At 37.0% G+C, this 144,179-nt stretch overlaps 6 protein-coding genes across 7 annotated transcripts in view; 2 read left to right on the top strand and 4 right to left on the bottom strand.

Moving 5' to 3' along the window:
• The window catches only part of LOC129249332 (odorant receptor 22c), a 7,535-nt gene extending 6,257 nt beyond the window's left edge, over positions 1-1,278 (bottom strand). The window contains exons 1-2 of the mRNA XM_054889093.1: positions 939-1,278; positions 560-743 (exon numbers count right to left, since the gene is read on the bottom strand). Of these exons, the coding sequence (XP_054745068.1) occupies positions 560-743; positions 939-1,278 (524 nt within the window). The remainder of the gene's footprint in view (positions 1-559; positions 744-938) is intronic.
• Positions 1,279-67,619: 66,341 nt separating this feature from the next.
• Positions 67,620-87,469, bottom strand: LOC129246915 (E3 ubiquitin-protein ligase Su(dx)). 2 transcript variants are annotated; one of them, XM_054885656.1, is made up of 9 exons: positions 87,102-87,469; positions 78,414-79,133; positions 78,199-78,341; positions 73,465-74,382; positions 72,908-73,373; positions 71,990-72,836; positions 70,041-70,239; positions 69,653-69,962; positions 67,620-67,813 (listed from the first exon to the last, which is right to left on the bottom strand). In XM_054885656.1, exons 2-8 carry the CDS (start codon positions 78,760-78,762, stop codon positions 69,693-69,695), a joined length of 3,192 nt encoding a protein of 1,063 aa, XP_054741631.1. In that variant the 5' UTR covers positions 78,763-79,133; positions 87,102-87,469; the 3' UTR covers positions 67,620-67,813; positions 69,653-69,692. The 2 variants fall into 2 exon arrangements, with proteins under 2 accessions (XP_054741631.1, XP_054741630.1); XM_054885655.1 differs by having other exon boundaries at positions 67,620-69,962.
• A 1,801-nt stretch (positions 87,470-89,270) lies between these two features.
• On the top strand, positions 89,271-99,184 carry LOC129246854 (uncharacterized). Its single transcript, XM_054885520.1, has 8 exons — positions 89,271-90,099; positions 92,137-93,230; positions 93,287-93,447; positions 95,206-95,347; positions 95,405-96,319; positions 96,395-96,554; positions 98,134-98,429; positions 98,491-99,184. Exons 1-8 carry the CDS (start codon positions 89,274-89,276, stop codon positions 98,968-98,970), a joined length of 4,074 nt encoding a protein of 1,357 aa, XP_054741495.1. The 5' UTR covers positions 89,271-89,273; the 3' UTR covers positions 98,971-99,184.
• LOC129246855 (ubiquinone biosynthesis monooxygenase COQ6, mitochondrial) lies at positions 90,120-91,902 on the bottom strand. Its single transcript, XM_054885521.1, has 2 exons — positions 91,811-91,902; positions 90,120-91,750 (listed from the first exon to the last, which is right to left on the bottom strand). Exon 2 carries the CDS (start codon positions 91,733-91,735, stop codon positions 90,305-90,307), a length of 1,431 nt encoding a protein of 476 aa, XP_054741496.1. The 5' UTR covers positions 91,736-91,750; positions 91,811-91,902; the 3' UTR covers positions 90,120-90,304.
• Positions 99,185-106,446: 7,262 nt separating the features above from the next.
• LOC129246852 (uncharacterized) lies at positions 106,447-142,015 on the top strand. The gene is given in 12 exon segments (XM_054885518.1): positions 106,447-106,788; positions 106,790-108,166; positions 109,846-110,069; positions 130,169-130,314; positions 130,395-130,637; positions 130,701-130,925; positions 131,003-131,330; positions 131,412-131,560; positions 137,772-137,901; positions 137,975-138,120; positions 138,193-138,291; positions 141,697-142,015. Coding segments are annotated over 12 exon segments (3,534 nt in total). The 5' UTR covers positions 106,447-106,564; the 3' UTR covers positions 141,940-142,015.
• LOC129246853 (glycoprotein endo-alpha-1,2-mannosidase) lies at positions 118,104-123,128 on the bottom strand. The gene is made up of 3 exons (XM_054885519.1): positions 122,060-123,128; positions 118,923-119,151; positions 118,104-118,551 (listed from the first exon to the last, which is right to left on the bottom strand). The coding sequence occupies exons 1-3, from the start codon at positions 123,043-123,045 to the stop codon at positions 118,282-118,284; spliced, it is 1,485 nt and encodes a 494-aa protein (XP_054741494.1). The 5' UTR covers positions 123,046-123,128; the 3' UTR covers positions 118,104-118,281.
• Positions 142,016-144,179: the final 2,164 nt, after the last annotated feature.

The raw sequence follows: 144,179 nt of genomic DNA, 5'->3' as shown, positions 1-144,179 counted from the left end.
TCTCGTATTACTTTTACAGGGATACCTAATTCAGGCATCGCCGCATATAGCCAACTCATTTTCGTGCTGTTGATTCTCCTTTCATAGGTCTTTTCCAAAAATTAGCGTATTGTGAATATCTGGTCGATTGTCGATTTTCCTATGCGGACGCATTGCAACTCTTTCCTACTATCTACCGTTCAAAGGTATTGGGTGCTTTCTTCCATATAAAAAATGTGTAGCATTCGTTTGATGGAGAGAATTCACAAGAGCGTCAGCAAAGAAATAATTGATAAAAATCAAGGCAATTTTTGTGCTACTTCAGACCTATACCTTTTAGAAACTCTCACTTGTTTTACATTTGCGCAAAGTTTAGAATTTGCATTTATACGATTTTTATAGAGGTCTGAGCTATGTTTTCATAGAAAATTTTTTAAAATTAAATAAGAAACAAATAAATGGCCAAAACTTGCCAATAATTCCATGTGCCATGGGTATTGAATGCACTGCATACAGTATTATACACATAAAAACATACAGTTTCAGTTCGTTAAACTCAGCGCAAGCACTTTAAACTTACGTAACTTTGAAGGGCAGCAACAATTTCAATTCCAGTGACTGCCACTTGTAGTAGGCCATTTTCACCAGTGGCAAAATATTGAAAAACAAATTCGTTAAAGTACCAAATGCGAGCAACACAAGAGACAGCAACGATCCGTACGAGGCCAGTGGTTCCATGATGGGACGCCTTTCAAGGCTGATATCTGTAAAGCAAGAAAAGAAACCAAAATGTGTGAGAACAATAAAATTAAACAAAAACAACAAATTTTTGGGGTTATTCGGCCAAAACCGGAGAAATCCACATTTGTTGAATATTACTTTAATAGGCTTCCACTTTCCTAACTGCTGATTTTGTGCGTGTGTATGTACAAGCGTAACAGCATGTTGTTGGCACTTACCCTGCAACAACAGCATGCGCATTCTACAAATTGTACGATGCCAACGCTTGTGCCGCACAAACAACGTCATCATTTTCACTAGTGACATGACCTTGACAATGCCTGGAGTGAATGCCTCAAGCGCGCTAAAGAGATCGTCCAGATGAACAATGCCGTAAAAATTCTCACTGAAAGCACCTAAGGCGACCGCAAATGCATTCACGCAGAAACGCAACACCGTTAGCCAAGTGCGCGGCTGAGTGGGCGATTGTGGCCAGCAACCGGCAATGTGGGCCGCAAAGCGAGGGATGCGGAAAAAACTACTTTCGATTGGCAACTGTGGGCCCCACATACGGCGCATATTGTGATTGGCGACCAAGTACAGTGAAACCAGCGGCTGAGGAATGCGCTGAAATGCGATGCAAAGCTGCGATTTTGGCGCTCGAAATATCGGTAACGAAATGTTACAAACCGCAACGCTGGCCTCTTTTTTATGCTGGAAGCTGAAACGCTTGCTAGAGAAGTGTGAATGTGTGTGCCTGTGTGCGGGTATGTATTTGTGTATGCGTAGGTGAGTATGTGCATTAGTAGTAATCTACTTTTGTGCGGTACATGCATTTGAAATGCCCTCAAGCACAAATTTCCAAGAATAGTTTTATTGTGTTCGTGCTTGTCTAGCAATTAAAAGCTATGCACACTCAGAAATTTCATAACTTTTTCAGCCCATGTAATTAAATAGACGAGTTTCATATTCAAAGCAATAATCTAAAATCATAACAGTTATCTAAAATTCATAGTTTTTATTTAGGGGCTAAACTTTTAATTACCTGGGTTAGACATCGAGTTCGAAGCTTTTAGTTTTTCCACATAAAGAAAAAAGGCATACACATATACATACATATATGTATGTATTGTACAAGGGCGTAGGGTGTTCAACAAATAAAAAGGGAGAAATATAAATATATCAAGAAATAGATAAAAAATATTAATTAAAATAAAATGAATAAATCGAAAAAAATTAAACTAAACAAAATGAAGGAAAACGAAATAATACCGAAAAAATTAAATTAAATTAAAATAATTGAATTAAACTGAAGCAAAATAAATTAAAATTAATTTTATTCAAGTAAATTAAATAGAATAGAATTAATTAAAACTACAAAAAAATTAATAAAAACAAAAATTAAGTAAAAGAAATTAAATTTAGTTTTATTCAAGTAAATTAAGTAAAATTAATTAAAACTACCAAAAAATTTTATGAAAAAAAGTAAAATAAAAAAGAAAAACAGATAAATTAAACAAAATAATATAAAAAAACTTAATATCAAAAGTAAAGTAAACAAAATTAGGATAAACTAAAACAAAATTAATTAAAATTAAACCAAAAAAGTTAAATAAAAATAGAAATGGCGTAAAATTAAAAACTACCAAATATTATTTTAACTACTTTAATGGCCTCAAAAGAGTTAGTTTTCGTTATTGTTTTTATTGTAGCTGTTCACTAGGCCCTGGCAGTGCGGTGTAGTAACCGATTGTCGTCATCTAACTCAACTAACGGCAGACCCAGCAAAAGTGCTGTTTGGACAGGTTGAGTCCAGAGGGAAAGAGATGTGAGATGAGTGGGTGAAAGGAGCCATGTGAATAGATTATTACTATCGTGCGTTGTACCTTCACACGACGAACATATATTGAGTATGTCCGGGTCGATTCTAGATAGGTAGTAGACTAACCATCTACATTGTGCAGACTCTTCAACTGCAAAGGTGCTGGTTGGACTTCGTTTACAGCACCTTAGGGTCGGAAGCGTAGGAAGTTGGTGAAAGTCTACAGAACAATGTCGTTTTATGTCTGTCTATATGCTATCCGGTCCAGTAGTTGCAGTTGTGTCTCTTCGGGGTATTCGAAAATATGACTCCTGACTCGCCTGGGAGTTGGCTTAAGCGCGAGCAAATGTCTGCAGGGGTATTACCTACGGTTGAAACTTAGCAGAAATAGCTTGCTGAGCATTTTGCTGTGTTCGTTAACCATGGGCATGGAAACCTCGTTGTGAATGTGTTGAAGGGGAGAAATCAGCAAGTATTTCGTGGCTGTTTTGATTGCAGTATAATGACGAATCTGGAGCTTTGTCCACTGCGAATCATTAGTACCAGACGACCAGACGCGCGCAGCGTAATTTGTTACCGGCCGGTCAATTGCTTTAAATGTTGCCTGCAACATTTCCATGGCAGCCGGTTCTACGTATCGTATGACTCAGATTCTTTGCCGAACTAGAGCTACTGCCGCAGAAAACTAACCTTGTGAAGTTAGTTTTTGTATTTTTATCTCGAAAGCTCAATTTTGGTTTGAATAATAAAACTGGCCTTGAGCTCGCAGAAATTAAATAAATTTAAAAATTAAAAAAAAAAGTATTTAATATTAAATATTAAAAAAAAATTAAAATAAAATAAGGAATCCGATTAGTATGGACCACTTGAAAGAACTTGACTATGCTGCCGATATTGTACTACACTCGAACATATCGGACACTTGCAAATGAAACTTAATCACCTCAGCTTTCATGCAGAGCGCGTCAGTCCACGTATAAATGTGGGTAAAAAGAAATCAATGGAAATCAGCACCTCAGCGTCAGTACAGCGAGCAAATCGAAAACGTCGATTCATTCCCCCACCCAGGAAGCCATATTATGATGGTGGAATAATGACTGATTTATAGTAATTCCAAGAATTAGAAAAGACAACGTGGCATTTCTTAGCCTAAACAAGATATCGTACTCAAAGCAACTAACCAAATACGCGAAGCAAAGAATTTGTAATACAAAAATATAAAATCAATCTTTCTCCATGGTTGCAAAATTTGGTTTTAATTTGAAGACTGAGTCATAAAATTTCCATAAACAGAATTGAAAAAGTCGAAAAAAATTTTCCGAAATGCGCTTTACGCTCATTGAGCTTTGTTGAAACGATTCCCATCTATCAATCTCGCTTGCTCTTGATTAATCCAAAGTCTTTGGAAGTAAGAAAATCAGAGCTCTCGCTGTCATTTATTTACAACATCAGCAATGGCAGTATGGGCTCCTCTTTTCTTTTGGGAGGAATTAATTTGAGTATACCGCCGTGCATTCTTCGTAGCTCTTTACGTTTTATTATTATTATTATTATTGATTGGCTATTTGTGCACTGCAACCTGAATAGATCTATTGTGCAGCCTTGTAGCCTACTCGAACCGTTTAAGGCTGTTAATAAATCCTACAACTGCTGCAGGCTTAATTTCTACCAGAAGGTTAGATCTTTGACCCCATTTGCCAGTTAATTTAGTCTGCGTCGTGCCACAGTTGGGCAGTCGCATAGTCTGCTGTTTCTTGTGCTTCTTTGCAGAGTCTATAGGAATCGCTATCGCACCCACCTTTTTTCATGTGATAATTAAGTTTACAGTGTCCTGTTAGTAGTTCAGTGTAAAGTTGTATGTCCTTTCCGCTTAGGTTGAGAATTGCTTCCGCCTTTAGCTGTTCCGGATCTATGAGTATTTTCGATTGCCGCATACGCGATTAGGCTCTCCATTAATCGATTAGGCCTCGTTGTTCCGTTCCTGCTCACATAGAAAGGCACTTTTGAAGCCGTTGTTTACCCCGCAGAAAGGTCCAGGACCTCTGAAGGGAATGTTTGCCCCCTTTTTCGCTAAAGTGTTCGCAATTTCATTCCCTTCGTGCCCCTCATGTCTCGGAACCCACATCAAGGTAACAAAGTTTCTTGATGCTAGGGTGTTGAGGATTTTAAAACATTCCCAGACCAAACTTGATTGGAATGAGAAGCTATCCGGCGATTTTAGAGCTGCTTAACTATCAGAGAGAATGTTATTATTGGCACCACGCGTGCCTTTCCGTAGACATTATCTGGCACACAGCTCGTATGCGTGGACCTCCGCCTGGAAGTGGTTTTTCGAATTGCAACTGATTTTTTGAAATGTGGTCCGACAATTCCAGTCCCTACACTACCGTCTTCCATTTTGGACCCATTAGTAAACCACACTTGGGCGCCCTGTTTTAGGAGTATTTCATTGTTTCCCCACGATGAGCGGTCACTAATGACCACTTTGAATTTTTTGGAGAATTCTAGATTTCTCTTTACCTTTCTATCGGATGAATTGTAAAGTGGCGTATTCGCGTACTGCTCCACTTCTTCGAGGGTTGAGTGAACTTAATTCGATCTCGGATTCTATTCAACTAGATTTCTCTTCTCTGAAAAGCGAGTTTTTAATTACTTCATATTCTGTTTTTTAAGGGTATTCAAATCATGTTCGATGTTCACGGACTACATATACATATTTATATTTGTTTTTGCTACCCCTCTAACAGCAACCATTGCCGGAACTTTGTTATTTTGGAAAAAGCTTGATTTTGTCTTACACTCCACTTCTAATGAGCCATTTTTTGTTTGCTTTTTGTATACACCCCTTTTTATATTTGCATTTCTGTTTATCAATGAATTACACAATTTTGAAGTTTTAAACATTTTGTATTATTTGTATTGTATTCTTCTAATAACTTTTCCATTTGAAATATTGTTTTCACATAATAACTGTTTATTTGCATAATTTCTCCCTTATTTGTCTATAAACTTATTAAATATTTCATGCATTTGTGTTTGTTTAAGACGTAAGTAAGCCTGTATAAGTATATGGTTGGCATAATTAAATTACTACTACAAAGACAAATACATAAGTATGGGAGAGAAAGTTTTGTGCAGCGCGCCCACTGTAAATATAACTGTATTTACTATTCGACTCTTGAGGTTGACTTAGAAACTTGTGAGACCAGAAAAAAGTTGAGTATATGTACATGCAAGTGTGTGAGTGTATGCAATGGGGTTGTGGTGAAACTATTGAAATTTTTGCTTTTATTTGAATTCCAGATATATAGATATAAGTACATACATAAATGTAGATATATTACGATCACGCAAAAGTAAATAAATTCGCCAAATTCTCTAACCCTTTTTCTCCCTAAAAGCAAATTGTAAGTTTGAATGAAGGAATAATTAAAATCGTATACTCGCAGAGATAACTGTTTAAGTTAAAAGGAGATTAAAATTAAATACTTAAACGAATTCTCAACATATTTAATTGGCAAATATGTTACGTGTGTTGACTTAGGTTTAATTAAATTAAATTTTAATTAAATAGAACTGAAGCAGGCTTTGCAAAAATTCATATGCAAAAGTACACAAATGCACTTTATAATCAGATTAAAGTTTTATTCTTTTGAAATTATTATTTATTTTTTGTCAGAGATATGAAACATATCATATTTTGCAAAGGGAATAAGACAAAAGCTGTCACTAATTGAAAATCTGGTGCCAATTAAGTGATGTGTGTGGGTTATGAGTGGCAACGAGTGATTGTGGCTGCCAGCTCAGCCATTTTTATTCACCCCTTGCCTTCCAAAATTGAGATGAAAAAGTGGAAATTCGTTGCGTTCTTTAGTGCCAATATCACCAAATTGAAAAAGCGCGTCAGTCAAATTTGTGTTGTTTATAGTCCTGATATGCTCGCCGCCGTAGCCGCATGGGTTGATGCCTGACCACCATTCGGAACGGCGCAGGTTCAAGTCACCGTACATTAGACACCAAATGATAGAAAAAACGTTTTTTCTAATAGAGGTCGCCCCTCGACAGGTAATGGCAAAAATATATGGGTCATGAAAAAAAACCATATTAATATTTATATTAGGTTAACACCCTGAAACTCACAAACGAATGGAACAAACAAAAAACAGCAAAAAAATCGTTTAGGGTGAAATGTCACCTTGACACTGAGCAAAATAATGGATTTATTTTCCACAAACTAATATATGTATATGTGACAATAACATCAAAGCGATGATTCCAACCAGTTGGTTCCAGTAATATGGACCTCGCTAAACTGGTGAAGAAAATCATGGAAATCGTAGAATCCCTTTAACTCTTATTTCTTTGCCCAGGATTTGAAAATTTGTCGGGAAATCGTTTAGAACTAATTGTAAGAGGCTGATCTGAGACAAAAGCTCCATGCTATCATACTTAAGAGGACCCGGTGGTCTAGAAACTTCAAACAATCAATTTTTTTCGATATTTCGAAAGTATTATATCTTAGGAATATACTGTGGAGTTTTCATTGGGAAATTCTCAATATTATAGCTTCTACCGCCCATTAACTAAGTAGAGAGCGGTCTTTGCCTCAAACTTTAAACTCATTTATCTCCAAACGATTTTTTTCGGCCTGGTGTTGTCAAAAAAAAAAAATATTCAACCGAATCGTCTGAAATTTTAATGTGCTATTCACTACATCAATGGCTATCGCCCACACTAGAAACATATTATTATTTCAATTATTTCGTATTTTTATTTATTAAAAACTGAAAATAAACCGAGTTTTAGAGTGTCAAATTCAAAACCGCGCCATTTTTTTAATTTTTTTTTTTTTATATTCTAGTAGCGGGACATAGCTGATTAATAATTTTTTTGTGCTTCAGATAAATAGAAGAGCCAAAATCAACAACACCGTCCAGGTCCAATTTTTTGGGAGAGTCAACTTCAGAGCAATTTTTAAAATTACTAAAATTAAAAAAGAAGAATTTTTTTCTCATTTTTTGTATATAAAAAAAGTTGAATAAAAAGCATAAAAAATTAAAATATCGTTTTTCTTTTTTTTTTGTAGTGTAAAAAAAAGCCGAGCTCTAGACCACCGGAACCCGTTAGTGCAAAAGCAAAGGTTCAGTGCTACATATTTATAAAGAGCGTCTTGGCACGAATTGATACCAGCTATCCTTTGCTGGAACGTAACAAAGTTAATTCAGTTTTGAGAGTCAATAGTGACGTTTTAAATTGGCTCGCAAAGTAAAACAACAGCCAAAAGAGTCGTAGCTGAATCACGGTGAGTCGGTAACCATTGAGTTTAAGAATCAAAAGAATTAAGACTCAAAAAGATATTGCTATGTGCCTACAAACTGGGCTAAATTTATCAAACTAAGTTATCAAACAGAACTGAGTGCAAATATCATCATAGTTATAGTGCAGTAAAACTTATTACGCTTGTGAGTAAGAGAGATACAAAGTGCAGTTAGCCCACAATTCTATGTAGATAAATGTTTCACGAATTTTAAGCAACCACAGACGGCAAGCTTAATGCTTATGCTTAAAGAATCTTTAAAAAGAGATGCCTAGATGTAAGTAGTGAATAATTCCTAGACGATACTTTTCTCTATTTCATCATTCAGTTTTTTAGATTCGGAGTAGAGGCTTACTTATGTACTATGTGGAAGGCTTAAAAGTGTATCGATTAGTAGGAAGTTGGGCAAACTCGTAAGGGCTCGCATTCAAATTAGCTTCAATTCTTGTTTGACTGTCTACTGTGGTATTTCTCACAGCAAAGTGTTTCCATGTGGAGTGATCGAGCTATTTTAGATAATATCGTCAATTTCTCTTGATTTTAGACATTTTTTTTTTGTAATTGGGAGAACATTAAACTTTTTTTTTACTTTTTGGAAATGTATTTCTAATTCCCAAAAAAACTACATATATATCTTTTTTAAAACATGTTAGAAATTTTTTTTTTTTTTTTGTTTGTATATTTCAATTAATATACATATTTACAATATTTAATTTTTTTGTCACAAATGTTGTTGTTTTTTGTTTTTGTAAAGTTTGTTGAAAAAAATTTTTTTGTAGTTGACAACAAATCATATTCTTTTGTCAAAAATTAGAAAAATTTGTTTTTTTTTTGTATTAATTGCCGAAACATTACATCTTTCTTCAAAGTTTGTTAGAAAAAAAAATTTTTGTTATTGCCAAAACAAATACTTTTCTTTAACGTTTTAGGAAAAAACCTTGTTTTTAATATTTTGGAAAAAAAATTGATTATTTTTTTGCAATTTTTGAAAACCCTATAATTATTGTTGTAATTTTCATTTTTTTTATGTCAAAAAATTGTATATGTATTACGAATTATGTATATGTTTTTGTCAAAGATATATTAGAAAATCTTTGTTTTTGTATTAATAGCCAAAACTTCATATGTTTTTGTAAAGTTTGTTAGAAATTATTTTTTTATTTTACCACAAAAAAACTATTTTTTTCAATGTTTCGGAAAAAGGATTTTAGTTTTTAATATGTTTTGTTTTAATTGCCAAAAAATTGTATCCTTCCGTCAAACATTTTTTTCCAAAAATTCATTTCAAACCGAAGCTTTTTTTCCAAATCATTTTTTTTTTTGTTTGCATTTACACTAAGATTATATTTGTTTGTTAAGAGCTTTTTTTGGAATTTTTGAAGAACACCCTTTTCAATTTTTTTTAATTTTTTGGCTCATAATTATATTTTGGAATCTCTTTTTCGTAATTGCCAAAAAATTACAATATACTACAATAAATTTAGGTAAAACGCTTTTTTTGAAACTTTTGTAAAAAAATTTTATTTTGCGGTAATTGCCAAAAAATCATTAAATTTTTTTGTGGTAAAGTTATCTGGAAAGAAATTGGTTGTATCTTTTGAAAAACACATTTTTTTCTTATTTTTATTACTAACAGCTGAGACTGGTTGGGAATTCTACTCCCAGCTTTCAGGCAGCGATTATGTACTCAGAAGGGATCTTGCATGATGGAAATAAATAACAAAACATCCAATTTACTTGCCTAATATCAATCTCTGTAAATATAGCAACGATCAAAATTTCGAACAGGAAACGTTAATCGGTATCCGAATAATTTATGGTACAAAAATATACACGAATTCATATCACACTTTCCTTACTACTCACATAATTACTGGAGTTCATTTTACAGTCACATCAAAAAATTAAGTACTCCTGTATCGATCAAGCTGTTCTGGGCATCTCAAAACCACCACGTCACCAATCATCAACAGCGCAAGTTCAAATAGCCAAGAGTACTTAGGTTCTACAAAAATGTTGAAGCTGAAAATCGAAGCCAGCAAATTTGGCCTACATGTTTGGTAATTCAGAAGGCAGCACAAAAGTCAGCTCGCATGGAACCACAGGCATAAATACTTCCACAGTGGCCAAAGGATAGCCTTTTAGACTTTTCTCACACATTTCACACAAGAGCTTGAAAAAGTATGCGCACACCTGCCTGCACAGAACTACCACACATGGAGAATGCGCATTTTCATAGCAGGGCAAGGAAAATTAGCTAAATCAGAGTACAATGAAATGCTGTGGCAAGCACTGACCAGCTCCAACCGAGCAAACTGATACATACTCAAGTGTTTTTGTATGCGGGAAGGCTTTTCAAAGTAAGAAGGTACAGAGGTGGTCAAAATAAGAGCACAGCAACGTTTTGAAAAGTTTTGATTAAGCGTTTTTTTTTATTTTTTTTTTTAATATTGGTTTTCATGGAACACAACCTATATAACTTAAAGTTTTACACTTTACGAAAAATTAAAAAAAAAATCAACAAATTTTCTTCAAGATTACAATCTTCTTAATCAGAACTTCAAGAAAAGTGCTGGGTATGCAGTTTTATAGCGCATTTAATTCTAATTTAATTTTATGCAAATCCAAAGTGGAATGCGCTGTGATTCCTGATCATTTGTTGGGTTGGCTAGGCTGCTAGGAGTTTTCTCCCAAACGGCTGTTTGAAGCCAGCAAGTAATAAATTGTAAAAAATCAACGCGATTTTTAAGTCACTCAAAACTTGCAGTTTATTATACTAAATGTCATGGACTACGATATTGCATACTCGAAAATTTTGTAAATATTCCAATAAAAAAGCTTGAAATATTGACGAAAATTATTTGAAATTAAAAATAATTTGAAATTATTTAAGTACTTCAAAAGGCTGAAACTTCGTGTTATATGGTTTTTATTTTATTATTGCCTATATTTTTTTTTATAAAAATAAAAAACAAATAAAAAAAATATTAGTCAAAACTTTGCAAACTCTCGCTGTGCTTCACTGTGTCGCCCTCTGTTTGTATGTACGTTGAGTTTGTTGTAGTTTGCGCATTTTCACCCCACCCCAAAAGCATGCAACGGAACAAGAAAAAGTACTATACTATATGATGGGCAATTGACGACAAATGGAAGGGCACAGTCTGGAGAATCCCATTGACAAGCACGCATGCACGCACACATTTCACAGCACGGATCAAAGTATTGAATGTACGTATATGTATGCATCACTCTTCTCAACCAGCAGTCAAGGGGTAAGCACATAATTGAAGAACTGTAGATGGTGAAACGAGACTTGCAAATGCAAAGAAGAAGAAGCAAACGATATGAATGGGCATAATTTGGAGAAGTACACAAATATGTGCGTATGAGTGTTGTGACCAGTAATGACGTGCTGCTGTTAATAGCATTACATCAGTGTCAGGACATTAGCATCACCACAAATACTCCCATGATTGTGTAACATTTTTAGGCTGGCTTGTTATTTGTCGCCATGTTCGACTGGCAGTAAAACGAGTATGCGTGCATGGGTGTGAAGGGAATGGACACAAGTAGATAGCTGACAAGCAGCTTGGTTTAGCAATAGAGATAGAGGTATTTATATATGAGTTACTGAATTAATTGCGTGTGCCACTGGCCTAAAAGTTCCAAGGCAGACCTCAATTTCTCACTCATTAAATATTACAAAAGATGGAAGCAGGTTTTCCAGTAGCGATTGGTACGCGAAGGTGCAGGTAGGGGCATACCTATACCTAAGCTATAGCACATGAACGTTTTGACCAGTTTTAATTTTTTTTTGGTGAAAGCTTTTTTTTTTATAAAAGTATGGATGATTGTCTAACAAAAACCTTATAAAATCAAGTTTCACAACTTTGTGCACAAATAGCAAAAATTCTACAACAATGCAATTTCACGGCTTTTAATTAGAATTTCTGGAATCATTTTTGCTATGCAGTGTTATAGTTTATTAAATATTGTCATGTAGTACAAAGTGTAGGTTTAAAATTCCGTTGAATATTTATTTCATTTATTTATTTCTACGGTATGGCATTGCGCATATTCTGCCTAGCATGAAATTTTTTTATAAGTTTCTGCTATGCGAAAGCTTCCCATTGAGAATCCAGCTAACTTTCAGACGCGATATGAAGGGCAGCAATTATTTATAGAAATTATTTAAGGCTAATTTTTCCGAAATAAGAAGCAATTTTGACTCCAAGCCTCTCAAAGCCAAAAGCAAATATACTGGAGCAACTCTCGACGAGCAACTGATAGGCTTTTTAAACAAAAGTGTACGTAAAAACGTAAGAGCACAAAAACGGGGTGCGCATTGGAATAAAAATCCACTAAATCGTGCAATCGACAATACTCTGCAGAGAAGTTTCGCTCGAACAGCAAATGCGGCTCTTTTGAATGGTAGCAACCAGGCGAACCCATATCTTTATATATACTTTGCATTGCTAGTCACCGCATTACTCGCAAAATTATCAACCATTTATGCTTGCTGGGAATGGGGAATGCGTAACTCCATTTTTAGTGCTCCCAATAAATAGCTGGCTGAACATACAACTCATTATCGATAAACAGTGCAATCGACAGCTGTTGATGCAGTTAACTACTGACAATACACGATTCAACAACAACCAACTGCAAAGCGGAAGGCCAATGGAGGGCATAGCAGGAAAAGTGCCAGTAAACAAAATTGGAAAATGAAAATGAGCTGAAAATAGCCAGTAATAATTTTGAAATACCAGTGCATATTCTACACACTCATACATGCATATGTACTTATATATATATATAGATGTACATTCAGCAATATAATTACTTTCCACGAAAGAGTATGTGAATCGTTGTATTTTTGTTCTAACTACAGTTAAACAATAATTACAGTCGAAAACCATAATTAAATATAGTTTAAAAATATTTAGCAACTATTTTATTATTTACAGAATATTATATAAATTTATATAAAAATGTAATAGAGTATGCCAACTTTTGGGCATATTTTTGAAAATTAAAAAGAAAAACCAATTGAAATTCATTCGGTCTCAGGGTAGATATTTACTAATGGGGTTCCTCAAAACGACCTGTGCAGATACTGCGAGGACGAAGATGAGGAAGTATCGAGCAGACATTTGCTGTGCAGTTGTCCCGGTCTAGCCAGAAGTCGACTCGCTCTTCTAGGCTCCCCAAACAATTGACAATCTTTCAGTACTCTCGGACCTGAGAATCGAATCTCTCATCAAATTCTCGAAACGAATTAATATCTTTGACCAAAATCTACAATAAAAATCTCGGTTAGGTGGGGAAATCATTTAAAATAATGAGCTCTAGGGCAACACAACGGACCCAACTTGTGGTCTATGTGGCACTCCGATGCGGGGTCACCCTTAAACCAACCAACCAACCAATGTATTTTTAATTTTTTTTTTTAATTATTAACATTGTAACTAAATAATAAATTATGGACTAACGAACAATTTGGATTTAATTTTGTGCAATACAACTAAATTTCATAATGCTCTGCCCAAAGCTTACAGAGAAGTGGGCTACTGCGTGAGTTGGTGCGGTTTTTTTCGTTTCAGCCTTTCTTTCCATTTATCGGGGTAAATTAGGGCTGAGGCTTCGCTATTTACATGGTGGCGTACTCTTTCCATATGAGCCTTAGCGTTTATGTTGATCGAAGTGGCAACTGGTTCGATGCCAAGGTCGTGTTCGATATCGGTGTTGCGGACGTACCAAGGAGCATTAACCGCGCATCCTAGTACCTTGTTTTAGAATCTTTGTATAGATTTTATATTGGTTGAGCTTGAGAGCCCCATAGCTGGATCCCATAGTTCCAAATTGGTTTAAGCACCTGCTTATATAAAAGAATTTTATTGTAAAAAAACAAAAAAACTTTTCAACGCAGTATACCATAAAGAGAAATTTAAATATTTTGGCAGAAATTTTCAACGAAAACTGAGTTTATTTTCCGGTTACAAGTACAAATTTAACGTATAAAAAGAAAAAATTGAAAAACCAGTTTAGAAGCTTTTAAATTGTATCACTTTTGAGGAAGAAGTATGATTTACTATACCTTCTCAGTATTTTAAGAAGTAAGCAGAAAAAATTTTGAGAGAAATTTATTTTATTTTGAGAATTATTGAATATTAAACAGTTCAGTAAATATTTCTTTCAAGTGAATTTCTTTCGATTCCAGTTAACATATTTTTTTTGCTTAACTTTGTAAGAAAGTATGTTTACAAAAAACAAAACGTTTCAAAACAAACAAAATTTCAAAAAAAAACTAAATCAAAACAAAATTTTATTTTTTCATGTTTAATGTGTTGTGTTTTACTATATAAACTTATGCGAGTCGTGTTCAAAAAAAGGTGATTTTCCATTTTCATCAAATCTGGTGAATACGGTATTTGAGGCATGATAACGGTGTTCTTTTTGGCCAAATAATCTCTCACAAGCAAAGATGATTTTTTTCCACAATTTTGTTCCACTTTATTTTATGTTTTTTATTTCAGGTCGTTCATTAAATTTCTTTTATTAGCATTTTTTTCAACTTAATTTTATTTTAGTTTATTTTCAGTTTTCATTTTACTTGATTTATTTCAATTTATTTCATTTAATTCTATCTTTCTTATTTATTTTTTTCCATAAAATTTTATGTTTTTATTAATTTATTTTTTTATTTTAATTCATTTTATTTCAATTTTTTATCTTTTGATTTTAAGTTTAATTTAATGTAAATTTATTTCATATTTTCATTTTTTTTTTACTTTTTTCATTTCATTTTTTTTTATTTCATTTAAAATTTTTCTTTTATCTTTTTTAACTCAATTTTTTTTTTAGTATATTTTCCATTATTTTGATTTATTTAAATTTTTCATTCCTTTTTCATTTTATTTGCCTTATCTTTTTTTTATCTCCATTTATTTCATACAATCTGTCATAACAATAACATAAGTACTATTTTTACCTACAATTTAAAGAAGAATAGCTTAGAGTATTGGCACACATGCGGAGCACCTTTGACTGAAATCTTTGCAGGATTTCTAGATTTGATTTTGCAGCTGAGCCCCATAATTTGACTCCGTACGTCCATATCGGTTTCAGAATAGATAAGCACCTTATAGTCTAGATCGCAATTTCAGTCCAAGTTTGCATTCGATTTAAAAATATATGCCATCGCCAAGTAAGACGCCGGTCTAATAGAATACCTAAATATTTGGCATTGCCTGTTTGAGGTATAGGAACGCTGTTAAGAGATACGGCAGGACCATTGCCATGAGCCATTTCGAAGAGTGAATGTTATCTGCGCCGATTTGCGTTCGTTAGCTTTTATGCGCCATTTTTTCATCCAGTCGCTAACACTGTTAAGGTTTTCTTCTCGGTAATCAGTAGCAATTGAGGGAATGGTACTCCTGGCCATGTCGACAGTATCATCTGCATACGTGGCTGTATATGTGTTCTTTGATAGTGGCAGGTCTACCGTGAACAAAGTATACTAACCAGACGGGACCTAGAACACTTCCTTGTGGTACACCTGCTCTAATTGCAATTATTGGATTTATTCTTTTCGAAGAGCTTAGAGGCAACAGGCCATAGACTTATTGGGCTGTAATCGGATACCGCGCTCGGGGTCTTCTCTGGCTTTTGTATAAGGATGATTTCAGCAAGGTAGTGGCCATATCTAAATTTATTTTATTCCACTTAATATATTTTTTTTAAATTTGTATTTCCTTTTTTCATTTATTACATTCCATTTGATGTTTTATTTTTTTTAACTTAATTGTGTTTTAGTCTCATTATGTTTAAATTTTTTATTTTATTTTTTAAACTTATTGTAATTTATTATTTTGAGTTTTTCTTTATCTTTTTTAAATTTAATTTTATTTCTTTCATTTAATTTGTCAAACTATTTATTTTATTTCACTCTATATATTTAATTTGTTTAATTATGCTTTATTAATACTATTATAACAATTATAATTACAATAATAATTTTTAATTTTATTTTATTCATTTCCTTTTTCTTTAACATTTTTTAAACTTGATTTTGTTTCTAGTTTCATTGCATTAAATTTTTTTATTTTATTTTTTAAACTTAATTTATTATTTTTAGTTTTTTATATTTCTTATTTAAATCTATTTTATTTCACTTTATATTTTTTTTTAATTTTCTTTATTTTACTTTTTCATTTAATTCTTTATTTATATTTATGTCATTACATTTACTTTTTGTGTTTAATTTTTTAAATTTAATTTTAGTTTAGTTTATTTTAATTTATTTTATTTCACTTTTTGTTTTAAATTTTTTATTTTTTTTCATTTTTTTATTTACTTTTTCACTTTATTTTTACTTTTTTTATTTGCTCATTTATTTTTACTTCTTTTTTATTTTATTTTAGTCCCCTTTATTCTCTTTTATTTTATTCCACTCAATTTATTCTATTTTTGGCAATATTTCACTTAGTTCGTTCAATCTCTCACTTCACGTTTTTCCCTGCTAACTGGCTACATGTCGTATACGCAACATATTTTCACTACCAGCAACCCATAAACGCCTTTTTACTCAATTTTTGGTGCGTGAAAATGGCAACGTGACTGAGGAACGTGTGAGAGTGCGTCACACACGATGCAGTATTCACATGTGCATGTATGTACGTATACATCCACATGTGGTAGTTTGTGCCTGCGTGTTTCCTTTTTAAGGCCATCGTGCCCATGCAGTGGGACTGGCGATTGAGAAGCTGCTGCAAAAGCATACAAAAGCCTCTTAACTCCATCAAGTGATCATAAAGCATTTTCACGTCCACTTGCTCGTAGACACATGCACGCATAGCACATTTGAATAGGCAAAAATTACACTCACTGCAACCAGCAAACAACAAAAATGTATGTGTGAGAGGAAAGTGAACAAGAGGTTACGTAAAAGTATAGTGGAAAATGAGCAAAGTGCACCATGTTGTCTTTTTTGAAGCAGCATTGTTGTTTGCCGATGGTAAAATTATGTAATATGCAAATTGTATGTTTATGCTGTTTGCACAGTCCACGCCAGGCCCTCCTCAAATATCACATCAACAGCATCAGCATCAGCATCAGGAACATCAACAGTGGCAATTGCAGTGGCAACATCAGACCCGAAAATATATAGCAGCAGTAACTACAGCGCCTACAAGCTATTTTAATGGTGGGTACTTGTGACTGCAACAAACAACAACACCAACGCCAACAATAATGGCCACAACTGGTGCTTGTAACAAGTACTGCGTATAAATAGCACTCGAAAGTTGCAACCGGTCATGTTGGCAAATGAAAATTCTTTTCGAAAAATGTGTTGGTAAGGCTCTCGCTCCCTCACACATACACACACCCGCACACATACAGCTGAACAGACAAAACTGCAACACATTCAAATCAATTTTCAAATTTTCACCAGCCCCTATGCACCCATATGTTTGTATTGTATGTGTATGCACATGTATAAGTGACGGCGGGTATTTCCATTTCAAAATATATGTCACTTAACGGGCCAATTACCTAAATAAAAAAGTTATGTGCACATAATAAACACGTCAGGCGTATGAACACATAATTGTTACATGATATGTTTGGTCAGCTTTAGTCAATTTGTGTCTTAAACAAGTTTTTTTAAACCCTTCTAGTTAAGCGCAATGAAATATAACCAGCTGAAATAATTTTAGTATATTGCATACAGTGAGTCAAAAAAGTTTTGGCACAGTGGGTTTTTTTTTCTACAATTTTTGCAATGATTCCCAGCCAATTTTTTTCGTTAATTTCTGTAGCCAGCTAAAATAATATAGGGTGATCAATTAAGAGGAGTTTTTTTCATTTGCGTTTTTTTACAGATCGCGCGCGAGTTGTGGCAAACTGTCATCGTGGATTTGTTGAACAGCGTTTGGCATTTCATCATTGAAAGACTCACACCGCAACAACGTCTACAAATTGTTCAACTGTATTATGAAAATCAGCGTTTGAAGAAGATCCGCTGTTTTCGAGCAAAATTTTGTTCAGCGATGAGGCGCATTTCTGGCTCAATGGTTACGTCAATAAGAAAAATTGCCGTATTTGGGATGAAGAGCAACCAGCACAGGTTCAAGAGCTACCTCTACACCCAGAGAAAACAACGGCTGATAAACCAGCTACGATTGAAGCTCGCGAAGCCAACATTACGCGTGTTATTCACGACATACCAGTCGAATGATTGAAAATTGGACCTTCAGACCACCTTAAGCGTAGTTGCGGCCAACATTTGAATGAAGTCATATTCAAAAAGTAAATGTCAAAGAATGTCCTTTCAAATGATAAATAAAGGTTTTGAACATAATTTACATTTTTGCTTTTTTTTAATTATTGAAAAAAGCACCTCATGATTGATCACCCTATATTAGTATATTATATACAGTGAGTCAAAAAAGTTTTGGCACCGTGGTTTTTTTCGGCAACATTTTGCAATGATATCCATGCCAATTTTTTCATCAATTTTTTTAACCAGGTGAAATAATATTAGTTTAATATATACAGTGAGTCAAAAAATTTTGGGCATAATTTTTCTCGTTCATTTTTGTAATCAGCTGAAATAATTTTAGTACTATATATACATTTTCTGCAATATTCGCAATGATTTGCATGCCAATTTTTTTAGCCAGTTGAAATAACTTTAGTATATTATATACGGCCGCCGTAGCCAATTGGGTTGGTGCGTGACTATCATTCGGAATTTACAGAGAGAATGTTGGTTCGAATCTCGGTGAAACAACAAAATTAAGAAAAATGTTTTTCTAATAGCGATCGCCCCTCGGCAGGCAATGGCAAACCTCGGAATGTATTTCTTCCATGAAAAAGGTCCTCATAAAAATATCTGCCGTTCAGTCGGCTTGAAACTGTAGGTGCCTCCATTTGTGGAGCAACATCAAGACGCATACCACAAATTGGACGAGGAGCTCGGCCAAACACCCAAAAGGTTGTATGCGCCAATTATATATATATAGGTATATATAGGGTCACCTATATAACTTTACGGAATTAAAAATGCTATAAAAAAGAAACTACTCAATATTTTTCCAAACTGTTTTTTTTTATTTTGAAGTACAATCCTTCCGGTTAATAATGGAACCCAACTTCATTCATATAGCTGCCTCGGCTAGCCATGCACCATCCCATACGATCGGTCCAATTTTTCAACACATTTTCGATTGTATGCGGCTGTATTTCAGCTATGACATCGCGTATGTTGGTCTTCAGTGTATCAATTGTTGCTGGTTTGTTGGCATCCGTGTGTACGCACGGTTTTTGGTCGGTCACGCGTTGGTTTGTCAATAAGCAACCCAGTTTCTCTTACTTTTTTCGCAAAGTAACGCACATACGCTTCATTCGGTGTTTTTCTTCTTCCTATTGCCGTACGTAATTTTCGTACACATTCTGCAACATTACCGTGATTTTCAAAGTAATGTCGCAATATTTCCCAGCGTTCTTTGAGCGTATACACAACCATTTTCGTTCAGCGGAAGAATAAAACTAATTTTCTGTCAAATCAGATGACAGCTAAGTGTTACCATTCTTCAAATAATACCTAGTTCAAATCCGCAACGATAGATGGCGGGCCCTGTATATATATTATATACCGGGAGTAAAAAAGTGTTGTTCTCATTAACCAACTGTAATAATTTTAGAATTACATATACAGTGCGTCATACTAGTTTTGGCACGTTGCGCTTTTTCTACAATTTTCGCAATGATTTCCATGCCATTTTTTTTGTCTTTGATTTTGTAAAAAAATATGGTCACACTACAATAAATGCAACATATTCTAAAGTTACAAATATACAACAATACAACAAATATACAATTATACAACAATAAAATAATTAAAATATAAAACTTTTTACTCAGATTTTTTTATTTTTTTGTTTTTGGTATGCAGTTTAAAACTCATTTTATTTGAGTCTAACATAAAAAACGTTAATATTTTTAACACGCTTTTATTAGGTCGGGTTGTATGTATGTATGTACAGGGTTGGCCATATTAAACTGACCCATTGAGTAACCCTATAACTTTTTACTGTAATTTCAGATCAGCTAATGACATACCGCGTTGGAAGCGTCAGTCGAAGGAGATTTATACCATGAAACAGTACACCCCAATAAAACGCGCTGAAATTGTTCAGCTGTACATTCAAAATTCCTTCTCGATTGTAAAAACGCAACGTGCGTGGGAAAAAAAAATAAAGTGAAAAGTGCGCCGTCAAAGAACGCAATCAAGCAAATGCACAAAAGATTTTTGTCTTCCGGCACTGTGGCTAATACCCGACGTCCAAATAAAAAGCGGCCAAGACGATCTAACGAAAATATCGCGGCCGTACGAGCCAGTATCGAGTCATCGCCGCGAACGTCAGGTAATCGTCGTTCTGCTCAGTTGGACATCCCTCGGACCACTCTACGACGTATCATTCGTTTGGATTTGGGGATATTCCCGTACAAAATACAACTAAATCAACAACTGTTGCCGGCCGACAAGCCTCGTCGCTTGGAATATGCCAAGTTTGTCGTCCGAATGGCCCAAACTGATGAGGATTTTTGGCATCAAATCATTATGAGTGATGAGGCCCATTTCTCCTTGAACGGAACCGTAAATAAGCAAAATTGCCGTTTCTACGCCACTGAAAACCCACAAATTATTGAAGAGGTACCTCTCCACGACCAAAAAGTTACAGTCTGGTGTGGCATTTGCGCTGATATGGTCATTGGGCCGTTCTTCTTTGAAAATGGTCAACACCAACCATTGACCGTCAATCAAGAGCGTTATCGGGCCATGATAACCGATTTTGTGATGCCGATTGTTCGTGAAAATGGTATGGAGCACTTCTGGTTTCAGCAAGATGGCGCACCACCACACACAGCACGAGCCACCGTCAACTTATTGAAGACTTTGTTCCCTGGCCGTTTGATATCAAAAAGCGGCGATTTTGACTGGCCGCCACGATCACCGGATTTGACGCCACCGGACTTTTTTCTTTGGGGCTATTTGAAATCTAAGGTTTACGTCAACAAGCCAAAGACACTAGGCGCACTTAAGGCCAATATCCGACGGGAAATAGCCGCCATATCGGCCGAGACGCTGGCCAAAACTATGGAAAACGCCGAAAAACGGGCACATTACGCTATACGAGCTAAGGGCGAATACTTGCGCGATATCATATTCAAAAAGTGATGTAAACGAATCTCCTTGAACTAAATTAAATGTTTTTCACAATGAAACACAAAAAAATGTTTCTTTTCCATATTTTTTTAATAATCACATGGGTCAGTTTAATATGGCCAACCCTGTATGTATGTATGTATGTATGTATGTATGTAACGGAATCTTTGAGCTTAATTTTCACTGACTTCTAAAAATCTGATCGACTTGAAATTTTGCATACCTATCAAGGACCGATGACAATGCAATAATCTGATAAAAGTTTTCCATTATCCTTATTAGGATTGCCAGGATTAATATTATCTTTTTTTACTGTGGGCAAAAAGTAAGGTGAATTTGGTTGTAAAATGAAAAATCTTTATTTATTCTTGTAAATCAGTTTCTCAGGCTCCCTCCACGAAATAAGTTCTTCATCCCGATTACTTCTTTATCACGGCCGATAACTGAATAGCTTTAGACTCACAGTCGATAAGAAAGGAATTAAATATAACACGAATATATCGAATCATTTATTCACTGACTGCAATGATAACAATAATTTTCATTCATAATAACAAAAATAGTTTAAAGAAACTAAAAAATACGCTTTTTTGCTAATCGAACTAAAAAGTATAAAATAAAAAATAGTTTAAAAAAACTAAAAAACACGCTTTTATTGCTAATCGAACTAAAAAGTAGAAAATAAATTTTAATGACAAAGAGGCCTATAATGAAGTAATAGCAAATCGAACGATCAGTCATAGTCAACTACCTCAGAACAAAATTATAACAAAAATTAAGATACAAATAGAATAATTAACACACTTTTATTAGCTCGGGTTGTATGTATGTAACGGAATCTTTGAGCTTAATTTTCACTGGCTTCTAAAAATCTGATCGACTCGGAACACGCAACATAGATGACTAGATGGGAAACTCTTTTTCTCGTGAGAGTGCTGAAAAATGTGCATTTTTTATAACATTTGCCAATATTGCCACACCGGTAGAAACATGAACTGGGTATTTTTTTAAACAAAAATTGGGAATTTTTAGTTTCCACACCACCATTGAGGTTAGTATTTAGTGTGCGGTTGTGTAATAGTATATTACTCGTAAACACCTACATATACTAAAAATAAAAAATAGTTAAAAAATAAAATATAGCTTAAAAAAACTAAAAAACACGCTTTTATTGCTAATCGAACTAAAAAATAGAAAATAAAATATAGTTTAAAAAAACTAAAAAACACGCTTTTATTGCTAATCGAACTAAAAAGTAGAAAATAAATTTTAATGACAAAGAGGCCTATAATGAAGTAATAGCAAATCGAACGATCAGTCATAGTCAACTACCTCAGAACAAAATTATAACAAAAATTAAGATACAAATAGAATAATTAACACACTTTTATTAGCTCGGGTTGTATGTATGTAACGGAATCTTTGAGCTTAATTTTCACTGGCTTCTAAAAATCTGATCGACTCGGAACACGCAACATAGATGACTAGATGGGAAACTCTTTTTCTCGTGAGAGTGCTGAAAAATGTGCATTTTTTATAACATTTGCCAATATTGCCACACCGGTAGAAACATGAACTGGGTATTTTTTTAAACAAAAATTGGGAATTTTTAGTTTCCACACCACCATTGAGGTTAGTATTTAGTGTGCGGTTGTGTAATAGTATATTACTCGTAAACACCTACATATACTAAAAATAAAAAATAGTTAAAAAATAAAATATAGCTTAAAAAAACTAAAAAACACGCTTTTATTGCTAATCGAACTAAAAAATAGAAAATAAAATATAGCTTAAAAAAACTAAAAAGCACGCTTTTATTGCTAATCGAACTAAAAAGTAGAAAATAAATTTTAATGACAAAGGGACCTATAATGAAGTAATAGCAAATCGAACGATCAGTCATAGTCAACTACCTCAGAACAGAATTATAACAAAAATTAAGATACAAATAGAGTAATTCAAATTAGAGTTAAAAGCGTGGGATGCTTGATATAGTAAATATTACAATCATTCTATTGGCAACTACCTATGTACAGAAGGTTATGAAACTGAAGCAAGATTTATAATTTTTACACCAATTTTTGCCTGCAAAAATATTGTACAAACTTGAGGAGACCCAGCGAGGCTTGTATACTTCAACTCGATTACCAAAGTCCTTTTCTCAAGCCAATTTCTCATACAATCGTCAGTTGGCGCATTTCCTTCGATGTGTTATGTGGATGTAAAATACGTCTACGAAGCCGCTGTTCCCCTAGACTATGAATTATTTTATGATCTCAGCTTTTCTAAGTCTAATAAGCTAATAAATGAATTGGAGCATGGGAAAACCTAAAAAACTAAAACATCTGGTTACGATTATTCAGAGGATACTTCACAGCAGATAACCAACATTTCTCAGCTTCTGGCAATGAGAAAAATACCAGTGATGTATTGTGTCTAGACCAAATACTTATACGACTACGAGCCCGCTTTATCCCTGCTCTGGGAACCACTTTAGGATCTTAACTTTTCTAAGTCTAGCAGATTAATAAATTTGTAGGGAATAAGCACTGCTGTGCACTTCAAGAAAGTGGAGTTCTTGGTTGTAATTACCATTCAGAGCTTTCTAATAACCAGCTATGTGGGATAAGGCAAAGGGTATTGACCTAGGATCAGCGGATATATTCACTGGTGGTCCAAAGCTGAATAATATTATAATAAATGCAGTGGCGTTCACTCAAAAGTATTGCAGGTGAACCTAACCCTACAGATACCTGACCTTTACACTATAATAAGGACATTATTGAATAATAAAATAAAATTAATTTGAATAATTAATTAATTTGATAAAATTAATCTTCAATTTGGTTCTGAAGAACTTTTTTACTTAATAAAAAAAAATTTTGTTTGATTAAAATTCTTATTTTGACCTTTCGGCGCTACACTGCTTGCCTCTTTGTATACTGATGACAAGTGTGAAATATGACGCCATTTGCAAAAATTATAAAACTTCCGATAGGGTTGTTGATTTTGCGTTACTTTGTGTATGTATGAAGCTTCTACAGCTGTAAAGCTATCTACATAACGGCTTGTATTGTTTCGTGACCGAAATAATTTCATTTGCTTGATTTATTTACTTCGAATGCAATCAAATTTGATAAAATGGCAAATATTTATACCAAAGGCTAATCACCTATCAGCCAACATAGGCGAGTATGCTCTGTTTGCGTGGCCCTTACCACTTTTATATATATTATTTCAGCACATATTTATTTATGCCTTCACGACTTTTCAGTACATAAATTATCGCTATTGGCTTTGTTTAAACTAAATTACACGCATTGAGTATTAAATTTGCATTTTAATAGCTTTTTGTGTTTTGTTGATGTAGAAATCGTATGCAAAATATTACATAGAATGCAATTTGTAGACTAGTCATATTCTTGCACGTAGATACTTACAACTCTATGGTTAATAATAAGTGAGTGAGCAAACTAACTCCTTGGAGGCTGATTTCAAAGCACAAAAATTCTTTAAATTTATTAAATATTAACATATTTCAATTAAGTTGACAGCTATTAAATTTTTCTTTAGTTGTAGATGAAGAGCCAACTCAATTTAAGCTAGACGTCTACAAATCAAAGGAATGCATGAACACACAAGTGTACCCATGTACCTATGTATATGTACCTACCTATGTAGGTACAGTATATGTACCTACCTATGTAGGTACATTCTATAAGAACTGTGAAATTTAGTATGTTTTCATGTTGTAATCAGCGATATCGACTCTGAGCGGTCGACACTCGTCAGGGATTTTTAGAGACCAAACATCCAAACAGAGGAAGACAAAGCAAGATGTTCCGCAGGGTGGTATCCTTTCACCCCCCCCCCCCCCCCCCACAAGGAGGCCAACTGCAGCTCAAGGTAAAAGTCGATGACACACCAATTCCGACTGTTAACAATCCTAAAATTTTGGGTGTAAGCTTTGACAGTTTGCTCTTCTTTTCTGCGCACACAACCGTAATTACCATCAAAGTCCAAAATCGCAACAAGGTCCTCAAATCGCTTGCCGGCAGTATTTGGGGCAAAGACAAAAAATGTTGCTATTGACATTTAAGGCAATTGGCCGGGCGGTTCTAAACTACGCTGTGCCTGTCTGATTGCTTGGAACGAGTGACACGCAGTGGATAAAGCTGCAGACTTACCAAGCCACTGCTATTCGGACAGCGACGAGCTGCCTCCTGATGTCCCTTCTTCAACACCTTCACAACGAGGCACAGATACTCCCGGTAAAGGAGCACAAAAAACTACTCAGCTAACAGTTTTTGCTAGGGTGCTACAGTAGGTTTCATCCTTGCAGACACCTGTTTGAGCCAGATCCGCCCCCCAGGCACGTCAGGAGACCATCACCACCTTCTTAAGCTTCCGACCACCGAATGCCGTCATCGGAGTCCAACCGCCACTTACAACAGATAAAGAGCTCCACTGGCGTAACACTGACACAATTCCGTTCGGAATATTGTAGCAGGTTAAGCCTACTTATCCAAAATTGACCCCGACATACTAAACTTATGTTGCATGGGAAGACACCTCGCACGATACTAACCACCATTTCACATGTCCCACTAAACCCACTCATACCCCTCTCCCTCTGGACCCAACCTGTCGAAACGGCAAACTTCCTAGGCCTACCTTTAGATGAGTTAGACGAAGACGACCGGTGATATACACTCCACTGAAAGGGCTTAGTACTGCTGCTACAACAACAACAACTCTGGATCTACTATTTTCACGATCTATTTTCCAAAAATGCTGACGACCTTGCAATCGTTGCGAGAAACCAACGCGCATTTGTTGGCGGTACGCTGGAGCTGATAACTAAAGCAAAGCTAGTCGACCTTAAAGTTAATGTCGATAAGACAAAATATCTCATTAGGTCTTTAAGCACCACACGCTATGGCAACCTAGAGGTCAGCCACAAAGTCGAGAGTTTTAAATACCAGGGTGTATACCTTAACAGCGCTACAGATCCCCTAATCGTCATGGATGATAGACTATAAGGTACCAATTCAAGTTATTTTGCTCACCTGAAACTTCTCAAAAATAAATTACAATTGAAGTTGTGTAAGCTAAGAATCTACAGAGCGCTAATAAGACCAGTACTACCTTCACCGCTTTGAGCATAAAATCTGACGAAAGATATTTTGACCAGTAAAGGAAGCTAATGGATGGTACGGAATCAGATACAATGAAAACATCGAACAGCTGATATTAGGTCAAAACATTCCGGAGTCAGGATGGACTACAACAGAATTGCGAAAAACAGGTTCAACTCTTTTATTATGAGCAATAAAAAGCGTGAAAGACTGCCAATAATATGGGCAGACGATATTCATGCAGATTTACGCCTTATAAACGCTAGAAGAAGCGACGCATTGAACCGAATCGCATGGAGCGTGATTGTGATGGTAGCACTGGATGATGATGATGACTCATATGCATAAAAGTATTTCACAGATGTCCTATAATATCAGATCTATGGACTATATCTTGTATATATAAGGGAAGTCAAGTCACTAGTCTACGTCGATATAAATATCTACAGCGTTGGGCCTTGTCTGAGCTGGTAGTTGGTGGAGAATTCGAATTCTGGATAGCTTTTTTTATGCCAGAAGTCATTTTTAGACACGAAGTAACATAAAATAAATTTTTCCATAAGGTCAATAAAATATTATTGTAAAGGTGTGCTATTATATAGGGTGGGCCATGAAAAATTTGCTTTTTGAATCGGCTATAAAAAACAAACTAATAAATATTTTTTCAAACTTTTTTTTTTTATTTTGAAGATTGAGCATTGTCATTTATGAATGAAAAATAATATCGCTCATATGACTGCCAGGACTGGCTTTACAGTAGGCCATTCGATCAACCCAATTTTTAAGCACATTTTCGATTGTTTGGGCTCCAATTTTAAAGCATCAATCGTCTCTGGATGGTTCGCATATCATTTGTCCTTAACGGCTCCCCACAAAAAATAGTCCAACGGGATCAAATCACAGCTCCGAGGCGGCCAATTGATATCGGAACTTCGCCTGATTATTCGGTTTTCAAAAACGGTAGCCAAAAGTTCGAGTGTAACTTTGGCAGTGTGACAAGTTGCACCGTCATGTTGAAACCAAATGTCGTCCATGTCATCCTCTTCAATTTTTGAAAACAAAAACTCGTTGAGCATGTCACGGTAACGCTCGCCATTTACTGTAACCGCGGAAGAAGAAGAAGACTCACCACTTTGGAAATAGGTTTTCAATATTTCCCAATTTTGTTCAAGCGTATAGCGTCCCATTTCGTAAATGTCAAACCTTTAGGTAAATTATGAACACATTTGACATGTCATTTGTGTTACCATTCTCAAAAAAATAGGTGGTTCAAAAAGCAAACGCTATATGGCTCCCCCTGTATTTATGATATAATTTTGATCATCGAAAATTAAGTCACTTAGGTGACCCAATTCTGCTCGAACTAAAGTTCTAAGAGATGCTCGCATTAACCCAGCTCACATTCCGAAAATGAAGTTAGCTCCTCCAATATCTTTATGATTCATTGAAAAAAGTTGCTTTTCGATGAAATATTTTTTGAAGTCTCTAAGACTCTGAACTCCAGAATGTTTTTATGAGGATCTTTTTCATGGCATAAATACACTCTGAGCCAAGGGGCGACCGCTATTAGAAAAAAACTTGTTCTATTATTTGATGGTGAAACATGGTGAATCGACCCTGTGTAGTAATCTCGAACAGTAGTCACGCGCCAACCTTTCGACTACGGCGGACGCACACTATAAATTCGAGAAGGAGCTCGGCCAAACTCCCAATTAAGGGTGTAAGCGCCAATTATAATAAGTTTCAAATTTCGAAAAAAACCGCAAGGAACTTATTCATAGTCCTATTATAAAAAATTATTTTATTTATAAAGCAACTCCAATAATTTCTGAATTAAAAACGAGGTGGCAATGACGTTCAAAGTATATAATAAGTTTTAATTAAAATGTTCTCAATCATAATTTGGTTATACCTACATTCAGAACTGAATTCATCTATACTACTATTCACTATTTGCGTCTTAATAAATAGGTGGCAACGCTATACATAAAAAAACTAATTAAGGTTTTGTTGTTAATTTTGAACATACCCATAACCTCACCTATAATTGAATTTTGATTCTGGTTAAAATTAATCTTTAAAATTAAGTGGCAACGTCATTTCAAATTTTTTTTTATATTAAAGCTTTTTCTCCTGATATGTGCTTATATATTCTTCTGCAATTAATATATTTTTGTAAAACAAAATCTTAAATTAATTCAAAAAACAAAAAGTAAGTGGCAACATCATCATCAACTAAAATATTTCTTTAATAAAGCTTGTTTAAACACATCAATACATACTTTATATCTTAGTATTCAAGTGAAATGTATAAATTGCAATTTTCGCGATAATATTCAGGTGGCAACGCTATCCAAAAATGTTTCAAATGATTTCTCTTAAAATTATTTGCATTGATACCCATGCTATCAAACGTATGTATGTATATTTAAAAAATTTTTTTTTATAGGCTTTCCAATAGAAAAATAAAATGTTAAGATCGAGGTAGTAGTTTTTCAGTGATGCTCTTTGTTAAGCAAAACTACCCGGCATTGATGGCTAAGAAAGAAAAATGTTCCGGACGAGGTATTTGTTGCCTAATATTTTACAACTGACCTTACAAATTATTTTAATTCTAAAACAAATTCTAAAAGCTAAGCCCATGTGTTTGCAACGTGACCGGTATTTTGCTGATTATGCGTTTCCCACGTATTAGGTTACCATCATATTTTTGTTGAGTTGTGTGAATATTGCGTTACCTTATCTGTGTCTGTGTCAAAGGAACCACAATTATTCATGGAGTATAAAAGATATATATTTAAAGTTTTGTTTTTACATTAAAGTATGTACAAAACTACGAGTCGTTGTCTAGTATAGCCTGGCATCCTCTCGGCATGCTTTGAACCAGCTTTTGTGCGTAGCTCGTCCACAAATAGGACCAGATTTCGCGAACTTAACGTACGAGTTGGACTGGCTTTCCGGCGATATGCGTTTCATAATTGCCCACACATTTTCAATGGGGTTGGCTTTTGGGGATAGGGAAGGCGTAAGATAATTTCGGCCCCTTTCGAATGAGTGCATAATAATACCGCCTCGAAACGCTTCGCGTACTTCTCACTCAGTTTTGTTTGGTTGCGTATACAGGAAAATTGATGACACTAACCTAAGTTAGCGCTGGCGTCGTATCCCTTGGGAGCCCGTGGGAGAAGCAAAAAGCAGAACGAAATATATCTTTAAGTTACAAAAAACCCGGTTCTTTTCTTCTAACACAGACTGTATGTATATATATGTATAGGCACATAAAATACACCATTTAAATATTTATCGAATGTTCGACATTTTTTGCTCCTACTGTACTTAGACAAGTATATGTTTAATTTTCATAGATATTCGTTGGTATGAAAAGTTCAAGAAGCTGCATAACTAAGAAGATGTCAAAATTCCATAAAATTTTCCTTTTGTTATATCGCTTTATAAAACTCTACGCACACATACATACATACGAGTATATGGAATTGCTTTTGATTTGTCAGTTTAACCAGAAAATTTCAGCATAACATGTAACAAGAAATTTATATAAGTATAATTTTTGTTATGCAAATTACTTGTGTGTATGTGTGTACACAGTTAATTAAAATTGCTACTGTTGCTGGACGCTTGAAGATGGGCATTAAGTTGACGTAAAGAGAAGATAAGACCAAGTGGCAAAATGCACTGTTGGATGTGCAGTTGCTTTTGTATACTCGTATGTGCATACAGACATATATAGAATGCAGCGAAGAAGATTTCACGCAGAAGTCAACTTAAGAAGTAGTTGAAAGCCATACAATTACACCCACATCTGTGGCTTCTTTGAGTACATTTGCATATATTTATTATTGTATGTGTACTATATAAATACATACAAATACCGACTTATAGAAGAATCTTAAGTATTTAAATAACTTTCTACTGGTATTGCCTTTGAACTCTTTGCTCGAGTCTCAAGCAAATTTATTTGTGCGCTTTTATACGAGTACATACACTTGGGCAGTAATGGGCAAAACTTAAGCATTCGCCTAGTGAAATTTTATGGAACATATAAGTATTATCAATATTAAGTTGAAAAGTAAATGCATTGAAATTTTACCAGAATACTTTTTTCAGTACATGCCCAATTCAAAAACAAAGAACTCAATATACATATGGACATTACATTACATACATATGGTCAATAAAATAGGTACGCTGCCTTTACATGACAATTTCCTTATTGCACTCGGAAGTATTTTAAAGCTATCATTGAAATATCGGTTTTTTAACAAGTGGCATCACCGCTTTTGTGAATTTAAAAGAGCCGTTATATTAAGTTGTGTTATTAGTTGCACAAATTCAGTTATTTTCATAAAGCGTAATTTTGCGTGGCGACTAAAATAGGTATTAAGTGAAAAATATTGAATTTAGCGCAAGTAGCGAATTAGACAATTCATTTAATAACTAATAATTAAACTGAAAAATGGACCATACGCAGTATTAACGGTTAAGGAGAGGAGACTTGTTGTGTACCTTTGAAACCAAAAAAAAAAAAAAACATTGTACAAATTAATCGTATAAACGTATACTTGCAAACGCGGAAGCCAATCTTAAAAGGACAAAATGTCCGCTTGGATTCAACAGATCAACTACCAGCTTCCTCAACTGTATTACTATATAACAGGTATTATATCGGGTGTACCTCACAAGGACTTCTGCAAGAGTTGTGAAGAATAAGAAGAAATTGAGTGGGTACAACACTACCTCAGTGAATGTCCTGCACTTCAACGGAGCCTTGCCAAATATCTTGGCGATTATTTCTTTGAAAACCTGAGAAATTTGTAAACTGTCACAATCTAACCTTCTTGAAAAGGTCTAAGTCGTTTCAGCAACTTACTTAGGGGATGAAAATCAAATGCAGGTAATACAATGGGCCTTAGGGCCACCGAGTGTCTTGCCTTAGAAAAGCAACATGGCTAACTAACCTAACCTAACCTATCGCTGAGTCACTTGGACGGCCCAAAATGTACTCAAAAAATTTGGCTCAAAAAATTTACAGAACAACAAAATCCACAGAAAAAAAAACGACTTACACTACTAGTAATTTAATTTTGACTCTTGCCAAGAGGGATTCTCTTAAGTCACCAAAGGTCATTGCAGCTCAGATCAGCAACGTAGTATCAAGCAGAAGCAAAGTTCCTCTGTTGAAATAAGCAAATTTAAGAAGGAGGACCAGTTTTGCTCTAGAGCCCAAGCCATGGCATGGACCAAAGGTTGTGAAAAAATTGTATAACATATGTACATTGAAGAAAATAAAACAAAAATAAATTTACTTTAAATGATGTTGGGCGTAATGACAGACCTCTTAAAGGGAACAGTTCTCAACGCGGTTCACAAAAAAAAACAGTCAAGAACGGTGGCGACAACAATATGATTTGATGATGCTTCATCAACATCAAAGCAACGCAGTTCGGAGTAAACCATTGTTTCCGTTACAATTCGACTCTACGCCATTCGGTCATCCGTTTTACGTTTGATATCAGAGCGACTAGCGACTGCGAGTATTGTAGTCGATGGAACGATGAGCTGTATGAGCTTTACGACGACATAGACATAGCGCAGCGAATAAAGATCCAGCGGCTTCGTTTACGGGATCATGTAGTCCGAATGGATACCAATGGTGCGGTTCTGAATGTTTCGATACGGTACCAGCTGGTGGTAGCAGAGAAAGAGGAAGGCCCCCCCTGCGTTGAAAAGATCAGATGGAAAAGGACTTGGCTTGACTTGGTGTGTCCAACCGGCGCCGGTTAGCACGAAAAATAAATCACTGGCGCGCTCGGTAAAACTCGTCCAAAATCGCTTAAGCGGTTATCTCGCCAATCACAAAGAAGATATCGAAACGGATACTTTCCATGCTAAAATGTCGAGATGTGCTCCTTTTCCTTACATATCGGCTTAATATCTTTTACTTAATCTTCCTCACTTTTTAACAATAAAATGCTGACATCCTTTGTTTGATAATGAATAAAAAAATGATGCCAAAACAATTCATAAAAAAAATTATAATATGAAAAAAGCACAAATAGGTGCCTGTGTTTTAGCCAATACTGTAATTGTAGTTTCATTATACACATTCAACATTCCACACCTATACCCATTTGTACGATGTATGCTGTTTCATGCCAATGCATGACTGAATTCTACATATGTGTATGTACATACACTTACTAATACATACATATATATAGGCATTCTTCAACACTTTCTTGCGCAGACATTTGGATAATAACTTTGCCAACAATCATTAATGTTTTTGTTATGCAATTTAATTAGAGATTCATTTCTTAAATAAATAGTGCACAAAGACATTATTTAGCATCTATAGCCGCAAGCTAGACAAACCAGACAAAAGTATAGTTAAGGTAGGAGTTCGTTTAGCAAACAAAAGTCGAGCTGCAGAAATCACATGAAAGATGGCGCATCGCATCAGGCCTAATTACAATGAAAAAAAGCAAGGAAACTGCTTTTTTAAGGATCCTTTCCTACATCAAGTAATGGTGATCATCAGCGGTCACAGCTTAATGGGAACCCACGCCAATGGGATAGGTCTTTCGCTAAACGGTTTTTACCGTAGCTGCCGTTAGGAGTCCAAAAGCATTGAGTACAGCATTGCTTGGTCCAGAATATGACGGAGAGCTGTATTTACGGCAGACCTAAAACTTTAACAAGACAACGCTATGAGCGACAAAAAGCGAAACGGAAGCATGTTTCACTCCAAACAAACTCAGCATATCTAAGGACGCAATACGATTTGTCAACGGCGAAATGCTGCATCTCTCCCACCAAAGTGTACCATGGAGTTGGTAGCAGCGGAAAGCTGACTGATGTGACTTATTCACTAGACTTTGCTTCATCTGATCACTGCTTTTTTTCATCAATGGACAGAGCAGCCTCGATGGCTCGTTTAAAACAAAAAAGTTTACTCTTTCGGCTAGACACTCACATATTAATTAAAAGGAGGAAAAATGCAATGCAACTGCAAAAGGGGCAAATGAAGCGGCGGAGTGAACACTACGGTGAAATTCGGAACCAAAAAAATGGCTCAGATAGCCCGCAGCTGGAATCCTTATGCCATAATTCCTCACCGCAAGTGATATTCGTTGCAATAAAAGCTCTGAAAAGCAATGAAGCAGCCGATTAAGACGGTCTACCAGCTGAAACTTTTAAGACTTGCCCAGAGCAGAGAATTTTAGACGAATGAAAACTTCCCGATGACTGGTTACAAGGTAATTTAGTCCTCCTGCCATAGAGAGGCAGAAACTACAAAAGATTAGTGTTGCTCTCAAAGTCGTCTACGATCGTTAAATGTGTGTTAAATCGCATCAAAACCTCCATAGACAATACCTTGGAAAAACAGCAAGCAGGTTTCAGAAGCAACCATTCCTCTGCAGACCAAATCAACACACCACAAATCATTGAAGAATTCCGGCGAAGTTGGTAGCAATAATACGCGCGCACTATACTAACTTTAAGTGAAGAATTCTGCACAACGACAACTTTCCGGAAAGCACTCTCACCAGTCCTGGCATACGACAAGGCTGCTTATTGTCTCCTTTATTATTTCTAATTGTTATAGATGATATCTGCCTTCGCTCCGTCAAACACACCGACAGGCAAAACAGAATTGACGATTTATTCTCAGCATCATTGAGTGCAGGTTTGAAAGACGAGAAAACGAGAGCTATGAAAATTTTGTCTACGAACAGCTACCATTCCTCTTTTGTTTACCTGAGCAGTATTTTTTAGTTAATAAGGAGACTCAGCTCGACAGTAGCAAGAGCCAATAAGCGCAAAATAAATAAGACAGCAAATTAGTTCAACCTCAAATTAAATTGATAGCCCATAACCGAACAGAGCGAAAGGTTCGTTATTCCTTAAAGCATTCGATTAAATGAATTATGACCTTGAAAATATTAAGTATTTAATGCATTACGAACTTTGCAAAAAAATTTCATAATCCATTCACTTGGCTTCAAATTGAAAGTACCAAAATGTTATATAGGTACAAATTTAGCAGCAATTTACTATTGCAAAGTTATATCCTTGCATGACGAAAAGCTTTCATTCTCATCTTAACTTACAAGCCACTCGTATATGATTTGAGAAGTAGTAAGAACTTTATATTATTCTCTAAATACGTTTTAATGCTTATAAAGCTTTTCAAAATCCACCCAGAGTGAGTATTTAGAAAGTCAAAGAAAACACAAATATAGGAATTTCAAAGCATTTTTGATTCTTTTCTGCCATTGAAATTTTACTTTCATCAATCAGAGGGAAATTTTTCCAAGCGCTATTTTTTACTATTTTTATATAAATTACTATTATTAAATATTTTTTTTTTTTTTTTGATTTTGCAAAACGCTTTACTGAAGCATTAAAATTTCTAAATAATTCTGATTCATAAATTACTATTGCTAGCAGAAAAAAAGTAAATACGTATGTGCATTAGGGTGGTTCAATAAAACACCAGCCAATATTAAATTTTTAAAACGAAAAGGCTGTTTGTAGTCAGTAACTCTTTATTGTTTTTTTTTTTGTTGAATATTTTTAGTTTCATTACCGGTAGCACAAATGTAAAATTTGTTTTTATAATTGGCCGTAGGAGAGGCAGTTAGTAGATCAATACTTACTTTTTTAAAAGTCTCTTTCTGCCATATTAATTGTCATTGAAAAGCAAAAACTAATTTGAAGGCACTTGCATTTAAATGGATAAATTGTTGAGATAATTGGATTTTGCAGAGTTAAAATATAGTCTTCTTGCGGTAATCAGTCAAAATAGTTTGTTTAAAAGTATTTTTTGTAATTTTTTTCACATTCAAAAGTTTGCCACGTATAACCTAAGTGGTTGAATTTCTTAAAAGTATTGTCAGAACCTCGGCAAGCAATGGCAAACCTCCGAGTGTATTTCTCCTCATAAAAAATATCTGCCGTTCGGAGTCGGCTTGAAACTGTAGGTCTCTCCATTTGTGGAACAATATCAAGACGCACGCCACAAGTAAGAGGAGAAAGTCGGCCAAACGCGAAAATTGTTTGTTTATTTTTTATTATCACAACGCCAATATTTAATGTGATTTGATGTGCTAGTAGTCCTAAAATCTTCGGGTTATCTAAAAATTCGCATGGATAAACAGTTGATGCATCTTCATTAACAGCCAAATCTATACGTCACTTCATCTGCGTGTATTTTTTCCGGAATTATGAAATTTATTACAGCTATGTTCTCATTTTTCGGCCTTCATAAGTGTTACTCGTTCGCTAGCCCAAGTTTTGTCCTATTTCTGGTAGTGTTTTTCATCTAAAGCAACTTCAAAAAGCAGATCGTTATGCTCTTTCGAACACATTTTGTCATTCATCAAACGCATATCCTAACAACTAATTAAATAGTGTTATTCATTTTTTCAATTGAGATGGCAACACCGTTTCAAAAAAATATATTGAACTAAATTTATCTTCGACTTTAAATTGATATATAAGTATATACTTGCATATACCATACATATTTTTACAACTAACATATTTTTTTTTAATATCAAAAAACAAAAAATGTATGGCCACATCAACTAAAATATTTCTTTATTAAAGTTTGTTTAAGCATCTTTCATTTGATATCCATAACTCATTCGCAAGCCTAAAACTTCTGCTCTTTTTGACAGTGTCATTCATCAAATGTAAATTCAAAAAGTATTATAAGTCAATTCCATACTTTTTGAATTAAAAAATAAGTAGCAACGCCATTTAAAAAAAATTAAAGCTTTTTCAATCATAACTTGCATAACTCTGACGACTTATTACCTAATTCATCTGGCCTCTTATATACCATTTTGGCCTTAAGCGTTAGGTGGCAACGCCACGCAAAAATAATTTATTGATTTTTTCGAACACATTTTGTCATTTATCAAATTCATATCCTAACATCTAATTAAACTTTGTTATTAATTTTTTTTCAGATTAAATGGCAACACCTTTTAAAAAATTATATTAGATTAAACTTGTATTCACCTTTAAATTGATTCATTTATTTACATTTAAACCCGTTTTTATAATTAATATTTTTTTCCCTAATATAAAGAAATATATGTATGTGGCAACATCAACTAAAATATTTTTTTGTTAAAGTTTTTTAAGCATCCTTCATTTGATAACCATATTTTAGTATTCGAATGAAATGTGTCAAAACTTTTTAATTTTTCAATTAAAATCATGTGGCAACACCAGACAAAAATATTGGAGTATTACAGTCCATACCTAATATTATAATGTTCAATAATATATAGGTGGCAACGCTATAAAAGAATTTGATTTTGGAATAGATTTTTCTTAAAAATACTTGCCTTGCAACGCAAATATTACTACTAATTATTATTGCAACGCAATAAACCATCTACGATCCATACGCTTTGCAATGGTATAAAAATGCTAAATTGAGCATAGCAGTTTATGTGTTATGCTCTTTATAAATGACAAAACTTCGCGATTTTTTTTTTTTAATTTTAATTTGGAACGCAATCTTCCACTCGATCAACGCACAGATCAACGTAAATTTACAACACACAACTTGGATCTTTCTAACAACTGTGAGAGGAAGAAAAAAACAATTTATGTACCAGTTCCTTGTCCAAGATAAAAGAAATTTTTCCAGTCTAAGCCGAGAATTCTTAATCAATTCAAGGGCCTCAGAACATACAGAAATCAAAGATGTTCTGCTAAGCTCCGATTGATTATAGAAGAGATTGGACCGTAAGTGTTCCCATACAGCACCAAAACTGGGTCTCAGTGTGCTTTAATACAGAATAACAGTAATAATCTAAACTTAACCGAGATATTCAAACTTTGTGTTTGTCTAATTGATCAAAAAACTAAAAGTCAAAATTGAAAAAGAAGAACCGTGGATCAACCTAATACTCAATAAACCCACATACAGATACTTTTATTTACTGCTTGTTCGACTTTTCATTTATTTATTTGCCTACAAATTTAGAAGAGGTTAATGCACAACCTACATACACATACAAGGTGTTTCAATTAAGTTCCGGGAATTTGTTCTTAAAAAAATTTTGTAATCGACCTTCACAATTGTCTCCTGTAACACTAGACATATATTCTAAAATTCTTCGCACGGTTAGAAACATCCTTGATAATTTTTCGAAGTTAAACCGTTCCGCGAGTAAAGCTTCCTTGAACTCTTCTCCGCAGCCTTAACGAGTTTTCTTGGAATGTGACTTATTTTTAGGGAATAAGAATACGCAGCGGACGATATGGATAAGAGGGTGGACGTGGTAATGTAACAATGCGTTTTGCCGGCAAAAACTCTTGCACAATGAGTGAGGAATGGGTTAGCGCGTGGTCGTTATTCAAGGTCCAGCCATTCTTGGCAATTTTGGCAATCACTGTCTGTCCAGTAGAAACATATTCACGGTAGGTTAGCCAAGTTGTTTTTCTAAGTCAAGACACTCGGTGGACCTGAGGCCCCATGTGATACCATCATTTGATTTCCATCCCCTCACTAAGTTGATGAAACCACTTAAATCTTTTTATGAAGGTAACTAATCTCTCCAATGAGACATTTTACAAATTTCCGAGGCTTTCAAAGAAATAATCGCCAAGATATTTGGCAAGGCTTCCTTTAAGTGCAGGACATTCACTGAGGTAGTGTTGTACCAACTCAATTTATTTTTCTTCTTCACTACTTTTACAGAAGTCAATAAGAGGTGCACCCAATCGACTGGATAGGGTACTAATAGTGCTGTGACCCGTTATAACACTTTTAAGGACGTTGGTAGTTGATTTGTTGAATCCAAGAAGACTTTTTGTCCTTTTAAGTTTCAATTTCGCCCAGGCTCAAGTCAATCGCAGTGTACAGTTCGTTTAGAGGAATGTTTATGTCCTCTACCACTCGCTTTTCTTTGCACACTCAACCGCTCTTCCATTTTCCTCCACTCCAGAGTGGCCGGTTACCCAACAAATATTCTTCCAAACTTAGATTTCAATTACTATAAAATTAAATAATTACATATATTTTTGTTTTAAAACACACTGTGAGTCTAAGTTCTTAATCTCTAAGTTCATGCTCTGTATTTCTAGATTATTATTTCATCAATTACCGTCTTGTTTTCGACCTGTTACAGCCAATGTGAATTCTTCAGTATGGCACTAAGACGGTTACTTTTGAAAAACCCAAATAAAACAAAATTAAACTTCAACTGAAACTAAAGAAAAGTTCCACTCTTTTCAGATATATATGTAACAACGCTGTGTAGCCAGTTTCTGAGTTATAACTAAATTCCAGCAAATTAATTGGCCCACCTCGTATGTACATTGTGCAATACGCCTTACTCGTATGGTAAGTGATTGCGTATACGCCCCGGTGATTCAACAAAGTGCACTCTCAACTTGCATGTTAAAGTTCGAAAAGGCTTTTCTATTTCAAATATTATCAAATTGAAAGATTTAGATTTGATATGATAGCGCACACACACTTGCTCACTTATGCATATGCACATGCATGTGTATGTAATGCACATTCCCATCAATATATTGAAATGTTCGAACTTAGTTGGTCGTTTCGAGTAATCAAATGATTTGCTCGTGGTTCATTGGCACTTTTCAGGAACATCAAAGCGCTGCATTGAACTATACTTTTATACATAGTTGTGTTTGTGTGTGTGTTTGCAGTTTTGCTTATATTCACATATAGTATACACATAAATCACTCGTACGCTTGACTGCGCGAAAACGCATATTTGCCTGCTGTTCGTAATTTGAACTGCTCTCTTGCATGGTGGATGCATTCAACTTGAAACTTGGTATTCATATTGCTTCAGCGAATTGAATTTCCTCCGCTTGAGTTTGTAGTATCACTAGTCAATTATTTTGCTAGTTTCTCCGAAACTTTTCTTATTTACTACTACATAAATATCCCATGAATTTCAGATAATTTTCGTTATGCGATGTAAATGTGAGTGCAAATGTGTTGAGCTGGTTTTAATTAAGAAGCACTGGAGAACAAATTTTCATTGTTGAATTTGCTCGATGGGTTGTGCTAAATAAAATGGAAACTATTGTGCCCTAATGAGGGGTTGAAACTCACAAAATACCAGTTAATATTATTTCTAAGAAATAGTGCAACTGCACCCCAACGTGCCACAATTCTCGCTGTTATAAAACTTCAATTTCTTTTTTCGGTAATCTTTGCACTTTGAAATTAGTCAAAATACGAATTTTTTACATTATTTTTTGAGAACTACATGTTTGAAATGCCACAGCGGGAAGCATTTTATTGCATTTATATAATATTACTCACACATAGCTCGAGCAGTTGGGCGGAACTTTAAAGCATATTTGGAGCTGCCAATCAATTTTGAACTTTGACTAAGTTACATTTGGTTAAATGGTAGCCCCAAGAGCGCTCACTTAAAAGACAAGTCAAGTTGATCTTTGTGATATCATTACAGAAGGAAAAAGAGGGAGAAAACAGCGTAGATAGGATAAGATAAGAGGAGAGAATTGCAATCGAACAATAACTAAAATTACGTTTGTACCAACTTCTTCACGCTAATGATGACCCTCAAGTGGATGATATCTAGGCGTGCTATATCAAAAGATACAACAAAGAAAGGGTAGCCGAGATGACTAAATCTAAGCTCCGCAAGAAAAGGAAAGCTAAGAAAAAGCTGCCGAAATGATTGCATCTCAACCTATAGAGTAATGATGAGTCTTACAGCATGCAATTCCCGGTAAGCACACCCACAAAAATCAAGAGCTGAGGTTTTTCCACCTAACAAGCTACTTCGAGCACTTGCGTATCTATACGTGGCTAGAAGGACATCATGACTTTGTAACTTTATGTATTTGCCCCGTGCTTGGTAAGTTGACGTGAAACTCACCTTTCTAGAAGCTGACCATAGGTAGTCAAGTCAATCCCCATCGTCTCTTTTCGCGAAAAACCCACCTTAGGAGTCCCCTATTTAGCTAGCCCACCCACCTAACAGTTTCCAGTATTGTTCCTATAGCCAGGTACCGAAGTGAGCCTAATATCGGAATATTTGGATGCGGTCGAAAGAGAAGTCAGGCATACTCCGACCAATTTCAAGTGAACCGTCGTCGCACCCAAGGCCTTAACTCCCTACTGGCTGTCAAAATATATATTTACTACCCTCATTTTTACAACGCAAGTGATCATCCAATCAGTTGCTCCTTTGATTGCGGCTATCTCCACGTGCAGCACAATGCAGTAGCCTTAACTTGAATTTCATGAGGATCTCCATCAACCCGTTCACAGATTCACAAGGTATTGTCTCCAAATGCTGTATCCCGACCACTCTTCCCTTGATAGAAGAATATACATTGATCAAAATTTCCAAGGATTCTTTAATACCTCCTTACTTCTACGAGTATAGCAACCTCAAGTCGTCCCTCTGTGACAGACGATTCACAATAAGAGTAAACCATTTTATTGTCGAGGAACTTCTCATATTGGCTAGTGAGTCTCAGAGAAGCGCTTTGGACCGACGTTATACACTTTTTAAATTTGATATTTATAGGAATTTGTTAACTTTAAGATTCGCGGCTGAAAACCATGGTCTTAAAAATTCTAAGGGAGTTCGGGTTGGGTTAATGGAATTCGAACTTTTGGCCTTAGCTGCATAGGATGGACTATACAGTGGTTTTTTAATCACTAGAACCCTCGCCGGAGTGTCATTATCATTTCTCCACGGCACGAAATAAATTGTTTTATGCCTGCACAACTCTGGGATAGATTGCAGACTTATTTCCAATTGTTGAAAAATTTGGTGCGCGTTTTGGAGCGGTGGTATCGGTGTCACATTTTGTTTTTTTTAAATGCAGATGGAAAGGGCAGGCATTCTGGTCGAATTTTAGTCTTTGTAGCACAGGATGAGCTATTTTTTGTGACCGGAAAATGAATACGTGGACTTGGACGATCTTTGATTTTAACAAATTAGCGTATCATAACACACACCTTATTCCACAATCGGTCTTTTGCACACCAAGTTAAGTAATCGTGTCATCAGCCATCTCCACGATATCCATTGCCCATGAGAGCTACAATTTGATGCGCTTTGGGAGTGCAATGACGAGACAATGTTATTCAAACAATCCATTAATGATTAATGTCCTTCAGCTGAATGTAGAGCAAGCCATTCGTAGGATAGGGTCAAAAACTGTCACAAAGTTTTTGGAATACTGGGTGAACTGATGAGCTACTAAGAAAGCCAGCCGAAGCTGCCACATAAATAAATTCCACTGTACCTATGAATCATATTAGTACACAAATATGTGTATCCAAAATAGGTGAGTAAAGTAGTACAGATACTACTGGAGCAGTTGTCGAACTCTCCGTCTGCAATAATTCTTATTAAAGAGTATCAGTGCCTCCTCTGCCAACAGTTATTAAACCAAAAATCACGACCAAGTGGCGAATAAAAGCATTCAATTAACTTTGAAGACGTGCGGCAGCCAATATCAAATTAAATGCCTTAACTGCAGCAAACCATAAATTACCTACTCAACTCAGCTGTAATTACGCTACATACTCGCATATGGGAAGCTTGCAACGGTTTGCCCACGCGTCGACGTTGATATGTTGTTTTTAAAAATGTATGAACATATAATTTTTCACATATTTTTAAAGTTAATAGCAAATCGAGAGCAAATTGTAAAACTTTTATAGGGAAATATGAAATATTATAAAATAATTACGAAGTTAAAGCGCAGTGAGTGCATACAGCGAATGGTGCCTGCCTTAAACGCTTTTCACATGAAACTCAATTTTTTAAGCGGTGCTAGATTAGGTTAGGTTAACTCGGCTGATATTAAGCCACGCATAGACCTTTTGGTTCTTAGCGATACCAGATGGAAACTGACCTTTATTAAGATTTAAAGTAGACACCACGTAGGATGCCAACGCGTTTAGCAAATCTAAGCTGCGCAAGTGGATATATATATTTGAGACCCTCAAACTGTGGAGCTCCCAGGTATTTCGAGCGCGTTTTTGATGATGTCGGACAAAGACACAGAAGGTGCCCTTTCTTGCATCTCTCTATATCCTCTCTGCACTTCCTGAATTTGTCGTTGAAGGTTGACAGCACTCATAGTTATCTCATCACTTTTTCGTTTCCTATAATCCCTTTGTGACACCCAGTACCCTTCTTTTTAACTCTTTTCCTTCCTCTCTATGTCTTCCCTACTCCGTTGATCATTTTTTGACTTAACACAATATGAGGTTATTACCTTTATTACTGCTTGACTGTCCACGTACATATTAGTAATTGAGTTATTTGCAGTTTTAGTGTACGCCAGCTCCACTGCTTTTCCAACAGCGAAAATTTCCGCTTGGAAATTACTGCTCTGGTCCGACAGCTTGATTGGCTATGTCCGAAGGTTCTGTAAGTAAATACTCCAGCAGCTACTAATCTTTCCGCCAATTTTCCTGCAAGATTTTCCACCATAAGGCCAATAGGTGGGGTGCTAAGTGTCGTTTATGGAGCCACCGTAGGAGTGGTTTTCATTGTTCATCCGCTCATCGGCTGCTATGCACAGATCAGCGAGTCTCTGAATCCTTTTGAATGACCTTAAATATATCAATTTTCTTATAACTGTCCATCATACACAGAGCCCACATATGAATAGCGATCTAATTATTGCCGTGTAGCTCGAATGCATCGAATGAGGGTGATAGATGCCAAGTAAGGCCCCACATTCACACTTTCCTCAATTTTGCTTCCACAGTAATTTGCTGTTCAGTATTACTTCAAGGTGCTTCGCATGATCTATGAGATGTATTTTGTTCTTACCCAGCTTCGGGAGGTTCCACGCTAGGACCTTATACTACCTAGTAAAAAGTACCATGGCTTTACTCAGTCGTATCAAGTCCATGTGCTAAAGTGGCGCTAGTAATTAAAAAATTGTTGTTAAATCAACTGCTTTCACTTTCGTACTGATCTCCATAGCCGCCAGCGTTCCTGAGGTTAAAATTTTTCTTGCTAATTAGCTTACGGCTTTGTATTTTCTAAGCCTTTCCGGCTTCTTATAAAAGAAAAGTAATGGTACTATTTTGTTTCCTTTCTTTATTCACAAATGGGTTGATATTTATGTATATTTCTGGCTTTGGGCACTTTTAAATGTTGTCAGGCCTACTCTGACATTTCCACTCGAAATTACTGAGTAAGATCGTTTTCTCCTCCGCGAGATTGAGGTAAATCTAGGCTTTGATAAAAGAGCATCAATAAGATTTTTCAAACTCACATTGAAGTAAAAAAGCTGTGTATTGATCTTCATGAAAAATACTTTCAAAACCAATAAAACAGTTTTCAATCCCCAATGGCTATTTTGCCATTGCTACGCCAGAAATACAAGGCGAAGTCCAAACGGAAAAAGATGACCTCTACGGACGCAAAACGTGTCCTTTCATGGCCTAATGCAATTTTCTGTATGGGTAGAAGTCACAGGGAGCCATATCAGGTGAATACGGTGAGTAATTGATGGTTAAAATACAAATTCTAGTCAAAAAATCAGTCACAAGAGTGAATCGATGAGATAGTGCATTATCATGCACCAGCTTCCTCCTTCGCGGTATTCAGGGCGAGTTCGACGAATGCGATGCAACAAACGCTTCAAAACGCCAGTATAGAAAACTGAATTGACGGTTTGGCCCGTTGGCACGAACTCCTTGTGGACAATTTCCTTGGAATCGTAAAAACAAATGAGCATCGACTTGATTTTTGACTTCTCAAAATGCGAATTTTTGGGTGATGCTTCATCTGGAGCCTTCCTTTCGGCACTTTGACGCTTTGTTTCAAATTCATGTTGGAAACCCCACCAGATGCAATGTTGTAAAGGAAGTTCTCGTCTTTTCTCGCCTCTTTAATGAGATCTTTCGAATGTTGAATTCTGAAAAAATTTTGGTCCTCAGTTAACTTGTGTGGAATGATACACAGACCTTTCGTAAGCCCAAATTATCAGTTGAAAGGCGATAAATCGATGTTTTGAAGTTATTCAACTCCGATTCCATGAATTTAAACGATGATTTCGGTTCGTTTTTGATAAATTTACGAACAATTTCGATGGAGTTTTATGACGCCAATCTTGCTTATTTTGGACTTCACCTTATATAAATAACAACCGTCGCACTATATGAATCTACCTTATAATAATACAATTTCCAAGTTGCAACGGCTCACAAAGTAATATAAACTGTTCAAGACTATTACGAGCGTTGTTATTATTACATGGAAGGTGGCGAAAATGAACAGCATTTTGATTTTCTAAAGCGCTAACCTAAACTGGTGCAAGCCTATTACAGGCCAACATTACACATACAACTAACGCCCTCTCAAATACCCCAGAACTGGGCTAAATTTCGGTGCATACCTGAAACAAATGTTGCATTTTATGTTGCGTATTCAAAGTTCAGTCCAGCCAATTTCCAATCCTCATAAATGAGGCCACCACCAATAATAAAGATATGATCCAAAAATGCCAAAGGATGCAATGGAATTGAGTAGGTGTAAGCCTTCGGGCGGTCATCAAAGCGCATGCTGGTCAAAAACGATTATTGTTCGCCTCAATTCAATTGCATATTTAAAGGCGTGCATATGAGTAAATATATATTAATGGGCACATAAATCCATGTACATACATAAATATGCAATCGCGTATTGTGCGTGTATTTCGAGTTCATGGGAGGGGTTCACAAAAAGTTCGCTTAGTTGTATAAGGAAACCAGGAAAAAGAGGAATTCTAACTTTATAAGGTGGGCCATGTAAAATTTTTTTTTTTTGAATCGACTATAAAAACTAATCAATATTTTTTCCAACTTTTTTTTTTATTTTGAAGATTGAACATTGTCATTTATGAATGAAAAATAATATCGTTCAAATGACTGCCTCGACTGGCTTTACAGTAAGCTATTCGATCAACCCAATTTTAAGCACATTTTCGATTGTTTGAGCTCCAATTTCATGAATGGCAACTTTGATTTCGGGGTTTAAAGCATCAATCTTCTCTGATGGTTCGCATAGCACTTGTCCTTAACGGCTCCCTACAAAAAATAGTCCAACGGGCTTAAATCACAGCTCCGAGGCGGCCAATTGATATCGAAATTTTCTCTGATTAGGGTTTCAATATTTCCCAATTTTGTTCAAGCGTATAGCGTCCCATTTCGTAAATGCCAAACCTTTAAGTAAATTATGAACACATTTGACATGTCATTTGTGTTACCATTCTCAAAAAAATAGGTGGTTCAAAAAGCAAACGCTATATGGCCCACCCTGTATGACATTAATATACCAGGTGGCGCACAATTAATCACCCTATCTGAAGATTTATAATTTTATCAAATGGTGTTATATTTGACACTTGTGAACTAGACAGCTGCAGTACACAAACAGAAACGAATGGAACGCGTAAAGGTCAAAATAAAGATATCCATCACTCAAAATCATTTTTTTTATTTGGTTAAAAAGTTAAAACTAAATTGTATGATTAATTTTGCGCCACCTTGTACATAGTTTATGTATTTAACACACTCCACAAGGTGGAGCCCCTTTCTCTTTTTCATGGCTTGAAGCAATAAATCCATACTGAAAAGCACTGGACAATGTTGCCTTGGTTAAGAAGAAAAAATTAAAAAAATAATAAGCAAAAAACAAATAAAAAAATAAATAAATCTAAAAAAATAATGAAACGTCGCCAAGATATTATGCAAAAAATTCAAGTAAGGGTCAGGATGATCTTTGGGATAGGTGGGCATAACAGCGGATTAGAAATTAATCTATGTAAAACATAGTTTGTGCGTGTCACTAAAATGTAGAAGAATGCTGAGAACACCTGATTAGCAAAAACCTCGCTTAAACTAAGGGAATCAGTGAAGTATCGTGGAACAATCCTTGATAAAAAAAAAACGCTCGCAAAAGTCTGCCGAAAGCTACAGTTGATCTATGTAACTGCAGTTACGAGATATGCCAAGTATGAGCTCCGCTTGAAATTACCCAGAGCAATAAACACCTTGATCAAAAAGTTTCCAGAACTACCGCAAGATGACGCTCTAAGTCAACTGATTTAAGTTTTTTTTCAGTTAAGTTGCCAAATCTCTTTCTAACATTCCTACCACAATTCAATCGCCATTCCTTGACATTTGATAAAAGTTACGCCGAATAAATCCACCTCTGCACGTGTTTTCGGTTTTCTACAGTTTTAAGAATGGATTTTAATTTGCAACAACGAGTTTTTATTAAATTTTGCGTTAAAAATGCGTTCAATGGTGCGTAAATCTTAATCTAAAAATGTTGGGAAACCGTTTCAATAATGAGATTCTAATGAAAATAGCCGTTTACAAGTGGCATGAACCTTTCAAACAAGAGATCGTAAGTCCATCGAGGATGACGAACGTAATGGCACTCCGTCGACATTGAAAACTGATGAAAACATTAATAAAGGGAAATAAAAGTTTATCAATAACCGCAAATTAGATATTAGAGAGCTGACAGCAAATTTGTAGATTGATTATGGTCCTTTCAGGTCATAATATTTGATGATTTGGGCTTGCGCCGTGTTGCTGCAGAGTTGATCTCAAAGAAACAGAAATTCATGAAGAAAGGGCCGCATTGATATCGCCACAAACGTGATTTCCAAGGCTGAATCCAACCCAAATTCATCTAAATCATCATTACTAGAGACGACACATGGATTTATGAGTACGACAAGCAATCCGGACTTTAAACGAGTGAGTGTAGAGCTCCAAGTGAGCCAAGATAAAAGAAAACCACCTCGTTTTCAGTCAAACAAGAAAGCCATGCCCACGGTTTTTATAGATTACAACACTACGAATTCTTACCAAAATGTTAGATAGTTAATAAGAACTGTTACTTGGGCGTTATAAGCCAGCGTGCGCATGAAGCAAAATGAAAGGATTTATGGGAAACAACTACACAATCGAACAGTGGCATCATTATATATATTATATTATATTATATATATAATGATGCCACTGTTCGATATAATATATATATAATTGGCTCGTACACCCTTTTTGGGTGTTTGGCCGAGTTCCTCCTCCTATTTGTGGTGTGCGTCTTGATGTTGTTCCACAAATGGAGGGACCTACAGCTTCAAGCCGACTCCGAACGGCAAATATTTTTATGAGGAGCTTTTTGATGGCAGAAATACACTCGGAGGTTTGCCATTGCCCGCCGAAGGGCGACCGCTATTAGAAAAATGTTTTTCTTAATTTTGGTGTTTCACCGAGATTCGAAACAACGTTCTCTCTGTGAATTCCGAATTGCAATCACGCACCAACCCATTCGGCTACGGCGGCCGACAATTATCCATGAATATTTGACTAAGAGCGAAACGAATAACATCCAACAGCCATCGAATTCACTTCTTATGGATTCCTTTGATTTTTCGATTTTTTTCTATTTGATTGAATCAAAAAACTACTACGGATAGCGCGTTTCAACAGCCGAAAAGAAGAAGAATGGAAAAATTGATGGCTACTCTGAGGACTATACCGAAAATAGATTCCAGGAATGTTTCGAGAGCTGGATCCAATGCTGACATAAGTGCATTGCAGTTCATGGGGAGTACTTTGAAGCCGATAATGTCACTTTCACTTGTATTTAGAATTTTCTGAATATGTATATTCTGGGAACTTTTTGATCAGAGAGTTAGAGTGCATTTAATATGGTAGAAATTATGCTATTCAAAATTAGAAGACTAACGAGGCATTCTATAACAAAGTTCCTAGCAAAAAACGCCTCCGCCAACCTTTCCTTCCAACTTCGATCCATCCGTGAACAAGTTCACCAGGCCGTGTCACCAAGTGTAGTCCCCCGTCCACTCTTCAATTGATGGAATATGAGTGGAGTAAGTTGCGGTTGGACTAAGCGAGGTATACATTGATCCGTTGACAGGGGGAGGAACTCGAAGTTTCTAAGGATGCTTGAGTGCCCCTAAATGAGGTTAAGCCTATAGCCCGAACCCCTCAGTCTGATTGCGGTACGTGCAGCGGCAATTCTGCCTGCGATGTCTATAGGTACCACATTTAACATTACGTTGAGCGCGAGAGTAAGAGTCATTCGAAGGGCCCCACTGATTCAAATGACTGCCGACCTCTGAACTCACCCCAGCTTCTGCACCCATGTCGTCCTCTCTAGTGACTTCCACCAGACTATGACTCCATATAACAAGATAGGTTTTACAATAGTTACTCTAGGCGAGAGGCCCCATTTTTTGCCAATTGCGCCCTTGCACCCATACAAGGCGATTATTGCCCTCCTCACTCTTTCCTCAATATTGGGCTTCCATGTAAGCTTGCTGTCAAGAATAATACCAAGGTACCTCATCTTGTCAGAAAGCATCAGAGAAGCGCCCAGTAGTGAGGGAAGTTGAGCTCTGGGTATTTTATATTTAACTAGAGGAGGTAATTGTAAAACTATTTTCGCGATCCAGTATTTTATATACTGTAGTTGTACTCTGTAGTCTGTACTCTTCTCTGCCACTCTCTTGCTACAAAAAATACAGAGAATGGTCCAACGTTAACTCAGTGGAGCTCTACGAATAATCCTCACTGAAGCCATGAACGTGATTTCTAACTCCATACCTATAAACATTACGGCGATGCAACGTGGCGCGACTGTTGCCTTCAGACTGCAAGATCTGAAAAGCTGAAAGACTACAAGATCTAAAAAAGCAGCTCACTGTGCTGTGTGACCCTTATACTCAAAATCAACACCTGTGTAGCTTACACAACTGGCCACTACGTACCGGAGCTCACCTTCTGCAAGAGTTATCAAACTCCTATACCCAGCAGAGAATCTAGCCATGAAGAAGTCCCCAAATTCAATGACTCAATTGTACTCTGCACTGACAGTTTCAAGTAATCAAATACGTGAATAAAGTCTGCAGAAGCATCTAATCTGAACGACTAAGAATTCAAACCAAATTCCGCCTATCTGACCGATGTGGGGTTTGACCACACATGCGGTTCTCGATGCTGTAGACTCAGTGGCGTTTTTTGTGTAACTGTAGAAGATCACTAAACGTGTTGGTAGATCACTAAACCTCTTCAACTAGTATGACTGCCGAAGCAAGCTAGTAAAAAACAAGAATTAGGAGGAACACAATATTAAGTTAGGAGCGAAATCGAGGAGCATAATATTAAGTTATAAGGGGATACACACAGCACTATAGAGGGCTCCCACTGCAGTGATTTGTGTAGAAGTTGTCATGACGAGAGATAGCTAAGAAACAGCCTGCATATATCTTAAGGTCCTATGTTCTAACGGAAGATAAAGATGATGATGATGTATCTGTTCCGGGATTGACCTGTATTATGCATGAAAAAATTGCATTTGAAGAGTTAAAAATTTGGCAAACGCTCAAATCCGTTTACTCCGAGAACTAACTTAATGAGAAGTAAAGATTGTGAATCCAAGTGGTGTAGCCAAAAGCCCATCTCAGGCCCATGTGTGCTGGCCGAGGTATCAGACAAGATTTTAAAGTTATTTTCCATAGTTTACATTATTATAAAATAATTCGTTAGAACTGCCCTGAATTTCTATATAATTTGGGAATCGATAGATCCATTTGCAAAAATTGTCTAGGAACTCAATTTGTTTAATGTTTGCTCATTAAGAAGGCAATGCGTCTAAATATATATATTTTTTTAATTTTTGGAAACAATTAAAACTAGCAGTATATTATTTAACGTATGCCGTCTGTCCAGTTTCCATAGGCATAATGGCTATAGTTTCTTCTCTAGTCAAATAAATTGATAATTTTACCTTTTTCGCCCATTTCTGCAGGCTTAATGACTGGGTTGACATCATCCGGACCTATTACCAAAAAGTGTTGCTAGACTACTCGATCGTAAATGAAAAATCCAACTTCATCAGCTGTATCAAATTTATTGAAGACACTTTACTCTTTACATTTTTTTTTTTTTTTTGGAAAAATATGAGAACAAACACACACGCACCGCTTCTTAATCATCAGTAAAAATTCCGATTGCTGATTTCTTTATTTATACAAAATGGTCATTAAGTATTTGCCACATAAACATGCCATTCACGCCCTGCTACTCGATAACTATCACTCATCATCATCTCTGTTACTTAGTAATCTTGGATTTTCGTCAATCTCGTACTTCGAGATCCCTTTTCGAGACTCATTTTCCACAGAAAAATATATAAGTACAGTAAGATAATCTGAGAGTCATTGGCAAGGATGGATTTTGTAGAGAGAGAAATAGTGAGAGAGCTGGAGCTATTGGCGCTCATTAAATATTTATTCCCGATATCGGCAAATAATGGCAAACTGATTAACTGAAACTGTAATGGCATTGAAGTTTCTCATTTTCCCATTACCTTTTCCTAGTAACTTTGCTTTTTCTCCTATCTCCATTGCTTGCTTTTAAATTTTATATCACAAATCATTTGACTTTTTCTGATTTTTCACAAATTTAACGACTGTTGCCAACTACTTAAGCGAACTCTTGTTAGTCTCCTGGTATGTGCCGCAAAATGCAAAAAGAACAATACCAAAATAATTTAAGCCAACTATGCATTACTGAAAAATACTCGCGCACATACACACACAGACGCGTACAGCGCATAATATACACAAATACCCAGTAAGCGCAGTTTTGAACGTTTGAGCGAAAACGCCTTTTCACTTTATGCCAATGTTTTTCTCCAATGATGCTAATGCTTTTTTTTATTATTTTTAATTTTTTTATTTTTTTCCTATATGTGCTTCGCACCACACATTAAATTATTTAGAAACTTTAATTTATTAATTTGAATATTTGAACACCTAAAACATTCTCATAGATTATTGAATTTACTTTCATGTCATTTCTTCTCACCTCTTTGGTCGGAAAATTGTAATTCTCAAATCAGTCTCAAGTCATCTTCAAGCGCACGCCATTTGAGCAAGCACTTTGATGTCAACCCAACTGTGCATATATCAAACCTTCGTGCTTGCTGGGTATTCACAAAACAACACCACACTTTTGTATACCAGTAGCAAGTACAGTGGTAATGGTGTTAAGCTGCAGAACACTCAACACGTTTACACGCTGGAGGCGCCATTCGCACACCTGGGCGTATACGTAACTGTGCAATTTAATGCCGCTCCATTATTTATGGGCTGAAAATTGCAAAACAGACGCACAAAAAATTCAGGTAACGGAAATTGTGTAGTGTAAAAACAGTGGCTGGCGCAGCAGCGGAAAAGCAACTAAACGGTGTTGTTTTTGATATTGTTTGAGGTTTTTTTGCTTGTGCATTTCTCATATGCCGGACCTAGCTGCAGCGACTTTGGTGCAGCCAGCTGAGTATTGCCGCAGGCGCGTGCTAGGCTTACGCGTCATTGTTTCGGCCGCAGTCGCATTCACTGTTGTGGTGCATTGCGTTGTAATTATTTACACTTTTATTTTTGGCGGTCGCTGTAGCCAAGTGAATTGAAGGGTACGACTATCATTTGGTTGGTGCTGAGTTCGAAGCCCTCTGTGGAAATACAGCAAGAGGTGTTAGACGTCATTATTTTTCTGCTCCCTTAGAGAAGTAAAAAAAATCAATGAAATGAGTGTTTGCCCAAAAAATTGCTTCAGATAAAAGTCGGTAATTCGATTGGATGCGGTATAAGGTTGTATGCCAGGATTTGTAAAATAAATTGGAGGTACAAAGCGTGAATTACAGGAAAGAGCCCCACCAAAGGCTTGACAATGTAATAATTCACCCAATTTTAAGCAAAATTGTGCAAAAATTGTGTAGAGTTATAGCGACCTTTTTTTTAATAAATATCGGGTGTTTTTAAGAGCTTGAGAACTTCAAATGCTAATACAAAATAGAAGTGTTATAGGAATGATTTTTTTTAATACGATACAATCTTTTAGATAATGGCATTTATTTCATGGAATAAATCGAATGCATAGCGCGCTGTATAGCAAATTGCGCCGTCTTATTAGAACAAAATGTCGTCCATATTTGTTGATTCATTTTTGGAAACTAAAATTCATCTCGCCATTCACCGTAACACAACTCCTTCCTCATTTCGAAAGAACGAAGAACAGATGGGGCACCGTCTCTCTATGATTTTTTTTATTTTTCAAAGTAAATTTTCAAAATGTGGAAGCGTTGATCATGACGACTTGCAAAACTTACCGAAAAGAGATGTCAAAATAGTTTGCTAGTCCCAGCTGCAAACAAGAGCTATCAATATCGGTAGTTCTATGCGAAGCCTAAGTAATATTATTATTTTAAGTAAAATTTTGCACGCTATAACTACTTTTTTTTTTTACATTTAATGAAGCATTTCTTTTCATTTCTATGTGAAATTGAAAATCCTTTAAATTTAATTCTGTTACTCAGAATATGGCCGAAGTTCTGCCGATGGAGTATTTGAATAATAGATATTTTTTAACAATAACACAGTACAATATCAAAAGTAATATCAAGGTTCTGACAAGAAAATTTGAGAAACGATTCAAGGTCTATTATTTACACATTCTTAGAATTGTTTGAAACGGCATACGAAATTAAAGCAAAATCTTGCACCGGAGATATAAAATATTTTGAATCATTTTATGTGGACTCCTACGAGATAATTCTCTTTGGACACATTTTTGGTCTACGTCCTTCACATATTTTTCCTACTTTTCAGAAAAAAATTAAAATCACACAAAGCAGGCAAAAAATATAGGAACATATCGAGAATGAGTTTAAGTGTAACTAAATATATGGTATAACTTCTTATGAGACTAAAGATAATAACGTTTGGAAAGTGCACAGTTGTACAGGGTAATAACACAGCTTGAACTTTTATGCTTTTTCTCTCATTTATTTAACAAAAGTTCAACTTTCAGACCATTTTCAAACTCCTTCTCCAACAAACAAACTTCATTCTGATGCAATCCATGCGTCGAGAAGAATTTCAATTTCTGCGAAATAACGGAAGCGGTGACCAGACATATCCTTCTCTTTGATTCGCAACGGCCAGTAATCTAAGCAAACAACATCAAGTAGTGCATATAGTGATCCCCTAATTGAGTGTTTCCAAATAAGCGTTGACAATATTTGCCACATTTGGCAATCGGTATTACTTACACGATTTAATTTCACCTCAGCTTATTTGCATTTTTCTTTATTTTCTCAGCTCTAGCGGGGTTAACTGTAGTTGGTGTATATCCGTACTCATTTTAAGATGGCACCGTCTTGATCTCTTTAAATACAGAGCATCGAGGATATTTCTCTTGGGCAATGATACAGAGATCAATAACAGCTGTCAACCAAGCTTAGTTTAGCACTTGTTTCTCTTACTAACGGGAGATTTTTTAGCTATTATCTTTTAACCAGTTGGTTTAAACAGCTGACGCACGTTTCGTGTTTTGTTTCACTGTCAAACATCTTCAGTTTGGTCTATAATTTAGCCATGAATCGTCTTACAAACGAACAACGCTTGCAAATCATTGAATTTTATTATAAAAATGGGTGTTCTGTTAAGAAAGTTTAAAGTCGAAAAATTGTGTTCAGCGACGAAGCTCAATTTTGGATCAATGGGTATGTAAATAAGCAGAATTGTCGATTTTGGAGTGAAGATCAGCCAGAAGAATTGCAAGAGCTACCAATGTATCCAGAAAAGGTCACATATTGGTACTGTTTATGGGATGGAGGTATCATTGGACCGTACTTCTTCAAAGATACTGCGAATCGTAACGTAACTGTGAATGGTGAGCGCTACCGTGAAATGATATCCAACTTTTTTTTGCCCAAAATGAAAGAGCTTGACTTGCATGACATGTGGTTTCAGCAAGACGGTGCCACATGCCACACAGCACGTGTAACAATGGACTTGTTAAGAGGCGAGTTCGGTGAACATTTTATTTCACGTTCGGGACCTGTCAATTGGCCACCCAGATCGTGCGATATAACGCCTTTAGATTATTTTTTGTGGGGCTATGTTAAAGCTCATGTCTATTCAGACAAGCCTGGACCAAGCTAAAATTGGACTAAGCGGGTGGACCATTTGAAGCGCAGTCGCGGTCAACATTTGCGTGAAATAATCTTCAAACATCAAATTATATGGACTGTACTGCTGATTTAAATAAAAATTGCATGCATTTTTCTGAATTTTACGTGTGGTTTTTTGAAAAACGTTCCTATAGCTCTTAAAAAATCACCCTTTATATAAGTATATTAAATATGCCGCTTACACCCCTTTATCGAGTGTTTGCCGGGCTCCTTCTTCAATTTGTGATGTGCGTCTTGATGTTGTTCCACAAATGGAGGGACCTACAGTTGTAAGCCAACCCCGAACGGCACATAGTTTTTTATGTGGACCTCTTCCATGGCCAAATACCCTCAGAGGTTTGCTATTTCCTGCCGAGGAGCGACTGCTATTAGAAATAACCTTTTCTATTAATTGATGTTCATGCACGGAGACTCGAACCAGGGCACTTCCGAATGGTAGACATGCACCAAGCCATTCGGCTACAGCGGTTGCATATTTGAAATCAGCGGCTGAGTGAAATCAAAGTTTCCAGTCCTATTTAATGCGGTATAATTACTCCAAATTTCTTGTTGAATAGAAAAAATGTTAGCTTTTTATTGAGATGTTAATTGATAAATTCGCTGGCATCCATTTCAATGATTTTTGTTTTACTATGAATAAATTTGAAATATAGCCTCATTCAAATAGCTGCCTTAGTTGGCTCTCTCATCTTAATCCAGCATCTCATTTTCGTGGTTTCTGTCTCAGATTCTCACAAGAATTATTAATTTTTTTTAGTGTTGGAAACACAAGTTTTTTACAAGGTACTAAAGATTACATGTTTTTAAAAAATTATTTCCAAGTCCTAGATATGTACAAACTCTATTGCAAATTGATGTAGTTGAAAATAAGCATTTAGAATATTGATGAATGCATATTTGTTTAAAGAAAAGTCAATTAGAATTGATTTCGAGGTCTTATTTAATTCCATTATTGCACGCACAATTGGGGCATTACGTCATATTTAATTGTCCAATTACTTTTATAAAAAGGCAATAAAACACATAGATTCGGCTGATGTAGTGAAATTTATACGAACTAAGAGAAAAGTACAATGTAAAGAATCACTAACAACCCTGAATATAGAAGACAAGAAGCAAGCGGGTAGGTTCCAAGTTTTCTAGAATAATTAAGAAAAATTTAGAGATCTCAAGGTGAATTTAAAGAAATTTTCTATACACGCCTTATTCTATTTATAGAATTGCTATGATATGGCCACCAAATAATCGTACCATTATTAATATGTGGTCATAATGTACAAGAACCTCTGGTTTGGCCTATTGTGCTTGACCGCAAGCTTTAAATTGGAGGCTTCTGTTGAACCACACTCCAAATTGGAAATCTATGACAAACGTATTTGGTAGTTGGTAGACAGTTTTGACTTACAATATAGCTGTTGAATGAGAAATTTTATAGAAAAATTATCAGAAGGTCTTTTTCTTCAAAAGAATCAGAAATGCGGTAATGCGTCAGCACAATATTTTAAATTTTTGTGTGTTTAAAGTATTTTTTTAATATTTAACCAAACGCACTGAGTTTTAGCAACTGTGCGTACAACATTGTGGTTAGGTGTTTAGGTTTATCGCCATCGCATATAAAATCCTACCCTGCCTGCTAGGTGATAAACTGAAACCTTACGCACAATTCCTAATTGGGTGGTACCAGTGCAGTTTCATATCGGATCGCTTCACTGTCGACCAAATATTTATACTGCGTCAGATCCTGAAGAAGACCCATGAGGACCAAGATGATACGCGCCACCTACTCGTCGACTGCATGGCAGCCTTTGATAGCCCGATTTACGACCAACTATATCGCAAAACGTCAGAGTTCGCTAAGCTGATACAGTTGTGCAACACACAAAGCTCCGTCAAGATAGAAGAGGGCCTCTCCGAACTGTTCGATGTTTCAAACAAGGTGATCCCTTGTCATGCGATCTCTTCAACTTTATTATGGAGAGTGTGGTTCGCAGGGCGGGAGAAGAACGAAACGAAAGATTTTTCTATACAAATGTCCAGCTCTTTTCGTACGCTGATGACATCGACATCATCAGTCATACTAAACGGGATGTCGCCGCCACTTTTACCGCTATTGCAAAGGAGTCCGCACGATTCGGTCTGATGGTAGACGATGACGAAACCAAGTATATGTTGGCATGCTGCAGGGAGTCACGATGTCTTGAACCACAGATCGAAGTTAACAACTATAAATTTTATGCGGTCAAGAACTTCATATATCTTGATTCCGCTATTACCAACAACAACGATGTCAGTTTTCAAATCAAACGAAGGATAACTCTTGCCAACAGGTAATACTTCAGGCTAAGTGCACAATTGAGTAGTAAGCCCCTCTCCCGGCGAACGAAAACAGCACTCTACAACACGCTCATTATTCCGATGCTGCGCAAGATTTTTGGTCCTGCTCGCGTAGATGCCGGTTACCGCATTCCAATGAACCACGAGTTGTATGAGCTTTACGGAGATATTGACATAGTCAAACGAGTCACCCACCCAGGTGGCTGGGTCATGGCGGGGTTTGAGACGGTAATTGTCGATCGACGGCAAAGAGGACGTCCTCGTCTCTGTTAGAAAGACCAAATTGAAGATGCCTTGGCTTCTCTTGGTAAAAGAAACTGGAAAAGGTGTGCGGAAAACACAGACACCTTTCATTCAGAGACATTATTCGGCAAACTGTAACTCGGTAACGGATCGCTATGGCCAATTAAGTACGTAAGTGGCATAATATCATAAAATCATCTCAGCTACTCTCAACTCAGATTTAAAAACTCGCATGAACCCTATCCATCCGCTATAGCTTTTAGAGATAACCATGCAGAATTTTAAAAGCGATCGTAGATGATACTCTCCCCTCGCTTTTGCGATTTTTTTCTTTATATCAAAATATCACATCTTTAGTTTAATGGATTTTATTTAAGAAATAGAGAAAATGGCACAATAAATTTCACATAAAAAGTAAAAAAAAAACTGTTATACAAAATTTTGTTTCCAAACTTTTTACGACAAACCAATTCAATTCAACTTTTGGTAAAGGTAATTATACGCATACTCACATCCAACCCCCTACAAACATGTTGTCGCCACTACACAACAGCAACAAAAACAACCTACTACTCTCAATTTCATTTTAGCACCGCTCCTGTTGTCGCTATGGGAGTTTACGCAGTAATTTTCGTTTTTATTTTATTTTATTTCTCTCACCTCGGGCTGCGTTTTTCATATGAAAACGTTAATTATTAAACAAGACTGCGTGAAAAATATAAATTTAATAGACATTTCAATATTAATCAACCACAGCATAATGTTAATTAAGTACGAGAAAAGCGATTTTAAAATACCATAAAATGCCTGAATAATAAAACAACCTGACAAATGCGGACACCACATGGCGTATGAGTGATTTACAAGCATGTGGATATGTATGTATGGGACAGGGGGGAAGAGAAAGGCATTGGGGGACTGGTCAGTTATTCGTGCATTCACATTGCATGTTGAAGGTTGCTCATGTGGGTGATTATTTTGCCCCTTAAATGTGTTTATGTTCGTTCAAATTATTCCTAATCTCGCCGTTTGGTCAGTGGAGAAAAAATGAATTTATCAAATAATGAAATTAATTCTTCAGTGTGAAGTGGCTGTGATTTTTCATAGGAGTTTTTAAAGGCAATTAAGAGACTTAAGTGAAAAATAATTAAGCATTCAGCTTAAATATCACATTATTAAGTTAGATTAGCTTACGTTGGGCTGCTCTTAAAGAACAAAGTTTGTGTGGCGACCCCAAAAGCTAATTGAAGTGCTCAGGAAATATATCCCCACTTATATCTCTACTCACATACCTTTAACTCATAACGATCTTTTAGCGTAACAAATGAGCCCTTGCAGTGAGTCTGTATCCAAAATATGCAGACTCTTGAAGAGATGGTACCCCAGAAATGCGAATTCGTATTCTTCGAAATGCAGTGCATTCGCAGAGAAAGTGCAGAAAGAAAATTAACTTCTCATCCTCTCAACTCTTCTCTGCAGCTGCTGCAGAAATCGTTGTGGAGAACGTGAAATCCTACTCCTCAAACCATTTGCTTTCAAAAAATGTGGGCTACTGATTCGCATCTTATTTCCTTTTATTCTTGGAGAGTAGTTGTTACGTGGCTGTGATTCTACACCCAGCACATAGCCTCGCCTCACTATTGGAGAGCTACGGTTACAGCGGCACAAACCATTACCTGTGGCGGATACTGCCTCCTAGTGGTCAATCGATGACTCAAATTCTCGTATGAACGATCAGTCAAATAACCCCTATCGTTTTGGGACTTTACGAATTGCTCACTTTGAAAAATTTTCTCGTCAGAAAACATAATGTTCGGAAATTGACCGCTTTCGGCCAAGCGAAGCAACTCCTTCGCTCTCTTAAGTCTAACTTGTTGCTGCTTTGGTGTGAGATCATGCGCCCGTGGATCTTGACTTTGAGATAATTTTTCAGTATGCGCCGGATGCTACGGTCAGATATTTTCAGTTCTTTTGCCATTTGATTGGCACTTCGTCGGGGATTTCGTTCAAGTCGCTTCGTCACTTTTTGAGGAGATTACGGGCTTCAATTTCTGGCATCAAAAAGCCGTTTATCATGGCGCGATAGCGTTCATCATTCACTGTTACATTGGCGCCACCCTCGTCTTTGAAGAAATATGGGCCGATGATTCCTCCAGCCCATAGGCCACACCAAACGGTTGATTTAATGGATGTAATGGCTGTTCTCTTCAGCTCTTCAGCCCAATATATGGCAAATTCCCTTGTTGACGTAGCCGTTAGGATGGAAAGGGGCCTCAGCGCTGAACACAGTAAGTTGGTCTGAGCGCGCGATGAAGACTTTTTACAGAGCATCGAGTTTCATAATACAATTGTACGATTTGCAAACGTTTCCATGATGAAATGTCAATGAATTCTGAACAAAATTATGTATTTACAAGTAGTTTCACAGTAGTCACGCGCGATCTGTCAAAAACCACCTAATGGAAAAAGTACCTCCAATCTGATCACCCTTTTGAACACGGTATTGCTATTCTTGTCCATTTCCTTGGAAAGCAAGCAAAATTTCAGCGCGTGCTTTATAAAGTTGTGAACTTCAAGATATTTTCGTTCACAGCAGATCGTCGCCTTCCAAAATTTCTCAACCTTCTTTAAATGGTTTGAATCCCCCAAAAGTGAATGTACGAGTTAAACACTCATCACCATAAACTTTTGGTATCATTTGACGCATCTCGGGTGCCGTTTTACCGAATCTAACATAAAATGGCATATTGGCTATTTGTTCAAAACTCAAATATCGAGCGATAGTACAAAAGTAATGTCACACTAGATGTAATAACACAGCTTCTATTGAATAAAATCTCACAAAATTTGGTCGAAATATCCATAAAAATCATACGCTTAAAGGAGGGTGCCAATAGTTGATGAGTTATGCAGGCAGCCAGGGAACTTTTGCAGCAAACTTTGTATATCTTTTACAGCACTAAACTTTGGAGTGCAAACAAAGTTTAAATTTGGTATCAGACTTTCTGTCTTCGTATGTGTGTTGTAAAGATGTACAGGGTGCGTACGATATTTAAGAAAGACTTGAGAGTAAAACTAATTAGATTTTATTTCGATCAAAATTTAATGAAACATCAAGAATTTTTTTTGCGACACTAACTTTTTATATATCTTTAAAAACGTTCAATAAAATTTCCATAAGCTGCAATAACCTCCTCGGTGTGGGTCCGGAAACGCTTGCATGTCCAAATCAACTGTTTGACCATAACGGTATCAATTGCAGCCCTCGGAGAAGAAATGGTGTTATTAGGATGCTTATCAGTTTCACGATCAACTACGCCCAATACATAGTAATACAAGAGATTAAGATCTAAGAAGTTAGCGGACATAAGTTCGGTGTTATGTGGTCATGGAAATTTTCTGCCACCCAATTTTGTGTCACCATCACTTTGTGTGAAGGAGCAGAGTTTTACTCAAAGATGTATGGGCTGTCACTGTGTGCACTATCAAATTAGGGCTTCACCACTGCCTCTAAAACCTTGCAACCGAATTCTCTCCAAATTATTGAATGAAGAATAAAGAAGTGGGGCGGCATGGCAAGTTATTTGTTGTTCAGAACACCTAAAACCATAACAGTTGACGGAAACTTTGTGCGCCTAACAAGCGGAATCTTTGTGTAATTGGAGCATAGCTGCAGAAATCGTTGTTATTCCGATCATTTCTGCTGTTGCTATTTTGGTCTTGGTCAAACTTGTTTTCGTCAGAAAAAACTGAAAACATTTCAGCCACTTCAGGTTGTTAAATTTCGTTTGGTAGGCATTTTGAATGAATTGCTCGCTGTGCTTCGCGTTTTCTTCGACATAAACTGTCTTCTGCGCATAACGTAGAATTTATACTGGAGACCTCCAATGAGAACTGAACGGATAAGACCCTCAGAAACATTAAGCTGCCTTGCAAGAGCCCCCAATCTCTGTCCAGTGCCCAGGTAAAACGGTGGCACAAGTCATTCAAGGAAGGCCGGGAGGACGTCGAAGACGAACAGCGCTCTGGAAGCTCTGGACTATCGAGGCATCGTCCACAAGGAGTTTGTACATCCAAGAAGCACTGTAAACACGGCATTTTACAAAGAAGTGCTCCATCGGCTAAAAAACCGCGTCGCCCGGGTTCGGCCCGACCTCGTCAACAATTGGACCCTTCATCACGACAATGCGCCGGGCAACACCGTCTTCCTCTGCACCTCTGCATTGGCCAAGATGGGGGTTCCGGTGTTTCCCCACCCTCCTTACAGCCCAGACCTGTCCCCTCCGGACTTCTTCTTGTTCCCGCGCCTGAAAAGAAAGCTGAAAGGGAGGCGTTTCGACACCATCGAGGCGATCCAAAAAACTGTGACAGCCGAATTGAATGCGATTCCGGCGGATGAGTTTAAAAAATGTTTCCAGCAGCGGAAGGACCGCTACCAGCGGTACATTGACGCTCAAGGGTCCTATTTAGAAGAATATTAGTTGTATAAGCCGAAATGTTTAATAAAACTGCTTAAAAATGAATGAATTGCTCGCTGTGCTCGTGTTTTTTTCAACATAAACTGTCTTCTGCGCATAACGTAGACTTTATACTGTAGATCTCCAATGACAACTGAACGGATAAGACCCTCAGAAACATTAAGCTGCCTTGCAAGAGCCCCCATTCATTTTGAAGGATTCTCGTCAATGATCTTTTGCACTTGTTGACAAAATTCTGCTTATCGGACAGTTTCACTTTCAACAGATTTTACATGGCCGCATATGCTCTTAATTCACGGCGAACCTTATGAACGAATAAACGGGGACACTTAAGCAAATTTGAGATTTCTAAATCGCTGTGTTTTGCGCCTATAGCGGCGATTACTGCATGTCTCTTCATTTATTGAATTAAGTTTTAGTCCGTCATGTCTTATCTCAAAAAGAGCCACAGCAAAATAATGGTTTCGGAAAGTTATAGTCACATCCTCAACTACCGTATACACCCTGTATTTGTGTACGTGAAAACAAATATTGGCCATGAATAGTATACTTACCTAGAAGTGTGCCAGAGACCAAATACGCAGCTCTTTAAACTTTGCATTATTGGTTGTCTATTAGTTGTGTTTATTATACAAAATACTGTCCCGTATTGGCATCGTAATGAAAATGTTCAATTAAGCGTTCGTCATAATTCACAAATTGTTTATAAGGCAAATTGAGTGTGTGAAACTATAAATTATTAGTGCGATTATTAATTTGAAATTGGAATTCATATGCATTCATCTATGTAAATATTTGTATGCATGTATGTAAAAATATGTGCATGCTTTGTTGTATGTAAATAGCGGTAATAGAAAATTGTTATGGGAAACTGATTGTGTCAGCTAATATTGAAACAATATTGTATTTGCCCATAATTTGGCAGCATAGCACTTTGCCTGCTTACCTCATCCACATATATGTAATGTATGTATGTATGTGTACATGTATTAGTGGCCACTTGCATGTGAAGTGTGTCAACGAATATTTATTAATTGAAATGTTAGATTAGAAATTTAATAAGGCACATTTCGGTCCAGACTGCAGTAGAAGATTCATCTTTCACCAAATGAGTAATAGATTGTTATTTGTTGTAATATTTTGAGTAAATATCAATATAATACGAGTATATGTATGCATGTATTAATAATGAAGCAAAATGTTGAAAATGTTTGAAATTTTGGCAACTTCGGAAATTCACAATAATTAACACGAACAACTCACTGCAACGTCAAAAAGGTAATTTGAGTCCAACTGAAATTCGAATTGCATTAAAATGGCTTCTGACATATTTTTTACCATAGGTGCATGCAGTCAGTGCGTCAAGTGCAAGTCGGCAAATTTTCATTAAAATTTCAAATTTTAACTTAAAATTTATAGAAAAATTACGGGTATAGATCACTGAATAATAAATCGCAATTATGAAGTGGGTTAAAAATCGTATTGATTTTTGACCATTTTCCTGCGCTGTAGTGTTGCGCATTTTTCTCTAGATAAAGCTCTAGGCCATAGATGTCGCTAGGAGTATTTTTAAACCTTCCCAAATGTCTTGTTTTTTTCGTCTGTTATCTGTCAACAATATTCAGTTCATTGTTTGTTACGTTTCATACAACAATGCATTTTCTTCGCTCTTAAAAATGTCGAATTTCGTGCCTTCAAACTACGATTTGGCGACATCGTGAAACCACTTGTGAAATGCTGCTCTCCCGGTTCAAAAGGAAGTCTGGTTTGCATCGAATCGTTACGGGTGATGAAAAATGGGCGTATTTCTCCAATCCCAAGCGTAAAAGATCGTATGGTCCGCCCGGCCACAAGCCAAAAACAACGGCCAAACCAAATCGCTTCGGCCGAAAGGCAATGCTGGGTGTTTTCTGGGATCAGCGTGGTATGATTTGGTACGAGCTATTAAAACCAGGTGAAACAGTTGACGGTGCACGTTACCAATGACAATTGGCCGATTTGAACAGAATATGCCGATCGGCGTCACAAAGTAATTTTTTATGAATTCTTGATGACAATGCACCGCCACATCGAACAAGAGTGACCCGGGAATTGGTGGAGACGTACGATTGGGAACCGCTGGTGCATGCCGCTTACTCACCACACTTGGCGCCTTCCGATTATCATTTGTTTGCATCGATGGGCCACGCACTTTCCGAACAGTGCTTCAATTCTCACGAAGAAGCCAAAAAATGGCTCGATGATTGGTTTGCAGCCAAAAACGGCCAATTTTTTTGGCGCAGCATTCACAAATTGCCTGACAGATGGGAAAAATGTGTCGCTAGCGATGGCTATTAATTTTGTAACCATTTTTTGTTAATAAACATTTGAAATTGAAAAAAAGTCTCATTTCATAGGTATACACCGTATGGCACAGAATTTCGGTCTGCAGTAAACTACGCCACCCCAGGGGCTGAAGGCTCCAAGATGGAATCGGAAGTCGGAGCGGGGATTTTTCTAAATCTATTTATCTATCTCCTTGAAACTATCGAATACTACTAATGTTTTTCGGACAGAAGTCATGGTAGCGAGGGAGATATTAACATTTTCTCTGATAGTCAAGCCTCCTGTAAGGAGGAGATCAAATCTCTTGGATATGCAGGTAATATTTCTCTGGGAAATGAAATTGCTGATGAGCTTCCTATTCGATCATCGGCATCCCCCTGACAGTTGGAACTGCAGAAATTATTTCTCAGGAAAGCGCAGAAAATATGGAGCTCCATTTCTTCATGTGCTATTTCGAAAACCCTTTGGCCCCAGTACAATATACGGAGGACTCAGAAGGTATTGGGAATTCCACGCCATTCAATTTCCAAACTCGTAGCTGTGTTTGCCGGGCACTGAACGATCGACACACTCGCGGAAAAGCTAGGTTTACCATTTAAACCCCATTGTAGAGGCTGTGGGGAGCTTTCAGAGAAGTGTACTGTAGAGCAGTTTCTCTGTAAATATCCGGGTTTGTCAGCTAGACGACTAAGATCACTGGGTGCTCCTTTCTTCGACAGCCTGGGGCAGTGCGCCAACCTAAATCCAATCAATCTCCTCCATCACATCAACAACTGTGATTGGCTGTAGATATCTTCCTTCACATACGGAGTACAGTAAAACCTCTGTTGGGCAGACACTAACCGTCAGTCAGCTTTTGTCCGTCCAGGAGAGGGGTCCATTTAATAACTTCTTTCCGACACATAAGATTTGGTAACAAAAAATGTCCGCTCAATGGAGGTCCAGCTAATAGAGATGTTCGTTAAGAGATTTTACACTGCAATTGTAATTTAAGGAGCAAAACAAGCTCATTAGTCGAGCTACTCCACCAAAATTGCTTGAACCATTAGTTGTGCTTGGGGTAATTAAACGGGTTTTTGATTTTTAGACTGCTAATTCTTATTTTCTTCATTATTCGAGTTTAATTTCTTGTGCAGCCTGGTGTTCATGAGATTACGAATGAAAACTTTTGCTCGAATTTAATTTGGTTTGCTAAAACGTCTTAGTGACTTCATTTACCTAGTAGTCCGAGGGCTATTAAATCAGTTAGATTAGCTCGCGCTAATAGGCCAAGAGATGGTCTTACATAGGCTTGAGATGTCCTTTTACCCAAAGAGCTATGTTTGAGGACGTCAATAGGCTCTCAAAAAAATTGTTCGTGAGTTCCATATCGTATCCAGACTATCTTGAGATTGAAGATTACACTAGTTTACGTCCGAGAAAGCCCAGGAACCAGAATTTTATACAGCTCATTGTTCCTACGATGCTCGCCTACGATACTCGCCGCCGTCAACTTGCAGGGGTCATATTGTCATCGTCCAAGCTTCAGCGCTATGCAATAGGATGGACATGATAAGACACTTGAGATTTATAAAGTGATATTGGGAAAGTCGTTAAAAGGAAAGTTAAAATTATTACCTCGCGACCAAAAGTTAAGGATATACAAAACCTTGATCCATCCTGTTGTTGTTGTTGTTGTTGTAGCAGCATAAACTGGGGAATGTGTATGAGGAATGCTGCTGAAGTGACCGTCCTTGGCCGGATATAAATCCGGGTCGTTCCGGTTACGTAGTACCGACTGTCGTGGGAACGATCCGTCCTGTGCTTACCTATGGTTGCGAACTATAGACTCTAATAACTACTGGCATTAATCAACTAATGATCTTCGAAAAAAAAGTTGTACGAACAATTTATGGACCAATAAGAATGCAGGACGGTACTTATCGAGTAAGATATAATCATGAGCTGGAACTTTTAGCAAAAAACAAAACTGTGATAAGATTTATAAAATCTCAGAGGATAAAATGGCTTGGGCACGTACTCAGAATGCAAGGAGAGAACAACTCGAAAGGCAGTTGAATTGCACCCTGTTAGAGGCCAAAGAAGAGGACGCCCCAGAAAGAGATGGCTAGAAGACGTTGAAGATGACCTTGCAAAGCTGGCGTGCAGCCGTAGAAGGAAGTAGCCTTAGAAAGAGACAGGTGGCGAAAGGTTGTGAATGAAGCAATGGTTGACCAAGGACTGTGATGCTAAGAAGAAGAAGATTGGGTTTTAGAAAGAAGTGTGCATAATGGGTGCTGCATTCGGTAACAATGGAACGAAAACACTTTCGAATGAACAACATTTAGAGCATTTTCGAAAGGATAAAGTCAATTTTATGCGTCGATTTATCTCTATGGATGAAACTTGGGTCTATCACTCTGATCCTAAATCAAAGCAAGAGGCTAAAAAGTGGTGTGAACTTGGTTATTCGTCTCCGAAACGAGTTCGTGTCCAGAAACCCGTCAAGGTGTTAGCATCAGTTTTTTTGGGATGCGAAAGGAATTTTGTTTGTGGATTACTTGCAAACTGGTAAAGGAATGAATTCTGAATTATATTGTATGCCAACTTAGACCAGCTGAAGGTTATAATTCTTGAAAAATGACCGAGTTTGCCTTTCGCAAACTATGAATAAGTTCGTGCGGTTTTTTTCGAAATTTGAAACTTTATTGACGTAAAATGGTTACAAATTTAATATTCAAAGTATTGTCCATCGCTTACTACTACTTTTTCCCATCTTTCTGGCAATTCACGGATTCCCTTTGTGAAAAATTCGGTCGGTTTTGCCGCAATCCACGAATCGATCCATTTTTTGACTTCATCGTAATTACGGAAGTGCTGGTCAGCCAGGCCATGTTGCATCGATCGGAAGAGATAGTAATCGGATGGCGCAAGGTCTGGACTATACGGCGGGTGGGGTAGGACATCCCATTTGAGCGTTTCTAAGTATGTTTTGACCACTTGTGCAACATGTGGCCGAGCATTGTCATGTTGCAAAATAACTTTGTCGTGTCTATCGGCGTATTGCGGCTGTTTTTCTCGCAGTGCTCGGCTCAAACGCATCAATTGTCGTCGGTAGACATCCCCCGTAATCGTTTCATTCGGTTTCAGTAGCTCATAATACACAACACCCAGCTGGTCCCACCAGATACACAGCATAACCTTCAGACCATGAATATTCTGCGCCGACGTCGATGTTGAAGCATGGCCAGGGTATCCATACGTTGCCCGACGTTTTGGATTGTCGTAATGGACCCACTTTTCATCGCCAGTCACAATTCGATGCAAAAAACCCTTTCTTTTGTGCCGTTGAAGCAGTTGTTCGCATGCCATAAAACGGCGTTCAACGTCTCTTGGCTTCAATTCATACGGCACCCAATGGCCTACCTTTCGGATCATTCCCATGGCTTTTAAACGTTTGGAAATGGTTGATTGATCAACTCCCAAAGTTTTTGCAACCTCTTCTTGCGTTTGAGCCGGATCTTGATCGAGCAATTCCTCCAATTCGGTATCCATGAACTTTGGCGGCGCACCCTCGCGTTCTTCGTCTTCCAAGCCAAAATCACCACTTTTAAAGCGTGCAAACCACTTCTGGCACGTTCGCTCAGCTAGAGCATGCTCACCATAAACTTCCACCAAGATACGATGACTTTCGGCTGCTTTTTTCTTCATATTAAAAAATTCCCCGCAAAAACACATTATTTGGCACGAAATTCGACATTTTCAAGTGTGGTAAAAATATTGTTGTTTACGCTTCAAATAAAAAACTTATACTGACGTTTGTGCCTTACGACAGTAGCTCTCCAATGAATGTTTGGAAATGTGGATCGATGGAATAATAATCAAGTTACGCCATCTGTTGTAAAACCGCACGAACTTATTCATAGTCCTATTAATAAAACAAAAACGGGTTCTCGCCTTTTTCTAATAATATAATTTTTTATTAATTTATTTGTAATTTTAATTAGAACTTATTACAACGGCTCTATTTCTCTCGCTTTCTCGCTTGATAGAATGATTCGCAAGTCATTCCTACACTCTCGCTCTCGCTCTTGCTCTCACTCGCACTTGCTTTTTGACAACCTTAGCCGCTTTATTTATATATATATCTGTATAATACAATCATATTTTAAAAAACTAAATAAAATCTATAGGTTGTCTTTAAATTATGTATATTGTTGTTGTTGTTTATTTTCATATATGAATGTATATATATAGTATTTGCTTGAATATGTCCTGGTATTTTATATGTATTTATATATATAGCAAACGCAAGTAACTGAAACTTTCAATTTAACTGTCATGTGGTTTTTTTTTCTTTGAATTACATAACGCACGCACACACACACATTGCATATTCATGTAAGTAGTTTTCCTATAGTTTATTTACTTTACTTTAACTGTAACTAATAGTTTTCCGCCATTTGTTTCTCTGCGTCATTTTTTTCGCTATGAATTTTTTAACAACACTACTACATGCACACATATTTATATACCCATCTGAATGGCGGTTATTTGTATATGTTTGATAAGGTTTAGACTTAATATTAGGTTTGCCGGTGTACCAATTTCTTCACGATATAAATTTTTTCTTGATTTTTTCTACTAACACAATTTGCTAAGTTTTCCATGTGTGTGGGTTGGTTTTTTTTTTTGTTCTTATTAGTTGTTCATTTTTTCTTATTTAAATATTTTATTTGTTTCAGTTACAGAGTGTGGCGCAAAAGCAATCATACAACTTTGTAAGGCTAAAAACTATATTTATTTTGACTTTTATGCGCTTTTTGCTAATCGAAGAAAATAATATCGGTGCAATTTTGCACGAACAAGAACATCTTTAATTAGGTAGTAAGCTACTTTTGCGACACCCTGTATTTGTAATTGCTTTATGATTTAGCGTTATTTCCCTTGCTTAGCGAACATTAGATGCTCCATTACTGTCTTTGAAATTAATTTACTATTTAATTCAAATGTTTTTTCTTTTTGTTACGAATCTAATTAATTTTCAAATTCAAATTAAATATTCTTTTGTTCGCATTGTTTTCAAATCATGTCTTTTGCCAATAATATTAGAGTAAAATATTTCAGCGCTGCGCTTTTGCTCAAAAGTACACTAATGCGCTATATATTTTATATGTGTATGTGTATGTATATGTATATGTAGTGTAACGAACTAGTAAATGTATGCATGTAAATTAACGTTAATAAATTTATTCTGGATGATATTTACAAATTTAAGATTAAATTAGACCAATGAACTGGAATATACACAAATATATGCTAATGAACAAAATTAGATTAAAGTTAGGAAGGAGAATGTGCTCACTGCAAGACGGCAACGTTACTGGTAGGTAAGACATATGTACGCACACACGCACACGCATATAAGCGCGTCATATGCATACCTCCACACAAATATAAATATTTTTTTATATAATATAAATCAATTAAAACTTTTTTATGCCCGAAAACTCTTTACATGCGCATACATGCATACTCATATATATGTACATGTCTTTATATGTATGCATATATAGCAAATTTCTAGAAAGTTAGTAATATTTCTACTACATATGTATGTATATGTATATTTAATACAAGTAAACAAGCGCTTTTAAATGTTTTTGTTGTAGTTTTTTTGTGTGCTTGTGTTTGACTTCCCAACAAAACAAAGAAATGATATGCGTTTCAAAATAAGCTTAGCAACAACAACTGCGCGTCGAAAGAGGAAAAGATCACCCCGAATTTGTTGTTGCATACACACGCAATCCATTTCATCATCGGTGTGTGTTTGTATGCATGTATGTGTATAAAATAATAATAAATGTAATCAAATGTCCGTTGACATTATTAAATTGGGCGCATTTCGTTGCATAGCAATACAATTACAATATAACGGTGAATATAACTTTTCAAATGTTTTCGCTAATTACAATACACTAACCGCCGCGCCTTCTCTAGTGCTCTGCTTCGCATTTAGTCTTCTACTCCTGGCAGAAGCCCTCAGTCTCTTCAATGGCAAACGTCAACTTTTCCACCAGCTGATCGTAGCTCTTGTACGGCGGCAAGTCTAGGCGATTGAAGCAGGTATGCGAGCGCGGCAGCCACGTCTCTTTGCCCACCTTCTCGATGCAGAAGCGTTGCGGCCCATTGGAGCCCATAAGTTCGGCAAAGCCGCCGACAGGCACACGACACGTGCCGGTGACAAACTGCAGCAAGCGTGCACGTTTTTCATTATCCGTATCGCGCACAAACTTTTTTTTGCCAAAAGAAAAGAAATTGTAATATTGAATGTAAAAAGAAAACTGTTACTTCTCTCATTTCTTACTCACCTGCCAGAACCACATCACTTGCTTGGAATTGCGATTGTAATGCCTGTAAATGGTATTACGCTGCCAATCGTCCACATCCACATCCTGCATGCCGCACAATATTAGCTCCAGTTCGCGTTCATCGAAATATTTCAGCCACTCAAGCGGCACCACTTCGTTGAAGCCCTCCAGAAAGGTTTTTGTTTGTTGCTCAATGCCTCTGAAATTCGATTTTTTTTTAGTGTTTGTGTGAATAAAAATTGTTCTGAAAGTGGCACTACACTACACTAAAATTTTTGTTTTGCTCGCGAATGATTCGCTCAAATTTATGTAATCATTTGCGAGCGATTCATTCAATCACTTTTAGTACCAGTGTATATTAGTACCATAGGACCTGAGCCCTTCCGTGCTATGGGATAACACACACCAGCTAAGGGAGGTCAGCTGTTACCAAACTATGCGGATACGCCAGGCGAAATCCTTACTGAGACGGATACAACCAAAAGAAGTTCAAAAATCTCATAACTCTCTCCGAGGATAAACTAAGTATGCTGAGTGCAAGGGTTTAGTCGAATCTCAAAATGGATCCAGGCGCCAGGAGGAAATGTCGTTCAGTCGATAGCTCACCCTGATGTCTGGTACCGCTTGAAAATGTTGACCAAGAGCTGCTACCTTCTAATCCAGAGTATTATGCGTTCCCGTGCCCATTGGATGATTAGCAGCCAGGAGGTGAATTCGGCTGTCTTATAATGGCGTCTCCTCAACAAAAAAATTGAAGAGTGCCGAACAGGCAGTCGTAAGAACAAGATGAACAAACAAACAAAAAAACAAACAAAACCAAAACAAACAAAACAAAACCAAAACCAAAACAAACAACATCAAAAAGGGTATGAGTAAAAAGCTGGGCAAAAATCACTTGGCGGGGCGCTCAGAGGCAGAAGTGTCGGTTTTTTTGGGGAGCACGCCCGTGAGGATGATAAACCATCTATCAGCCGTGGGGTGTACGACGAACCAGCCCTAGATTTTGGGAGAACAAGTGGGTCAATCATCTGCACATGATCAGGATATGGTCCATTGACTCTTGTCGTTTCTGTGACCAGTCACAGGAGACTCCAAACCACCTTTTACTTGAATGTGGCGCTATAGTGGGAGAGGGTTGAAATATCTCGCCCAATTGCAGCCGGAAGAAAGGCGCATACGCTCAGTCCAACCCAACTGCATCTTAAGTTTAATAAGAGAACTGAGTCTGGATGAGACACTGTGATGAGTATAGGACACAAAAGATCGAAGTGTTAATCTTCAATAAATCTAAATCTACTACCATTTGTTGCCCATAAAAGCTCTTGCATGGCAAGCAGAGAAGAACTCTCCAGAAAGGTATGTACTAAACTGTAGCTCAGCGTACATAAGTACTTCGCACCGAATTAACCCTCCGTTAGACACCTTTTTTAAAACCTTAAGCTGGGCACGCGGGTCTGGCCTTTTCTCGTCCTACGTCTCGTCGATACGTTTTAAAAGGTTATATCCATAAAACGATAGAAAATAAAATTTTAGGAAGCTACCTAGAAGCTCAAGTCGTTAGCTATATAAGAAATGTGTTAAATTCACATCCACAGTCAAAGGGACACACCCGGGTGCCAAACGTAGAGTTAATCAATCTCTGAACACTTCAATTCGAAACCCAACTAGCGTTGCTGTGTTTCTTTTTTTCTATATTCTTTATTTCGAATAACGATGTTTTGAATGTTAACAGGGCAGTTAGTTCTAAACCTTGTGCTGTTCTCAAACAGCGCAGCCCTGTTAACCCAGTCACTCTTTTCGGACCTTTGCGAATATGTTAGAAAATCAATTTGTGTCCAATCTTCAGCTAGCAAACTATTTCGCCAGTGAATAGTCCCAATTTCCACCATTCCTCACATTCAAATATTAACAAAGTATTCTCACTTCCATAATTAACGAAAACCACTCACCTCGTCATACGCCACTCTGTCATCAATGTTATGTACTCCTCCTTATTCTCTTCGGTGACACGCTCTTTCTCACCATTCTCCTTCAATTCGTGGTGAATTATCTGTCCAAGCACCTCAAAGTCTACGCTAAACCATAACTCCAATCCACACTCATCAATATTATTGTCACGCACCCAAATAAGCGAATTGTAGAACTCCGGATCGATGGTCTCAATGTCTTTGATGGTTAGTTTCTTATTCAACATACGCTTGTAGAAGGGCATCGTGAAGCCGGAATAGATGAAGCGCCCATGATACAATGCCATTGCAATGAAGCGTCCTATGAATTTAAAGTACTGCAAATGATCGGGATTCACATAGGAGGCCGGATTTATTTGTAGGCTGTAGTTGTTTTTGTTAGCGTACTCGAAGAGACAATACATGGGATTGAGCACTTCATGTGAAAGCAAAAAGAACCATTCACGTGACACGCCACCATAGTCGAGACCCTCTTCGCCGCGGAATATAATATAAAGGCGGCGTCGCAGCTCATATGCAGGCAAACGCATAATTTGGTGGTATGAATCTTCGAACAGCGTCTGTCGTGTCACAGTGATTTTAATGTGGGATGGCAACGCATTACTCTGGCACAGGTAGCGGAATTGTGAAAGCTTCCAACGGAATGAGCGCTCATAGGCGCGCGGCACACCGTACACACCTTTTGCGCCTTTGGGTGCGCCCGGACGTGGATCTTCGAAGGTGGTGCGACGTGTATTGTGATCGACAAAGAAGCGTTCACCGGTGGTGGTGTAGCGTATCTCCCAACCGGGCGGTAGTGGGCCCTCATTCATTAAGCTGACCTCTTGACCTGGAAAAGTGAAAAGTCGTTTAATAAAATAGTTGTACTCTCAACGCTGTACTGTTTCATGCGCTACGCACCCTGTGTGCGCGGATCCTCCCACTGTGTGGTGCGGTTCTTGTGATTTACAAAATACACGCGATTATCCGATTGCACTTTCTTCTCCCAGCCATCGGGCAACGGGCCCAACGCATCCTCATCGTCTTGCGTCACTGTGGCCGTCACCGCCGTGGGCTGCTGTTGTTGTTGTGAGTAGAGGAAACGTTGATTACCCTGTGCCACGACATGCGCCCGCTGCCCCTGCCAATGCTGGAAGTGCATTAGTCGCTCGCTATTCGGTCGCTGCCAGGTGGTTGTGCGCGTATTGTGATCCACATAGTAGACCCGCCCGCGAGGATCTTTGCGTATCTCCCAGCCCGGTGGAAGGGGCGTCGGTTTCTCCCAGTATGTAGAACGTGTGTTGTGATCGACATAGTAGCGGCGACCGTACTGATCGAAACGGATTTCCCAACCGGCGGGCAGTGGTTCATCGTCCGCTTGCGCAGCCTGCGAAAGAGATAAGAAAAAATTTTATTTTAAGAAAAATTTAATTAAATTAAATAAGAAAACCATTTTATAAAACAAAACTTTCACACACCTGCAGTTGCTGATCGCCCACATTGGACACTGGCATCGCCGCCTGCGCTAGCAGCGCACCTTGATCGCCCGCCGCGCCCATCAAAGCGCTTTCCATCAACTGTTGCTGAGTTTGTGGTTGTTGTTGCGGCGGCAGCGGAGACAACGCCTGACCGCTAACGCTGCCATTCGCGTACATTTGCGACATGGGACGCACTTGCACACCCGACGTATTCACCGCAACTGTGCCGCCATTCATCGATGGCATGCGCTGCACCTGTAATTGTGGTTGCTGTTGTTGTTGCACTTGCAATTGTTGTTGCTGCTGTTGTAGCGCCACATGTTGGGGCTGCGCCTGTGGCATCGGCTGCTGTTGTTCCCAAACGGGTGGTGGCGGCGCAGCACGTCTTACCGCACCACTTTGTGAGCTACCACTGCTGCAGCGTTCCAAATTGCCATTGGCTATGGGCGAACGTGAGCCACCGGCAACTGCCATGTGCGGCACATTGCCACCACTACCCGCTACCGATGCCGCCGCCGCCGTCGATGCGGTTAGCGTTCCATTCTCAACATTCCGCACGCGCATACGCGCACGTATGCCACCTTGTATCATGTAACTACGACCGGCCGCAGGTGGCAATATAGCACCATCTGTACCAGGCGGTGGTAGCATTTGCACGCCATTGCCATTTTGCTGCACCACATTGGGCATGTCTAGCTTGAGTCCGTTCAACACGGCGACCAGTTCGCCGATTTTCGTTTGCCGATTATCGGATTTGGAGGTGGCCAACAGATCCATTGTTAGTTCAAGAAACTCGCATCTGCCGTTGAATTGTTGCAGCACCTGAGCTAAGCTGATGGTGCGCTCACCAAGTAAAGTATCCTTACGAAAGCTTGAGTGATCGAGCACTTTGATGTGCAACGCGGAATGCGGAGTTATCTGAGAAAGGGAGAAGTATTTAAATTAATAAGTAGACAATTTTTTCAATTTCATGAGTAAATGCGTGTTAGATGTGAGAAAAGAAACGGTTTAACGGTAATTATTCCTTCAAGTCCTATCCACACTCCCGAATGGTAGTCTCGCACCAACCCATTCGGCTACGGCGGCCGCTTTAGTTATAAATTCCTATAATTTTTTCAGAACTCTATTGAAGGTATAGTCCTTTACGGCTATAAACTCAGTGCATTCCGGTGGTGAATGCTCTTCTGCCGATGAAACGTAGGGCACCTAATCTTAAGCAGTAAATGAAATATTAATTTAAATTCAGCAAATTTGTGTTTTTCATGCAGATAATGAGTTGCAAGAGTTAATTTAAATAAGTGCTGAGAGTTTCAAATGCCATTATTACAGCTGATACTTCGAAACTGGAAAAATACTTAAATTTTTTTCTTTTATTGGTTTTGATTGCACTTCTTCTTCATTTCAACTTTATATTAATTTCTAAATAATTCTCATGTAAACTGATTGCCGGTTTAGACTGGTGCCGGTTACTGTCTCTGCCTCTGTATTCATTCGCAGAGGCACTATTTTCTATTTTGATAACTTTCGATTGTTTCTACTTGATAGTGACGAGTAGTAAACGCAATTAGTAGAATCAATAAATACGCGTGCCCACGCCTTACATTTGCCCGCATGCTTCACGCGCTCCACCTTTAATGTGTTTTTGTTTTTGGATTTGTTTGCCTTAACTTTATTCATTTGCTGTTTACTTTGTAATTCAAGACGAGTGCGCCAATATTTGTCTGATTCTCCAGTTCTGATTAATAGATTTTTTTGCTTTGCTACCGCGAATTGTAATCAAAACGTATCGAAATGCATAAAAAAACACACAACGCGTGCGGTAAGCGCCTAATTACTTTTATACAAATATATAAGGGAATAAGTTGCGTATCGACAAATACTAGGTTGTTCAATAATTTGTACAGTTCGATAAGAGAGGGTGTTGCTACTAGCCAAACTTTTTTTTTATTTTAGTTTTTTTTTAGTATGCAATTTAGTACCGACGTGTCACATTATTTTCTACAATGGAAAAAGTCAAGTATCGCGCAGTGATTGAATTTTTATTTTTGGGAGGATTAATAAGCAAAAGAAATTTATGCCAGCAATTTGCACAGTAGAGACGTGGGTTGCTGAATTTAAACGTGGTCGTTCAAGCCTTGAATGCGATCCACGTGAGTCGGTTCTACGTAACCGGAACGACCCGGATTTATATCCGGCCAAAGACTGTGGCCTTGGCAGCATTCCCCGTATATGTAAGGGGAATGATTATGATGCTACAACAATAACTACATCAAAGTCAAGGAAGAGAAAAAACAGCAACAACGCCAGAAATCGTGGAAAAAAACAGGATATCGTATGGGAAAATCGTCGAGTGACTGAAAAAGATTTAGTAGAAACCCTAGGATTCTCTTTGGGCAGTGCAAGCAATATTTTTACTAAAGTATTGGGTTTCAGAAAGCTGTGTGCACAATGGGTCCCGCATTCGCTATAAATGGAACGAAAACACTTTCGAATGCGACTTTTTCAGCAACATTTAAAGCGTTTTCGAAAGAATAAAGTGGATTTTGTGCGTCGATTCATCACTATGGATGACACTTAGGTCAATCACTTGATCTTAAATCAAAATAAAAGGCTAAAGAGTGGTGCGGAACTGCTTCTTCGGCACCGAAACGAGTTCGTGTCCAGAAATCGGCCAAGAAGATTTTAGCATCAGTTTTTTGGAATGCGAAAGGAATTTTGTGTGTGTATTACTTGCAAACTGGTAAATAAATAAATTCTGAATTATATTGTAACTTTTTATACCAGTTGAAGGAAAAAATTCTTGAAAAAAGACCGAGTTTGCGAAAGAAAAAGTTATTTTTCATCATGACAATGCACCGTGCGACAAGTTGGCACATCCACCGTATTCACCAGATTCGGCCGTAGCGACTTCCATCTGTCTTCAGACCTAAAAAGTGCATGCGTGGAAAGAGTTTTTCCACCAAATGATGAGGTCATAACAGCTGTGAAAGCGTATTTTGCAGCTCTTTCAGATTCTAACTTCAACTGGAATCTCGTTGAAATAAGTGTATTGATGTTCAGGGAGATTATTATACTGATTATTAAAGTGTATTTCAAATCATAAAGTTGTGTTTTTCTTATCAAACCGCAAAACTTATTGAACAACTTAGCATACAGTGCATTTAATAACTTAGCTACAGGTACGTAACTGTCTCCAGCGAATGCCCATTGTTATTCGTTTTAAGCATTGATGATTCTCTCAATCTCAGAGCCGCAGTAATTTTCGTTAGCTTTTTATAAAAATATACATATTCCATTCTAAAACAACTATTACAATATATAAATCAGTTTCACACATTCATAAGCATTCATTCAATTTCCATTAAAGTTTAACACTTTTTAGTTAGGATTTTTAGAAATTCTCAATTCTAGTATAATAAGGTAGCTCAAGTGGTTTAAAATTCTCGTTGAGTTTTGATAAAAATTTAATGGGCTAAAAACTGTGTATCTATGTAGTTTTTTATTTTTATTAAAAGTGTGAAATTTAGATGAATTGGTCGAATTTTTATAAGTTTTGTATAAAATTTTGAAACTTTAATTTGTTTCATAATTTTTTTAGAGTGAATTATATTTTTATGAAAAAAATTAATGAAAATTATTTTATTTTATTAAAAGTTTGAAATTTTGATGAAAATTAGTAGAATTTTTATAAGTTTTATATAAAGTTTGAAACCTTGATTAAAATTTGTATGCAAAAAAATTAATAAAATTTTTTTTTTAATTAATAAAAATGTTTTTTTTAATTCAAACTCGACTTTTTTAAAGTTTTGTTCCAAAGATGGAAACTACGATTTGTTTGATATTTTTTTAGAATGAATTACATTGTTATGAAAAAAAAATTAATGAAAGTCGTTTTTTTTTATTAAAAGTTTAAAATTTTAATGAAAATTGGAAGTTTTATACAAAGTTTGAAGCTTTGATTTATATTTTTATGAACAAAAAATTAATGAAAATAGTTTTTTTGTTTTTAATTTGATTAAGAGTTTGAAATATTTATGAGAATTAGTCGAATTTTTTTAAGTTTTGTGCAAAAGTTTGAAACTTTGATTTATTTGATATTTTTTTAGAGCGAATTACATTTATTCCATTTTATGAAAAAAATAAAAACAAATAAAAATTAAAAAAGCAAAAAAAAAAGTGGTCAAAACTGGTAAAAAATATCGCGTTTCTAATTAGCTGTTAGTGGGTGTATGCAAATATTCGACATTAGCGACATTTTCTTTAGCATCAAAAATAGTTGAAACCAAAATTGCACGTAATTAATTGTTACTGTATCAACGCTATAAACACCACTCACAATTTCAGCGGCCTGACTTGCATATTCGCCTTTATCAAAGAAAAAATGTAAAATCTACCAAATATTCTCTTTGTTGTCTTTCATTGTTAACACCCTGTAACTCACAACTGAAGGGACAAAGAAAAAACAACAAAAGAATTTTTTAGCGTAAAATGTCACCTTGACAGCGAGCATAAACTTTAAATTGTTTGATCGATACTTAACGAGATATCGATCACTACAGCCATCTAGCGAGAAAATAATGGATTTCTTTTTCCCCAAACTAATATTTTGCCTTAACTGCTCAGCCGGCCAAGCGCTAGAATAACTATTTATGACTACAGCTGTATGCTTTCCTTTTATGTGCGTGTTATTGTAAATCGCATTTTCTATTTTTATTTCTCACTGCATTAACGTACCAGCACCGTGAACTCCTCATTCCATTTGGGTAGATAAGTATTCTTCACCACATCGGTTTTACGTTTACTTTTATAATCGATTACTAATTCAACGTATGGATTAGGCTTTAGAAAGCCATTGTTACGCAATGAAGCTTCCTCAACTGCAAAAGAATAGAAAGCAAATAATTCCATAAATCATAATAAATAATTTATTTTTCTTCTATATAACTTACTTGTCACACTTAATTGGTGATAACCTTGATTGTTGCCAATGCCACTGGCTGCACCTGTTGCCCCCATCGTCGTTGGTGCCCCTGTCGGCATGGACGACACATTCAAATTAACATTACTACCGCCCATACTGCCATTACCGCCGCTACCATTGCCAACGTTACTGCCCACTGTGGAAACTACTACACCACTGCTGGTCTGCATGACGCCGCCCACACCGGCATTGGCAGCCATTGCTGTTGTTGTAGGTATTGATGACGCTGTCACTGTAGCTGTTGCTGGTGCTACTGAATAGTAGTCAGCAGCTGCATGTCCTATGGAAGCTGCTGACATAACATTTCCATCGGCCATTAACGTCCGACACAAGTACGATTTTATCACTTAATCGTTTGTGTGCGTGCGTGTACCGAGTTTTGGGCTATCCGCGCCCGCCAAATGCGAGTAATACCAAGTTGAAGCTACTAATAAAACGACACTTGCCTTGAAACGTTGCCAAATTTTTGTCACAATTTACGTGCTAATTGCGCCAGCTGCTCGTACTGGTTTTTTCGCGTGTTTTTTGTTATTGTTATTTCGATTTATTTCTACGTTAAATTTATTACGAATATTTATGGTGTAGTTGGCACAATTTTTTTTCGTTTTTTTAGTACTTATTTTCCTCCCAATTCAGCTGTTGAACATCGCTGTCGGACCACCACCGCTTCCGCCAAGCAAATATCAAGCTGTAAAATGAAAGTTACTTGAGTTTAGTTATTATTTTAGTCTGGTATATTTTGTACATGTGACGTTCGCAGATAATAAATATTATCACCATATATCATTTGCTGTTATTTTAGTGTTCTTAAAAGAGCAAAAAAGTGTATGAAGAATATTTAAAATAATGAAGTTCGGACGTAAGCGAAGTGTACATAGCTCGTTTACTGGAAGAACGTCATAACTCAATAACCCAAATAACCAAATAACTAAATTCTTAAATTTTTATATAAGTATGCAGAAATAACCAACAGCTTTTCTTTTTTTCCATCACTGAACATTTTTTTAGAGTTAAAGTTATTCGAAAACAAAATTCGATGATTAATTTTGCGCCACCTTGTAGGAAGAATTTCTGATTTTTTTTTTACTTTTCACCTTCTTCCAACAAATGAGCAATACGTAGGGGAGATCGGGGGGTCGTGAGACACGGGGGGTCATGAGACACGCTCACAGCCCTGAACTGAAGAGCGCGGCATCTGTCTGGTATCTGCGTAACTTCTTGCTAGCTTTCAATCATAATATTTACATGACAAATATTTTGTTCATGCAGGTTATTTGTGTGTCCTCATACCGCGACTCCACTTGTGTGATTGAAAGTTTTGCTGATAATCGTTTTTGTTGTTTCTTACACTTTGTTGAACAAGCTAATTATAAAAGTGCATGCATCAAAACCTTCCTTGGTGAGTAGCCTTTTGACCCACAACAAGAGTTTTGCGTAAATATTAAATGCATCCATAAAACAGTGGCCACATTGAAAATAAAGCAATTGGGGGGTCGTGAGACAGCGTATTCGGGGGGTCATGAGACATGCTATTTCCGTAATCTAGGAACATTTAATAGTATTCTACAGCCGTATCTCGCATTTCTGTGTTACTTTTGTATTATCTGCAAAGGTGTAATGCCCAAAAAATTAAACCGAAACAATTCGATTCACTGTAATACTTGCGATAGACCTGTTCACTTGAAATGTGCAAATTTAACAGCCGGCTATTACACCTGCATCCATTGTGAATCTGATTAATCTAATATTTTCTTTTTCGGATATTCATTGACTTGATTGATTAGGTATATTATTCATATTGTTCATATCAATTATATTGTAGAAGCCAATATATGCCTTTTTAACGATTGAAATAAAAAATTTTTATAAAATCAGGCCGTTTTCTTTCTGATGAAATTTGTGTCTCACAACCCCCCGAACATGCGAAAATCCGAAAAAAATGATTTTTGAGCAGGCAGGCAAAACTTAGAGATTTTTCTATAATTTTAAGAAATTAATCTTTTGTCAAAGTGTTGTTATACTTAATCACAATTAAAAAATTTTAATGTGCAGAAAAATGGATAGGTTATATTATGTTTATGGTCAAAAAACAAAACCCGTCTCATAACCCCCCGATCTCCCCTACATACGAGTATGTATGCACTTCGCATGATTAAGTGAAATGTCATACTGATAGAGTTTAGTCATAAAATTTTAGTATTGTTACTTTATTGGCCTTATAGCTTATTTCCACCAAGAATTTAACAGCAGTTAACAGCTCCGTTAAATTACAGAAATATCAAGGGTTTCCACCGCGAAGGAAGTTGTGTTCGTTTACGGGTAAGTTTTGCCGATTTATCAGGATTTATAGGAAAAGCGTTCGCTTACGCCAAAAACCTCTAACTTGGTGAGAGAAACCAGTAAACCTTCTTTTAGTCAGAAGTTGGAGGATTTAGAGCGAAGTTTTTCTGGAAGTACGTAAATCGACTAGCAAAAACCGCCTTGAAACATAGCTCGAAAGTGTTTTTAGAGATCACTTTTTACGGCGATATTTTTTTGGAAACAGTGCAGAGAATAATTTTTTATTTCACCGTTCTAAAGGTTTTACTTCAAGAATAAGAAAGCAAACCAAAGTCAAAAACAAGCAGCTAATTTGTGTTTAGATTGTTGAAGTTTATCAACTACTGATAACTACCGGACAACTAAATATTTTTATTTAAAAAGGATCGAGTTGTTATTGTTGTCACCTGCATTCTTTCTGGGTCTTTGGCCGAACTCCTCCTCCTATATGTGTGGTTTCTCGGAGGTTCCAGTTTTATGCCGTCTCCGAACGGCAGATGCCTATTTTCTGCCAAGAAGAGACCGAAAAAAACGATTGCTGTAAAGTGAGCAAAGTTGGCTAACTCTGTGCTAGAAAAGAGTTTACTGTAGTTAGTCGTAGAAGGCGGTTGAGTCCAGAAGGAAATAGGCTATTAGGCGCCTCATAATTTTTGAATTTTTAAATATTTTTTATATAGGGATTGGCTGCACATGTGATCATGTGATGTGGCATAGTCCGTTCCACATAGAAGCCTGGGTTTCAGATCTTACTTATGACTGCTTTTTAAGTTTTAGTCGGTTTCTAATCGCAACTGTTGTTGTTGTTGTTATAGCAGTAACTTGCCCTGTCGGTGTAGTATAATCACCGGTCATCTTCGTCTAGCTCATCTAACGGTCCAGGAAACTAGCTGTTTCGACAGGTTGGGTCCAGAGGGAGAGGGGTGCCAGATGAGTGGGTTTGGTGGGGCATGTGAAAAGGTGGTTAGTGTCGAGCGGGATGCCTTCACATGCCGCACATATGTTTAGTATGTCGGGGTCGATTCTGGATAAGTAGGAGTTTAACCTGTTACAGTATCCAGAACGTAGTTGTTGCGGCACTCTCGGGGAAGTCGGAGCTCTTCGTTTGCGATGGGTGGGGGTTCAACTCCCATGAAGGCATTCGGGGGTCGGAAGCTTAAGAAGGTGGTAAGGGTCTCCCGATGAATGTCGTTGATTGTCAGTCTGTACACTGTCTGACCTAGTAGTTGTCGGTCTGTTTTGTCCTGGATCTCGTCCGCGTAATTGAGGAAGTGCCCCCTGACATGCCTGGAAGGAGGCTCAAGAAGGTGTATGCATGGATGTAACCTGCGGGGAAAGTTGTAAGTTTTTCGCAGTGAAGAAGCGAGAAAGGCAGGCGAGGTAGTCGTTTACCTTAGAGCACAGGCCATCAATGTCATTGCCCGACGCCATTATTGTGCAGTCATCGGCGTAGGAGACCAAGGAGAATATCTCTGGTGGCTGGAGGAGTTTCGAGATGTAGAAGTTAGAAAGCAAGTGTGAAAGACAGTCGGTTCTACGTTACCGGAATGAACCTGGTTGTTATGGGAATGATATCCAGCATGTGAAGGCACTAACCACCTATTCAGCACACCTAACACCACTCCCCCTCTGGACCCAACCTGTCAAAATAACAAGGTTTCTGCGTCTACCGTTATATGAGTTAGACGAAGACGACAGATGCCTACATTGCACAGACAGGGTTTAGTAAGCTGCTACTACAACAACAACAACAAGAACAACCAACATGTGTTCAAAATTAATGTTGTTTTCAAACCTCTGTGTCTTAGTGTACATTTTATCAGTAAGATAAGATTTTTATTGGTACGCAAGTTTGCGGTAAGTAAAATTTCGCATTTTCGTAAACATGTGTGCATTCATCATATAATTTGCGACAAACCAAACACTTCATACATATTTACCAAATATTTAATTCGATCGTAGAGTCTTTGTTAGATGTTTAGCCGAGCTTGGCCTCCTCCAATTTGAGGTATGCCTTTTTTGTTGTGCTTCAAAATGGAATGACCTTCAGTCAGAGGGTTTTTATGAGAATTTTTTCATGACAGAAATACACTCGGAGGTTTCCTGTTACCCGTTACCTTGGGAAAACCGCGATTAGAAAAACATTTCCTGTCATTTAAGGGGGGACCCTCATTTAGACGGTCGAAAAATGCATCATTTTTGGGAATTTTTTTCTCAGGTAAAATAACTTCAAACGTTTTGTAATTCATAAAGTACTTTAATAAATGTCTTGACTGTCTACAAAAATTTCGGAGAAGAAAAAAAACATTTTAAGTATGGAAATATACACCTCGTCCATGGCACCTCATTCTATCTGTGTACATTCTAGCGCTCTGAATTTTTTTCTGAAATAAAAAAACCAAATTTTTTTTAAAACTTTAGGATAATACCTTCGATGTGACATTTTGATTTAAAAAAAAAATGTCGAAATTGATATTTTTTACCCAGTTTTATGTTAAAAGTGATTTTTCATGCATAAAAATTGACTTTAAAATTACAAAAAAATATGAAAATCTTTTTTTTTTAAAAAATACTTAACTGTAACATTGAAAACAATTTAATTATCTTTAAAATGAGCTATTGTAAAGCCTGATTGGTTCAATACAGCGTTCTCAATTGTGTACACAAAATCGAAAAATGATGTTTCGAGAAAAACGCGTTTAAAGTTTTGGATACAGGCGATCAGGCCACCCGTCGCGTCCTGTTAAAAATTTTGTCACTCCTTCAAAAATACAGATATCGACTTGAAATTTTGAAAGTATATTCTTAAATAGTTGTAGAATAGATTAAAATTATTTCCAAAAAATCGATTTTTTTGACCCGATAAATGAGGGTCCCCCCTTAATGCTTCAGGTACACAGTGGGCATTAAACCCGTGACCAACTCTAATATAGTCACAAACAAACCCACCCTAGAAAACTTTGCGTATAAAAACAAACTATTTGCCATTGTTGACAAACACGATAAGCTTAAATTTACGATTATTTAATTATGTACGGCAGGAAGGCGTAGCGAACAACTTATATATTTAAATGAAAATGAAATGATAGACAGATTTTAGAAACCTGTGTGAAAAAATTTAAATGTGAAAGTAAATATCAGATAAATGTGAATTCTGAAGTCGGCCATGGCAGAGTTTTATTATTTACAAGCATAAATAAGACTGTTTACGGAAGCCTATCTGACGGATTTTAAATTTATTATACAGTCATGCTTTTCTTATTTGCATATACATATGTACATACATACAGATACGATAAATATTTTACACAATTATAGTAGGTGGCCGAAGAAGAGTGCAGAAGAAGAAAAATATATAAAAATTTCCTAAATGACAGCAGCTCCATCTGACGAAAACTCATTGGTTTACTTGGCTACAATAATAGTGGTTTTGAAGCTAAACGGATAAAGATTCAAGAGTTCAGTCCCACGACAGTCAGTTCTACGTTACCGAAACAACTCAGATTTATATCCGGCCAAGGATTTTCACTCGAGCAGCATTCCCCGAACATGTATGATGTTACAACAACAAGAACAACAATCAAGAGCTCATTAGAGTCCTTAGCTGAGCTATGACCAATCGACTCGTATAAAAAATCTCTTTAGAAGACCCCAACAATTCCTTCAGCGCTGCGGTTCAACATTATCCTTATGGACCGACAAAGTGCAGTCACTGCATTTGATAGGCAAAAGCCGTTGGGCTTCGCAAAGAACAAACCAGTACCAAAGGTCCTACTCGCATCAGAGATGAATTTGCTAGTATTTAGGTGATTATTGCCTATGCCGATTTATCAGTTGGCGAATATTCAAATTGAGGTTATTAATACGAATCTTGACGCAATAAAGGAAGTGGTAAGCAGCGTAGGCTGCGCTCAATGTTTTTCGAATACCCGCATACCTGCTAGGCATCCTCCAAAGCTACCTCAGCGAGAATGAACTTCTGTACTACACACCAGATGGTCAGAAAACAAAAGTGGTAACGTCTGGCGCAGTCCAAGAATCTATTCTCGCACCGATTTCTGTAATCTGAGCTACGACGAAATGCTGAGCGTAGAAATGCCAGAAGACGCATATCTCTAGCGGCTATCATATCAGCACGAGATGCCAGCCATGTTAAGGACCCAATTTCAGCTTGAGGACCAAACATTATACCAAAGTAATTCTGATGGCACGAGGTCACATGCCACTCGAAGTCTGCATGCAACTAGGCGACACATCCCTGGTAACTCAAAAAGCGGTGAAATACCTGGGCATTCAACTCGATTGCAGGCTTACGTTCTGGGCTCAGATACCGCACGTCGCTACTAAAGCAGCGAAGATCACAAGAATGCTGAGCAGACTAATGGCGAACATCGTCTGAGTAAAAGAACTAAAAATTATCAAAACAAACTATACTCTTCCAGATAAAAGAAGCAATGTAGCAGAGTGAATTATCTAATACTCAAAGTTCAATATTTTTCTTTTGTATTCAAAACCTCAACTAAAAGTGTACACTATTTCTGAAAAAAAGTAAAATAATGTTCGACCAAAGTGCGAGGTCGCGCCAAAGTTTCAATCTTTAGTATTATCCCGAATCCGCATATGACTATTAATCATTACTTGTCATACTGTCTGGAAATGAGCAACCCAAATTTGATAAGATATTGTGTGTATTTGATATATGAATTGCCTATGCCCGACACCCATATATGTCTTATTTCAAAAAAGCAATAAAGTCCCAAATGAGTGTGTAAGAAACAAAGATCCAAAATAACGTCCATTAGAGAAGCAATTGGGTAAGTACGATTTAAAAGCCTATCTCGTAAGCTATCGCAGAGGAGGCACTCAGAACGAAATCGGGAAAACCTCGATTAGAACTCATAAAAGAAAAACCGTCGCAGTTCCAAGAAAATATGGTAAAAGGTGGTTTCTGTATTAAACAGAAATAAACAGGTGGTTAATATTTAAACAATAAAATAGACTAAGGATACATTTTTAGCGCCCAGAAACATTTTTTCATCCTAACTCTTGTATTAAGTTACATTCAAGATTTCAATGGATGCAAGATCAATAAGAAGGAGGGAACTATTATAAATCCTTATCAATTGGAGAGAGCTTAACAGTGCTGAAATATACTTTATTAAATCCACAGAGAAGGCAAACTAAAGCCCAAGATAATGCAAACGGATATTGATAAGTGTTCACAAACAAGTACGTATTTACGAATTCACATACACAAACGTATGAAACAGAAGGATTTACTATACATATCCATGCACCAATCAAGTGAACAGCTCATTAAACGCATAAGTGTCGATGGAATGACTGTGGAAAAATTTTGTAGACGATTTATATTTATATACAAACATAAATACGTATATATATGCATACAAACATACGTGAACGAATAATTCCATGCTTACAATAGTTTTTTTTCTCCCAAGTGCCCTAGCAGTAAATCAGCAAACAAACATACAGACATTAATAAGTATTTTACCCAACCAGTCATTGATAGCGCATACTTTTAGTTGGCAAACCGAAAACAATACAGTCACGCAGCAACACCCCTGCCCGCACCGACACCGAACATGCACTTTGCCCAGTAATATTTTTGAGCTCAGGCAGGAGATAAGCTGCCTAAACGAATGAATTGTGTGAGTGCATGCAAATGAAGCGCTACAAAAGTAGCCTCCAACAAACAAACAAACAAACAAGTAATGAAAGTAATGAGTTGTATGTTGGACGATAGCCACAAAGGAATTTTGTCCCACACTAACGTTTTCTATAGGTAAAAATTTAACATTCTCCAAGGTGTTACCTTCTTAAAGCTAACGCGTTGTGCGGGTGTAATAGGCTCTATATACGAGTATGTATATATGGAATAGGCGTAACCACAATTGTGCTTTCGGCTAGTTAGCTTAACATGTGAAAAGCAACACCTGGCTTTTTGCCACCCCTAACCAACTAGAAGGCAATACGTATATAACTTGGCTGGCAAACCATGCGAAACGGTTTCGGCCAACTGACCAACTAACATAACATTTTGGCAAACAAAATACACCACCACCTTACCAGTTAACTGCCCGTGGAAGGTTACCTCACTAATATCTTTTGATAGTACAGCCTTTGTCTGTATATATCAGCCACTTTTTGCAATAATATTAAGGCAAAGGTCGGATAAGGCGCAGGAAACTTACAAATGCTGCTGTCCACTAGCTAAACAATATGGCTTTGGTACGAAAGCTATTTTGCAGTTAGATTTTATAGCTTTATTTGATTTATTTGCTTTATTGTTAATAATTCCAATTCCACGAGTACTTACACTTTAAGATTTTACAGTATATTCCATTTATTGCAGTTATTGCATTTTAAGTGATAAGATATTCTTTGATTTATGTGCCGCTATTAATGCGTTATGGATTCTAATTTGGCCTTTACAGGTTTTCCCCTTTTGAACAATTTACACAATGGTATTATTCACTTTGATCACAGTCTAGGCTTTTTTTCAATACTCAACAGCTGCACATCACTTTTTATATAAAGACATACATAAAACTACAGCGCAATGATTTCATAATTTTTTTTATACTATATTTTTTGATTATTAACGCAAAAACTATAAATTTTCACAATAAATTTTCAATTTCTGGGCCTGTGCACAACGCAGAAATTCTTTCTTTTCAATGTCTCTATTTCATTGACATTCTCAGCTTTTTCATTTTCTTATTGTGACATATTCGTTGAATTTGACGAAATTGAGGATGGCTCATAACAAATTAGCAGGGTTGTATTTAGCGAGACCTAGAAATTATTTTATGAGGCAACCTGAATTTATTATAAAAGAAATATTACAACCCAATCTTGGTTCATAATTCCAATGTGCAAAATGTCTAAAGGTCTTTATATACGTGGGATTTTGAATCTTACTCTCATAAAAACATAAACGAAAATATTAAAAAAAAAATCTGTTTGTAATAGTTCCATCAAAGAATTCTTATAGAAAAAATTAAATTTTGACGAGGCCTACTAAGCTACCATGGGGGAAAGATACATATAGAAATATTTTTGATGGGGGTAGCCATTCTGGATGTTCGCGAATACTTACAAAAGTTATTTTGGTCTTTGCCATACGATTGTTCGGTCATATTATCAACGTTGTTAATAAATTTACGCCTGTTTTTCGCTACCTCTGTTAGTTCGTTAATAGTTTTTCATATTGTCAAGCCCAGTCATTTTTTTTTTTCTGCCAATTCCTATTTGTTCCTCAATTATTTCTTGCATCAGCAGTTGTAAAATATCATATTTGTTACCTCTTTTTATATGTCCGAAATAAGCGACTTTTCTTCTTTTTATGTCATTTGTCACTTGATTTTTTTTATAGCACCGCATTTCAATCGCTTCTAGTCGGTGTATGCTTGTAGTTTTCAACATCCAGGCTTTTAATCCATGTAAAAGAGTCGACCACAAGTAGCATTTTAAAAATGGTGTCTAGAAATTAAAAAAACCATTGTTTTGTTTTTTCGATATTTCGACAGTATAGTATCTTAAGAATATACTGTGAATTTTTCATGCGAAAAGTTCCAATATTATAGCTTCAAAACCCATTAACTAGGTGGAGAGCGGTCCGCGCACTTCTGTGCCTCAAACTTTAAGCTTATTTATCTCGAAACGATTTTTTTCGCCCTAGTGTTGTAAAAAAAAACTATTCAATCGAATCGTCTGAAATTTTAATATGTTGCTCACAACATCACTGGCTATCGTCCGTACTATAATCATATTATTTTTCCAATTATTTCGTTTTTTTTTTCTCAAAAAACTTCAAAATAAAACGACTTTTAGGGTGTCAAATTCAAAACCGCGCCATTAAGTCAATTTTTTGTTTGTATGCTAGTACGGGACATAGCTACAATAATACTGATTAATATTTTTTTGGCCTTTGTGTTTCATAAAAATAAATATTTGAAGTTGCTTACTATTTCTATTGCTTTATTTCCTATGCCTAGCCTCGCATTGGTATAGTCTCTGCCGCTTTTATTATTATTATTATTTTAAAGATTAAAGAAAATTAAAAGAATGCAACTAGGGATAGTTTCGACCACTGAATTTTAACGTGAAAATGAAAAATTCAGGAGATACTAAAATTAAAATTTTAAATGTCTACATCATTATAATTTGTTATCCAATTCAGAGCGTTCCAATTAAAAATAAGGTTATTAATAGAATTCTAGATAACTGAATAATTTTGTTTGATGTACATACATATTGGCAAATATTTTTAAACTTTTAAATTTTTTTAGAAAAATATATTTTTTTTGTTTTGTAACAAATGCAGAACCTGTGTCCTTTAAGTGTTTTGGGATGATGAACTTTTCTTTCGTTAATATTTAAAATCGCTTTTTCCGTTTTCATATCCTTAACTTTCACATGCCATTGATTCACTACATTTTTAATTACTCTCTGCCCACAGTGAGTCCGCTCATCAACAGCTGAGTGTATGCGTCTATCGCAAAATAAAAGAGTATTTGCATTTGATTCGAGAAATGCCGTGTTTTTGTTTACGTTCGCCAGAATGACTGAATTGATTAATTTGTTTGACAAATTAAGTGAATTTTATGATCGTAATCTACTTTGGGAAAATATTGAAGAGATTTACGAGAAAGATGAAGAAACAGAGCAAAACAAGAAGAAAAACACCAATGAGTCACAAGAGCCGCACTCTGATGATGAATCGCTAGCTACTCTGGCCACTAAATTAAGTGTAATAAATTTACCGTTCGTCCGGCGTGCACTCAACGATCCTCAAGTATTATCCACACTTCTCGAGTTGAGCTCCGCCATACGGATTTTGCGCGGGGAATCAAGTGCCAGTTATGATAACACTTACGATTGCTGGGATGAGGTGGTGAAGGTGTCACCACGTGATGCATATCTTAGCTTTGTGTATGCTTTAGCAGGTCTGCCAACATTAGATCCAAGTTCCGCCAAAAATACTAAGCTCGCGCTGGCGGCTGTGAACACTTACTTCCTTTCGCTAACTATACCGGGCGCAAAAGGTTTTCACATATTTGAACCGGAGGTTATAGCACATTGCCTTCAAGTATTTACATTGATAGAGCGGATACAGCATCCAGATGTAATGAGCCGCATGTCGAAACAGCAGTCAATCGAGATTTGGGTACACTTTTCTACGTTTTGCGACGATTTAAAATTACTGCTAAGATATGTACACTTCAGTGATCACAAAGCCACACGAGACGCACTACTCAAGAAACTGGTTGACATATTGTACATGAATCATGAGCGGGGATATGCAAATATGTGTAAGTAAAAATTATATATATTTTTGTTTTATTCTGTGCAAAACATCACCGTTTCGAATTTTATTTGTAATCAATTTTTAATCGCTAGATCCCATAACGCTTTAAATTATAAATATATATTATATGCATACATATAATATTTAAAAAAATACAAATCATCGTTATTGATATTAATAAATACGAGTAACTTATGTCATAAATGTGTTTAGCCCATGGCGCGTTTCATAAACAAATTTTTTATCGGCACAATACTATCCGTCAATTGTAAACCCAAGCTCCGGAGTAAAACCACAGGCGTGAAAGTGGTGGAGTAAAGTGTATGCAGTCCGTGTACGCCTATCATAATGGGCACATTCTTGGTCAAACTGCGTTGTTCGTATTTGACGAGATAGTTCCTGTCGCTAAGTTTAGCGCCAGCGTAAGCCGCATCGGCCAGTACTTGTACCAGCTCACGCACATCGCTATAACCTAAGTTCACACCTTGTCCTGCTAGTGGATGTACGCGGTGGGCGGCATCGCCAATCAACGCTGCACCTGTGCACACATACGAGGAGGCATGTAAGAAACCCAAGGGAAACGATGCACGCGAACTTTCAATAACTCCATTCACTCCTGGAGGATACTGTCTTAAAATATTCGGATTACGTCCAATAAATGAATTCAAAGTGTTCATTGCGCTAACTACAACTCCTTCCTTAGGATATTCCTTGAAAAAGGCTTCGTTGAGTGCTTTGGCGAAATCTTCTTGGGGCATTTGTAGCAACTGCTTAGCATGCGGTATAGTGGTACTCCATACAACCGAACTGAGTGTATCGCTCAATGGTAGCAAGGCCACAGGACCAGTGGGTAGAAAACGTTGCCAGGCCACCGCATTATCGCATGCATCTTCCAATTTTACTGTGGCTACAACACCACGACGTTCATAGTCAACAGTAAATACATCGATATTCATTTCTTTGCGCACCAGTGAATTCGCACCGTCCGCGCCGACCAACAGCTCACATGTCAATGTTTGTCCATCTTTAAGGTGCACTTGGGAGTATATTTCACCTGTGTCTACCGACAGACGCAAGCCCTCAATTCGTGTATTGTTGCGCACTTCCACATTCGGTGCGCTCTTGCCATCTGCCAATTGTGCATACATTGCATCTAACATCAGATCGTTCTCGACAATACACGCCACATCAGCGGAGAAGTGTTCATCTTGAAATTGTATTAGTGCGTCACTACACGCATCCCATACTTGCATTTGCTTAACATGTTTCACCCGCCGTTCTTGCATGTAGTCCCAAGCATCGATTGACTTGAAAAGTTCTACGCTATTCTTGTTAATCGCCGAGACTCGATTGCCATATTGGGCTTCCACATTGAAGCCTTTGAACGGTGGTGCACCTTCTAGCAACAAAATGCGTTTTTCGCTTAATACCTTATTTTTGGCTAGCGCAAGAGCCAATGTGGTTCCGACAAGTCCACCACCGCCAATTATGATGTCGAAGTGTTCTGTTGAAGATTTCAACTTTTCTGAATCTGTGTCAGCGTAACATTTCGAACTGAGGCTAAGGGCACGCACTGCAGTAAGCTGTTGGAAAATCAGACGCAACTGACGTGCGCCGGACTGCTTTATCAAGGCCGACATTTAGTTATTCTTCGCCTGAATAAAAGTGGAGTAAAATATTATTTCCTAATTACTTAAATGTCTTATATTTCTTACCTTTTACAATTTTTTTTGTATTTTTGATTGACTTTTGCCTCTTCTATACGCACGTATATCAATTGTTTTTAAATCATGAACTAAGTAAAGCAGCTGTTTCGAGGCGCAGAGTTGCATGCAGCATGAGCAAGATTTTTAAATTTCTTGAACAGTTTGTTGGAGAAAACTGTTCCCAATCTTTATATGCGATTTTCCGTTTCCGTTTGTGGAAAGGAAGTAAAGTCTTTTGGGAATACATACTTTATATTGGTCCAGCAACAACAATAAAAATCTAAATAACTCTTCTGTATATTGTCTTGTAGTGAAATGAATTTATTTCCTTTCAGACGCCGCCAATCTGCACGGCAAATGTTTCGAAATCTTCGAGGATATGATAAATGCTCACAATGGCGAACCAGAAGAGACCCTCATGAAACTAATGAATATGACCGTCTTCCTCCATGTCTATCCGCCGAGGCCAAAGAGCAACAGCAGCATTGCCGTTAGTGGCGATTGTGAACACATCTCTGATTGGTTTATCAAATGCATCTCAAAGTATCCGCGACTGCTTGTCAAAGTTTTAAGCTTCTATATCGAATGCATGATCACTAATCCGATCAAGTCATGGAAAACTGAGCAAACACAACGCGCACTTGAATATGGTGCAAAATATGATGCTGCACTCTTCACTAAATGCAATGAATCGTCTGTGGAATTTCTCTGCAAAGCCATCTATGCTGATGAAGTGATGATACGCTCTAGAGCCATTGAGTTAATGTCGCGTATTTTACAGCTGGAGTCGCATGTTGATTGGCAGATGTTTCGGCACGAAGTATCCGACATACCGCGTGAGGTGCATCTCATTAATGAGCTCATAAGAAGTCTACAAGATTGCAACAATACCATTAAACTTAAGGCAGTGCAAGCGTTACATATTTCCCTCACAAAGGGTTCACCCAACACCGTAAAAATACTCAGCGAGGGTATACGCTATACACAATACCATGATGTTGGTGTCGTACTGCCTGATGAGCCGCGCGTACGGAAGAATGAAATACGCTATGAGAAACCTCCTTTACTAGAGCCAAAGTTCAGCTTCGTTGGGCATGCTATAGTGGAGCTGGCGTTTTTGCATTTACCCGAATATGTGTATACAAATCTCTTTCAGAGTCCGCAATCATATATAAGGCGTGCAGGTGTGATGTTTATTGAGCAGCTGGTGAAACTTAATCCTCTAATTATTTTCAATACGAACTTTGTGACGGAAACAACGCGTTTGGTGGATGAGCCCACAGCTCTGGTGCGTAAGCAATCCCTGCTCACCATAGATGGCATACTTGGCTGCTATCCAAATTGTTATCCAGTAATATGGGTTTGGTGTAAAATTGTGGCGCCGATGTTGCACGATGGCGATCCTAAGAATGTGGAATTGGCAATGGATGTGAGTGTGTGGCACAGGAAAGGAAGTAATGGAATAAGTTTGCTATCTCTTTGCAGTGTTTTCGTACACGCGTGCTAAGTAATATGCGTGGCATCGACCAATCAAATCAAGCCGAGCACTTTATGCCTTGGGTTATTATACGCACAATGCTATCAACGCAGCCGCGCTTGTATTTACAAACTTGCTTCCATACGGCTCTACAGCAACGTTTGCTTAAGTAAGTGAAGAAAATGGAATAAAAGTTACAAATATATTTTTTAGGGACTGTGACGGATCACTTCTGATATCACCCTTCTTCTCTAGTCCACTTAAACCAATTAACTATCAATATTTTCTGCTCATACCATTGAATATACTGTTAGAGGACATTGACGATCTCACGGCAGTAAATTCTACGTTACCGGAAAGTTCCGGCTTTATAACCGGTCGAGGTCTGTTACTCCAGCAGGATTCCCCAAACATTTAGGGTGAATGTTTAAGCTTTAAGTCGGGTCAGCTTCGCGGAGTTCACTGAGAGCACCTTCGCTGCTTTTCTCATTTCCGCCGATGTGGGCATGGGCGAACGCACATTCCGCAAGATAATTGGTGCTGCTGCGACTCGCTTCGCTCCTGTTGGATGACTCAGGGGCATTCGTCTGAAGTTCGAAGCGAAAGCAGCAATTTTAAAAAGCGAGTGTGACTACCTGCACTAGGATAATCCCAAGGATCCTCGGATAAAGGATCTCAATTGGAGATTCCATAACTGATAATCCAAAACAAGTGGACTAAATGAGGAGCGCACTTGAAGACCAGCAGCTTCGTCTCTGGTATGAAGAAGCTCTGGTCCACTGTAAAATCCCTGTCGACAAAGCACCATGACAGGGTGACAATCACTTTTGATAATTGTGTTTCGCCATATCTGGAATGATATGTGGCCATGTTGGACATGCCAGAGTCTTCTAGATAAATAAGAGTTTAATGTGCTAAAGTCCCCAGACCGATATCACGCAGGTCTTAAGAGATTCGTCGCCTTCGATGGACAGACAGTTTCCGGAGACGGCATTTACGTGTGAAAGGTTGTAAAGAGTTCACGTTGACTTACATCTTCATTAGTGTTCCAACAGAAACTACTTATAACGCTATTACGACCATAACGCTATTAGCACCAGGAGATTTGGTGGCTCCTAAAACACTCAGGCCAAACAGCCCATTGTATTTAGAGCTCTGAAAAGAGGGTAGGTAGTCAAGGAGGAAAGGAGAAAAGTATCAGAGAAAGAGATAGGAAAGTTTAGAGACAGAGACAAAGGTTAAAGTTAGTCCTGCGAGAACTTTCCAGATTCTTTGACAAATCTTGATATCGGAACCCAAAATTCGTAGCTTTGCAGAAAAAGTGCTCAGTGCTATCCGCCTCCTCCAAGCGAGATAGCCGCATCGGGTCCTCAATGATTCCAATGGTGGTCATATTCTGACACCATGGGTTGTGTCCTGTAAAATACCGACCATCAACCGAACGTCTTTCCTTCCCAGTTTTAGTAGAAAGTTTGACAGTTTTCTGTTCGCGCTTGTCACAAAACACTTTGCAGTTCTGCAGCGTTCTAGACCGGACCATTGCTCTCGTTTCCTTGAACACCGGAGTGTCCTGCAACCCGTATAAGTACAAGCCTGTTCTGTCTTGCGACAGAATTAAGCTTCTTACATTCTTGAACAATCTTCGAAGCTTGCTTCGCGTTCTCCAGAGCAAATTTGGCATCAAATTTCCTTCCAAATGAAACTATGGGTATCAGGTCGTCTTTAGGTACCAAAAACAGTAGATACTGCTCAGATAGCATCTTAAAGATTTGAAATATCAGGGAATATGCTGCTGCTCGGTAAGCGGGTACAAAAAATTGTTCAATAGTCCAGCTTTATTAAAAAATATTCTTCTGGATGCAACTTATAAAATACTAATTTAAGCCAAATTTTATATAAATAATATTTGCTTTGAAAACTCTTTCAGCCCCCAAATTCTTGGCACAATCGAATCTCATCTACTCACATCCAATTCCACAGAGGCTTGGATAGTCCTCAATTTCATTTCAGGCAAGATAAAAAGTAAAGAGCCTGATGCGCTTATACACCTATTCACATCACTGAAATCGGTATTTTAGTTTACATTCGTCATTGAATATGGATTTTTAAACTTTTCTTATTTCCAGTGGAACAAAGAGCAAAATATGCTTATCGCTCTGGAAGTACTAGCCAACTGTATACAGGACTTCTCGCATACCGCACTCAATCTTGCTTTCAATCACATACTTAGTCAAATACGTGAAGGTCAAATGATACCTGTGCTCATAGGCAAAGCATTCGATCTTCTCGTACACATTGATAACTGTTCGCAATCTCAGGCATCTAAAAGTAACAGCACAAAAAGCAATCCTCTTGAATTAACTGAAAAGCCGTGGGTGTTGGAGTTGCATGATTTATTGGAATTGCGTATACTCTCCGGCATTGGTGATTTTCCCGACAATCGCACCACATTTATGTCACACCTTTACTCATACTCCGAAGCGAATTTGCAGACGCGCTTGCGGCCGCATCGCACCATCGTTTCCTTCGTACATAAATACATGAGTGTTTGTTTGAAATTGCCCGAATCAGAGTTGGATTTGGAGAATGAGCGTCTGTTCAATTCAATGATTTTGATTGCAGGCCGCTTTTCGCTGCGCGATGCTGTAACGGCCAGCACCACTTGTATGATTTATAGTTCGATATTGAAACTCATCGATCGTCCGCCTATTGTGAATACAATAATTGTTTCCCTAACGGACCTATGTAAGAAACACACACAAATCGTCGAACGTATTATAGAGGATGTGCTGGCTAAATTGTCGTCACCCTATGTCGTCAATCGTATTGAGACATTCAAATGCTTCGAGAAGTTGGTGTTGCAGGATCAATTAAAGTTACGTGGCTCACTTTTATTAGCGTTTATGTACACAATTTTGGATGAAAATGCGGAATTGGCTACGCGTGCATGCGAATTTTTCGCGGAGTTTCTTAGCAAGAAGAATTCCACGCTCTTTCAGAAATGCCTGATCGAATGCCCATTTGTTTTTAATGAATATGAGGTAAGTTATTTGTTGGCGGATTGTGGAATTTTTTTAGAATTAGATTCCGCTCACTTACATACATTTCTCTTATAGAATTTTGATGGTTTGGACAGTTTCTCGGACACTGGTATTAAGTCGCCTTTGAAAGGCGAGGAAAATCGTAAGAGACGTCAGTTGCTGTACAATCATTTGATGGCATCGATCGATGAAGTCAACTTGGTGCTTTATTTCGGGCAACTCAAATTGATTTCAGGTAAGCAGTTGCACATATATTCCAAAATATTTTTATGTAAAGGGTGGTTAAGTTTCACGGGCCGGTGTTGATTTTGAATAAATACATTTTTTTAGGAAAATATTGTCATTTCTCTTTATTATGATAATATTAGTATGGCTCAATTACGTATAAAACAAAATATCGGCCAAATGGCCGCCGCGGCCTCGGCGGCACACCTCCAAAGACCAGCAAATGCAAATAGTTCCTTATCTAAAGGGTGGTTAAGTTTCAAGGGCCGGTGTTGATTTTGAATAAAATACAACTTTTTAAAGAAATTATTGCCATTTTTCTTTATTATGATAATATTGGTATGGCTCAATTCCATATGAAACAAAATATCGGCCAAATGGCCTCGGCGGCACACCTCCTTCCGATGGTCAAAATTTTCGACGACGCTGAGGCATAATTGAGGTTCTATGCCGTTAATGTGCCGAATTATCTCATCCTTTAGCTCTTGAATTGTTGCTGGCTTATCGACGTACACCTTTTCTTTCAAATAACCCCAAAGAAAGAGGTCCAACGGTGTCGTTGACGTTTAGGTGTGGTTCACATTCAACATGAAATTTAACCACCCTTTATATATACACATATATATACATATATATATATATTATTTATATGCAGAGCCCGTTTCCCAATCTATCTGCTGAAGCCAGGTTAAGTTCAAAGAAAGGAACAGCATTCTTCAGTTGAGCTCGAGGCACTTCTGGTGTCAAATGAGCTTTGTTTGGCAGATGCAAATTTGAACCCATGTTCGGCTCGTTTTTCCATGATAGGCATAGTGAAAAAAATTCAGAAGGTGTAACCAATATCGGACCGTTAACCGGCTCTCAGCGAACTTGAAAGAATCATCTGATAGGCTGACGTAACCGGGGTCATGACAGCGGTTTGTTTACAAAGAAACTGAGATTGTGTTAGAGATATACGAAAAAATCAACACAGTGGCACCTAATGTTACTTCGCTGCCGTCCGAACAACGACTGATTGGACGGGTGTATGGACACGTGTGAAATGAGCGGGCGGACAATTTTTCTGCCAAGTACCCGGTGACGTGGCAGCCGAAGTTACGCGCTCAATTTCGTTTATCACCAGTGCTGGAGGCCAAGCCTGAAAATCTATCATCCTTGCATGATAGACAGATTTCTTTGATGTCTTTGGTAGCTGTGCAGAATTGGATCAGAGTAGGAACCTTGATGAATGGTATTTGAGGTCGAGGGCTCTCAGTAGTCGGGATGAATGTGTCACCGCGGCAAATATATATCTCAGCAGGTTTTGGATGTTCTGCATGGAGATCATCTAGTTGGCTGAGTTGTTTTTTTGTTACTTCATGCAGTGGTTTTATTCTGTCCGTCCGGTTGGTATTTATTGCTGTAAGCTGTGCCGACAAGAAGAATGCCTAACATCCGATATTTTTGGATGGTTGACTATCAGATATAATGTCTCCATCGGCTTCTACGTTGTCTTGGTGCCATATTTGTGATTTTTTTGATCTTCAATCTTTTCTTGATTTCCTTTATTAATTCAACTTTATTAAAAAAAAAACTATTTTTATCTTTAGAAAAATCGCTACGCGACTCAAACATGAAAAGCCCCGAGGGTATCGCTTTAATCAAGGATGTACTGTTCATTTTGAAACGCGTTTGCCGTCTGACCAAACACCAAAAACCTGCCGCTGAGAACAAAGATGACGAAGACGACAATAACAAAATGGACGATGCATTTGCAGATATAAACGAGACAGCCGCATTGGGGGAGGCCGCCAACGGAAAAGGCGCAGCCACTGCTGTCACAAACAACACAGGACGCGGACGTGGTCGTGGACGGCGACGAGAAATAGTCACGATGCCTGATGCGGTATAAAATTAATAAAAATAACCGTAAATTTATTTTAAAAATTTTCTTTTTTACATTACAGCTCAATCTCCTCGAAAAATCTGTGATTTTTATACACACCATTCATAGCTGCTTCACTGCACACACAGATGACTCGTTGCAAAAAGCTCTCGATGATTTGGGTTTTGCGCTTGCAAAGCGGTTTCCCAATCTAGTGCAATACGCACAACCCACAGAGTTCTGGAGCAAATATCGCAATGAAATAGGGACGACTTCGGCGAAAAAAAAGACAAAAAACAAAAGAGCCAAAGGAAGAAATACTAAAATGCCTGATAAGACTAAATCAAATTCAACACAAATAGATGAAGCTCTCAATTGTGACGAACAGGATGCGGAAGTGGATGGGGACTTGGACTGCGACTCAGCGGTAGAAAGTGATTTTTGTTCTGATGATGATTTGCCGTTGGCAAGCAGCAAGCATAACGGTACATCAGCACAGAAACGATTGCATTTAAGTGGCGCTGAATTGCCAATGGAATATTTGTTTAACCCGAGTATTTGATGTTTGCAGTCCTGTTCTGGTACTAGTAAGCCAGACAGGACACCAAATGACGAAAATGTTGATATCTATAAAGACGCATAATATAAGAATGTATAGTCCGGGATACCAACAATATCGTGGCTATGCATTTATTAGTTTTAAGTGATACGGAAGGTTCGAATAGTTCATAAAGTTTCTTCTTTTTATAAAAAGCAATTCAACATATAACAACCTATGGGTGTATGTATGTATATGTATAAAGTACTGTTCGTTTTAAAGTTTGTATAAAAATTATTTGAAATATAGCTTCTGCTCAAATATGAACGGGACGTTATCAATAAAACGGTCCGCGGATGACATATGGCAAAAATAAATTTTTTGTTGGATGGTAGGACTGTTATAAGCTTACATGGCAAATTTCAGCGTGATATGTCACATAGTTTGTTTTCTGTGCTACTGTAAACAAGTCAAGCTCGAGTGTGTTCTTCGTTGTTGGTGTTGCTTTGGCAAAGGTTTCTGTGAAGTTTGGTTGAAATCCGATAACGCGTGTGTATGCGATGCGTCGGTTAAGTGAGTGTGTTTTTGCTATTTGCCGCACGTATTTTTTATACCGCACATAGCATTCATTAGAATTTAATACATTTTGGTCGTGTGTGTCTGGGCCGATTATTATGAAATTTGGTATACATATATATATTTTTCCACGGTGAAGGTTAGTATAATATGCTTATTGATTCCACTCACCAGGTGGCGCTGCCGAAGGCCAAAACGAGGACCCGGGTAACCCTAGGATGTGTTTTTACATTGTGGGTATCAAATCAAAGCTACTGATGAGTGCTTTAATACAGAGTATTTTTTAGATCTCTGAGTGACCAGGGTCTCAAGATATAGCCGAAAAGGTGGGCCAAGGTACCCTTGGATGTGTTTGTACAATATGGGTATCAGATGGAAGCTGTTGATGAAAGCTTTTAAGGGGTAACACCACTGTAGAAATTTCAAAAAATTGATTTTTTTTTAATAAGCTTAAAAAATTTTTTGAACCTTTTAAAATACAGAACAAAAAGTTTTATACGTTACCGAAGTCTATTTCATAAATATTTTAAGCTTTTAACCAAGCGTTAGTGACTGCTACCTAAGGACTTCTCCAAATTTCCAAACTTTAAACGCGTTTTTCTCAAAACACGTTTTCTGAAATTGGCACGCAGCATAACTCAAACAATTTTAAATATTTTTAATCAGGTTTTTCACTACGTCTGTATAATAACCTTCTTAAGAGAAGAGCGTAGGGGATTTTCGATAGATTAATTTAAACGATTGTTATAATTATTTAAGTGCCGTTTTTTTAGTCCAAAATAGAGTTTTTTCCTTCAAATGCTTGCTAATTCCACAAAAATAAATATTTTTTAAATCCCCTACGTGTTTCTCTAGCTATTCTTATCTAGATTAAGAAAAAAAATGTTTCTTTGTTCTAGATTAAAATTTGCACCCTCTGTGCTGCGTGCCGCGGAGCTCCTTCAAGAGAAACCACATTACAAAAATGTCTCCAATACCGCCATTTTGTAAAATTTTTCGATCAAACTTTGTAGTTTTGTATTTTAGTATATAAGTAATAACTTCCCAAATCAGAGTGATTGTTTCCCCTTTCCTTCTATACAAAAAAATTCTTTAAAAATCGTGTTTATTTTACGCGTGTACAGTGGTGTTAAGTGAAGTAATTTTTACTGCCCGTTTCCGGGATAAAGAAAGGAGATGGAGCTGGAGATGGAAGAGGAAAAGGAATAGCTACAGGAAGAGGAAGAGGAAGACCACTTTTTATTCAAAATTAAAAAAAAAATTCTAAAAAAATTTAAAATGTTACATATACGCTTATTATATAAACGTTAATCTGAAGTCAGTTATAGTGAAAAATCCATTGTATCATTGCCGGCGTGATTGGTGATCGTTTCCTTAATTTTTTGCAGAAAGGTTATGCTAATATGAGATATTACCTATATCATTCATATATTTACGTATTGTGTACTCACAAATATACGGTTGAAGCAAATATATGTCAGTTTTTTTTACTTCGCCTGGAAAAGTTTATATAAATTTAAGAAGAGTAAATAGAACTTATTTTATATCAGACTTCACGCAAAAAAGTCATTTGCACCTGAACACATAGCTGGGTTAAAGCGGGGGGGAATAGAACAGTTCTCTTCTCCTTCTCCGCTTTTTCGCACACGTAATTATATGGGATGAGTGCACGATGGCACATAAAAAGTCACTGAAAGCGCTTGATAGGACATTACGAGATTTACGTAGTAAAAATGAAATGTTTGGTCGTGCCTTAGTGCTGTTGGCAGGTGATTTTAGACAAGCACTGCCTGTTATTCCTCGAGCAACTGTAGCAGATGAATTGGCTGCATGTTTGAAATCATCATATTTGTGGAGACATGTTCAAACACTCAAACTAACTACAAATGTACGTGTTCTAATGCAAAATGATCCATCAGCTGCTGCATTTTCACAGCAATTATTGGATATTGGAAATGGCAAAGTTCCTGTCGATAATTTAACTGGCTTAATAACTTTACAACCAAACTTTTGTCAAATAAGTCAAACGAAAGAACAGTTCATTCAAAGTATTTTCCCAAATTTGCCTCAAAATTACAAAAATCATGTGAATGAAATGAATGCGGCCATTTTGGCTAACATACCAAGTCCAGAACAAACATATCGATCCGTTGACGTTATTATGTTAAGAAACATAAATCAACCACGACTATGTAATGGCACTCGATTAACAGTTAAGAGATTGATGAATAGCGTCATTGAAGCAACAATTTTGAATGGAAAATACTCTGGTGAAGACGTTTTAATACCACGAATACCAATGATACCATCGGATATGCCGTTTGAATTCAAACGTCTTCAATTTCCTGTTCGCCTTGCATTCGCGCTTACTATTAATAAGTCACAAGGCCAAACTTTATCAATTTGTGGTATTGATTTAGAATACCCATTGTTTTTCTCATGGTCAACTTTATGTTTCATGCTCAAGAGTTGGTAAGCCATCGGTATTGTTCATTTATTCAACAACGCATGGAAAAACGAAGAATATTGTATACCAAAGAGCATTACAATAAAAAAAGTAATAAAGTAAATCACATCAAACGTTTGTTAGTTGCTACTACTATTTAAAACTTCTTTCATTACTATTCATGCGCGAGAATTTTTATAAAATACACACAGTATTTTTCGGCTTAATTTAATTAATTAATATAGATTTTTTTAAAGACGACCAGCGGAACGGGCGGGTTTTCGCTAGTTTATGAATAAAAAATAATATCGTTCAAATGACTGCCACGACTGGCTTTACAGTAGGCCATTCGATCAACCCAATTTTTAAGCACATTTTCGATTGTTTGGGCTCCAATTTCATGAATGGCAACTTCGATTTCGTGTTTTAAAACATCAATCGTCTCTGGATGGTTCGCATAGCATTTGCCTTTAACGGCTCCCCACAAAAAATAGTCCAACGGGCTTAAATCACAGCTCCGAGGCGGCCAATTGATATCGGAATTTCGGCTGATTATTCGGTTTTCAAAAACGGTAGCCAAAAGTGCGAGTGTAACTTTGGCAGTGTGACAAGTGGCACCGTCCTGTGGAAACCAAATGTCGTCCATGTCATCCTCTTCAACTTTTGGAAACAACTCGTTGAGCATGTCACGGTAACGCTCGCCATTTACTGTAACCGCGGCTCCTCGCTCATTTTCGAAAAAAAATGGCCCGATGATGCCGCAAGACCAAAAACCTAAAACCTAAAAAACTAAACAGTGACTCGTTGTGGATGCATTTGCTTCTCTACAGTAACGTGTGGATTTTCTGAGCCCCAAATCCGACAATTTTGCTTATTGACGTAGCCACCGATGTGAAAATCAGAAAAGAAGAAGAAGACTCACCACCACTGGAAATAGGTTTTCAATATTTCTCAATTTTGTTCAAGCGTATAGCGTCCCATTTCGTAAATGTCAAACCTTTAGGTAAATTATGAACACATTTGACATGTCATTTCTGTTACCATTCACAAAAAAATAGGTGGTTCAAAAAGCAAGCGCTATATGGCCCACCCTGTACCACCTGAATCAAAAAGTGCCCGAAATACAAATTTATTCTTCAAAAGTGATATCCCCTTCAAAGTACTCCCCATCAACTGCAACTCACTTATGTCAGCGTTAGATCCAGCTCTCAAACTCTATTTTCGGTATAGCCATCAGGGCCGTCTTCGATTTCCATTACTTCCTTTCGGCTATTAAAACGCATTCCCTGTAGTAGTTTTTTGACTCGATCAAACAGAAAAATATGAATGGTAGTCACGCAGCAACCCATTCGGCTACGGCGGCCGCCACTCACACAATGCCTTTCTTTTTGGCGAATCGATTCACGTAAACGTCTCATACCGCGCAAATAATAGTTTTTATTAAGTGCCTGACCTTCTGGCAAAAACTCGCGGTGTAAAATACCATTATAATCCATAAACACCATGGGCATCGATTTTCATGATTTTTGCATACTTGCAAAACCCTACGCTTTCGCAATAACCTGCCGAAGCTTCAGGCCAATTGGGGCAAAATTGAGGGAGTTATTGCAATTTTACTGAAAGTTATAGTTAAAATCATGAAAATCGACATATTACCTTCCAGTAAAAGTGCTATATCTCGCTCAGCTTTGCTCTGATTGACTTGAAATTTCGACACGTAATTGCAGAAGCGTCAGCCTCTATAAATCAGCCTCTCAAAAATCAGGAAAATTGGTTGTCAAACAACAAAATTGTCGAATCTCCTCCGAAAGAGTGCTGTAACACCCTCAATTTTGCTCTGATTGGCCTGAAATTTTGACAGTTAAAGTCATGTATAGCCAAGGCAGCTTGGAGTTAGGGGGTCTTCCGACTCATTTGACATTTCACAGTTTTGTTGTTTTGCAACCGATTTTCATGATTTTTGCACATTTGGAAAGCCCAACGCTTTTGCAATAGGCCAATCGCGGCAAAATTGAGCGAGTTATAGCAATTTTACTGAAAGTTATCAAGTCTTTTTTTGTATTGGTTTTTTTGGTATTTACATATGCATTTGAATCACTTCACTCAATCACCTAATGTCTGGATTACGTGTCGTACTCAGAAACCGGCTCGACTACAGTAATGATGCATTTGAAGAATGTTGGGGCGGTTTCAGTTTTGGAAACTAATCTTTGGCAACATCATCAACGCAGTTCCTTCACCCATTTTGCATGAAATTCAGGTCCATAAGTAATGTTGAAATCCTCTGTCAGATCTGCGGTGGCTAATTTGCCGTAATTGACGTATCTTTTGGCCGATAACAATCTCCAATATGGACTTTGTTCTGCTTACTAAAAGCTGTCCAATTAATTCCGAAATAAGAAGACGAAAATGGAATTGGATTGAACCTACTGTCCGCAGAGAACGCGGATGTTAGAGGTCGCTCACGTCAAACTTGGATGCGCACAATATCTCCTTCAATCGTCACCTGAAACCAAATCAGACAAATAGCTGCTGCCAGAAACCGTTAGAAAACATATGTTTCTGTCCTATGTTCCCTATGTTGACCTTAAAGGGTTAACTTCATTTTATTCAAAACATTTTTTTTTGACGTGATAACGTCTTATAATTCGATTTAGCCGGCTGCACGCACGAAAAAATGTATCGTTACCTTGCTCATTAGTGTTAACTTGCTCATTGCCGTTACCTTGTTCATTAGTGTTACCCTGTTGTTTTAATGTTATTATTATTTTTTGACGTGATAACGTCTAATAATTCTATGTAGCCGGCTGCACGCACCAAAAAATGCGTCGTTATCTTGCTCATGCGTCGTTACCTTGCTTGAACAGCACGTTATGTTATGTTATGTTATGTTATGTTATGTTATGTTATGTTATGTTATGTTATGTTATGTTATGTTATGTTATGTTATGTTATGTTATGCTATCTTATGTTATGTTATGTTATGTGATGTTATGTTATGTTATGTAATGTTATGTTATGTTATGTTATGTTATGTAATGTTATGTTATGTTATGTTATGTTATGTTATGTTATGTTATGTTATGTTATGTTATGTTATGTTATGTTATGTTATGTTATGTTATGTTATGTTATGTTATGTTATGTTATGTTATGTTATGTTATGTTATGTTATGTTATGTTATGTTATGTTATGTTATGTTATGTTATGTTATGTTATGTTATGTTATGTTATGTTATGTTATGTTATGTTATGTTATGTTATGTTATGTTATGTTATGTTATGTTATGTTATGTTATGTTATGTTATGTTATGTTATGTTATGTTATGTTATGTTATGTTATGTTATGTTATGTTATGTTATGTTATGTTATGTTATGTTATGTTATGTTATGTTATGTTATGTTATGTTATGTTATGTTATGTTATGTTATGTTATGTTATGTTATGTTATGTTATGTTATGTTATGTTATGTTATGTTATGTTAAAGTATATTATGTTATGTTACCTCATTCTCTATATCCATACAAAATATCTATCAAACAAATAAAATTAAAATTTTCTTTTGAAAAATGCAATCATTCAATCAGTATTTTCTTATGACGTTATCACGTTAAACTATCGAAGAGTAAACCGACTTTACAGACAACCTCTTTTTTTTGTTGTTTAATTCTCTTATATGGTTATTGCAATTTTAGATTTTAATTTGAGTGGAGGTTGAAGTGTCTAGAATTTTAGTTTTTTTAAAAGCGCATAAGAAGATGGCCACTTTTTGGTCCAAAGAATTATGTCCAGCTCACAAAAATACATTGGAAACTAGTCGCACATGAAAGAACCCACGTAGACCTGTGCTATCTTTTGTTTTGGCTAGCGGCTATTAAAGCACTTCCAAAACTTTCAGACTGGCTACGTTGGACACTATCTAAATGAATAGAATACTTTTGCGACAGGAAAGACGCTCCACGGTCAGCGTCGCTGAAATGATAAAAATGAGGACATTTTTTGCCATTTATGGGCCAAAACTATTTTCAGTCACATACCTCAGGCAACACCCTCTATTATTGCATTGTAATACATACATACATATCTGTGCCGTACGCTCTACTTATATTTGAGCGCTTTAACCAATTTCCAATCGCAACATTTTCCGCATTTGATTTCACGTGGCTTTAATTTGCCAGTGTCGCCACATATCCATATATGTATGTAACACTTCCAATTGGCCAATATTTACCTTTTCGTAGTCCTCTTGCAGCCCAGCTTCGTCCACATAGCGACTGAAACCCATACCGGTTGGGCACACAATACGAAAAACAGTCTGCACGTTGCAAAAGCGAAGACAAATGAAAACAGAACTAGAAATACCAGACTAATTAGATTAAGTGGCATTTTCCATGTCAAGTTCTACAAAACACAAAATATTGAGTACAATCCAATGGGCACACAAAGCGAATTCGAGTCAGTGCGAAATGGACGTTACTTAGAAGCGCGCGCGCTCTCGGACAACACAGTGCTGGAAGACTAATTTGCAATAACCCTTAGTATATTATATAAAAATCTATTTCAATAGTGAACCAAATTGTAGAAAATTATAATGAATAACTGCGAATATTACTTTGAGGTGCATCGCAAATCGAATGAATTCACGCAGAACTCCGATAACGACTCTAGATTAAGTCCTGATAATTACGAAAGCGCGAGTGAAAATTTGCTTACCGACTATGAAGTTGTGAGCAACGGGGAAGCCGAAGAGGACGACGACAACGAGGTGGTCTATCGAAAATTGCGACGCGAGAAAACGGAAAACTTTTCACCCAATCGCAAGTGGTGAGCGTGAACGTGAACGTGATAAATTGAAATTGAGTTTGAGCGTTGAGAAAATATCGTTAAAATCACGGTCGGAAAAAATCGATAAATCCGACGCGTCGTTGGAAACGGAAATTGCGCAGCAAAAAGTTAACGCAACCTGTCACGAGCGCCTTACGAAAACGACAAGCGCGAGTGGATTTTGTCCACGGCATAGACGACAGCATCCACATCAACAACAATTAGAGAAAAACAAACAAAAACAATATGCTCCGATTAATTTCACCATAGTACCGATTAATGTGGCGGCACAAAGACGTGGAAATGAAAATAAACGTTTCGAAGATGTGCGTGATTTGCCGGAAATAGTATTAACATCCTTTGAGCAGCAGCAGCAGCAAAAGCAACAACAACAACAACTAGAAGAAAGAGTGCTTAAAGCGACAACAATACCAACGTTGGAGGCGGCCGCAACACCGAAGCGCGTATTAGCAGCGACCCAAGGCAGCAGCAGTAGAGAGCATTTGCAGCAAAAACTACAACAGCAACAGCAACATCAACAACAACAGTATCGTAGCATTATGCTATCAAAAGCACCAACAACAGCTATTTCGCCCACACCACCGCCACTGCCGGCGCCCCCATCAGCAACTGCTACACCAACAAAAGCCAAGAAAGTTACACGATTTTCACGCGCGCCCGAGTACACCACCAACCACTTCGAGCTGCTGCCAGCTATTACGACAAAAACACCAACACCAACAGCAACCCCAACAAAAACATCAACGACTACCGCTACAGTCATCTCACCAGCGACAACAAACAAATTACCGGATGCGGAGGATACGAGCGCAAGTGAAATTAATTCGCAACCTGGCAGCTCCACCTCACCGGAATCGTTAATGGATAATGTGCTGAGCGCAGCGTCGTCGGTATCGGTGCGCAGCAGCAGTCTAAGCAGTGGCTGTGGCAGCGGCAGTGGTAGAGGCAGCGGCGGCAGTGAAATGCTAAAAATTGTCAATGTCACAGCAAAAAGTGGTAATATGATGCGTAAAGTGCCACATGTTGCTGGTGAAGCCATGGTAAAAGAGCGACAACAACAAACAATAACACAAGCAAAAGAATTGAACGATAATCGCTCATTGAACTTAAAATCGCCCTTATCGAGGGGCTTGTCGCCAGTGCCAGCAGCGACAAAGCTAACAATAATATCACCACTTACACCTCTTCTAACACCACCACCCACATCGTTGCAGTTGTTATCTCCAGCGCGCACTTTGACGCCATCTCCCTCCTCTGTACTAGCAATGGGCGCATCGACGTCGCGCCTGAGTGAAACGCGCGCACTTCAACCACCCGAACTAATCGAAGCGTCAGCAAATCGTTCAAGGTGCGTTGGAACGCACACACTTCATTGGATTTTCACGTGTGCGAGATCAGGGCCAAAGGGATTTACGTGCATGCATATGCAGTTATGATGAAGAGTAATGAAAAGAAATGTGGGGAAGGGGTCTATTAATGAGCTAAAAACAAAAAGAAAAACCATATGCAACAGTGTGTTTTGCGTACTTTGAAAATTCCGCTGAACTTAAATGAAGCGCAAAGTGAAAATAATTTTTATTTTCCTTTTTGGCTTATCTTGCACTACCTCGAAGTAAAGAAAAGTAAATACTTACATATGTACAAGGTGAAGTCCAAAATAAAAAAGACTGATTTAAAATAGAAACGACAGGAGTTTTGTTCTGATAACTTCGAGTTTATTTATTCAAAATAGTCCCCTCTGGTCTCGATACACAGTGTATCTAAAACTTTCTAAAAGCTTTTCGAAAGAGTGTTTCAGGTCATTGAGCGGAATGCCCTTCAGGATGTCGGTACAAGCCTTTTGGATGGCCTCTATGGACGCAAAAAGTTTTCCAATTTTTCGGTGGTCAAAATGCAATAGGTTGAAGTCACAGGCAGCCATATCAGGGCAATACAGTGAGTGATTGTCGGTTAAAATGCGATTTCTAGTCAAAAAATCAGTCACAAGAGTGGGATCGAAATAAGCGCCAGCTTCCTACTTCGCGGTATTCAGGGCGAATTCAACGAATGCGATGCAACAAATGCTTAAAAACGCCAAGATAGAAAATTAAATTGACGGTTTGGCCCGTTGGCACGAACTCCTTGTACACAATTCCGTTGGAATCGTAAAAACAAATGAGTATTGACTTGATTTTTGACTTCTCTAAATGCGATTGTTTGGGTGGAGGTTCGTCTGGGACCTTCCATTCCGCTCTTTGACGCTTAGTTTCAGGTTCATGTTGGAAACACCACGCTTCATCAGCAGTTACAATTTAACAGTTGTAAAGTAAAATCTCGTATTTTCTCGCCTCTTTAATGAGGTCTTTCGAATGTTGAATTCTGAGCAATTTTTGGTCCTTAGTTAACTTGTGTGGAATGAAACGTGCACAGACCTTTCGTAAGCTCAAATGATCAGTTAACATGATGTTTGGAGATATTCAACTCCGATTCCATGAATTTCAACGACGATTTCGGTTGGATGGAGTTTTCGGTGATTACTGATTTTGGGCGAACCTCACAACAATCTCTGAAACGTGTAAACCACTCATGAACTCTGGCACGAGATAGACAATCATCGCCATACCCTTTTTTATCAATTCAAATGTTTCGGTAAACGTTTTACCGATTTTAAAACAAAATTTGATATTAGCTCTTTGTTCGGAACTCATTTTTGTACCGATGACACAAACATACTGACACTTTAAACGCAATAACATCGCTTCCACTGAACCCAGTGTCACCAAGCTTTCACTGGAAGTCAGCTAGTGATGTAACTTCCAACGCGCCAATTAATTAAAAAGATGGCGCCATCAAAAACATTTTTATGACGCTAGTCTTGTTTATTTTGGACTTCACCTTGTATGTACATAGGTACACCTTGTGGTAAATGAAATTAAATTGTACATTCCCAATTTGGAAGATTTTTCTTTGAGAAACGAGGGCACATGAGTTTGAAGTGTTTGAAAGATTTTGACTTTTTTAACAACAATTTCGTTTTATCTTATCTAGAAGCACATCCCCCAGTCACAGCATTTCGATACGCGTCACGCCGGATACCTCACTATTCCCTGACGAATTGAAATGTCGCATTTGCAACGACATTTTTCGTGACCCACGCACCCTAAATTGCTTGCATTCGTTTTGTTTTCAATGCTTGGTTGATGAGAATTTCAAGCAGGACTCAAGCATACCATTTTGGTCACAGCCTGGCGCGGAAGAACACGATTGGAAATGTGAGTATATTAATTAAGCTTCAATAATTAGTTGAATAGATAGTTAAGGTTTTAGTGGTTTTAATTTTAAGCTTTGGGGCAACACAATTCAAAGAGATAAAATGAGCTCACCAGTTCTGGTAATACTCCGACCACTCCCTTCGGTAGGGCACCTAAGTTATTCAGTAATAAAAGTTGTTTTCTCTCTCGCCAATAAGTGAAATTTGGATATCCAGCTGATGGACTATTCTTAATCTTAAAGTTCCCTATAACTTTTGTCGTTTTTTCAATTGTCAGGTAATAATAAATTTCCTAGTTACGAAACTGCACGAAAGTAAAAATATATTATTTTTCAACTATTCTCGAGCCACTAAGCTAGTAAGCCACTTACACAGCTACTCAGAGACGATATCAGTAAAGTCATCAAATTTGAAAAGAAGTTCAGAATTGAACTGGACGACAAGGTTTAGGACCATAAGAGGTTTAGAATATCCAAAAGGGGCGCCTAGATGTCAGTAGTGAATAATTCTTAAACAGTACCTTTTTTTGGGTTCATCTTTGACACTTGGCAAGTAGACAGATGTACAATTTTACCCAATAGAACATCGCGCAAGCCTCATGATTTTCTTGGTAGAAATAATCATCCGCATGAGTCGACAATTCAGAGGTAGGTGAAAAGATGTCAAGAAACTAGTTCTAATGAGGACAGAAAAGGAATGGCAGACCAGACTGTGTTTTTATCTATCTCCTCTAAACTGCCGAATACTACTAGTGTTTTTCAAGCAGAAGTCTTTGCGATCCTGCAGGCATGCAAAATGCTTAGGGAACGCGGGAGCGATGGAGATATTAATATTTTCTCCGATAGTCAAGCCACGATCAAGGTTCTGACGACGTCATGGTGCAGAACGAAATTAGTAAACTTCTGTAAGGAGAAGATCAGATCTCTTGACTGTGCAGGTAACATTTCTCTAATCTGGATTCCAGGAACATAGAGGGAAATGAAATTGCTGATGAGCTTGCCAGGAACGGACTGAATTGTCATCAGAGACCTCCTACTCGGGCATCGGTATCCCCCTGACAGTTGTTAAAGGGGAACTGCACAAATTATTTCTCAGGAAAGCGCAGAAAAGATGGAGCTCCATTACTTCATGTGTTATTTCAAAAACCCTTTGGCCCCAGCACAATATACGGAGGACTCAGAAAATCGTTTGAACTCCTCGCCATTCAATTTCCAAACTCGTAGCTGTGTTTACCGGTCACTGGATGATCGGCACAGATGCGGAAAAGCTAGCATTACTATTTAAGCGCCATTACAGAAGATTTGGGGACCTTTCAAAGAAAGAGACTGTTGAGCACTTACTCTGTAAATGTCCGGTTTTGGCAGCTAGGCTATTAAGATCACTTGGGATACTTTCTTAGAGGTCTCATAATGGTAACAAAACGGCGCTTCAGTGCTACTTGAAGAGTGCCAGACTGGTACTTCAACCATTTCTCCTACCAACCCACCTAAATATATATATATATATATAATTGGCGCATACACCCTTTTTGGGTGTTTGGCCGAGCTCCTCCTCCTATTTGTGGTGTGCATCTTGATGTTGCTCCACAAATGGAGGGACCTACAGTTTCAAGCCGACTCCGAACGACAGATATTTTTTTATGAGGATCTTTTTCATGACAGATATACACTCGGAGGTTTTTGCCATTGCCTGCCGAGGGGCGACCGCTATTAGAAAAATGTTTTTCTTCATTTTGATATTTCACCGAGATTCGAACCTACGTTCTCTCTGTGAATTCCAAATGGTAGTCACGCACCAACCCATTCGGCTACGGCGGCCGCCTACCACACGAATCTACGAAGCGTTTAAATTAGTCTGAGGAAAAGTCTCTGAGACACGGTAGGTTCTGATCTCGCCGCTTAATAATTTATTTCTTTTTTAATGAATTGTAATGTGTAAGCACGAAATAAATTTTAAGTGAACTCTAAAAAGATTTTTTTAATATTGTTTTCACCTAATTCTCTTTTTATATGATTTTTTTTACGAGAATTTTTTGGGAACGTATGTATCTGTAGTTCAGAGAAATTGAAAATGATAGAGGTTATATGGTATATTGACATTTTTTATTGATTTCCATTCGCACTACGCTATTTAAAGCTATTGTAATATAGTCAAGTATATGTAAGTATGTGTTACTATAAATTGATATTTTCATATGTATGTTTGTAGAGTAGTAAAATTTGAAAGTCTATAAGATTTTTTATTATTATAATTTGGTGTGTAGTAATACAAGTATATATGTATAGTATTTTATATATGTATATGCAAGTAGTGAAAATGCGTATTTAAATTATTGAATGCGAAAGAGCGTCCGCTAAGTGGATCCGACTCTCGTATAACAAGTGTAATTACTAAGCTAACAATTGCTTTTGAATATTTTATCGCTTCAATTTTTCCTTTTTATATATTATAATAAAATTTCTGTATGCTTTAATATATCTTAAGTGTATAAAGATTTTTTAGGATCTAAGAAGAAAATAATTTATTTATAGTTGATTTTACGTCAGAGTAGCTAATACAATTGGCATTATTGGAGTTACGATATTACCACATATATCATCATATACACACTTATACAATTTTGTGTACGAATATATGTGTTTGTAAAGTATGTAAGTCAAGTATTAGTCGGTCAAGAAAAAGTCGGTGCTTGAGAGTATTACTAAATTGCAGAAATTCGCCAAACCAATCTCAAATTGCTTTTGGGCATTTTTTAAAACTAGATTGACGGACTGAGCCAATTTGGCTCATTTAAAATTCTATTACTATGTACATATGTATATTAGGTTGGGGAAAAATAAATCCATTATTTTCTCGGTAGATGGCTGTAGTGATCTATATGGCGTAAAGTATCTGTGAAACAATTTAAAATTTATGCTCGTTGCCAAGGTGACATTTCACATTAAAAATTTTGTTGTTGTTTTTTGTTTGTTTTATTCACTTGTGAGTTACAGGGTGTCAACAAAGAGAAAATACGATACATTTTACAGTTTTTCTTTGATAAAGACGAAAATGGCAGGCAGGCCGCTGAAATTGTAAACGGTGTTAATAGTGCTGATATTGTAACAGTTAATTACGTGCAATTTGGGATTTCGTAGATTACGTTCAGTAATTTTTGATGTTAAATAAAATGTAGATAAAATCACAGGCATGTTACGGTCGCAGCATTGCCCAAGAGCTAAAAGAGAGCCAATATTTTTCTTTTACAGAAGAAATCGTTTTTCAAATACCTACAGTTTCAAAGATTTGCTCGTTATTTTGAATTTCTTATTTTTTTTTTAATTATAATTTTAGTTTTTTTTTATATAAATTTTTATTAAATTATAATTTTTATTAAATTTTAAATTTTCATTACATTATACGTTTTTATTAAATATTAATTTTTAATTAAGTTTTAAATTTTTATTCAATTATAATTTTTTATTATATTATTTTATTATTAATAAAAATTTCAGATTTAACAAAATATTATAGTCTAATACAAATTTAAAATTTTATTTTTAAATTTAGTAAAAATTGTTTTTAAATTTAGTAATTTTAGTAAAAAAAAAAATTTTAATTTAGTAAAAATTATTATTAAATTTAGTAAAAATTATTTTTTAATTTTGTAGATTTTATTTTTAAATTTATTATAGTAAAAGTTTTAAATTTGTATTTAACTATAAGTTTTTATTGAATCTTAAATTTTTTATTAAGTTTTAAATTTTTATTAAATTATAATTTTTTATTATTACAAAAATTTATATTAGTAAAAATTTTAAATTCAATAAAAAATTATAATTTAATAAAAATTTAAAACTACTTAATAATAATTGAATTAATAAAATAATTTAATAAAAATTTAAGATTTAATAAAATCTTATAGTCCAGTATAAATTTAAAAATAAAATTTAAAATTTAAATTTAAAATTTTATTTTTAAATTTAGTAAAAATAATTTTTAAATTTAGTAATTTTACTAAAAATAATTTTTAAATTTAGTAAAAATTATAATATGTTTAAATTTAGTAAAAATTATTATTAAATTTAGTAAAAATTACAATATGTTTAAATTTAGTAAAAATTATTTCTAAATTTAGTAAAAATGTTAAATATGTATTTAACTATAAGTTTTCATTGCATCTTAAATTTTTATTAAGTTTTAAATTTTTAATATATTATAATTTTTTATTGAATTTAAAATTTTTACGTTTTTATTAAATTTTAAATTTCGATTGAGTTAAAATTTTTTTAATGCTAGATGTTTATTTTCTGCCCACTTGTTTGTAAACCCAAGACAGCTGATATGCAGTTTGACGCTTCATCTATTTGTAAACGAAAAAAATACTCTTCAGTGAGAAAAAAATGTCTGAGGTACTTTGGGATCTCGCGAGCTTCCTTATTGATTTGTGTTTTACTTGTACCATAAATTGAGCAGTAAAACTAAATGGCATGAATAGAAATAATATTAAAGAAAATTCTACAGTTATTTTTGAGCACCTATCTTTATTTTTAATAACAATTAAGCAAGGTATTTTCATGGAATCTACAAGAAGAGATCCTGCCGTCTCTTCCAAGAGCTAGTTTGTCATGCGCGCTCAATATCGTAGCACAGCGCGCAGTTGTTTTTGAGCTCATCATATGAGTACCACTCCATAACGACAGCCTAAAGACTTTCACCGGGATCATGGAGGAGACTGACCTCAATTTTATTGACTCGAAACCATTCCTTTGCAAGACTGCTGATGTATTTTGGATAATTGGTAGTCCGTTCGATTCGATTGCTATCCAAACTGGTATTTAAAAGTTTCTTTGTGGTTCCATAAGGGCTGTCGCCAACTTGATATAAGTAAATTTTTCCATGTTGCTTTCTCAGAATTTCGTTCCCCTTCACCCGCTTCCTATTCCATTGGTGGTGCTGATCTCTCTACTTTGAATGAGATCTCCGATCTGGATGTTATTTTTGACTTAAAGTTTTTATTCCTAAGTCATATCAGTTGTACCATTGCAAAATCCTATGCTAAGCTAGCTTTTATTCGTCGTTTCAGCTCTGATTTTAGTGAAGCGTATACCCTGAAGCTCCTGTATACGTCTCTAGCTCGATGTAAACTAGAAAATGCGGTCTTCATTTGGTTTGCCTCAATTTGATTGCCATATTAAAATACTTTATCTAAAAGGTATTTGATTGCTATATTAAAAGACTTGAGCGTATCCAAAAGGAATTTGTTCGCTTCACGCTCCGATCTTTGAATTTTGTGGACCCCATTCCAAGCAGAGAATTGTCAATAGTTTGTAAGTGAACTATTTTTACATAAGCCTTAAATAAATAAATAACTTAACCAGCTAGAAAAAATGGTTAAGGAGTCGCCACCCCTCGAAATTTTTGTGGTGAACCGTATTAGGCAGACGTCAAATATATACCCTTTGGCACTATGTAGGTATAGAATCATTTTTGATTCATGAGTTCACTGTATGTTCTTTCAGCTTCCTACGGCTCAGTGTCAGATATTTAAAACATCGTGCTACATGAATTTTACCGAATCCTTCCCAGACACTAATTTAGAGCCTCTATAAAGCAGACTGTTCCAAATATTCACAATATCACAAGTATTGGAAAAGACCCATGAAAGCAGAATCGATAAACACCATCTTTTTGACGATTTTAAAGCTGCATTCGACAGCACGAAAAGGAGTTACCTATATGACGCGATGTCTGAATTTGGTATTCCCGCAAAACTAATACGGCTATGCAATATGTCATTGACGTTGCTCAATACCAGTAGCGCCGTCAGAATTGGAAAGGACCTCTCCGAGCCGTTTGATACCAAACAAGGTTTCAGACAGGGTGACTCGCTGTCGTGTGACTTCTTTAATCTGATGCTGGAAAAGATAGTGCGACCCGGCGATGGAACAATGAGCTGTATGAGCTTTACGACGACATAGACATAGCGCAGCGAATAAAGATCCAAGGGCTTCGTTCGAATGAAAACGAACGCTGAAAGCTGGTGGAAGCAGAGGAAGAGGAAAACCTCCTCTGCATTGGAAAGATGGCATGCAAAAGGACTTGACTTTGCTTGGTGTTTCTAACTGGCGCCAGTTAGCACAAGAAAGAAACGACTGGCGCGCTTTGTTAAACTCGGTCAAAATCGCATAAGCGGTCATCGCGCCAATCAAAAAGAAGATACATAATAAAGTAGACTATAAACAGAACCTTCTTTTGCAATACATGTTTAATTTTGTCAACTGTAATTTTTTTGTTTTGATTATCAGCAACCCATCTCTCGGCTTCTAATCTTTTTTCAACGCTCACCTTAAAAAGTGTTACAGCTCTGACGCTGGGACATAGAAATATTGGAGAGGGAGCCGAATTCGAAAACAAAACTATTGTTGGAACAGCCTATAGAACCAATTACGGTTGAAAGTGGGCTACTAATTCAAAATCAAGGCCTGCAATTTAGCCATACTCACACACACACACACCCTATATTGCTACTTCTTATTCGAACATGTAAATACCTATAATATAATACATATTTGCTACCTAAGCATACATGTGTACATATGTATGTATGTATGTAGATTGTAGTACAAATATAAAGTTTCCAATGCACAGCAAAACGTTTTATGGCCTCGACCATATTAATATGACTTCAATATCTGCCTTTTACATACCATCTGTATATATGTTTGTATGTATCATCTAATTATTTTTTAAAGAAAGTAACATGACCACTGTACTATAGTTGATTGCACATAGCCTCAGGCTTCAGCTAGATTTTAGCTACAAAATTTTATAAATTATATATATGTAGATATTTTTTATATATGTATGTATGTGTTAATTATTAAATCTCTATATTTATGTATTATTTCTAATGTACCTTAGTTTTTTTATGAATTTGCTAACGTATCATAATAACACCGTGCGCCAAAATGGAACGAAAAAAGGCAAGAGTGCGTTGTAGCAATTATGAGAGCAGAAGATGGTACGATGGGGCTATTTTTGTTAGAAATAAATGAATGTTGCACTTTTGTGCATTAGCGCACACTGTTTTCGTCTGAGAAGGTCGCTGGTGAAATTTTTCGGGGAATATTTTTGTGGAGCATTTTAATTCTCCATCGACCCTACAAATGTAAGATTTTTTAGATTTTTCAATGTAAGCTTCAAAATATCCCATACGGCTAGGAAATATTGGGTTAAGATGTTCCTCAAAAATATGCGCCATTAAATTTTATTATATACTCTTAAAGACGAAATTAATGGTAAATGTAGTTCTATTTGATTTTTCACGTGATAACGTCTTATAATTCGATTTAACAGGCTGCACGCACGCAAAAATGTGTCGTTACCTTGCTCATTAGTGTTACCTTGCTCATTGCCGTTACCTTGAATGAACTGCAAGCGAAAGCGCGGAGCGAACGACAAAGCAAACGAACGGCAACGTTCGACATCTCTCTCCTACTTAAGTGAGCGTATATGTGTATGTATATGCGCATATGTACATATATAAATTCACGTATTTGTATTTGCATATGCCTTCTTATTGATTATTTTTAATTTGATTTACTTGAAGAATTTAAAATAAAACCAAGTTTGTTAATAATACCTGTTGTTTTAATGTTATTATTATTTTTTGACGTGATAACGTCTTATAATTCTATGTAGCCGGCTGCACGCACCAAAAAATGCGTCGTTATCTTGCTCATGCGTCGTTACCTTGCTTGAACAGCATGTTATGTTATGTTATGTTATGTTATGTTATGTTATGTTATGTTATGTTATGTTATGTTATGTTATGTTATGTTATGTTATGTTAAAGTATATTATGTTATGTTAATGTTGACTCATTCTCTATATCCATACAAAATATCTATCAAACAAATAAAATTAAAATTTTCTTTTGAAAAATGCAACCATTCAATCAGTATTTGATAATCACGTTAAACTATCGTCAGTAAACCGACTTTACAGACAACCTCTTTTTACAAATAATTTAGATCAACTTGAGACCAAATTAAGAAAACTTCAACGCACGGTAAAAAAAAATAAAAATTGTGACATTTAAGAACGATTGCTGGGTGGTCCAATTATCTACAGCTCTTCCTCTTTCATAATTGCTATAGCCCATTCGTGCCTTTTTTCTTTACTGCCTCACAGTGCAATTATTTGGCGTTTACTATTTACGTTATTGGCATTCAACAAATGGTGTTATTCAAGAGTTCATAACAACTCGGCTGGCCAGGAACAGCAACAGCGGCCGCCTCATGACGGGTCTTTAAGAAATTTCCAACCCAATGTGTGGTTAAATCTATATACTTTGTTTTAGCGCCAGGATTATAGTCTAAAAATCCGGCCTTCGGGATGACTTCCTCGATTTGGCTACCATCCGGCCAGTTATTGTAGCTGGCTATGTTAATGAAGCCGACGTGATTTAGGATGGCCGTACGCCAAGCGACGCCATAGTACTGTAATGAAAGTGAAGAAGGATTTTTTTTACTTAAATTAATCTTATAAAAAGTGTTGCAAAGAGAAGTTTATTTTAAAGAATGAAAGAAAACTATAATAGAGGAACATCTCCTAATATTTGTTATGTTTTCCGATAACTGGAGGTACCTACAGTTTCATGACGCCTCCTAACGGCAAATGATTTTTTATGAAGAGCTTTTTCATGGTAGAATAAGCGACTACTATTAAAAAAATTCTCTCTATCAATTGGAGTTTCATGCTCGGAGTGCACGAACCAGGGCACTGCCCATTCGGCTAAGGTTGCTTGAGGTATATTTTTCAAAAACACTTATTGCATGATATTTTCATTAAATTCCTCTCCCCTACTTACCCTGCCATTACTGCGATGCCTTTGTATGTCACCGTGTCGTGGAAATTTATTACGTTCTGCAAAGCCTGGCCCTACTGTTGGCACAAATAACATTTTATACGTCAATGCGAATGATTTCAGATATGACCAATTCTTCCAGGTGCTCGCAAATGTTGCGCCATTGCTTGGTAACTTATTATAGTAGCCTTCGAAGCAGAGGCGTCGCATGATATCAACGTGATTTTTTAGTCTGTGGGAAAAATGCAAAAATAATAAGCAGGTTCATTATTTAGTTAAAAGAATGATGTGTTTTATTGAAAATATAAATTATTGAAATAAATAATTTTTTGACATCTAAATATGTAAGGAAGAAGTGACATCTTTTCGTGAACCCTCTCCTAAACCAGTCTGATCAAGTAAAATATTTGGGGAGATGTTCTCATTTTTGGTGGTCAGACTTCGAGCTCTACGCTCAGTCACGTTCAATTCGAAACTAACCACTGAACTGTCCTGATCTTTGCAAAAGATGGCTAAACAGCACTTTTCGTTTGCTTGTGAGAGGCATAAATCAGACCAGTGTTTTGCGTATTCGCCGATTTTCTGCTATCGAAAAAAATTTATCAAAGAAGTTGCATAAAATTTTGTGTAAAAATGGAATTAAGTGCTCAAAAACACTTGAAATGTTGACAGTGGCATACGGTGAGAGTACTCAGAGTCAAAAAAAATGTTTACAAGTGGTACAAGCTTTTCACAGAAGGTCGAGAAGATGTGAATTACGACGCTCGCTCTGGACTCCCCAGCGCATCAACAGCCGATGAAAATGTTAAGAAAGTGAAGAAAATTGTTATGGAGAATTGTCGAATCACAATTAAAGAATCTGCTAAGGATGTCGGTTGGCTCATGCCAAGCAAACTTTTCGGAAATTTTGTGCATCAAGCGTGTGGCCGCGAAGTGCATTCCCAATGGCTGAATTTTTACCAAAAACAACGTCGCATGAGCATCGCTCAGGAATTGATGAATGACGTCAACGATGATCCAGATTTGCTTAGAAGGGTGACGAATCATGGGTATACGGGCATGACATCGAAACCAAAGTCCAATCGCCTGAATGGAATAGTCCCAAAAAAAGCACGCCAAGTTCGTTCAAATGTCAAGGTTTTGCTCACTGTTTTCTTCGATTATCATGGCGTAGTGTATCAGGAATTCTTACCACAAGGTCGTACAGTACATAAGAGGTATTACCTTGAAGTTATGCGGCGTTTGCGTGAAGCAATACGAAAAAAACGCCTGAAAAATTGTGGAAATAAAATGCATGGCTTTAGCATCATGATAATGCACTTGCTGACCCATCTTTGCTAGTGATAGATTATTTGGCCAAAAACAACACCATTATCATGCCTCAGTCACCGTATTCACCAGACATGAAGGGACGGAGTTTTGCGACGATTGAGGAGATACCAACCGAATCGCTGAGAGAGCTCAAAGGCATACCAAAAAGTGCATATCAGAACTGCTTCGAGGATTGGAAAAAACGCTGCCACAAGTGTATTATATCTGAATTTCTGAATATCTGATTTATGAATAAAGAAATATTTTTTGAGAAAAATGAAAATTCACCTTATTGTTTTAACCTCGTATATCCCAGCCCTAATAGTAAGACATGCAGATGGACTAACTTAGCTGTTCGAAAATCTTGCAGGAGCTATAAAAATGATGAAAAGGACGAGAGAACGAGCTGCGCTCTCTGGAGGCACCATTTCTGGTGAACCGATTTCAGTCGGAAAATATCGTTTTTTTTTTTTGTTGTTTGATAAATTTTTATTTCTTTTGCTGAATTTGTATTATATGTATGCTCGAATTTATATAGGGTGATCAATCATGAGGTGCTTTTTTCAATAGTTAAAAAAAAACAAAAATGTAAATTATGTTCAAAACCTTTATTTATCATTTGAAAGGACATTCTTTGACATTTACTTTTTGAATATGACTTCATTCAAATGTTGGCCGCAACTACGCTTAAGGTGGTCCATTCTGAAGGTCCAATTTTCAATCATTCGACTGGTATGTCGTGAATAACACGCGTAATGTTGGCTTCCAGAGCTTCAATCGTAGCTGGTTTATCAGCATAGACCTTGAACTTCAGGAATCCCCAAAGAAAAAAGTCCAAAGGTGTGATATCACAAGATCTTGGTGGCCAACTCACAGGTCCTAAACGTGAAATCAGCTGCTCTCCGAAATGACTTCTCAATAAAGTCATTGTTTCACGAGCTGTATGGCACAGAACGCTGATTTTCATAATACAGTTGAACAATTTGTAGACGTTGTTGCGGTGTGAGTCTTTCCATGATGAAATGCCAAACGCTGTTCAACAAATCCACGATGACAGTTTGCCACAACTCGCGCGCGATCTGTAAAAAAACGCAAATGAAAAAAACTCCTCTTCATTTATCACCCTATACTATGAAAAAAAAGCCTAGCACCCTCACTAAAAACAAATTGCCAAAAATCAACGGTATTCTGTAGGCACTTGAAAATTTCTTCCATACAAATCATAGCTAGAATTTTTATAATGGAACACAAAAAAAAATCAACGGTATTCTGCAGTCTCTTGAAACTTCAGTCGGAAAACCCCGATTTTTTTTTTATACTTTTTTTGTTTTTTGCTGAGGTGTCATACTATTTCTTCCATACAAATCATAGCTAGAATTTTCATAATGGAACACCCAAAAAAAAAATCAACGGCATTCTGTAGGCACTTGAAACTTCAGTCGGAAAATAACGATTTTTTTGGTATTTTTTCGCTGAGGTTTCGTCAAATTTCTTCCATACAAATTACATAGGTACTAAAATTTTTATTATCGAAAAAAAATCCTGACACCGTCAACCAAAGAAATTGCCAAAAATCAACGGTATTCTGTAGTCACTTGAAACTTACACTTTTTTACACTAAAATTTAATAGTCTACAAGCTGCATACCCAAAAACATCTAAAAATTCCGATTAAAAAATAGTGGTGCGTTTATATTTTTGGTTTTTTTTTATAGTGGCCAAGCAAGCGTATTAATATTTGTTGCTGTATGTGTATTGACGTTCTTTCTAATTGTTTACAAACTATGTACACTGAGAAATAAAATTTCGCACCAAAAATTTCGAACTTACCTAATGTGCCCAATAAAGTATGCATCGAAAATGCGGCGCAAACTGTCCGAATGCGATGGGCACAACGCACGCCCCGCTGGCGTTTCACTCAACTTATAAGCATTGCTTACGTAAATCAATGGCACCAAACGCTTTCGCGACAACGAATACACGCGATAGAAGCTCTCAGCGGTTGAGTAGCGACGCACTGCCTCCAATTGTTGTTGCAGAAATTCCACACTCTGATTGCTCGCCACGCTAATCTCAAAGGTGATGCTCAAATTATAACTGGGCGCCAAGTCCAACAGTTGCTGATAGAGTTCCACCTCGCCCGCTTTGCCGCTGCAGCTGAGTATGAGCACGCCAATGCCACAGTTGCGTATGTTATCGAAATGCTTCTGCAGCAGGTTGGCGGTGGGCTTATACAGGCCCAGTGCCGGATAGAAGGCGGTGTTTAGTATGCGCACCGGTTTCACAGTTGTTGTTGTGGTCGATGTCATAAATGGTTGGACGGCGTCGGATACATCATTCAGCAACTCCTTAGCAGCACCGCGCAATTGCAACTGTGGAGCGATGGGATGCTGCTGCTGTGACTTTTTTGTCTTATACCAGGCGACGGGCGCGCTATAGAAGATATGCACACCCGTAGTGATGGCATCCAATGTGGTGTGCTCCTCGCCCGGCTCAATGGCGTTATATTGTTGTTGCTGCTGTTGCTTCAGCTGCAGCAGGCGTTCCTGTGCAATGCGTGCCTTCACCTTGTGTTCGTCGTACTTCTCCGGCACAATAACGCCATTTTGGCGGGGCGACTTCAGTGGTGGCTGCTCCAAGCGACCACCGCCATCATAGATGCGCGCTATAAAACGTTCATCGAGTAGACGTTCAGTGGAACCGACGTTGGGCGAAATGTTCAATACAACCACAGTCACCACAATCAGCGCAATGACCATGAGAAGAAAAAGAATTTTTAACTTTCGACGATTTTTGACATATTTCTTGAGTAGCATTTTTTAGCTGCGCTTGCAATTGATGCAGCATTTTACAAGCGATGGCGGAAAAAGCGGCAGCAGCGAGAGCGGCCCCACCACACACGGACCGAATGAAGGACTGACAGAGACTGTGAGTCGATTGTGTCGTCCTTGTGGTCGCTGTGGACTATAAAATCGCTAAATTACATTCTGTCGATGTGTGTGTGTGTGTGTGTGTGATTATCTACAAAGCGAGTGCTAGGCACTCGAGCGTTTTATATTTAATGCACAACGTTCGGTAGTATCCGCTCTCTTCCTCTTCTTCTGCATCTGCTTTTGCTTTTGCTTTGCTTTCTACATAATTATGCCTATTTCTGCTTCTTCTTCTTCTATTTTTCTATTTTTGTTTTCAGCATTTAGCAGTTGCCTTTTTTTACTGCATTCTTTTTTAGCACAACCCCCTTGTTTACTAGAGAATTTATATTGTATGTATGTGTGCATGTATGTATGTATATGTGTGGATTCATACTTATCGATACTACTGTGTGTATTTGGTTCGCGCTTTACGTGGCTGTTCGTGTATTAGTGTATGGTGGCCATGTGCTTCCTGTTTATGCTTTCACTGCGAGTAAATTCCTCTATTCCACTACCGGTTGGTTATTGTTTACATTCAGTGCGCATGCGCGCTTCCAATGAGAGAAAGTTGGTAGCAAAACAAGAAAAAGGGTGGACAGAGGTAGACTGGAAATGAATACTCGTATTAACCGTTATATCTAAAATTAGTAGCTGTAATCAGTAACGGTGGCTGCGATAGCTGTGCTCGGTTACTCATGGCTGCCTTTCACATGGTTCCAGGTTCGATGTCCATTTTGAATATGAAATTTTTAAAAGTGAGAAAAACTGGTTTCTAATGGCGGATACCCCGCGGCAGGCAATTGTAAATCTGCAATTGCATTGCCGTGTCGAAAAAGCTTATTATAAAAACCAACTGGAGTTCAGGGGCGGTATAAAGCTGTGAGGTCGTCTAAGTTTGCGGTGACGTTGCTTTAAAAGAGTGGCAGAGCCAAAACTAAAAACATTCCAACAAAGATTCAAACAAATCCGCATCATTCTGTGATGAAATTTAAAGGATGTTCGACATGCCCGACATTTTCCTTGATGGGTTAGGGGTTGTCAGAGGCCCGAAAAAAATATTATCTATATATATAAAAAGAAGTTACATGTCCCTGGTAATCTTATAACTCAAGAACCGCCGAACCGATTGACACAAAAATTTTAAAGTTCTTTCCTATCTTTGAGGAGGTGGTTTGTGTGAAGCTTGATTGAAATCGGTGCAGCCGTTCCTGAGTTATGACATTTTATGTGAGTAATAGTTTCCTCTCATACGAAATGCCTGTATGGGAAAAACAACAACAAATACACAGCCGAAACGTTTTCTAAAACAATTGATTGCTGAAACAATTACAGGAGATGATGGATATCCACAGTATCGTCGACGATCAACTGAAGACAGCGGTAAATCAACTGTAATTAAACTTCAAAATCAAGACGTTGAAATCGATAACCGGTGGATAGTTTCGTACTCACCGATACTGTCAAAAATGTTCAACGCTCACATAAATGTAGAATATTGCAATTTTCTAAAATCAATCAAATATATTTGCATGCATGTGAATAAGTGCAGCGATATGGCTGTTTTTGGAGTGGCTCCTGAAAATAGTCATGACGAAATTTTGCAGTATCAAATGGGGCGCTATATTAGTACGAATGAAGCTGTATGGCGTATTTTATCGTTTCCAATTCATGACAGACATCCGGTTGTTGTACATTTGGCAGTTCATCTTGAAAACGGCCAACGTGTTTACTTCACTGCTGCAAATGCCGAACAAAGAGCAGTAGAGCCGCGAGCAACTACACTGACAGCTTATTTCCAGTTATGTGAAACGGATGAATTTGCCAGGACTTTGCTATATTCAGAAGTGCCACACTATTTCACATGGAATGCATCAACAAAAAAATTTCAACGTCGCAAACAAGGCACATCTGTTGATGGTTATCCAGGTATTTTTCGAACAGATGCTTTGGGACGCATTTATACAGTTAGTCCAGCTAATATTGAATGTTTTTACTTGCGACTTTTGTTGGTGAACGTACATGGACCGCAATCATTCCAAACTATCAATGGTCAAATGTGCGCCACATACCGTGAAGCATGTCAACAATTGTAGGTATTTCCTGGAAGGTGATACGCATTGGGATGCTACGCTTCGTGATGCATCAATTTCATCTCCACCAAATCAAATTCGTATGTTATTTGCGATCATAATATCAACATGTTTTCCATCAAATCCACTGGAATTGTGAAATAAATACAAAGATTTCATGGCTGAAGACATTTTGATTCGACTTCAACATCGTTCCAATGATCCTGCATTGCTGCTGACATTGGAAATGTATAATGAAGCCTTGATAATGATCGAAGATTTGTGCCTTACTATTGCAAATAAAGCATTAGGGCAATTAGGATTGACTCAACCAAATCGTCCAATGCATGATGTATTTGAACGAGAATCGCAACGCGAACAGCAATTCGATCGTGATGAAATGCGTGCGTTCGTACAAACGTATACTCCACAATCAAATGATCAACAAAAAGATGCATATGACAAAGTGATGCAAGCTGTCAATGACAACACTGGTGATATGTATTTTTTGGATGCACCTGGCGGCACTGGAAAAACATTTTTGATTTCATTGATATTGGCAACGATTCGGTCGGAACGAAAAATCGCATTGGCATTTGCTTCCTCCGGTATTGTAGCTACATTACTTGATGGCGGCCACATAGCACATTCCGCCTTGAAATTGCCATTGAACATGCAAGCAATTGAAACACCAACATGCAATATTTCAAGGAGTTCTGGAATGGCTAAAGTCTTGCAACAAACATCGATTATTTTATGGGACGAATGTCCAATGGCCCATAAAAAATCTTTGGAAGCCTTAAGTCGAACATTGCAAGATTTGAGACAGAGTCAACAGCTTTTTGGCGGTGCATTAATATTGTTATCTGGTGATTTTCGTCAAACGTTGCCTGTTATTCCGAGATCAACACCAGCTGATGAAATTAATGCATGTTTGAAAAGTTCAGTTTTGTGGGCACACGTACAAAGGCTTTCGTTGACGACCAATATGTGGGTGCGTCTTCAAAATCATTCATCAGCACGTGAGTTTTCAAAGCAATTGCTGAAAAATTGCAAGTGATCAAAATGGGCTTATCATGTTACCGAATAATTTTTGCATAATTGTATCATCAAAACAAGAACTCATTGATTGCGTTTTCCCAAATATTGTTCAAAATTACAATAACCATGATTGGTTACGAGAACGTGCAATTTTAGCACCAAAAAATATCAATCTCAATGAAATCAATTTCCACAGCCAGGAAAAATTGCCAGGTGATTCGGTAACGTATAAATCCATTGCTACTGCTATGAATAATGAAAAAGCAGTCAATTATCCGGTCGAATTTTTAAATTCTTTGGAACCACCAGGCATGCCACCGCATAATTTGAATTTGAAAGTTGGTTTGTCGATTATACTTCTCCGAAATCTTAATGCACCGAAACTTTGTAATGGGGCGAGACTTTCAGTGAAGAAATTGATGCCAAATTTAATTCAAGCAACAATTCTCACTGGCAAAGCAAAAGGTGAAATTGTACCAATACCGCGCATTACATTAATACCAACGGACATGCCATTCGAATTTAAACGTCTTCAATTTCCTGTTCGGCTATCTTTTGCTATGACCGTAAACAAAGCCCAAGGGCAAACGTTCCAGGTGTCTGGAGTTAATTTAGAGGAAGCTTGCTTTTCCCACGGTCAACTGTACGTTACATGTTCGAGAGGTGGAGCGCCAAAAAATTTGTTTATTTATGCACCACGAAATAAAACAAAAAATGTTGTGTATACAATTGTATTAAATTAAACGTTGCTTTTCTTTTTCCGAAATAAAAATAAAAATTATTTCATTTTATTTTGTATTATACGTTATTGTGTTCACAAATCAAATCTTTTTAGCAATACATTTTTTATCGAATTGCAAGTCATTTTGGACGAAAATATAATAAAAAATTGAATGCTCCAGGAGGAACTGAAAAAACATTTTTAACTTAATTTATTTTAGCATAATTTATTTAGCATAAAAACTTGAAATGGAAATTAAAGAATCAAAGTTTAATTACAAGTTTTTATCGGCTCTTTCACCTTACCTGTATATAGGTGACCACCACAATCAAATTTTAAAAAAGTACAGAAAAGGCTATTGTGACATCTTTAGAAAGTATGTTGAATGAAAAAATCAACTAATTCAACTGTTTAAACATTTTACGAGTTCTATAAAGAAAACTTAATATGAAAAATTTCTTGCGATATAAAAAAAACATTTTATGTATGGTGGTGCGAAGCCCACTGGGTAATGCTAGTTTTTAATAAAAAATATTAGTTTCAATAATTTTTTTTGCTAGTCAGCTGCTTTATTTTACAAAAATAAAAACATAGCGTCATACTACATACATACATCATGTTTCGACTTGACTTCAGCAAAACTAAAAAAAAAATTAACAATTGTAAAAGTTATCGCTGTTTGTATGGAGCCCGTTTCTCCAAAAGTCCCTTACGGTGATCATCACAAGTCCTTGCAGATTCATCTAAAATCAATTGGACAAGAGAAATTAGTTTTATTAGTAGATAATCTGGTGCCTGATCGATGTTTTTTTTTCAAAATGAACAAATTGGCGGCCTCAGAAAATATTTTTCAAATTTTCGAGAAAAAAAACCACAATTAAAAAAAGTCCTTCGATCAGGCACGAGTTTTTTATGTTTTTCAAAAGCAGTATACATTTTATTGAAATCTACCAAGCGGTTTTTAAGTTACAGTGATCACCAATTCAAAAAACATAGTTTTGAGAAGAACGCATTTAAAGTTTTGCGAACGCTCCGGAGCGCCCGAGCACCCTTTGCTAATTGTTGAATAACTCGAAAAGTATTTGTCGGATTCACTTCAAATTTTCTCACAATATTTTTAAGATATTATGCCTTAAGAAAATGGAAAAAAATCAATTTTTTTTAATTTTGACTACCCCTTAACCCCTTAACATCAATCGACGAAACCAAAATTGCACGTAATTAGCTATTACAGTATCAGCATCATTAAAACCATTCAAAATTTCAGCGGCCTAGCTTGCATTTTTGCCTTTATCAAAGAAAATTTGTAAAATGTACCGAACTTTCTCTTTGTTGACTTCCATTGTTAACATCCTGTAACTCACAACTGAATTGAACAAAAAACAGCTAAACAAAATTTTTTAGTGTGAAATTTCACCTTGACAAAGAGCATAAATTGGAAATTGCTTGATCGATACTTTACGAGATATCGACCAACACTTCTACCTACCGAGAAAATAATAGATTTCTGGAATATTTGTGGAATATTTTAAACCTTTAACTCTCATTTTAGCGGGACATTTTAGGTTATTTTCAGTTTATATTTGATCTTGAATTTAACTCATACCTTCATAAACTCTGGTTATTTAAATTGATGAGCGGAAGTTTGTTTAGAGGTCAGTGGATTAATATGTTGATGCTGAAAAACATAGTTCCATTAGAAATAGAATACCTCACAAGGATCCTCAATATGTCCTTAACCGCTCTCATAATTCCTGACAAGTGGAAAGCAGGCAGAGTGGACCTACTATTGCAATCTAGGAAATCTGCCAACTAAGGGAAGTATTATAGTCCGATAACTCTCCTTTCTTTAATAGTGAAGGCACTTGAGACACTCCTACTCCAACTGTTTACGACACACTGATCCCAACTACACATAAATATGGTCTGTCCTAGTAGCGTTAGACCTGTCGAAGACTTTCGATACAGTACATACTAGCCGATAGTCAACCCTTCCGCAGGGACTAAAGTACTGGTCCGCGAACTACAAGTGTGGTGGCCAATCGTCTGTATTCTTTCGAGACCACAGCTCAAAACAGAGGAGGAGAAAGCAATGAATGACACAAGATGGTGTGCTTCCATCCTTGCTTTTCAACTTTTACATTTCGAAACTCCCCCAACCACCAGAGGGAGTTTCACTGGTCTCCTATGCTGATGATTGTTCGTTAATGGCGTGTACCAAAATGGACGTTTATCTCGCTGACTGCGAGGAATATCCAGCTTTAATGAAGGAGATCAAACTGCCCTTAAAGATGAAAGTCGATGACACACCAATACTTACCGTTAACGACCCAAAAAATCTGGGTATCATCTTCGACAGTTTGCTCTCCTTCTCAGAGCATACAATCCTAATTGCCACTAAGGTCTAAACAATAAACCTCAAGGTCTTCAAATCGCTAGCCGACAGCACTCGGACCAAAGACAAAAAATTGCGCTGCGCACCTTTGGTCGCCGGGTACTAGTGAGTTGCAGTGGAAAAAGCTTCAGAGCTGTCAAAATGCAGCTATCAGGACAACAAAGGGATGCCTCTTGATGTCTCCCCTCCAACACATTCGCAACTAGGTGCCATGCTCCCAATTAGGGAGCAAAGCAAAATGTTCAGCAAGCAATTTCTGCCAGTTTCTTACCGCAGGAATCACCCGTGCAGGCACTTCTTAGAACCTGAGCCACCTCCCATGCGAGTCATGAGGCATTTCTTCGCCTACACCATGAGATGCAGTACCAAACAGGAATGCAACTACTGGATCGGATAGTGTATAGACAGACATTAAACAATTTTCATCGTGACTCTCTTACAACCTTCCTAAGCACCCGATCCTCGATTGCCGTTACCGGAGTCCACCCATTGCAGACGAAGAGCTTTAACTACCTTGTGAGACCATAAGTTTTACGCAAACATAATTGAACAAATTTGAAGAGTTCTAAAATAAGTTAGCCTCCCCTCTGACTAACGGTGAGTGTCCGCCCAAGGGAGATTTCATTGTATATTTTAATTCACATTAGACGCCTAATTTTAAAGTTTCAAATAATTATCTCAAGGAATGTGGTTATGGTGAAATGTTTAATATATTCTACGCATTCATTAATGGGTTAATGCAAAAATTTGTACCGCTCTCTCTCTCTCTTACGTATTCCTTTTTTTACTTTGCTTTGAAAGCCTCTAACAAGTCGAACTGCAGCGTGCAGTCCTCTTCCCCGGATATGTCGTTGCGCAGCGGCTCCACTTCACCTTCCCGTCAACGACACTCCTCATTCAGCTTTAAGCGTAAAAAGTCACTCGAACGGATTTTATTAAAAGCGAGGGTGAGTAAAAGATTAAATTACATTTAATACATAGAATAAAGTTTGAAAATTTACCAAACTGTTTCTTCACATATTTTCAGTCCAAATCCGATGGCAAGAGTTCGGAAAGTTCCTCTTCACTGCGCATGAGCGTTGCACCCGAAGAACGCTTCCGTCATATCAGCTGTAGTGTTTGCAAATATTCGACTGTAATACCTGTGGGTGGCATACGCCAATTGCCACAGAATTTATTGCTCGTGCGCAAAATCGAAGCCATCAAAGAGGAAATTGGTGATGAGGTGCTAACGAAAGTTTGGTGTAGTCTGTGCTTTGATGAAACAAATGTGAGGACAATGAAATACATTTGAGTGCCAACAATTTTTTCATGTGCTAAAATCTACTTTCAGGCGACCTACCATTGCACCAGCTGTACGCTGAATCTCTGCACGCTTTGCAAAGAGTCGCATGAGCGACAGCGCAATACAGCCGATCATCGTATAAGGAATATTATGGAATTGCGACGCGCGCGCAAACAACAACTACCGCTCGCCGATGATAATAAAAATTTTACACTAAAATGTGGCATGCATCCGGGCTTCGAAATGAAATCGTTTTGCAATAGTTGCCTGCAGGTGATCGGCTATAATTTATAAATAAAAAATGTGGGTGGCATAAATTTTCCTTTTCACTAATCATTCCTTTTTCTTAGATCGCCTGCGCCGACTGCCTTGTCCTACTCCACAAGGGCCACAGGCATGAATCGATTGCAAAAGCTTTTACGAATTACTCCAAATTGTTGCACGACGCTGTGGATCATACGCGCCCACTTTGCAATTATGCCGAGCATACAATCGAGCGTATGAACGAAATCGCCAAGCGTATAAATAAGAGATGTGATGATGCACAAATGCAGATAGAAACGTTTATACGTCAATATTTCGAGGCGATTGAAGTACATCGCAAAACGTTGCTGCAACAGGTGCATCGTGCGCGCGAATCTAAAGTGGAAATGATACTCGAGCAGCAACTGGATTTGGGTCAGTATTAGAGCAACTGCTTGCGACTTATTACTTCTTTTATAATTAGAAAAAACTTGCAACTTTTGATCCATTTTGCAGAAAAACGCAATAACGAGTCCATTAATGCATTACGCTTTGCTCAGGAGCTCACCGAAAATGGTTCCGATGTTGAAGTACTCTCTTTTCTAAATATACTGCTGCGGCGTTTCGAATATTGTCAACAATTTAAAATGCCCGTTGATCCAAAGGTAATAATGTTTACTTAATTAAAGTGATATTTTTTTGGGTGAGCTGTAGAGCTGCCGAAACTTATCCACATAATTTTTGGAAACTGCTGCTAGAGTGACAGCTCTTGACCGAATATCTGATTCTTATCCGAATCGTCCAGGATAAGCAAACCGGAATATGGTGAGAAAAGGGGTTACCGTTGTTGTTGTTGCAGTTGTAACAGTTCATAAAACCATCCAATGTGCAAAATGTAATGAAGTTGTCGGTCGTCTAGCGCATCTAACGGTAGGCGAAACAGGAAACAGGCTGGTTCGGCAGGTTGTGACCAGAGGAAAATGAATGTGTGAATTTCAGTGGGCATGTAAAGAGGTGACTATTGTTGTGTAGGGTACATTCATATGCCAGGCATATGTTGCATAATCTGGGTAAATAGTGGAAAAGTAGGAGTTTAACTTGCAACAATATCCAGAACGTAATTGTGACAAGGCGGCCGACGTAGCCGAATGGGTTGGTGCGTGACTACCATTCGGAATTCACAGAGAGAACGTAGGTTCGAGTCTCGGTGAAACACTAAAATTAAGAAAACGTTTTTTCTAGTAACGGTCGCCCCTCGGCAGGCAATGGCAAACCTCCGAGTGCATTTCTGCCATGAAAAAGCTCTTCATAAAAAATATTTTGTGGAATAACATCAAGACGCACACCACAAATAGGAGGAGGAGCTCGGCCAAACAACCAAAAAGGGTGTACGCGCCAATTATATATATATATATAATTATGACAAGGTCATGGAATGGGTCGTAGTAGCACTCCGATGACGACAATCGGGCAGCGAAAGCTCATGAAGATGGTTAAAAAGTCGCGGTGAATGTCGTAGATAGCCTGCCGGTATACTGAGAGTTCAAGCGGGTCTTGCGCATATATACAGTTTTTCAAACAGCTATCCACGAAACCAGAGCTAAGAATAACTCCAACGTAAAATCGATGATCCTATATGACTGTAAAACAGGGTCTATGGCCGTTGGAACATTAAAAATACTGCAGACTTTCATATGTAGATCGCTGCCTTAGAGTCATATTGCGCATAAAGTTGCCCGATAACTGAGTGTCAAATAATGAAGTCCTCACCCGAGGTAGGCAAAGGCCAGTTGAAATTGAGAATCGTGAGCGTAAATGAAGATGGATTGATCTTATTTTGCGAAAACTCCCGACTGACATCAACTGAATGTCATTTGACTGGAATCCATAAGGCTCAAGCCGTAGAGGCCAACCCAAAGGATCTTGGAGGCGAAGCCTGCTCGATGAATTCATGGCAGCTCACGACTCGCTGACATGGCCGCTAATAAAGCTTAAAGATAGAAATCAATTCCAATGGATTTTTTTTTGTTTCGGCACTTTACGCCCTCAGCAGGTGCACTCGCAAATAATAATACAACTTCGATAAGAGTGATTATGCTAACTTTCAAGTCTAACTATGAGAACATTTAATGTTATTTGAAAGCAGTGGCAAGTCTTATTAAATATCTTATATTTACTATATATTCATGAAGTTTTAAGCTTTAAGAGAGCCATAAAGTCCTTCAGACGTTTATTTTATTATATCCGCTTCCATTCATTGTTGGTCAACTTTGGAAAACTAAGTCCAATATCCATTAAAGTTTGTATCGACAAATATTATGGGACTCAAGTAATCCGATTGTCAATTTTAAATAAAACCGCGATAAACCCCTTTTTTTGATCCATTTCATTTGAAGAGTAGAAGTAAAGCACGGTAAGCTTTTTTTATTTTTTTTATCAATTTTCAGTTTTAAACATCTACTTTACTGAAATCTACTTTGTGAAAGGCCACACGTAGAGCGATATCCGTACGATGCTCATAAGTCTACTAATCTATTGATTAGATTGTAAGAACTGCCGACGCACAAAAAAGGATCCCCACTAGCCTTTCCAAAGTTTCTCTTCTTAATTGGCGCGACTGACGTGATTTCGGCGGAGTTTAACAAAGTCGTTTCTTTCTCGTGCTAACCAGACATACCAAGTGAAGCCAAGTCCTTCTCCACCTTATCTTTCCAACGTAGAGGAGGCATTGACCCAACCAGCATAGCCGATGGATCTTTATTCGCTGCGCTATGTCGTAAAGCGCATATAGCTCATCGTTCCATCGCTTGTGATATTCGCTGTCGACAAGGGGCAAAGGTCCAAGAAGGCATACAAATTAGGAATGCAAATTAGGAACGTTCTCGCCCGCTTTAGAAATAAAAACCGCCTTCATATTCCGCCAGCTCTCTATAGTTGTAATCATAGATAAGGGAAAACTAAAAATTGAAGGAGTGGTCTAGCTATACTTCTATGTTCTACGCACTTTCTCTTCTAGTTACCATTCGAAATAAATTATAAAATCAAGAAACTAATTAACTTGACACACGGGGAGATGGAGATTGGAGTCAGCAACAGTTTGTCGTCGTGTTAGCCCCTTCGCTTAGACAGGATATTTTTGATGATGTTGCGGAACGCTCACCTAGAATGGTGCGTCCAGCCACGTCCAATATGTTATCTATGAATTATGTGGCAAATATCTGAAAAATAGATCAATTTCACCTTCAGCTGCGACTTGGATAACCTCGCTTTTTTGGTCGCTCCCCATTTTGTCACACTCCCTTTCATTCTTTCCCCTTTCCATACTTAAATTTCCAAGTCTCATCTCTAATGGCTATACAACCCAGCCGATCTCTGCTGTCACTCTGAGTGCGGCATAACAAATCTTCGCAAATCTATTTGCAACACCGCGTTCAAAAATCTATTAATTGGTTCGCCCATCAGCAGAGAGCTAAAAATAATATAATTTCCAATCATCTACAGAGGGCATGTGGTTTTATCTTTCATAGCTTCTGCGGATTCAAATCTCGTTTCTGCTTTTATGGAGTTTTCGCCTTAAGAAATTGCATTCGAAAGGGAGAGGTTGAAGCCATTGTATAAGTCTTCCAGTAACATAAGTAACCAGTTGATTGTCGAAAATTGCGCAGATCTCACCTGATGCACATTACTCTCTTTTGGGGCATAGTTTACTTTCCGCATTCTTTTATTCTAAATTCTAAGTGTGCCCCTCGCAAGGGTAGCCATTTATCCTATCCTTTGTTCTAAACATATCGTTTACGTTTAATAACCTGTCCAAATTTTGCAGGGGAAATAGGGTTAGAAAGAAATTTTCCTTATACCGCAAAATCTTTGTTGAGTCATTTATTTATTTATACACTAGCGTACCCTCGCCCGCTTCGCTAGACGATAAATTCAATGATTTGCTGAAAGAGAATAAAATTAATACGAAACAAAGCAAATTCTTTGATACAATTTCATTCGAACTTTATTGTAACACTTTTTGGTAGACAACGTTTTTGGTTTTTTCATCTTTCGCGTGAATAATGACAATGGTTTGCCTACTCGTGAGCAAGCTACATACAATTGTCCATGAGAAAAAATTGGGTATTCTAAATTAATACCGCACATTTGTAGAGACTGTCCTTGCGCCTTATTAATTCTCATAGCGAAGGCAAGGCGAATAGGGAACTGCAAACGTTTGAAATCGAATGGTAAATCCGCCGGAATCAGTGGAATTCAGGGTATCAAAATGTCTTCTCCTTTGTACTTCCCTTTCAAAATTGTTGCTTCGATAACGTTACCCATTAGCTTCTTCACAGCGAGTCTGGTACCGTTGCAAAGTCGGGGCACATTACTATTGCGCAGCATAATAATCGGTGCTCCAATTTTTAATCGTAAATTATGAGGTGGTAAGCCTGGCAAATCGAGTGAGTTTAAGAATTCAGTTGGATAATTTACGACCTCATCTTGATCAGTAATAGTGTCCATTGACTTATACGCAACTATGTCACCAGGTATTTGATCTAAAATAGCTGAATTTATATCATTGACGTCCTTATTTTTCCCAGCTAAAATTGCGCTTTCGCTGAGTCAATCAGTCAATGGTTTTTGTAATGTTGAACTATGTTTGGAAATACACTCTGTATCAATGCCTCTTTAGACTGTGCAAAAATGCAGAAATTGTTAGGCAATGTTATCATTCCTGTTGTTTTTGAAAAAAGGTTTATTTTTTTTGGTTAAAAAGTGTTTTTTGAAGTTTTGAAAAACACTTCGCTCTAACAAATTTCTTCTCAGTTAATTGCTGAAAATTAAATATTTTGAAAAAACTATTTTTTTTTTATTTAACGTTTTTGAGAAAATTTTGTTCTTGAAAAAATTTCATACTTTTGTAAAAGTTTAAATTGATTTGTTAAAAAAGATTTTTTTCCGCTTTGAAAAACACCCCCTCGAAAAAATGTATTCTCTATTAATAGTGGAATATGAAATGCTTTGAAAACACCATTTTTTTTTTTAATTTTGTTTGGTTTTCAGAAAATTTTGTTTTGAAAAAATTTCATACCCTTGAAAAAGTTTTATTTTATTTTATTTGTTTAAAATTTTTGAAATTTTTTTTTTGTAATTTTAGAAAAACACCTCTTCGAAGAAATTTCTTTTATCTTTTTGAGGAAAATTTGGTTTTGAAAAAATTTCATGCTTTCGAAATTTTTTTATTTTACTTTATTTCTTCAAAATTTTTGAAAACAATTTTTTTTATAATTTTCGAAAAACACCCCTTTGAAAAAATGTTTTCTATGTGTTATAGTGGTATTCCATTAACTTTTAGGATTATAGTCAAATACTTACAAATATCTACGCTTTCACAAATAGCAACAATAAACAAATTTCCTCAAAACCAAAAAATTTACTTTTTTTCTAAAAAAAATTCTACACAAACAACGTAATAAATTTAGAATTTTGTGTTCACGAAAAAACAGTATTGTTTTTATTGTATTAACTGAAAACCAAAATGTTGCAAAAAATCAAAACAAAACTAAATTATTTTTTTGTGTTCATTTGGTCCATATGTCCCATAAAAAGTTGATATGGTAAATAATATGCAGGGTCTGATACACGCAAATTTCCATTGACCATTATAGTGACAAAATTATCGATCACCAATTCCAACAGGATTTCAAAATCAGAGTTGGAATGAGTTGTTGTGTGGTGTACTTCTGAAAAAATGAGAAATAAACAAAATAAATCTAAAAATTCGAATTCTAACTTTATCTTGTGTATGTTCTTATTACCTTTGAATTTTTCCAATGAAGCACCATTCATTTTAAATTTTCCAAGAATTTTTTTTATCATTTCGCGTTTCTTTACTTTTTCATTCGATTCCAACATTTGTTCATAGCCGAAAACATCGTTTGTAAACGCATTCATTTCCATATAGAATTGGTCAAAGAAAGCATTGCTCAATTGAATTGAAACATTATTTTCATAAATACTTAGGACCTTAACTAATGCACCTTGGTACATACCTAACGCAGATATTCATCGCGACCTTGACATCGATACTATTGATGAAACAATACAAAGCGCTAGCAGAAGACACATAAATAGACTATTAAGGCATACAAATCCTATGATGAGAAGACTACCAAATAAAGAAAAATCTACCCAAAGTCGGCTTAACCGTCAAACACCAACAGATCTTGCAAAATCCTTGTAATCAATTGTCAACTAATCGTATATGTCATTGTTTGTTAACCACTTGTTTTTAAATAATATGTATATATTTCTTCTAAATGAGCTTGGGGGCATTGGCCCTTCAATATCACTCTCATTCCATCTTTTTGTAAATCAAATTACTTATTGTCTAACGACAGGTGTAATATTTTATGGAAGAAATAAAAAAAAAAAAAAAAAATTTCATTCGAATCATTTGAAATTTCTGTATACAATAACGAAAAATTCAAAAAAAGTTGTACACATAAAATGAATGTCGATTCGAAACTTACTTTAATCTAAGAATCGAGCAAGTTTTGTTTTGTACAATATTTTGATTTTTTCTTTTTTTATATGAAGAAAATATTTAAAAGAATTTTTTTTTTTGCTAAAAACCTTCCCCTAGTGGACCCCTATAATATGAAAAAAGAACGAATAAAATTGGCCTCGTATCGGCGCAAAAAAATGCGTACAAACGAACATCATTTCATTTTTAAATATATAGATTTAAGATTCAATTCAAATTTATGTATAACAAAATGGGATCTAAAGCTCAATTGCACTCAGTAAGAGGAGCTTAACCTCTGTTAGGTTGCACGAAAGTCCTATAACTAAAATCCTCATCGAACTTCGATTGTTTTTCCTTTGCAGATTTCGGAATCCTTACACTTTCTTCCCCACATACGCGCACCTGCTACGAAAGCGCAGAACGATATACCTCTCTTCGGAATCATTACCATGCAAACAGTCGATTCTTCGCTGTGTACGCTACAATGGGAGGGTAAGTACACGAAATTATAAACAGAAATATCAGTTCAAAAGTATGTTTGTTAGTAAAAAATTAAAATGTTTAGGCTTCTCACAATTACGTCTCAATAAACGTGTCGAACTTCTGCTGCAGTCACGTGATGCAGACGGTGTGGGCCTATGCCATGGTGGTCTACTAATCCAGACTCTACTCAAGTACAAAGAGGCAAACTCCAAGTGTCTGCCAGTTGAGGTTGGAAAAAAAATAAGTTAACCTGAAAGAAAATAATTTTATTTCTATGTTATTTTCTGAATTGCTACACAGATTGCTGACAATCGTGATGGCACTTATGGCATCGGATTTACACCCGATACTGAAGGTGCTTTAGTGCTAACAATAACTATTAATGATAAGCCTATTAAGGTGAGTATGCTTTGGGATTTCAGGAACCCTTATCGATAATTAAGTTTTTCACAAAGAAAGGAGAGCAATGAAAAGAGATATTACACACTTAGGTGGAGTAAAAGTTTCTGAGCATTTTGTTCGCTTTATTTCAACAATGAAATTCATATAATTAGGATTATCCGATTTAGACAGTTTTTTTCCGGATAAGCTTCAATTCATGCGTAATGTAATAAGTGCTCGCGCATTGGCACGACTCGAGGATTTACGAGTATGACTTTATCAACATTTTCGACGATTATCATACCAGAACGTACCTCATCTTCAATGCCCGTATTACCAGAACGGAGTAGTTGAAATCACCGCTTTGCTACTGTCCATAAACAGCACACATTTTTATCCTGTTTCTTAACAACCATTTTAAAACGCTGTAACGCACGAATAACTTCCCCAGACGCAAAATTGTCCACGAACTTTTGTGAAATTTAAAGTCACCTTTAAATCAGAGTACAGTATGATCCCTCCCGATGTATACATCATGAGATATGGCTCAGTAAAGGCATTTGCTTATAACATTCCGAACTTTTTTCAAGTGATATATTAGGCAGGACAAGATTTCGATGTTAAGTGCCAATCCTATATTGTTTTATAATTTTTCTTGTTAATGGAAGTCATATGGGGCTACGCCTCCAGGAAGTGCTACTTCTGTGTTAAAATGCAGTTTTCTTTTTGTATTCCTTTATTATTTGATTTGGGCTCCAACAAAAAAATGTATATCTTATTCTATTAAGTGCTGCTCTCTTTGCGACATCCCAGGTTTGGTTAACTGTTTCTAAATCACGAAGGTTAGAACGCCTTCAGGTATTTCGTGGACGTTTGTGTCATTGAGGATTCTATTCCAAAGATGTTCTACTTATACTTACCCTGTTCTTTCTGTGAGTGTGCCCGATCTATCACCATTTACGACCTCTTATCACCTTTTGCATTGGTTTTTGCTCGGTGGTCTATCGCAGACCGCATTTCGGATAATGTTAGGCCAAAAAAACTTTATATATAATCCGAAAGATTATAATTTCTGCTTAATGCTTCTCGACACCAGCCACGCTTCACTGTCATATAAGAGTGTGGATTTTGCATATACGTTAATTATTCTAAATTTGTTAAAATTTGGCTAGAAATTCCACTGAATATCAAATGAAATTGGCAACTAAGCAAAGACGGTGGAACTGGATGTGAATAAAAACAAGCTGGTTATAAATACATATAGGCAATACTTTCGGCTCTCAGCGAATTTAAAGGAATCACCTGATTTTCTGAGGTAACAGGGAATGTGATAGCAGTTTGTTTGCGACAAAAACTGAAATTGTGTTGATGACATACATATGAAAAACTCAATGCACCCACAACGCATTTGGCCATACGAACAACGACTGTTTGGAAGAGCGTTCAAGTACGTGTGAAATGAGTGCGCACAATTTTGCTGGCAAAACCCCCGTGACGTAGCAGCCGAAGTTACTTTCACAATTTCACTTCGAAGGGCCAAACCTACTTGTACTATTCCACCATCCCTGGCAATACTGACTTAGAGTGCGAGCGGAGTGAGCGCTGATGCCGAGCGGAGCCGAGCCGAGCTTATTGACGCTTATTTTCATGCGAGAAGAGAATTTGTGTATAACACAGTGAATGCGAGAATCAGCGCTGGAATTCTGTTTATTCCATGGGTTTTGCTCTTATGTCATTTAATTTTGTTGTTCATTTTTGTTTATAAAATTGCTGTACACGGTAATGGATTCATCTGATGACGAGTATTTTGCTTCTCCTAGTGTGATTAATGCAATTATTAACACAAAAGAGTTTGGAAAACATCCAATTATACTAAAGAGGAATGAATTTGGTGAATTTCATCATTTATATAATGATTTAAAAAAAATATCCAGCTAAATTTCAACAATATACCCGAATGAAAATTGAAACATTTGATTACATTCTGGACAAGATAGGTGTGAAACTAAACAAAAACTGGACAAATTTGCGAAAGATTGATAGTGACTCTGAGGTAATGTTTTTTTTGGTCCCACAAAGCAGGCCGGAAAAAATTTCACTTATTATTTGATCGATATCCATTTTTGTTTATTTTTAAACCATTAAAAAACACAACTGCACTCTAAAAAGTAAACATCAACAATGCAAAAAAGCGCGCAAAACGCTTTGAAACTGTTTTCTCGCACTCATCGGTTTTGCTCTCTGCTCTTGTCGGCGTTCACTGTGTTATACACAAGCTTATTTGTATTGACTTGTATGTAATCAGTTTTATCGCACTGACAATCTCGGCTCGGCTTTCAGCGCTCACTCTGGTCGCACCCTTAGTTCTCCTCACAAAAAAGTACAAATTGGGAAAAAATTCAGAAAGTGTGGCCAATAACTGACCGTTAACCGGCTCTCAGCGAATTTGAGAGAATCAGCTGATTGACTGATGTTGCAGGGGGTCATTACAACAATTTGTTTACAAAGAAACTGGGATTGTGTTAGTGATATACGAAAAAAATTAGCACAGTCACACCTCATTTTACTTTGTTGCTGTCCGAAGGCCGACTAATTAGACGAGTGTGTGAATACGCCTAAAATGAGCGGGAAAAATTCTGCTGCCGAGCACCCAGTGACGAAGTAGCCTAAACTATTGCAGTTATCCCCATTTGTAGGACAACAACAAGGTTCACACCACAAATTAGAGGAGAGAATCGGGCAAACTTTTTACAAAAGATGCATAAGCCAATTATATGTATCAACAAGGATGCCGAATGTATGGAGAATACTTCAGAAAGTTTCCACTGCCTTATTCATCTGCAGAAAAATGCTGGATAAGATATAACAGCTTTGCCCACACCACTCCAATTTGAAGACACACAGCTCGCAAAATGCCTTTAATGGTTCCTTGGTATTATGGAAAGCGTTAGACGTCTTGCAACACTGCGAAAATCATGCAAAAACCACCAACTATCTCTTACCGTTCCCAAAAATAAATTCTAGACTGGAGGAGTAGTTGGGGTACAGGCACTGCCTGTCACCCTCTCACTGGGCAAAACAAGATTTGGTGGAAAAATAAAAATGTACTTGTATATCGTGCAACGAATATATAACTCTGGAACAACTTTTAAGTCACGATCCATTAATTATCAGATAATGATCTGAATTCCGCGCTCCTCTCTTAAAGAGTTTTTCGGCCCAGAGAATAGGCAATTTACTACAATTTTCCATGCAAGACATTGCGAGTAGGATCTAAAGCTTACGCCTCCATGCAATATCTTAGCAACAATAAAGTATAGTTCTATCTTTATGTGGTCTCTGTTGATCTGTGAAGTCAAGTTAACCTCACCTAACACCTGACACTTTATTTACTTCTTTTTTTTCCTTCCCATTTACTTTCAGGGCAGTCCCTTTGCATTCCTCGCACGCAATGTACGGCCGCACAGTGGCATCTTTCATTGTTGCACCTTTTGCTCCAGCAAGGGTAATAAGTTGGTGAAATGTTCCTGTGATGGACGTATGCCGGGTTATAATGGTTGTGGGCATGGTCATGCCGGTCACCCAGGTAGCCGTCATTGGTCCTGTTGTGGTAATGTCATAGAGAATTCCGAATGTAATGCCGCAAATAAAATGTTAAATTCTTGAAAACTCTAAACAGTAAGCAAAATATGACAAGTCACATTTACTAATCTTAAAGAAATAAATAAATGAAGTGAATGACGAAAAAGGTAATAATAAGTGCTAATTTTAAATTATAAGAAATTTACACAATTTCAACTGTTACTACGAAAAATAATAGAGATTTTTTTTTTTTTTTTTTTTTTGTGACAAAGTTTTGATATTCATCGTTAAAATTTACTGAAACACACAAATTTAAAAGCAATTAATTTGTGTTTTAAATATTAAGTTATTTTTATTAGTCAGCAGGTATTGAGGAAGCCGAAAACTTCGTACATTAAAATGGATCCACCCTTTGTGTCCACTAGTGTCGGCTCAACACTACCGGAACCATTTCGCTTCAGATGCGGCCACGAATTGCCACTTCAGTAGTAAATGTATGGAGAGCGGTTTATGTCGTTATACTCATAACAACAACAACACCACAATAGACGAATTATCGCCCAGGCTATCCTTCTCATTCATAGGGGCAATCATGTAAGGGCAAAATAAAGAATACGTAACGTATCTCTACAGTAAATAAACAAAATGGAACTTGGCAAATCCCGAATATTTAGCAAATGAAATGGACATTTTTTCTGCGCAAAGATACAAAGTTATATGGTATTTTTGTAAGCAACAACTACAAGAATTGAATAAAGAAGCGTAAATCTAGAAATAAAGGGGAAATTAACCCATGCACGATATTGTTAGTTTTTAAACGGGGATTGCTTTTGGAGATTTGTCGGAATTGAAAAATTGACTTTTTTCAGTCTTGCCGAATACGCTTACAACCAGCAAGGAAGTGTCTTCTTGTTAAATATTTGTTTTATAACGAAAATATGTGTATTTTTACTTAAATGTCAATTTGATTAAAATCGATTTTCTCTGTTAGCTGTTTTAAGAAATACTAAAAGACTAAGAAGATAACCTAATTGTCCAGTCCACATCTGAGACACTGACATCGAACTCAAGAAGATGTAGCAAGATGTTTAATGGGAGAATAAAGTAATCAATTAAAAATATGCCAAAGTTCCTTAAATCCATTGCTTTTTGGGTTTTCAGCTCACAATAAATACAATAGTCACTGATTTGCATGAATATTAAAAGCACTTATGGAAGAGCAGCCATATGAAGTGCAGTGAAGAGCAGCCATATGAAGTGCTTGGCACGACCAGATAAAACGTTTAGTGCCTTCAAAGTGAGTAATCAGACAATTTCTAGTGATAAAATAAAACCGATGAACTAATTTTAGATTTATGGTGCAAATTTACTATCTTATCTATCACGAAGAGATTAATTAAAAAAAATGTATATTTATATAAATCCGAAGAGTTGAAAAGAATTAAAACGTTTGGTTTGCGTTTTGTTATGAGAATTCAAAACACCAACCAATGGGTAACGTTTCCAAGATTTTCAAATGATCAAATTAATTTAGTTAAAATTTTTTTAATATATGCAATTTTTGTGTATTTTCGCTTACATACTCGCACGCTTTTTTACAATTTCCCCAATCATACATACACATGTATTTGTACTTCATTTTAATATCACAACCGATAGTTGTATTCGCGAACGCGAATCCCCAGCATGGTAGGAGAAATTGAGAGAGTAGAGTGGCGTTAAATATAGAGAGGAAGCTGATATTTTCCGTTGCAACAATTTTTACCAGCAGCAATTTGCCAGCAAGAAAACAGCTGGTTACAATTTACTAACTTTAAACGATTCGACAATTGCTATTTGTGTCTACAATATTTGCGATTTGCCCTAACGCTTGTGCTATTCACTAACACTAAAACGGCTGTCTCTTTACTTATTCTGGAACTTCTGACTTATTCTGTCAGGCTGAGAAATTAGGTCCTCAGCCAAGTCTGGAGTTAACCAGAATAGTTTTGAGATTCCTCTGTAGCCAAAGGAAAGGTTTGTCTATGTCTCGGAGCGAATGTCGATCTACTATTTGAAGGCTTGCTACCTTCTCTCCAGGCCATAAATCTTAAGCCAAATAATTAATAACTTTTTAATAATATAAATTCGCCATTATCAAACGGTTTACCGTTATTATCAAACGGTTTACCGAATACCAAAATCGTAAAGTTTGTGGTTAAGGAAAGACAAAAATGCGAATTACTTAATTAATTTAGCTTTGGAAGAAGTAAATATGAAGAATTTAGATTAAAAAATAAAGTAAGAAAATCGTTTTTTGGAATCTACGGGATGTGTCTGGAAAC

The sequence above is a fragment of the Anastrepha obliqua genome, chromosome 5, assembly GCF_027943255.1.
Source record: "Anastrepha obliqua isolate idAnaObli1 chromosome 5, idAnaObli1_1.0, whole genome shotgun sequence".
Taxonomy (NCBI): domain Eukaryota; kingdom Metazoa; phylum Arthropoda; class Insecta; order Diptera; family Tephritidae; genus Anastrepha; species Anastrepha obliqua.
Note: the sequence above shows the minus strand (reverse complement) of the source record. Positions and strands in the feature narration are given on the sequence as shown.

Excerpts from the sequence above, each read along its gene's own strand:
- LOC129246915 (XM_054885655.1), bottom strand. The coding sequence starts at position 78,762 with ATGGCCGATGGAAATGTTATGTCAGCAGCTTCCATAGGACATGCAGCT. Across the intron at positions 78,342-78,413 it reads TCACCAATTAAGTGTGACAA|TTGAGGAAGCTTCATTGCGT; the intron begins GTAAGTTATATA and ends ATTCTTTTGCAG. Across the intron at positions 73,374-73,464 it reads TGGGCGATCAGCAACTGCAG|GCTGCGCAAGCGGACGATGA; the intron begins GTGTGTGAAAGT and ends TCTCTTTCGCAG.
- LOC129246854 (XM_054885520.1), top strand. The coding sequence starts at position 89,274 with ATGCGTCTATCGCAAAATAAAAGAGTATTTGCATTTGATTCGAGAAAT. Across the intron at positions 93,448-95,205 it reads CTACAGCAACGTTTGCTTAA|CCCCCAAATTCTTGGCACAA; the intron begins GTAAGTGAAGAA and ends AAACTCTTTCAG. Across the intron at positions 96,320-96,394 it reads TTGTTTTTAATGAATATGAG|AATTTTGATGGTTTGGACAG; the intron begins GTAAGTTATTTG and ends TTTCTCTTATAG.
- LOC129246855 (XM_054885521.1), bottom strand. The coding sequence starts at position 91,735 with ATGTCGGCCTTGATAAAGCAGTCCGGCGCACGTCAGTTGCGTCTGATT.
- LOC129246853 (XM_054885519.1), bottom strand. The coding sequence starts at position 123,045 with ATGCTACTCAAGAAATATGTCAAAAATCGTCGAAAGTTAAAAATTCTT. Across the intron at positions 119,152-122,059 it reads TACTTTATTGGGCACATTAG|ACTAAAAAATCACGTTGATA; the intron begins GTAAGTTCGAAA and ends TTTTTCCCACAG. Across the intron at positions 118,552-118,922 it reads GGCATCGCAGTAATGGCAGG|TACTATGGCGTCGCTTGGCG; the intron begins GTAAGTAGGGGA and ends CTTTCATTACAG.